This window comes from Anser anser (assembly GCF_964211835.1).
Source record: "Anser anser genome assembly, chromosome: 13".
Taxonomy (NCBI): Eukaryota; Metazoa; Chordata; class Aves; order Anseriformes; family Anatidae; genus Anser; species Anser anser.
Window position 1 is genome coordinate 21,524,872 of NC_139734.1, and position 109,891 is coordinate 21,634,762.

The 109,891-nt window shown below is 48.8% G+C and overlaps 5 protein-coding genes and 3 long non-coding RNA genes across 14 annotated transcripts in view; 4 read left to right on the forward strand and 4 right to left on the reverse strand.

The window, feature by feature from the left end:
- Positions 1-7,078, reverse strand: part of LOC310880616 (transmembrane protein 182-like) — a 15,286-nt gene extending 8,208 nt beyond the window's left edge. The window contains exons 1-4 of one of the 2 annotated variants that reach the window (XM_083796741.1): positions 6,514-7,078; positions 4,024-4,141; positions 2,489-2,587; positions 183-320 (exon numbers count right to left, since the gene is read on the reverse strand). In XM_083796741.1, the coding sequence (XP_083652867.1) occupies positions 183-320; positions 2,489-2,587; positions 4,024-4,141; positions 6,514-6,666 (508 nt within the window). In that variant the 5' untranslated portion in view covers positions 6,667-7,078. Of the gene's footprint in view, positions 1-182; positions 321-2,488; positions 2,588-4,023; positions 4,945-6,513 lie in introns of those variants that run through there. The other variant, XM_083796740.1, reaches the window with a different exon arrangement.
- Positions 7,079-12,738: 5,660 nt separating this feature from the next.
- LOC310880936 (sodium/hydrogen exchanger 2-like) lies at positions 12,739-49,367 on the reverse strand. 3 transcript variants are annotated; one of them, XM_083797489.1, is made up of 18 exons: positions 47,801-49,367; positions 45,504-47,542; positions 42,887-43,009; positions 42,764-42,814; positions 41,243-42,211; positions 40,670-40,705; positions 37,847-38,431; positions 36,028-36,491; positions 35,548-35,798; positions 31,830-32,047; positions 28,468-28,664; positions 24,728-24,817; positions 22,912-22,982; positions 21,696-21,860; positions 21,216-21,330; positions 20,154-20,288; positions 16,368-16,434; positions 12,739-14,390 (listed from the first exon to the last, which is right to left on the reverse strand). In XM_083797489.1, the coding sequence occupies exons 7-18, from the start codon at positions 38,349-38,351 to the stop codon at positions 14,254-14,256; spliced, it is 2,415 nt and encodes an 804-aa protein (XP_083653615.1). In that variant the 5' UTR covers positions 38,352-38,431; positions 40,670-40,705; positions 41,243-42,211; positions 42,764-42,814; positions 42,887-43,009; positions 45,504-47,542; positions 47,801-49,367; the 3' UTR covers positions 12,739-14,253. The 3 variants fall into 3 exon arrangements, with proteins under 3 accessions (XP_083653615.1, XP_083653613.1, XP_083653614.1); XM_083797487.1 differs by lacking the exons at positions 12,739-14,390; positions 42,887-43,009; positions 45,504-47,542; positions 47,801-49,367 and having other exon boundaries at positions 15,571-16,434; positions 41,243-42,840; XM_083797488.1 differs by lacking the exons at positions 12,739-14,390; positions 40,670-40,705; positions 41,243-42,211; ... (2 more) ...; positions 45,504-47,542; positions 47,801-49,367 and having other exon boundaries at positions 15,571-16,434; positions 37,847-38,815.
- Positions 49,368-49,514: 147 nt separating this feature from the next.
- Positions 49,515-54,931, reverse strand: LOC310880938 (TLR adapter interacting with SLC15A4 on the lysosome-like). 2 transcript variants are annotated; one of them, XM_083797491.1, is made up of 3 exons: positions 53,934-54,931; positions 53,115-53,296; positions 49,515-51,553 (listed from the first exon to the last, which is right to left on the reverse strand). In XM_083797491.1, the coding sequence occupies exon 3, from the start codon at positions 51,504-51,506 to the stop codon at positions 50,586-50,588; it is 921 nt and encodes a 306-aa protein (XP_083653617.1). In that variant the 5' UTR covers positions 51,507-51,553; positions 53,115-53,296; positions 53,934-54,931; the 3' UTR covers positions 49,515-50,585. The 2 variants fall into 2 exon arrangements, with proteins under 2 accessions (XP_083653617.1, XP_083653616.1); XM_083797490.1 differs by having other exon boundaries at positions 53,115-54,931.
- A 16-nt stretch (positions 54,932-54,947) lies between these two features.
- LOC310880941 lies at positions 54,948-55,422 on the forward strand. The gene is made up of 2 exons (XR_014571999.1): positions 54,948-55,174; positions 55,266-55,422. It is a non-coding gene; the product is annotated as an uncharacterized lncRNA (long non-coding RNA).
- A 1,259-nt stretch (positions 55,423-56,681) lies between these two features.
- SH3BGRL (SH3 domain binding glutamate rich protein like) lies at positions 56,682-83,731 on the reverse strand. 2 transcript variants are annotated; one of them, XM_083797492.1, is made up of 4 exons: positions 83,485-83,731; positions 66,249-66,434; positions 63,204-63,284; positions 56,682-59,523 (listed from the first exon to the last, which is right to left on the reverse strand). In XM_083797492.1, the coding sequence occupies exons 1-4, from the start codon at positions 83,527-83,529 to the stop codon at positions 59,491-59,493; spliced, it is 345 nt and encodes a 114-aa protein (XP_083653618.1). In that variant the 5' UTR covers positions 83,530-83,731; the 3' UTR covers positions 56,682-59,490. The 2 variants fall into 2 exon arrangements, with proteins under 2 accessions (XP_083653618.1, XP_083653619.1); XM_083797493.1 differs by lacking the exon at positions 83,485-83,731 and adding an exon at positions 77,125-77,172.
- Positions 83,732-83,860: 129 nt separating this feature from the next.
- LOC310880943 lies at positions 83,861-90,940 on the forward strand. 2 transcript variants are annotated; one of them, XR_014572001.1, is made up of 2 exons: positions 83,861-87,453; positions 88,227-90,940. It is a non-coding gene; the product is annotated as an uncharacterized lncRNA (long non-coding RNA). The 2 variants fall into 2 exon arrangements; XR_014572002.1 differs by lacking the exon at positions 83,861-87,453 and adding an exon at positions 87,852-88,114.
- A 5,337-nt stretch (positions 90,941-96,277) lies between these two features.
- Positions 96,278-104,654, forward strand: HMGN5 (high mobility group nucleosome binding domain 5). Its single transcript, XM_083797494.1, has 6 exons — positions 96,278-96,656; positions 97,646-97,675; positions 98,350-98,379; positions 99,332-99,382; positions 102,559-102,702; positions 103,963-104,654. Exons 1-6 carry the CDS (start codon positions 96,642-96,644, stop codon positions 104,008-104,010), a joined length of 318 nt encoding a protein of 105 aa, XP_083653620.1. The 5' UTR covers positions 96,278-96,641; the 3' UTR covers positions 104,011-104,654.
- LOC310880946 lies at positions 99,389-102,136 on the forward strand. The gene is made up of 2 exons (XR_014572006.1): positions 99,389-101,931; positions 102,034-102,136. It is a non-coding gene; the product is annotated as an uncharacterized lncRNA (long non-coding RNA).
- Positions 104,655-109,891: the final 5,237 nt, after the last annotated feature.

Consider the following 109,891-nt stretch of genomic DNA (forward strand, 5'->3'; position numbering starts at 1 on the left):
TGAGCACAGACATTTATTTCTACATGAGGAAGGGGGAGATCATTTATTCCAAGTCAGTGCTGCTCCCATCCCTCCCCAGCACCACCCCACCCCTGGGTGCCGCCCCATCCCCTTGCACACCGCGGGCCACGGCCACTGCATTCCTGCCCCGTGTATCCGATTACTGCTGCTTGGGAGCTTACCCGAGGCCAGCAGGAACCCACCGCCGACTTTGTAGGACTTGGCGCTGACGAAGGGCACGCCACACACCAGCAGCAGGCCTCCCACCAGGCCGCCAGCCACAGCCAGCATGATGAACGCTGTCCAGAAGCCTCTGTACACTGTGCAGCCAAAAAGAGAGAGTCAGAGGAAAAGGGGGGAAAAGGTTTGCAAGGAAACCATGTCACAGAGCTTGTGAGAGCACAGGACACGGTCCTTAGATGTACCTGTGGGGATGGAAGCGCTGGGCAAGAAAGGAAAGGAAATAGCAAAATTTGGAGAGATGGAATCCGATTATATCTATACTCCATTTTAAATTACACTTACAGAAGGTGCCGGGACCCTGGTTTAAAGTAAAGTCAATTGTTGTTGACTGCAGAGCAGGACTGCAGTGAAAACAGGAGCTTGTCATTTTCCCACTTTGCGGCCTTGCTTGACTCCCAGCCAGCAAACAGGGCATGAGAGCGACTGCCTTTTGCCTTTTTGTCCCCAGGATTTGGGGATTTTTGCTGTGACTTCACACAACCATGCCAGCCAGAGCCAGGCAAGCTTGCATCCGTCATGTCCCTGTCACTTCGGATGGAACAAGTGAGTGGCCAAGTCTTGGCCAAAGGTGCGGGTCCTCAGGCAGAAACTCTCCAATACCCTCTCCCAGTTCCCCAATTTATCTGGTCCTCTCAGACCACTGCCTCTCTCTGCCTTTTGTTTCTGAGAAGTATGAGTTAGAGAGATTTGAGCTGAGCGTGAGCAAATGGGCAATGCTGAAATGACTCACACTTGAAAGAAAAATGATACAGAGAAGATGCGTTTTGCTCATTTTAAACCATTTTGTCAGGAGAGCCACTTAGGGAGAGATAAGTATCTTGAACTCTCCAAAACCACAGAATTCATTTTAATGTTTAACCTCCCGTCACCCGTTTCTCTCAGGGAGCCTAAGAGGATGCAGATAAGGCAAAATTATCTCTGGAGCAGGTAATAGCTGGAGGACCCTCTTCTTGGACGGCCTCCTGTTTTGTCATAATTTGCATCTGAGTGCAGACTGGATGGAAATAAAATAAATGTGTACGGCAGAAATGCCTGCTCCCCTCAGATTTCCAGATGCTTTGCAGTGGGGTTGGTGCAGCTCCAGCTGTCCTAAACATGGGTACTGAGACATCCCCATCTCTGTGTCACGATATCCCCATCTCGTGCCGAGGCATCCCCATCTCCGTGCTGACATGTCCTCATCTCTATGTCACGATATCCCCATCTCAGCGCCGACACATCCCTGCCTCCCCAGGGGTGACAGCACTGAGGCCAATTCGGCAGCGGGGCCACAGCAGCCTCGGCACTGAGCCCATCCCAGGGCCGTCCCCAAAAGGCATTTCGGGAGGCAGCTGCAGAGGGCTGCCGAGTGCAGGCTGACAGGCAGCGACAGATGGCTCAATGGCCCTTTATTTAGTATGGAAAAATCAGTGTGTTTATCATTGAGATCATTCAGAAGCTGGACGTCATACTACTCTCTCCTAAGCAGAAAAAATAAGCCAGCGATAACCTGCGTGCTTGCCATACACAACCTGCAACGGGCTACTCCTTTCACCACCGCTCGCATCCGTTCTACATCACGGCTTGTTCCCCGAGGCAGGGATCCGACACGGCACAGCAAAAGAAACTAGCTGCTCTCCTTCACATGCTCCTACTGACAAATATATTTTTTTTAATTAATTCCTCATAAAAAAATAAAAAAAAAATAAAAAGGTACTGCTAAAGGCTAAGGAAAAGGTCAAGATGTTTGTTTGTGCAGCATGCCTGCCCCGGATCCCCAGAGGCAACGCAGAGTGATGCACACTATTTAAAGAAATCAATTCATTTCAAAAAAGATCATGGAATTAATTCTAGCTGCTGCCACCAATTTAGCAAATTAAAATTCCTAACAGCAGCTGATTCATTAAAGAACTCTGAAAATACAGAGAAACATAAATAAAAAGGGAACCAGTTGAAAGGAGAGCTCTCCAACTGTGTCGTATTCGGTGTATTAAAAATAAGCCAGCCACTTGCGTGGATCTTTTGACAATTCGGTCTTTAACTGATTTTTCCAGCATTTGTTTATTTTGTCTTGCAATGAATCAACACGGGAGCTCCCCCGGGAAGCCAGGCCCTGGGAACGCTTCGGGGCCACATGAGGCCACTTTGTAGGGAGATGCCCAAAAGTCCTGGCTGTGCTCGGCCGCACAGCTCTGCAGAAGGGGACAGCAGCACAGCACACCCCATCCTTCCCGGCCCCGCTGCTGGGACGAGGGGGGGAACCCACCTGCGGTCGTGTCGTAGGAGGGATGGGGGAAAGGTCCCAGAGTGACGGGCATGGGGAACAGGTAGCCGTGCATGCAGTGCTTGGGGTGCGCTTGGCTGGCTGCAAGAGAACAAGAAAAGGTTTGCTTTGATTTCATGCAAAATCATAGTTATACAGTATGCCATAATTCGGATGGCAATGCCCTGTCCTGGAAAACACACATAACCTGCCCTGAAGGCTGGGGAGTACAGAAGGATGCAAAATTGTGGCTAGACAGAAGAAAACAGAAGAGTGATGAGAGAGGGGAGATGTAACAGGATCTGAGACTGCCACCCCCATGACATCGTACCTTCATAACATCAGTCTGAGGTGGACATAAATCACAAAAGATGGAGCAACTCAAATTAATGTCACTATTCCTCTTGCTATTTCCCTCCTGGAAGGGGCGAAGGGGTTTGGGTGCTAGAGCAAGCCCCCCTACGAGACCTCCAGTTGGTGAGAGGAAAGCACAATTAGAATGGACGTGCCCCATCAATATTAATACCACTGAGGCTTATCGTGATTAACGGTAATAGAATGAATGTTAAATGAATTAATTAATGGTTGGCCACTTATTTAAATATGTTCCCCAGCTCAAAGGAACACTTTATAATAGGTGGACATTAGTTCATGCTAAATTGACTATGGAATACCTATTGAATTAATTATTACATCCATGAGAGCAGCAAATTAATTTGCCATGATCAATCCTATTATAATAAATACCTAAAGAAGTAATACAAATTTGCCAGTTATCAGGAAGAGTCGTTTTACTTCAGGTAACATTATATTATATAATGTATTTCTGTATAATGTAATTAGATAGCAAACTCCCTCTCGCCAGCTTTTTTTTTTTTCACATCAAAAAATTTCTGTGAGAAAAATCCCACGTTGTTCTGGGGAACAGTGGCAGTAACTCTTCCTACAAGATTTTACACGAATCGGAGGTCAGGGACTGAGGGACAGCGAAGTCGTCTGACACTTTAATCACCGGGGAATAACCTGATTGAGGGAACCGACCTTGAAAAGCAAAACAGGGCCTTAAAAAGCGAAACAGGTGAGATCTAACAGAGGTCTTGTGTGCCCAAGAGCACCAGCCCGCAGGTCAGGGCTCACCCTGGGCCCTGCTGCTGGAGGCCCGGAGCACCCAGGAGGCCACGTGTGTGTGTGGAGGGGGGAATGCTCAGCACCACGAGGCCAAAGCCCGGATTGCAAAGCACCACTACGGGCCCGACAGGCACCGTCAGCAGGCCTGAGCTGGACACAGACACCAAGGGGCACGGGGAGAGCCGTCCTTGCTGGTGGAGGTCACCACCGCGTAAGACTTCATAGGTGATATTTTAATTGGCACCAAGGGGTTCCTAAGTGACTGCGAACAGCCCTCCGACAGCAAAACCCAAGTCGAAAAAAGAGCCCAGAAAGAGTGACCCAAGTTAGCTCCTGACAGAGAGGTGATGAGAACGAAAAACGAAAGCAAACTCGGAGCGGTGGCGTCGGGGCAGGCTGCGGGTACTCACTGTACCAGAAGGTCCAGATGGTCTCCGGCTGGCCCTCGCCGAAGAACCAGCACCGCCAGAAGAAGCCCTCGTGGTGGAAAGTGAGGATCTCCTTCCTGGCCTCGGTCAGCGTTTCAGCCTGTGGGGAACGAAAGCCTGAGCCGATGTGGGGATGATCCCAGCAAAGGTGGAAAGTGTGTGTTTTAGCTTGGATGGTTTGCTTCCGTTGTTTGGTGGGGCTTTGGTTTGCTGTTGTTTGAGTTGGTTTTGGAGGGGTCAGGGAACAGCTGCTGCCCTCGACTTTCTGCCATATCATAGCTACAGAATGAAGGACCTTCTTAGTCCCTCAAAGTGAGTGCCATCACTGTGGCCATTCTGATAGCAAAGCTCCCTCAGATCTTCATAAATCGTCTTCTGCTTTCTCTAATATCTTTAAAGCACTGACTGCCAGAGCTGGAAGGTATGTCAGGGGCAGAGTGTTCTGGGGGTATCCTACTTCTTAGCTAATTCCCCTAGGTAAGTGCTATTGCTGTTGTGGATTACCAGGTAAGCAGTTCTAGGGGTGACCCAATGCAACAGGTCAGATGTCCGTGCACTCTGCAGGATCCATGTGAGGTCTCGCCCAAACCCAGAAGGCAGCCCAGCGCTAACACCCCCACTGAGCCTCTACTCACCATGCCAAGGTTTTCTTCTTCCTGTCCCGCTGCTGAGCCTGGCAGAAGTTATGCTAACCTTACGTGAGACAGGAATTACTCTTTGCCCACACCAGTCTTCTTATAGACCCAGGTAGGGATGCTGACAAGTACTGCTTTTTTTTTGGTGAGTCTACCACAATTCACAGCCCAGATTTGCGAGTGCAAGGTTTAGGTCTTTCCAGAAGGGAGGATATTGCAGTGTTGAGTCAAAGACTAGTTACCAAAAAACATTCTCCTTTTATTTTCAGGATAAAATACCCGCTATACAGACCTCATAGTTCATCATCTGGCACGCTGCTGACTTGGTGCAGGTTTAACTGCGGCTTAGCAGGTACTCACAGCCATCCTTATCCTTAAGGGACAGCATTTGCCAGTTTGGGAAAGGGCAGGTAAGGTAAAAACACAGCCCATTTACACAATTGGTACCTGAACTAGAAATCATGAAAACAGCGTCTGAAATAGAAATAAAATAGCTCAGAGGAAAGAACAAGAGCAGCGCCTATCTCTTCCTGGCGCTTCTGCAGTCTCCCAGCCTCAGTGACAGGCAAACTAACACACAGCCAGGAGCGTAACTCACAGGTCTGAGATGGTTGGGCAGTGCACCGTGCCATCCCTGGCCTCTCCGCTCTGACAGACAGCAGCACAAACAAAAATCTGAAACAATTAACTTTGCCATTTCCTAAGCATGCAAAACCAGAGCTGCACTCCTTCGGCCCCTTCAGCCGTGGCCCTGCCTTCTTTGCGGCTTTATCAAGCTGCTTTAAAAAGAAAAGACAGCGTCTTCTGCCGGCAGTTTCTTCTATCAAATTTTTTTTTTTTCACTAGAGAAAGTCATTTGGAAACATGACTCAAGCGAACAGTGTCCTACATTTGATTATGGGATTCCGAAATGAAAGGAAGTATTTCTTGCTGGCATCATGATGTTTACCCAGCGTGACTCACCACACCAGAAAAAAAATCAAACCTAATTGGATTGAACTTTGAAGTAACAAAAAGGCTGCAAAAAACAAGGACCTTCCTGTCATTTTTTAATTGAAGCCACGCATTGATCAGCACAAAAATATTTTTGAAGAGTGGATGGCTGAGGGAACTGGGCGGGCTGTTACTTCCTCGAGCAGTCAGACAATAGCAAGTGCGGCTAAAATCACACGTTAAAAAGGATCCGTGAACATGTGATAAGAGCACTTAGCACTAAAACACCTGTCATAAAAATAGGAAACATTCAAAATTGTCATCTAAAAATTGTGTTTCCTGCTAACAGAAGTCCTATAGAAATCTAAATTTTGCAATAAACAGGCCTCTTCGTGTTAGATGGGCAGGAATCCGTGTCTGCTCTGCGCTGCCCCTGATGCTCGCTGTTGTTTCCTGTCTGTACTGCAGTCCTATCGCTTCAGATGTAAATGATTGCCAAGTTCTACACTTTAAAATATGTACTGGTTTTAAATGAGCAAACTAGGGGTAGAAATCTTTCAATGGCAAATATCAGGAGAAATCTTTTGTCTTTTGAGGCAAATGCTGTCAACAAGTAAAGCTCTTACATTTTCGCCTTTCATTCCCTAACATTCGTATCTGTCAGAATACAGAAGCACCGTTCTAATGTTTCCTAGACAATTTTACTTCAGTCACAATTTTCAAGTTAGCTCAGGCTGACTTTTTACATGAACAGGTCACTTTAAATAAGCATAAATATTATCACATCTAAAACTGCCAGCGCCTGAATTGAAAGTAGCTCTGTCGCCTTTCAACATTTTCAGAGCATATTATTTAAATGAGTCGGTTTTTCTCCTCCCCAGTAAGACACGGTGTCAGGCTTTACCTCGCCGGGCTGGAGCGTGCTGTTTCCATCGGGGACCATCCCGCAGGTCTCTGAAGCCAGCAGCCAGTAATCCGTCCCGAAGGCAACGAGGAAGAGCAGCACGCCAGTGCCGCCCAGGATGCCCGCGGCCAGCCCCGCGATGCCAGCCTTCATGGCAGAGCGGAATTTGGTGGGAAAAAAGGGAAATGCTGGATTTTCCCGTTCCCTGAAAGAAGAGGACGGAGAGACGTGCTATTCTGGGACACAGATACGGATCTTCTGGTGGCCGGTGTGAGTTTCAGGGGCTGGTGGGAAAGGGACTAATAAAAGCAGATGACCTGGCGTAGCCAAACAGCTGTGGCATTAAAGAAACATGACAAATAGCTATTGAGGCAGAGCAGGAAGATTTCCAAATAAACACATGGCTGTTCATTTCAGCACGGTAGGCAGCATCCAGAGGTCACAAGCACTTGTTATGCAGAAGTACCCAGGAAACTGGAGAGCTTAAGCCCGGCTTGCGCATGAACTTAGCAGGGAGGCCACGCGCTGCAGCAGCAGATCTGAGCCCGCAGATTTTTACCATTCCTCTGCTCCCACAGCCCTCACCACGAGGTGTCTTCAGGGGTGTCCCCAGAGCACAGTACTGAAGTGCACTTCTGGAACAGGCTCCTGCCTCTGAACCAAACGCTGATGCTGCTTTTGCACAAAGTAACCCCAGGGGTCCAAGGGAGGGCATTAAAATATCGGTGACCCTCTTGGTGCTCCGGGGAGTGGTGCTATCCTCCCCTGCACACACGGTTATTTCAGACAGGTCCACATCCTGCTAGACACGGAGCATTTAGCTCAGGTGTACCTATCAGTGTAGCTGAAGAGCCTTACTACATGCCTGTAGCACAGGGATCTCTCTCCTGCCATGGGAAATGGACATAGTGTGGTGTTTGTTCCCCTCCCTCCGCCCAGCCCCGCTCTGGAAGCAGTGTCTCACGGGGAGCGAGGACAATCCTGCACGGAATTTCGTTGCCATTTGGTCCCTAACGTTTTTGTCTTCTGCTGGAGCATCTGCTGTAGATCACTGCCAGGAACAGGATGCCAGACCAGGAAAATTGTAATTTCTGTCGGGCAATAACTATATTCGTGTGGCATGCCAGGAGTCTGGCGGAGGAAATCTAAATTGTGCTGAAAATTTGGGTTCTGATTTTCTAACCTTAGCCTAAGTTGTGACCTGGTCTAAAATGAGAACAAAGGAAAGTGTTGACTTCCTCGACCTAACAGATTTTGCGTTGCCGAATAAATTTCCAAATCGATGTAATAGTTAAAGTTAGCTGCGCACATATGGGTATAGCAGAGAAACTGCCCACTGCTTGGGGAAACTGGAGAGAGCTGGATAAAATGTTGACTACACTTCTAGCCAACTGCTGGCGCATACGGACTGATGAATATGCTCGCTCTTCAATGAGCACAATAGACTTTAAACTGTAATAATTGATTGTATCCTTTGCATTGTTCTTTCTTAAATATTGCAGGTTGGGGCAGTTTTAAACAATACCGCAGGTCTCTCTTCCTCGCTGTCCCAGTGGAAGAGCTGGTCTTTGTTTAACCTCACCATGCGAGCACACAAGGCAGCCAATACCTTCCAGAAAAGAGGTCCCTGCCCAGAAGACAACCGGAGAAGGAAAGGGTGGGCCAGGTATGGGCTTACCAGGGCAGATGTGCAAGACGGGCAGAAAGTGCTGCTGCTGGGCATGGTGGGGCAGACGGTGGGTGAGCAGGTCTGAGACAACCTGCAGACCCCCTCGCGGACTGGATTTATGTCTTGGTTGGTCGCTAAAATGGAAAAGTGCTTTCTGACATTTAATGTAGTGGAACAAAAATCCCCGCAGCAGGGCTGAATGCTGTTCTCAGCAGGGAAAGGGATCATTGCGTGGCCTTCAAATGGATGGGAGAGCTGCAGCTCAAGGGCCATCTTCAGGGAAGTGCAAGTGTATGGCATGTCTCAGGCTTTCTTAAGCATCCTTTTTTTTTTTTTTTTTTTTCCAAGCAAACTATTGAGTTTTTTGGTTGAATTGGTTGCCTGGTTGCCGCCTACCCTTGAGGTCTGTAGCTCAAGGCTGGATGTGACCGGTGGGGAAGCTCTGGCAACACCTGGAGAGCTCGGTGCAGGCAAGGTTTGCACACCAGAAGCGAGGACTTTTTTGCATTTTGCAGTGCAATCTCATAAAATTAAAATGCAAAGTGGGCACTTGTGCATTTAAAAAAAGGGATTAATGCACACTTCTACATTTATGTGTGTGCTTTTTAGTCAGCTGTATTTGGCAGTGCTGCATTTATGCTAATGCCTATTTGCAAGTTAGCGCTGTTTGCCATTTGGAAGGTGTCCTTAGCAATTCTCAGTCCCATTGGCAGCAAAACCCTGCGTGGCTGAGGCAGAGCGTTGCTGCTGCCCAGCCTTGGCTCCCTATGGGCCGTTTTGTGCCCAGCCAAACATTTTCCAAATTCTTAGGCTGTGGAATAGGAATTGAGTTTGCAAGGTCAGAACTCCCCTCCAGCGAGCTCCCCTTTCTGCTCGGCTCCCCCCCACGCACGTGCTCCTCACCTCTGGGATCTGAAAAACTCCAAAACCCTCCCTGGGGCATGGGCAGGTACAGCTGGGGTACGAGCACAGGATGGTGCAGCTGCTCCAGAGAACGCGGTGGGGATGCCCAGGCTGGTCGCAGCCCCCCAATGCAGCCCCCTGCCCCCATTCCTGTGTGTTGTGCGGTGCCAACGGGGCTTTGTTCTCACAGCATTGCTTTCTACTCAGCTTGATTTTTATTTTTTTCTTAGACATCAACCCCATTGTGTCCAACCAGCCCAGGAGCTGCCGGCTCCTCACCCCTGCAGGGGCTACCGAAGAGCCAGACACTGTGGCCAGGACTCACCGAACCTCTGTGGTGCTTCCCATGCCTCTCTGCTCGCCCAGTGCTGGCTTTCTCTGCACGCCAAGGTCCGGTTCCTTTCCAGAAGCTCTGAAGACAGCTCTGGTCTGGGGCGGTGCTGGCCGATGATGCTGAGCACCATGGTCCTGTCCTGGGGCTGCGCAGGTGCTTGCCTCCTCCTCCTGCCCTTGGAGGCAAATCCCCTCGACTTTGTACCAATGACCACCCATTTGCATGTCAGCAGCGGTTTCTATTTATATTAAAGACATTTCGTATAGCTAGTGAGCAGGAAAAAAGAAGATAAAATTGAAATTCTTATAATAGGAATGCTTTTTTCACAAGACTTTTTAGTCTTACAAACTAGACTAATAGAAAAAATAGCGCCTTCACTCTTCAGAAAAAAAAAACATCTTTATTAATTATAAGATTCAGGCCTATTCTGGTTTTGAAGGTTAAATTAGCTTTTTTGGTTTCCTTTTGTAGAAGCATTTTGTTCATATAGATTTTATACAATGCAAAAGACAGCCTCTTTAATAGACTGGACACACGTACACGAGGAGAAAAGAAAGGGAGAAAAGAAAGAAGAAATGGCAAGAAAACCACACATAAATCATTCCAGCCCCCCTCCTTTCCTCTGCAGTTAGAAAGGGCCAGGGATTCTCTGATGAACTAATCAGAAAAAATGTGAGTTTTAAAACCAAACCAGTTTGAAGTCAGTTTTAAAACCAAATCAGGGGAAAATAAATGAACGTCTGGCCAGGCTTTGCACGGCTGGGAAAACCGCTGCGATGCTGGCCGGCCTTCCTAGCTTGCCCTGGGGTGTCTGGAGGAGAAGTGCTGCACCACAGCCATGGAGCTGGGCGAACTGAGCGTCACCACGGGTGTGAGCCAGCCACCGTTACCCGCTCCTGGGAAGAGGATGCGCCTCCCCAAGCATCGGGAGGAGCAGGAGCATCGCCGTCCAGCTGCTGCCCGAGGCGCGTGTGCCACCCGTCAAACGCCAGCAGGCACCTGGAGAATTAACGGGACTGGTATGAGCTGTGAGGGAAGGGGGAGGAATAGAGGCTTACGTTGGCATTGGCCCCTTTAATCCTGCACTGAGATTATAAGCAGTGGTTTGCCTCCACCTCACGCTTCTTTTTCAGCTCTCCCGTCTACATTTCTCTTGGAAGAAGCACGTAAGCCTGGACGCTGAAAGATCCCTAGTGTTGCTGGAGAGGCTGGATACCCCTGGCGCTTGAAAAAGCTCAGCTTGCCCCACCTGCTTCCCGAGAACCACCAGTACTCTCCACGATTAAGCCATTATAATCACCTTAAGCAGTCGTGAAATAAAATAAACACAGGTGTGATTTTCTGAGCCAAGTCAAAAAAAAAAAAGAAAAAAGAAAAATAATTTTTTTTAAAAAAAAAAGAGCCCACATACTGAGCACAAATTCCTTCTGGAGTTGTGAGTGCAAAGCAGATCTACAGCCTGATTTCTGGATGTGGCTCCTTGATCTATGTGCCCAGGCCTTCCCGATGCCGGTTTGGGCTCTCACTTTGCCATTGAGCCACTCTGCATCTTCAGCAACTTTTGTCTGTTTTAACCTCAGCTTTCAAAAGGCTCCTGCAAACTTCCAAAGCAAGCACAGAGCCATAACTCTCTGCACCACTAAAGGAATCAAACTGATGCAATTTATTTCCACGGAAGCATGCAATATTCAATGATACAGCGAATCCATGTTTTAAACACTTTTTAAAGGAATAAAACCCTGCAAAGAATTAATTAGGCATGCTCCGGAGCCCGAGCATTTAACAGTTTTCCACTCAGTTGTAGAATTTTAAGACCACCAACACTGGATACTGGCACAGATTATCAAATGTATTCTAGGCTGAAATACATACTAGTCAGAGGGCTTGGCCACTAAGCAGCTGGAAAAGCTTCATGAAAGCTTTAGCTGTGCTATTATATTTTGTAAAGAAACTTTAAAAAAAAAAATCATAGCATCTAGGAGGTTAAATGTGGGGCATAGTGACTCATTGGGAAAGTATGTACTGCACAGAATATTGTCTTCTCTGCAGATCAAGCAAATTGTTAATAGAGCAGAGAGGTATTTACAGTCCCAGAACCACAAAGCAGGGTTGAAAGGGATTAAAGGGCTGGGATCTGAGCAGGATCAGGCCAGTGCACATGCGAAGGCATGCGGCAGAGCTGGAGCCAGGACCACGGCAGGAGCAGGCCCTGAATTCTGCTCTGCCCCCAGCCACAGAGCTCAGGAGCTGGAAAGGTTTTAGGGCCGGGGGGCATCTGGCCAGGGTGCTGTGGGGATGGTTGGTCCTCAGCCCCCCTCCACGGGTGCAGCGTGCTTCAGCTGCTCGGGGAATGCTCGGCCAACACGCCAGCAGAAACAGGCATCTTCGGTTCATCTGAGCGAGACAAGATATTCACATCTTTGGGGGAAACAAAGTGGTGAAAACAAAATGTTGTTGTGTTGGTTTTTTTGGGGGGGTTTGTTTGTTTGTTTTTCTCCACATCAGAGAATTTCAGTGCTGCGAAGACCCCGTTTTCTGGAAGAGTCTTGCTTTTTCCAACCTTTTCTGTTGCCTACTACAGTGTTACAAAGAAATCCACACCTGCCAAAGCAGCTACCATTGGATAAGAGCCTTGGAAACCCGTAACAGTGTTGCAGTGAACTCATTTTATATGATGGGAAGCTCAAATGAGAAGAGATCATTAAGTACCCAATGCCTGGAAGTACGATGGATGCTGTACAAGGCAAAGACGGTGAAGACATTCGTCCAGGCATTTTGAAAAAAAGACAGTTTATAAGCCAAAAAAATAAAAATTGGACAAGAGATTCACAAAGTTTCTAACCTTGATTAAAAAACTTGATTAAAAACTCTTTGGCTTGAAACTTGGCTTCTTTTAATTTTTGCTCTATAGCTACAGGTGAAAAAGGACCTACCTTAGTAAATCTTTCTGTAACTATTTACTGTGCAGAATTAAGCAGAAATTTCATAGGCAGTGGGTAAGCGAGGGACATTTCAACACACAGCCAAGGACCTTCAAGTTCAGTATTTTGTTTCTCTCCCTTGCCTGCAATTTCTTACACCAATAACCACATCATTTTTTCCTTACAGTTGCTGGTGGTCCTGTGATCACTTAACACAGGTGGCATGTGGCAGGGCTGAGCAGGTCGCTGTTCAAAGGGGGCCTGCCAGGCTTGCTGCATCGCCGTCCCCTGCACCAACGACAGACGGAGCATCTGCCTCGGAGGCCCCGCCGGTGGCACCAGCGACTGCTGACACTAGGGTGTTGGATGCAGAGAGGTAACGACTCTGAGATGATCTCGTAACACAAGGTATTTAATTGAGATAGAAATGCAGTACATGTTGTATTTGCGGCATACTGAAGGATGGACAGTTTTCTAACTAAAGAGTAGAGAAACGCATGACTCCTGTGCAAATATGGATTGAACTAAAAACCAAACCAAAACTACAGTTGAAGTTGACAATGGAATTATACTAAAATCGGTAAATATGCACACATACGCACTTGCATGCACAAAATAATGTAAGGCTAAAAGGTCTGATTTTCACAGTGTTGGGGCAGCGAGGAGTGGCCTTCACGTAAAACTGAAGTGTATCAGCTTATGCCAGGACATTGTAAAGGAGCTTGTTCAAATGATAACTGAGACCCTCACGTCTTTGTAAAGCAAACACATACAATTTTGTGTCTTTAATTTAAAATGAAAGCTGCAGCGTACTGGGCAGAGATCTCCTAATGGAGTATTTCTGCACACAGGAGATTGGCTCCCAAAGTCCAAGAATATCATGGAGGAAAGTACACGAATTCCTATAACTTCTTTTATTTTTAATTCAGAAAGAGTCTCTTTGGCCACTTGTTCCAATTAGATGCTCTTGAATTCTTCAATGCAGAGGAAGGGGAAGAGAAAGAAAAATGCCAGCGCTTGCAGTACTGGAACTGAGCCCTTGGGGTTCAGCTAAGGACAAGAATCCAGAGGCTTGAACACTTACCTGGAGTTTCAGACAAAATTACCCAGACATGGAGCGTCTCATCCTCAGGTGCTGTCCTTGCAGTTCACCTCTTGCAAAAGGGACTGTGCCTTTCCTGACAGCAAAGGGGCTGGGGGCCCCCTGTCTATTTAATAGTTAGGAGACTGCCTCAAACCTCCTCCAACGCTGCAGTCTCAGTAGTGGCAGCAAAAATCCTGACACAGGATCACACACACCGCCTGATTCAACAACACGATTTGACCCTGGAATTCAGGGTTAATGTTCATATTCAGGACCCACCAGTTCCTTAGAAGCAGGAGAGGTCTTCTGCTGTTTCTGCTGTCTTTCCTGGTAGTATGCTATGCTCCATTGCCTAATAAAACTCTCCTTGAAATTATAAAGTTCCTCCTAACATATAATCTAAATGCTCCCTGCTGTTTATTCTATCCCTGCTGACTAATGAGAAGACCCAATATCTCATCTTATTAAAAGATCTTTTCTTGTACTTGCAGACAGTTTCAGCAATTTTCCCAGACTGAGCAAACTAATTTTTCTTAGCTCCCCTCATAGGCATTACCTTGCATTGCTGCTGCTTGTCTGTGCATCTTTTCCCCTTCTCTTGGTTCCCTTTAAAAGTACAGTGCTGTGCAATGAGAGCACATTTTGATGTAGATCACTCAGGTTTTTTTGCCCAGTCCATGCTGTCCTTTTCAATATGCATCTTATTTACATTACCGTCATGTTGCTGGCCTCCATTACAGAAAGAAATAAAAAAAAAAAGGCAGATTGTATTGTAGACATCCACGAAACAGCCTTCCATGCTGGGAAGCCAGCAGCACCACTTGCGCTTTTACATATCCAAAGTTAGCTCTTTCTCTGCTTCCTCCTTCTCGCCCCAGGCGGTGCCACCAGGCTGCGGCGGTGGGATGACACACACGGACTGCGATCGGTTCTGCTTCACGGCCTGAACCTTTTCTGCATTCCCAACTGCGAGAAGAGAAAAACACAGGCTGGTATGAGAGATGTTCTCCTTTGTGGGTCAGCAGTAATGAAGCAATAGCAAGAGCTATTGAGATGACCACTGGCTCATTGGGGATGAGCTATTCCACTGCAAGGATCACTTTTCAGTTTTAAAACAGAAGAGAAAGATCAGTGCCTGGATGGAGAAAAAAAAAAAACAAAGGCGATTTCAGCCCCACTTTGTACTTTGAAGTATGTAACTTGTCTGGTTCAATATTACCATTCTTTTGTCAGTGCCCACCAGCCACTTTGCAGAACAACAAGTCACGTCAGTGACCACCTTAAAGCAGCTTCTCAGAAAGCAGCGGCACCACCCAGGTGTCCTGGCGGAGCACCTGCAACTCCAGGAGGCCACAGGAGAGACTGCCTGGGTGCACGCAGTCACGACGGATGGGCTGCAGCCCCTTCACCCCATGCCCACGTATGTCGGGGCCGCTGTGCTCACGTTTTCCCTGCAGCACAGCCTTGACAAGAAGGAATGTAAAAAGAAAAAAGAAAAAAAACACCCAGAAATGCTGCTTTCTGTCACTTTGCTGTGGCTACACTCATGTTCTTCTTCAGGAACAACGCAGTTTAAACATTTATAATAAACTGTGGATTAAAATAGCTGCATCCACAGCAGACGTCCAAGCTACGAACATACGAACACCACAGAATCCCTTTTACCTGCTCTTGTAAGATGCCTTTCTACAGATAAAGTGCCAGCTATTCTACAGCTCTCTTCTTAGTAAGTTTTTAGTTAGTTTTTAAAAGAAAACTGCAAAGAAAGAAAACATCAGATTTGGAAGGACACAAAAAAAGTGAAAGGAAACAAAAATACTTTCTCACTTAAATATTTTTCCAGAATACACATAATAAAGAAATACTCTGGATGCTAATGCTAGATCTAGGCCCTTAATCCAACTCAGCCTGTATTTGGAGGCAATATTACTTGCAGGATCAACATTGAACCTTTTCAATCATCACTTTTACAGATGCAATTGTGCTAAAAGGCATTTGCCAAGTACTGTAAAAACTCAGTGCTCGGTTTCCTACGTGCTGCATCTCCAGTATGGCTGGAGACCGAACAACTCTTCGTGGTTCCGAGCTAAAACGAAACCATCCTCTGCATTTTGAAAGATGCATTTTACAGTTTTGACCAGCTAAACTTTGCACGATGCTTCATTGGTATTAAACAATTTTTTTAAGTGTGAAAACTAAACTTTTAATCGTCTAAAAACTGAGCTTGTGCTTATGAAAACACCTAAGGTTTTAAGCCACGGTAACAGATATTCTAAACAAACAGTGCTGGTAATGGTGCACTTCAATAATAGCCAAAAAACAACCAAACAAAAAAATCTTAATTTTTGGAAGGCATTTCTGCACGAACTTCATGTTTCGGAATATCGTTCATTTTTATAAGGTTTTAGTTTATGAGTTAGCTTCACCACAGGTAGAACGATCTGCAATTACTGTCAAACACCTCAGTGCTTGGTAGGATACACAGAATGGTACCAGTGTCAAATGCATTCCTCGCTGGACGTGGGAGACAACGCATCTCCGTGCATATTCACGCGGCCCCTTGCAGCACACAAGTAGCAAGGAGGCCAAACATCTGGCCAGGGATTCACATCTCACTGCTGTCATCGCCAGCATCGCTGCCAGGAGCCCCTTTGCTGCCAGCAGCGCATCCCAGTACGCGATGCGTCTCCTCTGCTCCACACACCAGCAGTGGGGCGAGATGGGCTGCCCCCAGCGAGTATCCGCTCCTCTCCCGGGCTGGACAGCACGCCACGTGCCTGCCTGGAGGGCTGGGTGTTGTGCCTGGGCTGCTTTTGCAAATCCCAGCCGCGCAAGCAATGTGGCACCGACCTCCCGTGCATCCTCCCCACCACCTGCTCGAATGTCCGTCCCCCCCGTGGTGGGGAAGGGGGGCTTCGTGCCCTCCAGGCCCCCCCAGCTTACCGGTGAGGGAGCGGCACAGCCTGGGCTGCACGTCGGGGCTGCCCTGCGCCGGGGAGGAGTCCTCCTTCTGTGATTAAGGAAGAAAAGTACTTTAATGCATTTATGAAGATTGCTAGCAAGTCTGTTAATGACACTCATGCTTCATAAACAAGCCATTTGCAATCCCCAAGGACTCCGTTTCCATTTGTTTTCCTTTTGCTAAGAAAAACAAAAAGAACTATTTCTAAAAATAGACTGAATGCATGGCAGGCATGGCTGAGGGGAAATATTTACAGACACCGATGTGGTTCAGGTTGGTGGGAGAGGCCTGAGCTCTCCGGGAGCATGATGCAGCGGCTGCCATCAGAAAAAAGCCGACCTGGGGCGAGGGGGCTGCAGGCAATGACTGGGAATTGGAGCCCGTGGCCAGGGCAGGGACATTTCCCACCCTGGCTGCAGAGCCAGGAGGCAGGTAGCGAGCTTGCCGATCCCCACCCTTCCGAAAAAATCAGGTAGCACGACGCTGCCCAAATTCAGCCCTCCTCTAAACTGGGAGTAAGTCTCTTACGCAGCTGTGATTTGGCACCCAGGTCCAGAAACCCAGACTGCCAAATAACTCTGGACACCTCCCAACCTGATTTTCTGTTTTGTTTCCTTTTGCTTTCCTCCCTCCCTTAACGAGGGACCCGATGCCCTCCATCCATTGTGTGCAGTTTTATTGACCATTTTAATAACAATGCCTCCCAGGCTCCGCAGCAGCAGCCCGGCTCCCTGGAAAGCCATTCCCAGGGGCATTTAATGCTTCTCAGAGCATGCTCCATGAAAGGGCTCCAACATAATTACCAAAGGCAGTATGTCATTTACGCACACGGCTTACGGGCAGCTCCAAATAAGCTCTTTCTGGGGGAGTGCACTTGCGTTTTGGCAGAAGAAAAGAGAGCGAAGTTGCCTGGCTACAGGTGCAAGGATTTTCTGGGTCCTCCATGGTAAATAAAAGCTATCCTGGGTCTCAGAAACCACAGTGCCAGGGTACTTTGCGTTGGATCCTTGCCTAAAACAAGGCAAGCCCAAAATACACACAGTGTTTAGAGCCAACATGATGCACAGCCACAGGAAGCAGTAGCCTTCAGGAGGAATTTTGTCCTTAGGCGGAGGAAGGTGAACTTTCTGCTGGAAATAGATAGTCTTGGAGTTAATCCTCTGGGCTGCGATTCAGATCTTAAGTCACCTCTTAGCCTTGCCAAGATTTTTGTGCCTGGTGTAAACCATCTGATCTGCGCCCGTGGCTCAGGAGGGATAGGGGCTGTCTGTCTCTGCCTTCTTTTCCCTGCCTTACCTATTATTCCCTCAGCAAACCCTCCTGGGCAGGGGTTCCTAACACAGCCCGGGGCCGCCCCGCACGGCTGTGTAACCACAAGGCAGATGCCTACAGCACAGCAGCCACCCAGGCTACAGACAGAGAGGATTTGTGCTGGCTGCAGCCAGCACTGATGCTGGGGAGCCCTCCAAAACTGGGCACGAGGCAGGATGGATGTCTCCTCTCCTCTGGTTCCTCCACGGTCTGGCAGAGCCACGGGCCTATGGAAGGATTCACTTCCATACGCACCTTATTTTTGTGATGACTGATACAGGAGGAAGACAAACCAGGATCTAATAAACTATGAGATTAATCTAATTGAGCTACAACAGCTTCATAATTTAATAGCAAAAGACCAATCAACTCCACTAAAAGAGGAAAAGCCCTACATGCTGACAGCCACCGAGCAGGAAAAGCAGCGTTTCCATTGAGCCAAAGGCATTTTTTAATTATTCACTCTGCTCGTGACATGTAACTGACTGAACGCATCGCAAAAGCTTTTTATTTCGTGTAAGCTGGAAAGGAAAGACGGCTCACACGTTTCACCAGCACTGGAGGCTTCCAGTGGCCCTTTGCTTGAAGTTTGGTTCCTGATTTGCAGGTCGGTTTGCAAACACAGTTGTAATGCTCCCATCTTGTGGTCAAATGCAGAACAGGAAAATGCATGGTGTGAGGGTGGGTATTTTTTCTTGCTGACTCAAAGCCTGTAAGGCCAAATCCTTCCCTCTGGGATTACAAAAGATGGAGCGTGAGACAATTAGAGCCTCTCAAACACTAAGCACCTAGATTTTGCACTCACAGCTGTTTTAAACAGGGAAGTGCCACTTGCTCATCAGCTTGGCATGGAACGCTAAATCTGAGTGGCTTAATTTTTTTCCCAATATAAAATGTAAAGTACTTAGCTGCTTTTAATGGGCTAAAATCTGCTTGTTATCATAGTGTTCCCTCCTCCTGCTGGCGAAATCCAGTGTGGCAATCTCTTCTCCTGCAGTGGGAAGCATGGGCATTCGCACACCTCTACACTTTGTGTTGATATTCTGAGGCTCAGAATATATTTTCCCTTAACTTTGGGGGACAGTCTTAATTCTACCACTTGCAAATTGCCACGGGGAGCAGCCAGTGAAAGGCCAGCGCTAAGCATCCAGAGAAACAGGACAAAGCTTTCCCAGAGGTGCTGGATGTCCCACCAAATGCACTGCGTTACTGCTGGGAGCAGCAGGCAGCAGGATTGCAGGAGCACAAGGGTTAACAATCAAATGTCCTTAAAGAATGAAACGTGCTCAAAATCAGCACGAGTTTGATGTTGTTCTTTTGAAGTTTAATTATACCAAATGTTCTACAGGAACATGCCATGTTCTTCCCTATCTATTTTGAATTGTAAGTACCAATCAGCATGTAAATGATCAAATTAAATCTTTTAAGTTGTTTGCAAGAGCCGGAACACCTTTCTGTGAATGAAGGGCTGAGAAGCAGCAGCACTTGGTGCAGTACAGCAGCTCTCGGTGGGCTCCTCAGTGACTGGCATTTGAACAAAGAAATCAGAATGGAATAAAGCCTGCGGCAGCCCCGAGTTCCTGTGCTGTCGTGGAAAATTACTATCTAAATAAAGAAAGATAAAGTACCTCTTTTTAAAAGGTCATTCTGCTCTCCTTAGTGATGGAGTCCCAGAGAAGTCAGTGAAATCTAGGGATGGCCCAGCAGCTACTGCTGCTGATTTGGGGGGCTGGGGGCAAGTTACAGGGGGCTTAAGTGTGCTTCCTCCAGAGTAAGAGTTGCAGAGGGATGGAGTGACCCAGAATGACTGAGCCCGCCCCTTGTGTGCCGTTCCTGGACCATTCTGTCTTTCCACAGGGAAATCCTTGCCCAGTTTCTTTCGCCGATTTCCAGAGAAACCAGCAGAGAAACCATGGGCAGCCCTCACCACTCACAGACATTGCATTTACCTCGTTTCTCCTCGCATTCAGAACATGAACTGACAGGGAGCTGTGCCAGTGAATTTGGACCGCAAATGGTTCTCCCAGGAATCCGGCATGCCACACTTCCTTCTATTTTACTTTCTTCAAATCTACCCAGAACCATAGCTGCTTTTAAAAACAAAAACCTCACCTCCAAAATAAATAAAAAAGCTCACAATAACGCTTCTGTCCTTTCAAAAGGGTTGTGGGAGGAATAAAATCACCAAAGAGTTTCAAATGTTTGTAGAACATCTGGACCTCTGACAACGGGTGCTCCGAACTGGAATTGGGTATGTTCTTTTTTCGCTACTCACAGGAATGCAATTTAGGATTGAGATAAACTTTTTGGTATTTTTTAAAGACGGGATTTTTCTTTGAAAGGAAATACTTCCAGCAAGAAAGAGCACTCTTCCTAGCGCTTGTGATACCTGCTATCACTGGGGAGAACAGCCCGTGCATCGCCCCACAGCCACGGGTGTCCCTGCTCTCTCTTACCTCCCTCCTGGAGCTGGCCCCGTCGCTTCCAGCCGTGTCCGCCCGCAGGCTCCTGCGCTGCAGGATCAGGATCTCCTTGGCCTGCTCCGTGGGCTCCGTCTCTCCAGGCAGCCTGTGCCTGCTGTACGCCGGGCCCTGCAGCGCACCAGAGACCGCCCGTGAGCACGGGATGCCTCGAAGCAGCACCCAGTGCTATGGCCAGAGGCTGGCTGTGCGAGGGGACACCCTGCCACCCTGCCCCAAAGCCCAAGGGATCATTGAACGACAAGGCTGAGATGCCTTTTTGTTAGTCCTTGTGAACACCAGCCTAGAGCAACAGCTCTGGTCAAGGCGACTTCAGCCAGAGTTGCCTCAGTGCCTCTGCCCATGCTTCACATCAGCCCCACCTTCATATATAAATCATGCAATAGCATCAACGGGAACAAGAAATCCTACTCCAACACCCATAAGCCTACTACAGTGTGTAAAGTCTCCCATCAGCATCAGAGGGAGGTGGGATAATTCTGTTCCTGTGAGGGGTTAGCTGGATTTGGGCAGGAAAAAGTGCAAACAGCGGGTGGGTCTTCATCTTTCATAGAATCATAGAATCATTAAGGTTGGAAAGACCTTTAAGATCATCTATTTCAACTTACCCCCAGTATTGCCCACTAAACCATGTCCCTAAGTACCACATCTACCCTTTCCTTAAACACCCCTCCTCCGGGGGACTCCCGGCCTGTAGGGAGCCAGGAGCTGTTGAAGCAGCTGGATCTGCTAACCTGCTGCCTGAAGATCCCTGTGCTCCTCCTTTCGTGCTTCTGGTGCTGGGTACTGATGCCTAAAATACTTCATGAAATTATAGGCTGACTGGGTGAACCTTTCAAGAGCTGTCATGCTGCAAACAGAAATGTGCCACTGACTTGGAAACTGGATCTGGCTTCATACAGCCAACTATTCTCTGCTCACAAAGACACATCATTAGTAATTATGTAAATATTCATAACATCTGCTCAGGCTGTTAGGATAACTGAGATAACTTTTGTTATTGGACATCTAAAATACAGATGGAAGGAAGAGTTATACCGTTCTCCTTATTCGGTACAGGTTCCTTGCCAATATCTCCTGTATATTTTCCAGGACATCCGGATTCAGGGTATCCTCCGACTTTTTGTCTGTTATGACAGTCCTGTCGCTGTTGCTGCAAAGAAACCCAGAGCACCTTATTTCAGAAGATGCACAGCGGTGCAGCCCCAAAGCCCAGCTCTCACAGCAGCTCTGTCAGAGCCCGCCACCAGCGGCGCAGGCAGACGCGGGCCCATTGCATTCATCAAGGCCAGGACATTGCTCATCCTCTGGACCATTTGGAATATCGACCCCTCCCGAGAAAAAAAAAAAATAAGATTTCTTCTTTGGAGAAACCTCGATAATTCTCAGTCATGATTCTTTCCCTGAGAGCCAGCATACGGCAGGAGGAGGATAAATCCTGCCTGCTGGCTTTCCCAAGCAGGGGCACAGCCTTACTATAAACTTTGTGACTCGTGCAGCTGGCCAGGGAGCACTTACAGCAAGGACGGGTGAGACGGTGCGTGACCCAGCTGCCCGGCTTCTGCCAGCTCGATGGCATGCTTCCGCTCCAGCTTTTCGTAGAGAAGCACGATACTTGATTTTGGCTGGTCATATTCTCGAAGCAGGATCTTCTGCAGGTATTTGCTGTTGAGATACTCTAACCTGTTTGAGGACAGTGCAAGACACTCTTAGCCTCGTCCCCCCTACTCCCCAGAACTGCTATGCTTTTGAGCATGCCAGCACGCTCATAGTCCCTGATTGCCCCATATTCTATTATAATTCATTACCTGCTTTCCAGAAACCAATGGCCCAAGAGGCCAGGCCCTATTTATTTCTGTACACGAGCTAAGATATTAAAACATCTTCAAATACAGGAAGAACTCCCCAAAGTGCCAAATTTATTATGAAGGCTAGTAAGTGCTGTAAGTACACGCGGTGGCCCCAAGGGATACAGCAGGACTTAGTGATTTAAACACTTCCAGATTCCCTCTTGAGCTGTTTCCTCTCACTTTCTGCTCAAATGCAGCATGAGGTTTGGAAAAGACCTAGCTGTTATCAAACATGGTCTGGCTGCTGTCAGCTGCGCACAAACCTATGTGCAAGGAGCCAGTACGCTCAGCAGCAGCAGCGCTTCCCATACCCTCTAGTGGCACTTCCAAGCACTGGCACTTCCAAGAAAATACCTGTCAGCTGCCTTGATCTGAACCCGTATCATGAAGTTAGCTGCATCTGTGTCTGCACAGCCAAGGAATTTAAGCAGGTAGATTGTTATTAGCATGTTTTAAGCTATTCATATTTTTAAAAATAATAATTTCTCCTATGTGGACAATCTACCAGAACTCAATGAAAACTGCTACAGAAAGCAGTAGAGATGGTCTGTAATTTGTCAGCCCACAACAAGCAGCTGCCCCTCCGAGTGCTGCAAGCTCCTACCCGTGCTGCTAAGTGCACAGGCACTGGGCAGACAGGAGTCTTTTCAGGGCAAAGAACAACATGTAACCTGCAAGCAAGGGGAGAGGCATTGCTCTGCTCAGCACTGGTGCCCTGACAGCCCGCTCTCACCTTGCTGCAGATGGAAAAGCTGCCCCCTTCCATCTGCGTTGTGCCATGAGGATGAACGAGGCTCAGCTGCCCACAGCGCAAACTTACAGAATAGGAACCAGACTCATTTTTTTCTACACATGTACACAGTTGTATTTTGGCAAATCCTTACTTGTCTTTCCAGTAATACTGTCCCCAGTGTCCAGATATATCTTCTATGCCAGCCAGCAAATGATCCAGGAACTAAACAGAAGAGAGGATTTTGCTATACACTGGTTGCATGTATTGCATACGTGATGAACTCAGTCAGCAAACATCAAAAGCCAGCAGACAAAACGGGGGACGGTTTCAGCTAGGTACACAGCTCTGGTAAACAAGAAGAGGGGCTGTTGGCTCAATTCCCCTTTCAGCCCTACACGTGTATCCCTTGGTTCTGGAGTACAATGAGTAATTTGGCTGCTTTCTTTCAGGCCTGTGCAAGCAAAGACTAATCGCTGAGGGACATGGATCTGTTCTTTATGATACATACAGGTTGGCTAATGGCTGGCATGTCCCGCCTATTGGGCCTTGATAAGCAGGAGATGTTCATGCCGCATGCTTTGAGGACAATTTGTCTCAGGAGAACAGTGTCTTCAGGATATCGACGTAGATAATACACAAATGAATGCTCCACTTGAATAACAAACACTGCCTTCTCCAAGCACTTCCCACTGAATAAAATCATTGACCACATTGTGCCTTACACAAAAACATTATTATTATTTTTTTAATTATATTAAAAACCCCAGGCACGTTGATTTTTCACCTTGAAGTGAAATCTCCATAACTTCTCGAATTGTCCTCCCTCCTACTGGCATCTGTAACCTGGGAGAGTTCGCCACTACTCAACACCCCTTCACTTGGGTACCAAGGCTCCCAGAGCTTCCTTTGCCTCTAATTCTAAGAAATCAATTTTTTTGTGGGGTCAGAGGCAGAACAGTTCTCTTGTCTGCTGTGGCAGAGTGCTGCATAGGTTTACAGCCCTCGCTATCAGTGTCTGTACGGTCAGAGGAGTGATGGACAAATCCCCCACCCACCAGGGCTCCTGCCAGCGCGGGATGATACCTCCCGGGCAGGCTGGTGGGAAGGGCCCCTGAGTGTCTGGGCTGAGAAATTCGAGGACAAAAGCTGCTTCTGGCTCCCTGCATGCCTGCTTTCCAACTATCGGCATTGTTACCTTGTCTACTTAGCTTAATTGGTACATAGCCATTTTCTGCTCACATTTCCTAATAAACACATTTTCAGAGATGATTTACTATTCAGTCACTAACAAAAGAAGAAAGTATTCTCTGTTCATTATAGGAAAAGCCTCTTCAGCCTATTGAACTGTTCTGTTCACCTCAGACAAAGCCCTGTAATACAACCTAATTGTGATGATGCCAAACATTTTGTAAATGTCCTCAGACCTAATATCTTTACTTCTAGATACCCAAAAAGGAATACAAAAATATTCCTAAAGGAGACATGCTTATGGAAGTGTGACTGGGCACAAACAACTGGATTCAGAAGACCTCTGTAACTAGAAAGGCCAACGCTTGGGTGGCAAGAGCAAGGTGAACCGAACTGCACCTTTAGGCTCCGGTGACTTCAGATCTCAGCCCTGAAAGCACCCAAGTCTCATTTTACTTCTTTCCCCTTTTCTGAACAAGGTTAGAGCACAAAGTTTTGGGCAAGTGATCATCTTTTTCTGTCAAGTTTGTGCATCACCTAGTGCAATGCCTGACCGAGTCAGTCAGTGCTTGCTATTCCAATGCAAATAATAACCCATGGCTAGAAAGCTGCATAGGACTTCAAACCTGGAAAGGGACTGACCTGCAGAGGATTCAGGTAAAATCAACAGGAGCGCGCAGAGCTGTAGACTCCCAGGAGCTGCATTTCAGAAGGACCACGTGCTGTCAGCAAAGCATGCAGGAAAGCCCTAGCCGTGTGCTGACGGACGCCCCACTTACCCGGATATGGATCTGCTCTCCCACCGTGGGAGCACTCTCTCTTTTCCTCTTGACGTGCAACAGGTCAACGAGAGGGCGGATGGTCATCCCCTGCAGCACAACCACAAAACCAAAAATCAGGCCGTCTTCACACCAAGTGTTCTGGCAGTGCTTGCTCTGCCTCTTTTGGAGCCAATTCATAAGCATGGACGTGAGCCACAGCTACCCCAGCCACTGCAGCAGCAGTAACTTGGTAGTCAGACCAAGGCCTGCTGTTCAAGCTAGCACCTCTCCTCTGCTCCGCTTTATGGGCAGGATAGTATCTGTGATGCTTTGACAACACTGAAAACTCTTACCTAACTTCAAGCCACACATCTGGCTTGCTTGCAGAGAGCTCTGGCAGTAGCTCATCAACGGGAACTCGTGTGCAGGCTTTGGGCTGGGGTAGGCAGAGAGGGGAAGCGCTCCCCGCTCCTCATCTGGCATCTCAGACACAAAAACTCGACCAATAATTTCAAGGTCAAGCCAGCAGCTCGCTATTGCTGCAGCCTTCCAGATGGAAAGCGGCTTGAAATGCTCACGGTTCAACCGCCAAAAACTGTGATAGCCATGGGTACCTCACAGCGCACGGCCTCCGCCAGCGTTTGCCCAGCCCGGAGGGGTGATGTCTGCTAACTTTCTGAGCATTACGTGTCACAGATCGTTACTCCAATGATCTTTGATTGTCAGCCAGTGGCTAAGTCTACTAATCAAAGTATCCACCTGGTGGGAAGGGTCAAGGGAAGAGTTTTAATGTCCTTTCAGCCTCGTGAGAGAACTTCTAAAATGCTGCTGTGATGCATTTCTTCGTCTGGCTTCCATACGAAATTACTTTTCTAGGACATGTTTACAGCAAAAATGATGGAGTGGTTGATGTTTATGACTTCTGAATGTCACAAATGTTGGCACGGAGGAGAGTTGAACACATTTTTAATTGCAAAAACAATTAATGTGTCATTTTAATAGCTAATAGCAATAAAAAATGCATAATTATTCAGAGTAAATAACATAAAACTCACAAATTCAGAAACAAAAGATATTAAAAAAATTAAGTAGAGACTATGCAGTTTGGTCTCTTGTCTTCCGTGGATAATTAGCTGCATTTGCATTCGTCTTAAAGTAGCATTTCAGAGATTTATGCCCAGGACTCCCAGATTCAGAAACACCTACACACCTGCATTCCTTTGGCCCTTCCTCGCCTTGGCAGAATTACAGGAATCCCGCATGTCGCTGCAGGCCACCAGACCATGACATGCCTGCAGGTCCCCTGTGACCTCCTCCACCCACCAGGGGTAATTCGCCCGGAGTGCATCCCACGATGCTGACAGCTCTATCACAGCTCACACAAAGTTTTTCTACCAACAGTGAGGCAGCAGCTAATGGGTAAGCACAGTCAGCAAACAAAACAACAAAAAAAAAAAAGAAAAAAGACTTCCCAATTATCATATTTGCTAACAATTTCACCAAAGGGGTCAGAGGCCAATAGGCTGAGAGAATGAACTTTAAATGGAGAACACGGTATTTAATCTTTAAACTGCACTGAAAGGCAGAACAACGAGGGCCTCCTGTGACATTCCAGACGAGGCCACAGCTCCTAGGAGGACTTTCGGGTCCATGTGGCGCACATCCAGGCCTGCCTGGAAGCACTGAGGACCTGACACCTGCTCGGTCAGCCTTCCCAAAATCATTAACCAGGCCTGTGGTGGGAAGAACCTTATGCAACTGAGTTAAGCCAAAATAGCCATGTTTCCTGGGCCATATAAAGCACCGACAGATCCATGTATGGACAAGCCCAACCGCTGGTTGTTGGTCTGCACAGCACGAGGCTTTTCAGCCAGCCTGGTCAGCATTTCCAAGAAAACGAAGTGGCTTCCGAAGCTGCAGGACTCATTTATAAATCCGACTTTCTGGAGGTTCCCCTTAATACCTGCATCTGTTGTTTTAGCTTCTGTTTTCTATGCTGGGCTACAACAGTATCTTTCTGGCTCAGCTTTTGAGCAAGTTCACTCCCTCCCCCGTTATTCTTGTGGTGGCCTCTCAGAGGCCCAACACGGCAGGTACCTGGAGCCCACGCCGAGCCTGCCTTTGCAGGGGCTGTGCCCCCGCTGAATGGCTGTGGGTCAAGGGGTCGTCCCGCTGCCACGTACCCGCGGGGGACCCTGTTTAACTCTCACCCTTTAGCACGGAGATGACATCACCAGTCGAGCTTTGAGGTTACACAAAGGCCCTTTCCCGGTCCTGGGAAGGATTTTCCGAGGCCTCGGCAGAATGGAGCTGCTGCCTTAGAACAACCTTTGTCTGAGGCTCAAGAGCGTCTCTGCATGAGCGGACGTGCCTAGTGACCGTATCTTTTCAATTTCTGACCCACATTTGCATCTTAAAACTTGTCACCCTCCACCTAACCGCGCTCCCCCCACCCCCTGGCCCCTGCTCTTTCCTTTCAGCCCGCGACAGAGCCCTGCGAGCCGGGCCCAGTGCAGCTGCCCTGCGGCACCCTGCTCCCAGCCCATCGGCACGTCACACTTGTCGAGGATTTTTGGCTCGTGATGTGGATTCGGAGGACATGGGGAAGCCCTGAGTCGACCCCAGCACAAACACGGCCCCCTCTGCATTGCCCAGGAGCCCGACGCCCACGCCAGGGAGGCCGAGCAGAAGGGGCTCGGTGTGGCAGGCGATGCTCGGCAGCTGTCGCCCTGACCCGCCACCTCCCGCAGGCCCAGCAGCTGCTCCGCGCCCCAACCCAGGGCAGGCGAAGGGGTTGGGGGCCATGAGGGGGGCAGCAGGAGGGCAGCTCCGCTCAGCACCCTGCTCGGCTTCACGTGCCTGACCCCGCTCGCTTCGGGACCAGACGACCACAATTTTTTCCGCCGCATCCTCGTTTGGACGTGGCGGCATTTGTGAGGCGAAGAAAGGAGTTATTTCAGGGAAACCCTTGAAGTAGCCTGGGAGTTAGAGGCTTGCTCCTGGGCCCAGGCCAGCGGGAGGCCCCACGGAGCTGTGCCACCGCCAGGTGTCAGGGCGATGCCGAGCGTGGCCCCAAGGAGAGCACAACACCCACCGCCCTGCGCCGGGATCCAACGGGATCTGCCAAACAAAGCCGCCACAGCACTGCTGGCAAAGCCACAGAAATACATTCACAGGGTAATCCCAGCGCAGAGGAATTTTGATAGGAACTTCTACACGCTTGCGTTGGGACCCCGTTAGCAAGACGGGCTTCCCTCGTTAGCAAAACTTGTTCCCTCTTCGAGATCCAGCACTCTGGCATAAATGAGCAGACCCAAAGCAGCAACTTCTGTGCAAGAATGTTGGTGCAAGAGGAAGGTTTCTGTGCAAGAATCACTCTGTGATTCTGCGATACAACTGAAGAATTGCTAGGGCCAAAAGAGAAAGCAGAAAGCAACAAGGCTTAATGTTCAGTTTAAAAAAAAAAAAAAAGAAGAAGAAAAAAAGGAAAAAACAGAGGCAAATAAATTATATGTGCTATGACTTCATTTGCTTTTGATTCTCCTTGCTTTTATAACAAGAAACACACCCGAATTTTTTTCCAGTGGAAAAGATAGCACAATCCCCTTCCTGCTGAATCATCATAAAATAACTACAGCTTATCCATTAGATTGTGCATCAGATCTAATGGCTTAGTACTGGTTATTCATATGAAAAAAAAATATCATGCTCATTCTCTGCATCTGCTGGTGACATTCCTTTGGACTGAGCGTTTTTACCTGTACAAACACAGTGAAGAGGATGACAACAGTTGTTGCTGCAATGAAGAGCTTCTTTCTGTGAAAGTCAGGAAGCAAGAAAACCAAAGAGAAACAAATGGCTCCGCGGAGACCCCCATACGCTATAATGAATTGGTCTTTGCTGGTGACGGTGTTCACATGAAATCTGTTCACGAAGAAGGTCAGTACAAGGACCCCTGAAAAGCAGGAAAGGAGAAGGCAACACACCAAATGAAAAAAGCAAACAGATATATATCTCATAAATATATCTAATATACTGATTATCTCAAACTCACAATTGTATGATATATTCTGCGGTAAAACAACACTGAACTGGTAAACACTGATGACTAGGAGGTGGCCAGGGCCGAGGGGGTGTATTCCCAAGAATTCCACAAGGCCCCTGGGGAAGGGCTTTTCTTCCAGCCCCAGACATTTTTGATTTGGGGGAATACAACAGATAGCAGTGACTGGCAACAGGTCGGGGGACTTTGTAGGACTATAAAATTTTAGTCAGCTCATCTGGTAGTAAATTCTCTTTTTTCCCCTCAGCCTCATGCTTATCACAGTCCACCTGGAAAACTGGAGTTTCCTTCAGGAGGACTCTGAACTCTGCAAAGGATTTTTAGTATTATCCCACTCCCATGACTGCGGATGCCCAGAGCATACCATTTACCTACAAAAATAAAAATAAATAAATAAATAAAACATTAAGCCTGCATTAATGTTCTTTCTTCACAAATTTTTCACGCAAAGATTTATGCTGTTCAACTTTAGACTGTGTAAGGTGACACAGCGATTGATGTAATTTACAGTTGCTTGCAAATACACAAACAGATTCATAAAGGTACAAAAAGTCTGGCCTTAAATCTATAAGCCGTGATCTTAATACCAACTGATATGACAAACATTTTATTTCCTGAAGATTAATAGCCATTTTGAGAACTGGTGACACAGACTGTCATTGCCTGTTGCTAGGAATTAGCAGGACCCACATCACTATTGCTCCTCTAGAGGGTGTTTGTAAAGCATCATCGAAGAAATGAACTTCAAAAGTAGCGTACGTGAAATGTACTAATCAAACATCTTCCCACACACGTTCAACTAAAAATAACCAACGTGATTGCAGAAGAAAACAAAAACCTGTGGATGTTCAGAAATAGCGAGCTCAATGAAGTGAGCCTCACAGCACCTTCCCTGCACCCAGAGCACCGGGCACGGGCACCCGAAGAGCTGCTGGGGAGGGATTTGGTTACAAGGGGCTTTGTAGCTTCTAGCTCAAGCAAATGCTCTGCACCAAAAGGCTCTGAACTAAATCCAGAAGGACTACAGCACAACTTACACCCTCAGCCCAGTACTGTCAACCCCGAAGTACCCGATTCCTGCAGGAAGACTCTGTAGGGTCTGGGCCTGCGCCATGAGCACGTCCAGAGCTGCTGCTGCCTGGGTGGGCTGAGCAGGTCCCACCTCGGCCACCACCTCCAAGGCAGGCGCTTCAAGCCCAGCCCCAACCACTTCTGCCCAGCTCTCACCCACCCCATGCACTGATGCCCGGCACGCAGAGCACAACGGTGCTGCGGGGACCCACACTCAGGGTCAGATATGCAGAATGACTACGAAACAAGAAAAAAAAAAAATCAAAATAACTCAGAACTTCTTTTCATCTAAGCCATCTAATTTTTTTTAAAAAAAAAAAAAAAAACACCACTCAAAAGATTTGAATGTATGCACGTTTCCAAGTGCATTTACAGTGCACAGTTATTAAAACAAACCTTGGCATGTATTAACAGCTAGTAAAACACATTCTGCTGTGTCTTGCTAATCATGGTTTATCCTATTTAAGCAATTTCTTGAAGTGTCTATCAAATTTGAGTTCAAGTAAATTGCCATTCTGCTTGACTCAGTGGTTTGTAAACAAAAATCCCATGGAATGTTTTGTAGCTACTGAATTCTTTGCCAAAATTCTTTTGCTCTGTTGTATCTGCAGATATTGTTAATATATAAAAACATTCATAAATGAGAAGGATAGAAAAGAAAGAAGATGGCAACATATTGGTGTCATGGAGTTCATCTCTATCATCTTTTCCTTTCAAAAAAACATTTGTACAATATTAAACAGTATTATATTTGATTACATTACATTATAAAATGAGATCCCAGAGTACTCTGGCAGCAGGACTCATGTTTTCACTGTAACTGATCTCAAGGAGATATCTTTAGCCACACTTACCAGTGAAGTATAACACTCTTCCTTCAATTACCATTAGGTTTTGTTCACTTTTTTACTGTGAACACTTCAATAGGTTTCCCAGTGAGGTTGTAGAGTCTCTCTCCATGGAGATCCTCAAAACCCGATGAGACAAAGCAGGTTGAGCAGGGCGAGGGACCAAAGAGGGACAATGGTAATTGTTGAGTCCATAGCACACCTTGGAAATCTCAAATTTAAGTGCTTTGGAGCCCAGCTCCAAAACTGTTTCAGGGTATCATTTTCCTGCTAACATTTCACAGTTGTTCCCACAGAGGAACAAGCAGACACTGAGGTGTTGGATCGTGGCATTTTCTTCCCATGTCACAACACGCAGATTTGTTCTTATAAGCAATCACCACCACCATCACCCCCCAAAAAAAAAGAAAAAAGAAAAGAAATCTGTATGTGTGTTACTACAACTCACTATAGTTACTTATATTCCTAAACATGGCATCTAAAATCTTAGTTACACAAGTATCCTCATGTTTTCTCCTGTTACCTCCATTTTAGGTCCCAGCTCTTATCTGCGCAGAAATAAGCTATGTGAAGCAGAACAGCATCTCCAGGGACAGCTGTCTGATGGCTCCAACAGTTTTCCATTTAAGGACACTGCTGTACACAGAAGTTGTTATGAATTAAATCCCTTAAATCCCTGCAATTCAGAATATGCAGTCAGAGGCCCCAGGGTTTTACACAGCTCTTTGATCCCAGGCTCTGCACTTACACCCTTTCTCCTGTTGTGAAGATACCAAGGGACTAAGCCACACTGAAATGGAAGAGGAGATCGTGGTAATCAAAGAAGGGCCTGGGACAGTGGTAACAATAAACTAGATATCATGAGAATTTCTATTTAGCACCAGCGCTGTCTGTGGTGGTTGCACAGAGCAGGAAATTGCAGTAAGGTGCACGGCTTGCTTTTGAGCCAGACAGCAGTTCTGGAGGAGGAGGAACATCAGCTGGGGCAGCCCTTTCCAGTCCTTGGATTCACATCTGTAACAACCACACACACAGGGAAACAGCAGAGGATGATGGTGGGAGCAGAAGCACTCTCCCATTTCACAGAATTATATGTTTCACTCAAACAACCACCAAAAAAAGCATAATTTCACCATACCTAGCGCTCTCCAAATGAGACAGAAAATGACAGTGAAGCAAATATATGGCCAGTTCCACTCATGATTTTCTCCAATGGTGGAAACTCCAAGAAAGATGAAGATGAGGGTATCGCTAACGCTGCTCCACATCTTCATGAAGTACTTGACTGTGGTGTGAGACTTCAGAGAGATGTTGGCCTCCACGTAACGTTTCATGCCCATGGCACAAGCAATGATGCTGAGAAAACGAAACAATAAATTTTTCTTCATAAGTGCACAAAACTGACACGTTAACATTTAAGAAAAAAAACGGCTTCATCCAGTGTCAGATGTTTGCGTCAATACAGATCCACTTCCCACATCAGTCCACTCATGTTGGCAGGACCACCAGGACAGTAAGATACCACATGGGTTGACCAGACTGCCTGAATCTGGTTTTTAACAGATAAACAACTCGATCTGCATTTATCATAGCCACGCTGCAATACTTGCAGTTAAGTACACCCAACACTTCCCATCACCACACAGTTTTAGCGCTCTGACTATGCCAGCCTCTCACCATCTGGGCCGAAGAATTTCATTCATAGGAGCCACTTCTCCTGGATGGGAAAAAGACATTTGAGAGGAAGGGAGACTGTTTTTTCTCAGTATGAGAAATGCATAAATAGGACTCCTTTGAGTTTGTTTGCTGCCTGGTCACTACAGCAGGCTCTTGTAGGGTTCAGAATCATAGAGCAGCTCGAATGCTGCACTCCTGCACCCAGGGGAACAAAGCTAGCCTAAAGCTGGAGAAATTCGAGCACAAGACGTACCTCACGCTGCCTAATTCCAAGCCCATCCGGAGTTGCAATGCACATTCTACAGGCACAGCGAGGAAGCCATCCCCTCCACCAAAACAAAAACCAACAAAATGCTCAAGCAGTAAAAAAATAAAAATCTTAATGAACACTCATCAGGCTGCACAATGAGCCAAGAAACAGCTTCCAAGAGCACTGCTGTGTTTCTGAGCAAATTAGAGAAGCGTCGCTATAGTCGGAACATTCAACTTCCTCGTGTATCGCATAGCCAAGGTCACTTCAGAAGTGTGCACCACCAATTAAAACTTCTGCCTTGCAATTTTTCATGGTTAATTGGTTCTTCAAGTTACAGGGTACATGTGGTTAGCCTAATTCATCAGCTTTTCAAATCAATATGTATTCAGGCCAGCAGTCTTGGAAGGTCAGAACAATTGAGTGCTCAGAGAGTCAAAGCTCCATTTTTTATATTTTAGCCCCGACAGAAACATTTTGTTTCAAATGTTGTACCGACAATGGCAAAATGGATTTACTTCTCTGAGATCTGATTTCCGCCGGTGTTTGGAAGGCCATCCACACAGAGTTTTACTGACTGAAACCTCCTTTCACAGGGGATTTCATGGTAACTCTGCTGTCCTGCTTCAGCCCAAGTATCGAAACGAACTAATCAAAGTCTCCACGTCTTTGCTGATGAGGAGAGTTTTCATCTGGTTGTGGTTTTGTAACCTGCATGAAATCACAGACCCTGATTCCCTTCTCCACAGCTCTTTATTTCAGGAAGACAGAGCCGGCCACCGCGTTGCTGCTCCCAATTTGCACGGCTGCTAACAAGAGCAGAATAAGGGCCACTTTCTTCTGGCTCATCGGTGAATCACTAATGCAGCACCGCTGCCATAACTGCATATATTATATTATTGGACCAAGACAAAAGGAATGAACAACAGCTACATTCATTTCTGCTCTACTTAAACCACTAAGAAAATCAGTGATACTATTATGGAAAAACACTTATCTGATATTTGGTTGGAAGAACAAACAAGACATTACAATAAAATTTTAAAAAAAAAAGACTTTTTTGAAATGAAGATGGACTTCCACCCACTGTGAGTTACTGATTCCTTGCCTTGGCATTCAAACAAATGAAAATAACAAACACACAAACATTTCTATTTTTTTCATCTTAAAATAATTATTTGTTTTTCCTCATTGCCATGAAAAAAAAAAAAGATACATTTTTCAAAGGAGAAAGAAAAGGATATAAAAGGTTAGATTCAGAAAAGCCATGATGTTCTTACTGGGGAAAAAGATCCCATTTTACTCAGCAGCCTGACACAGCATTCAAATCCCTTTTTCAACTTGTGTTTAAGTTCACTTCCTTCATCTATTAAGAAAAAGTACTAGTACTTAACACTATTCTGAAATTGGTCTTTTTGATTTTAGACTGACCCACTTTGCCTAAAGCACAAGTCATGACCTAAATAAAAGAATTCTTCTGTTTCTATATCTGCCTAAATAAATAGCAGATAAAATAGTTCCAACTAGGAACTAAGAAGTCCAATAAGTATTTATGGCCACTGACTTCCAGAGCCATGTTTTGGAAGTGTTTTCTTGGGAAAAAAAAGGATATGGGTCCAGATCAGATTCACAAAGAAAGAAGATATTTGACCTATTCTCTCACAGCTTCAAAGATGGACCCTGCCACTAGACAAGGAGAATATATATATATATTTCAAACTAAAAAATATTTGCAGAACTGCTTAGCAGATTGTGTTGCATTCACTTATTTTTTTTAGACTATGTAGAATTGATTATTTTTGGCAATCAAACTATTTTCAAAGAAACATTTGGTTTCTTTGAAAGGTCTGCTTCTTATAATACAGTATTCCCTGGTCAGAAATGAATGAATTGTTTAAAAATCAGGATATATAAAAGAGGCATCTATAATTTGGCAATTATAAGAGCAGTAGTGTAGGTATCGGCTGCCTTTGCAATTGCTTTGCTTTAGAAACAATACATTATTCAAAAGAATAGAAAATGTGTTCCATAATGGGTACAGTATATTGTGATTGATAGAAGGAGACACCATTAGGACTGAATGTTTTCTGCTCCATGATGATTATGCAGCATTATATTTATTTCACTGTTCTGTCTTTTGCTCCTATAAATAGGCTTTCTCTTACCTATTCCCAGAGCTAGACTTGTTGTCAGTAATGCCAGAATATTTTTCACATCAACTATTCAAGGAAACAAAATCTGCAAGATATAGGAATAGTTTAAATCCAAAGGAGCATCATTGGTTTTAAAACAGATTTCCTAGATATCTTTTTTTTTTTAGCCTTTTTTTTTTTTTTAATCTTATCAGATTTACATTTGTTTACGATGTAGCTATCAATGGAGTCTAAGTGCACTTTATACTCTTCAGGGAAATATTAAATGGTTGGTTGTGATCCTCAGCAGCAGCTAACTTAGTTTAGGTAGTAGAACCAAATGCAACAAATATCAGCCCATAGATGTCAGAAGGACTGAATCACTTGTGCTGTGTTTTTCATCTGTCTCTGCTTTCCAATGTAAGATTTCTTCAACCATTAGGACTACTAGATCCATGTTTTCTCAGCACCAGCTCTGCGGGTGAAATTCACAACGAGGAGCTAAGCACAATGTTAAATTATCAGTGTGTGGAACTGACTGTGCTATAATAAATTGCAAGCAGTTTTGGTTTAGTACCTTTGAAACCTTGATCTCTGCTAAATTTGGCTGAAATTAGTCAGAGGATTTCAAACGTTACTAGAGACAGAGAGGTGATGGACAGGCCCACCCGAACTTTCTGTTCGCTGTCACAGACAGATTTCCAGCTAAGCAAACATACTTTAAAAATTTCTGATGCTTTTCAGCAAGTATAACCAAAAAGCTTTCCTGGAAAAACGAGATGTTAGGACATACTTACGCTACGATTCCAGAGAGGTGAAACATTTCCGCAGTGAGATAGGAGAGATAACTGTACAGGAAGACAAAGAGCGGCTCGATGACGCGGATATCCTTGGTAAATCGCGTGGTAAAGGCGGCCGTCATCCCAAAGGTAAGACCTACTAAAACTCCTCCAATCCCAACCACAAAGAATTTTCCAACTCCAGCAAAAACATCCACAGTTTTGATGGCTGGCATTTCACAGAACGAGCGAAATAACTTGTAGAGCACCTGGGTGAGAAAGGAAAGAGAGAAACAGCCATCAACAAAGTGTTCAGCAGCCCGACAGGATGGTGCTGTGGCACTCGCACGCATTTCTGCCTGCAGACACGAGCCAGGTGCTCAGCTCCGCTGCACCAAAGGGTTGTCCACCCGACAGCCTGGGGCCAGAGAATAGGACCAGGCGTCCTCTGCTAGAAGAGGCTGTTGAAGCCTTTTTCCCCCGTGGAGGAAGGCTTACCACGGTCACCGCGTCATTCAGGAGCGACTCGCCGAAGACCAAAATGTGCAGCTTTTCGTTGACGTGTATCTCCTCAAACACAGCCAGCACTGCCACGGGGTCCACCGCAGCGATCAGGCTGCCGAACAAGAGGTTATGGAGCAACGAGACGTCCTGCAGGTGAAAGGCCCTCACTTGGCAGATGCCATAGAGCGAGAAGCCAATCCCAAACACGTTCCATACCGTCCCCACCACCGCGTACAGGAGGATGGTGCCGATGTTCTCAAAAAAGGGACGGCTGGGCATGAAGTACCCTGCGTCGAGGACGATGGGTGGCAGCAGGTAGAGGAAAAAGATGTCACTGTCCATAACGGGTGGTGACTTGTCATTTAAGCCGTAGATGATGCCTCCCATGATGAGTCCTACAAATATCAGCAAACAGCTCTCTGGCACGACAGAAGGCAGCTTGCTGTATAGATGAAAGCCTGCGAGGGGATGAAGAGAAAAATTCCGTATTATCTCAGCAGCCCAAACTGGCCAAAGAGCACCAGCTCCTCACTGGGGTGAGGAAGCTTCCTAACCTCCCTCCTTCCGCAGGCTGCACTTGGGAATCATCATAGTAAATGTGCATAATTACGGTAAAGTTGCCCAATCAGAAATTGGCTGGAAAATCTGAAAGATCACTGAAAATACCAAACTTTCTGAAATTATTATTGGTTCAGACTGCAGTTCAACATAGCATAACATTGAAGATGTATTTTTGGTAACACGGAAACATAAAAAAAACCTGCATAAATAAAAATGTCTTTGAGATAATTTATGACATAATCTAGTTAGCATGCCAACTTCAGCACAAAGAACATAAATAGTAACTGCTAATTTTAAACACAATACAGATCCCATACATCCAAAAAGATCAAAAAAGGAATCTCATTAATTATAAATAGTACCAGTTTTCATATTATTTAATAATTGACACAAATCTAATGGTAGCATTGATTTTTTCTATTATTTATTTTTCCCAATCAGGTCAGCCTTGTGCAACACCCAGTGTTAGAGAGAAATCCTGACAAACACCAGAAATACTCAAGGTGGGTTATTAAAAGAAAGAAACTGAACAAACCAAACTGGAATAGAAATAAATAAATAAATAAATATCTGTGATTATTACTATTTCTTCACATGTATTGACAGAATTGAGACCTCATCATATAATATGCAGAACAGCAAAAGGAAAAGACCATCTCCATCTGAAAGTAATTCTGATCTAAACAAATCTCAGAGATGTTTTCTTTCTGAGGAAAAAATAAAAGGAAAAGGTGGTAAAATAACCTATATAGTGGTAACTTCACAAAAGCAATCACAATTTCTGTGGGAGGGGGGGAATAAAGGTTATATAAATTCCATTTTCCTGTAGCAAGTTCTGCAGATGAATGCAGGTCTGCTTGCCTTTTGCGTTTCGTTTGACTTTATCTGGCTCATGGAAATATTACAGCAGCTAAAAGTGTTCCCTGAAGGGCACAGTGGCTGCTTCCAAGTCAGATTATCGCCACGCACACAGACACATTTGCAGAACTTAGGTCTCAGCAAAGAGTCTGACGTACAAGGCGTGCATCCTTAGGACTTGGTGTGTTACCTCTGGCTCCAAGATCACCTATTTCTGTCCCATCCCAAAGAGCTCTGAGCTCCGGAGATGAAGCACAGCCGGTCCCTTTTCCTCCTGGTCCTACTCACAAAGGGGATTTGAGGAAGGACCGACGCCTCCCCGCCCCACCGCTGTCCCCAGGCCGCCCCGCAGAGCAGGCGAGGCACCGCTCCTCACCCTCTCGAGATGCCTTACCTATTTTGGCCAGGGATGCAAGCATGATCCAGAGCGTGATTTCAAAGGGGACTTGGACATGTTGGTAATCCAGAGAGAAGAAGGCGTGCTCCGAGGATTCGTTGCCCTGGGCTTCCTCGGCAGCCCAGCTCCCGTTCTCCGCTGCTGGCGAGCCCTGCAGGGCTCTGACCCGGGCGGCCTGCAGGAAGGAGGAGAGCAAGGGCCCGGCCAGGACAGCAGCTGCGGCTCTGCACCCTGGCCTCTGCCTCTCCATTTGCCCTTGAAGCCGCCCGCTGCGTGGGTTTGGCCACAGACTGCCGCTCCCGGCCGCTGGCTCTTGCTCTCGATGCTGCATGCGTCCTGACAGAGCCAGCCAGCACGGGTGGATGTGGAAAGGAGCGACAGCCCGGCCTCTCACCACCCCTCTGCCCCGCTGGGAGCCCCCCCCGAGGATCGCACCCCCTGGGGACCACGTGCCCACACGGGCAAAGGCTCCCCCTCCGGATGCCTCGCGTACCAGATGCATTCCTGCGCATGTTTGAGGGGCGTCGCGTCGTAGTGCCAACCCCTGACGTGGCTTGGCTCCCCGTGCCTCAGATAGCCACCCTGGAGGGGGGAAAAAAAAATAAAGTAAAACCGAAACTGCCACTAGAGCAGCCAAGCCTTAGTGGAAAAGGTCCCACATAAACCAACCCCATCCAGAAAGGGGTCAACCAGACAGTGAATTTCACCGGACTTCTCATCCCTCGCCCGCTGCCCACAGTGCCCAAAGGCAGCGATGCTACTGATAATCAGTTTCCATTTGGAAAACCAAGCAAAGCAACTTGCTTTCTTGTGCTGAACACAGAGCTGCAAGCTGGGCTGGATGAAGGCCCCCTGAACAGAGGAATAAATTTCAACATTTGCTTAAAGCTTCATCTTATAGTAAAAGAAAACAGGAAAAATTATCTTATTTCGCTGCTTGGAAACGGCACTGAAAACTGAGTGAGGTTGCTTACAGAAGCTGGACAGACAGACGGACAGAGCCAACAGCAAAATCTGCCAGACTCTGAGCTGGAGTGGCTTGATACCATGCCACAGGGCATACGATGGCCTGGTCTGAGCAGTTCTTTGCAACCCCAACCTCCAACTTTTACATAAACCCGAATGCCTGTTTTGGGAAAGACGTATTTTCAACAGAACAAGATGTACAAATATCACAGAGGGGGAAAAAAGAAAAAAAAAACATATTGGGTCAAATTCCTCCATTGTGGAGTTTCATATAAGTTAATGATGTTTCAACAGGGATGAATTTAGTCCAAAGAACAGATGTAATTAAAACACAGAGGCCCCAGGCTGTTGCTAGACTAATCGATGGCCTCTCTGTTTCTCTGCAGCTGCCTGAGTGACACCAAAATCGAGCTGCCAATAACATGCTGGTGACCCACTTCTCTGCGATAGAGCCAGAACCCAACAACCAAGTGGTGCTAGAAACAAACTTTCTTCTACTGACAAACTGAGGCAGGGATGATGATAAGCGCCCAGGGCACTGGCGTCAGAGCTGAGTGATGGAGGCAGCTCTGAGCCTGGGCTCGCACGTCCCACCATCGTATTTCCTCTTTCTGCCGAAATGCTTGGTGCTGAACTTAGGAGTTTGAAGATTTGTTCAAGAGTTTTGCCAGCCTCCTATTCTCCCGCACCCCAGACAATCCAGTTTGATTTTTATATGTATATATTCTGAGGTAAAAAGCAAGGAAGTTAACATTCAGTTGCATTTTTCCTAAGCCAGAAATGAAGTGTTTGCACCTTAGAAGGAAAAAAGACCTGCAGCATGGAGCTGTGCTACTGGACAATGTTTTTGTTTGTGGAATCATTATCTACTTGATAATGGAACCAGAAAAATTTACAAACTTAAGACCACATCTAAGAGACATAAGCAAGGATAAAATTAAAATATGCTCCATTGTTCTAATAAAGAAAGCTTCAAAAATTAGGACCTTAAGAAGGAAGCCAAAATGACAGGTGAAGTGACAAACCACACGTGCATACACGTGTTTACCTTAACCGCTCACCAGAGCTCTGTCTGAACAGAGCAGAGCACACCCTGGTTCTAAGGAAAAGATATAAAACGCAACAGATAGGAAAGGAGCCTGTGCCCGTGCTCTCTGCAGAGTTTCACTGAGCCTGCTTCATGTGTATTCCTCTCTGCTCCCTTCTGTGCTGCCGGTCACGTCCCTGCAACCAGCTCCATGCAGACGGAGCAATGCATTTGCGTCCCTGCAGCCACGGAGCCTCCCTCTGCAACCGGCTTTCCTCCCCCGCAGACTCACGCACCTGCCTCAAAGAGCCGTTGTCCTCCTCAGTCTAATTACTGCTTTCCATACCCAGATCCATGCAGGAATAACTAAATGCTCTTAGCAAATGTTTTGGACATTATATTTCATCACAGTGAGAACTTTCAAGTTCACTCCTAGCACTTTAAAACTCCTCATTTTTATTTTTTGAATTGTTTCACCCTCAAGTTCCGTATAAATAAGCTCATTACTTCCCTTGCATTTTTACATATATATCACTTTTCATTAGGTATGTTACGAATAAACCAAAAGCAAACAGCAAAATGTTTTTCCAAAGCGCTGATAACACAGTCCTTGTTGTTCCTCTTGTAATGGCTATTGATATTATTGAACCACTTTTTAATGTGAATACAATTTAATCATACACTTATTGACATGCTTTCATTTTTTCCTAATGTACTGTGCTCTCCCCCATTTTTAGGTTTCGGGGCTAGATTCGGATCCCCATAAATTTATTGACGGGCACCTTTCTCCTGTTGAAATGACTGGGATTATGGGAAGAACAACTTACTGTGTAGCACGGTAACAGCAATCAGAACTCAGGATCCTGTAATGAAAATACTACGTTAGATGAATTCTTTTAACTGTTGCTATTATACTCCTTAATCAGTGACAACAAATTTATTTTTCTTTATTTACTTTTTTTTTAGCTTCCTGACTTGTAATTACTTCTAAGTATGCTCTAATTTATGGCTTTTTTTTATATATATGAGAGAATCATTTAATGAAAGAAATGCAGTAAATTAAATCTCAATTTCCATCACTTCCTGAAATTCTTATTATCTACCACTGAAATTTATAAAAGAGAACTTTGAGTATGCTCATACCCTACAGGGATGGGGGGAAGAAAAGTAATTTGTAATGTACCTTTCAGCTACAGTACTGCAAAGACTTTAAATATTATTCGGGTCTCAAATGAGGAAATCATTTAAGCATTTACTTAACCGTGAGTACTTAAAGTTCCCTAGCTTACAGTTAATAACACGGGAAAATCCTGTGTTGGGCTGGGGCCTCCCAGAAACACCCAGCACGGCAGATCACATAATGTAATCTTCTTAAGCAATTTGCCGGGCTCAGAACTCACCGGACGGCTCCCCCTCACCGCTGCGTGCGAAGGGTATTGCAGAATTTCCCACCGTCGGGAGTTCCACTAATTTCCAGTCTTCGGTGCAATTCAGGTAATCCTGGTAGAATTATTTCTGCTTTCAAAAGCTCTTGGTTATTACTATTTTGTAGTCTCTGTAGCGAGCACCATTCTCGCTTTTCCACAGTGAAGTCCCATTTCCCAAAAACCAAAGACTGACTTTTTTTTTCCTTCCATGAAATAATTATTTCGATAGCGTATAGCACGCTACCCGACGCACAGCCGGGCTTTTTCTCCCTCCAAAGCAATTTTCTTAATTGTGTGAGCGAGGTCTGGTTGCAAAGAGAGCTTACACGCGCTCTTTGCCTTTGCGTGCTTCCCTCTCCATGGGGGCTGCTGGCACGGAGCTCCTGCAGCATCCCACGGGAGCACAAAAAGCAGCACAAGGCTACCCACGGCCACAGCAGTTCGACCTGCGATCTGTGGCAAGAAGGAAGATTTTACTAATAAGTACTCGTGGTGTTTGCTGACCCCACGTAGCCCCGCTCCTGCAGGAACGGTGCCTGGCCAACAGAGGAGCTCTCCCACTAAAGCTGTGGTAAATCCACAGTAAAGCTCGTAAGAAGTTACCTGTACACTCCATCTGATCAGCTCATGTAAAGATAATATATTCGATACGTTACAGAAGTCTTATTGATACTGACCCTGATACACAAACCCTGCTTTTCCCACAGATGTCAGAAGAACGGCCGTTTGCTTACATGCACTGTCCAAAGTTTGAAGAAAGTCGTTCCAGTTTATCAATGTGCAAAATCTTTTCCACCATCAGAATGGAAATTGCTCATATTTTCACAAGGTCATCTTTTTTAAAAAAAAAAAAAAAATAAGCTTCTCCTCCTCATTGCCTGCATTTTCCATTGCATTTTAATATGTGCAGTGAAGACTATGCATAAAATACTGATCTTCTTCCTGAAGAAGCAGGGATGGAAGGGTACATATTTTCATACATATGCAAGCAAACACAGAAAATAGATACAGCAGACAAGCAGTTTAACAGGATTTAATCAAAACTGAAATTAAGACCAAACCCCTCATCACACTTCCCTAGCTGGGAAGGATCACGCAGCTTTTCTGAGAAGCAGAAGCATAAAACCCCTTAAAATGTAAAGTCACAACATGTGGTTTGGATTTTTGTTTTGTGTTTTTTTTTTCCCCTCAGTGTATCACAGGCCACGAAGATACTGGGAAGCTAACCGTGTTGCAGGGATCGAGATGAGTTGTGCTGCTGTATCGCACGGCACTCAAGGAAGAGCACACACTTAACGAGCGACTTCATTCAAAGAACTGGTTTTAAAGAGAATTTGAACAAAACTACTCATTTCTAATAAAGACTTTGTTTGCTCAACGTAAAGAAGAATAAATTGAAAGAATGAAGATCTTTATCTGATCTCCCCCTCGCGATCAGGAAGCTGCAGTGTGTGTACACAATGCCAGAGGTAAAACTTGTTGCTTATTCCTTACCATTTAACCGGCTTGATGAACGCAGATTCATCACTGAGGGTTTTACCTTGCCTAAAAGGAGAAAGTCCAACAAATAATCGCTCCCACATGAACATTAGGAAGATCCAAAGGAGAAGGACTTACCTGCTTGGATGTAATGTCCTTGCCCAGCCCCTGCTGCTTTTCCCCACAGCAGCGGCGCTCAGGCTGGCGGCGAGGTGGCCTCACATTTAGCTGCTGACTAATTAACGTGGCCTGAAACGATTCCTGCAGGGCAATTACATGCCAAGTACACGTTAATCGTTTTGGTACTGACTTCTGTTTGGATTCCACTTCTGTCAATAACAGCTCAAGCATTTTGAGAAATTGCTTAAATGAGTTGTAAACCAAATAGCCTTTAATACCTTTCTTCATCATTATAACTGGAGAAGTTTGTAACTTTATTGAGCCGGTGGCCTCAATAAAATAAATAATACTTATCCTTTCCAGTTACCTAAAAACAATTTTTTTCATTTGAGTTACAAAGTTTTAATTCCCTGAGACACATCCAGAATTCACACAAGTGCAGATGAGACTCATTTCCAAGAGACAGTATGATGTTTCTCCCATTAAATAATTCTTTTATTGCTCATTACTTTTTACGTGACCAAACTGGAGTGAAATTCTTAAACTTGTGCAAACAAATCTCCAGTTGACATCTAGTGAGACTGGAGACTGTTTGGTAAATGTCTGCTTGAACCAGTCAAAAGCTAGCCTAGTAATTTATTTTCTTTGATATGTTTGCAAGACAACCTGAAGAGCAGAAAATAACTGCTGCTTTAATACCATTTTAATTTTTGTCATTGGGTAGGAAAATACACAAGACTGGACAAACCCAACACTGAAAACCACTGTTGTCGTGCTTCATGGCCATGACAGTTTGGTAATCACAAAATACAGACCCAAAGAGGAAAACGAACTCTGGAAGTCAGTGCAAGTGATTACAGCAGCAAGCCGCGGTGTGAGGTGCATTAAAACTAAGGACAGTAAATGTCACGTAATGACGCAGCCCATAGCTTCTTTGGGGGAATAAACATCAGCAGATGGATACTTCCTAGGGTGTATTTGTTATACAAAACCATTCGGTAAACCTGTTTGAAGGCTGTTTCAGTGCAGTGGTGTTGCCTGTGACCGATGACCTGTACTATGTTTAATAGCTGAGTTTGAGAGGAGAACGGTTAGAAAAGGGAAATGGTGTTGTGTCAGCTTCCTTTCTGAGCAAGCACAACCAGCGCAAATATTTGGGGATATTATTTTCCTGCCCAACTTGCACAGCTTTTGCGTATGTAACATTACAGCTTTCCCTTTCTGTTCCAAGAAGAGTTATTTTTCTTTAATTCAACTAACAGGGAAGAGGAATAAGAATGAACAAAATCTGTTTATTTAAAACTTGAGGCCAAGATTTTTTTGGAAGTTAGTTTGCAGTTCTGTTCATGGTTCCATTCAGTTCATGAATTTTATTCATTTGAAACAAAGCAGTAGTATGCAGCTCACACGCACAAAAAGGGTGCGAGTTGGGCAAGTCTAGGTTTTCTCTCACTCTTCTCTTCCCACACGAGACAGAATCCAGGGTCTTTGCATAAAGAAAAGTTACTTCAGGATAAATGAACAATTCCAACAAAGAATGACAGTGAGCAAAGCACACAATAAAACAGAGAGCATCTGCCCGAGAAGCCCACGAACACACTCCTCTTACCAAGACGCAGCAGATTGTCAGGCAACCATTTGCCAGTCCTGTGTCTCCCTTACTGCTCGCCAGACGAGCAGTAACTGGTTACTCTTCTATAACTTTATGCATGCAAGCCAAATAAAGAAACATTAAAAAAAAAAAAGTATATTATCTATGTAGTAGTATCTTAGTATCTTCATCAATAGTCAATTTGGGAACATGGCATCATGTGCTTACCCACAGGGACACTCTTGATCTGACAAAATTTAACAGTAATGAGTACATAATTACATAAAACCTTTCCTCTGATACTCTCAGCCTGCCTGCCCAGAGCTCTGTTAATTTTTGTAGTAAGTAACAACTGAAACATCAATTTTACAGGCTTGAGCAATAGGCACAGCCATTAAATAAACTGGTCAGCATCACAGCATGCATTAGAAATTTGGTGATGAAAAGCAGAAGTGCGTTGTCAGTACAGATGAGGAATGAGGAAAAAATAGTAGCACAGCATATTAAGAAATTACATTATTGCACAAAACAAGAAATTTTTTGAGGACCACCAGGGGCCCCTAAAAAGAAGTCAGAGCTTACACACCAGCAAGATTGCATGGGTGTATTTCCAAAGCATGGAGACACTTATCCTCTGACACCAAATATATTTGCATATATAACATCATCAATATAACCAATACAACCAGTTTTCTATTTAAAAAAATAAAAAACTTCAGCTTCAGCAAATAAAACCTCACATTCACAGCAAAGCTAGTGTTTCCAGGCCCATGCAAACACCAGAGGGAAATTAAAACCAGCAGCCCTCTCTGTGTGTAGTTCAACTGCACAAAAAAAAGAAGCACATCAGCCAGCTTTGGTACCTCGCCAGCACCGCTGACTGCTGGAGCACACAGAGCTCCGCAGAGCTCAGAGCGGCACATCAAAAAATCCACCCTTGCCTTGCCCCAACAGCATCAGGTATTCCCCCCAGGGAGGAAAACAGCTGGTGAAGGGCAGAGACCCTCGCTTTTTTATCACAGGGGTAATATCTGCCATCCTTACAGGACACTGTGATGCCGGAAGAGTATCAAGGAGAATGGTCTTCAACCCTTTAGGATTCATAGGTCAATACCAAACACTTTTTTTTTTTTTTGCCACTTCAAAGCCTGCTGGCAGCCAGGACCCCATACGTGGCAGAGGCAGAGTGCATCAGCAGCTGGGCACTCATTTATCAAGCAGCTGCTGAGCTACACAGTTGATTTATATACCCAGTAGATTGATGGGGTTATCACAGATAAATTAACTCAAAGGAGACAGGCAGGAATTAGGTGACGAGGTTCTTTTGGTAAAGAAAAAGCAAATGCGATCAATTATAATCAAATATCTAAATTTTGGAAACCTATATCTAAAACGAGAGCACTGTGCAAAATAGATCAGAATTGCAATTTAATGTATAAGCTCGTGGTGAGAAAGCTGGATTACCATCTTTCCAGATGTTAATCTGCAGAATATGAGAACATCAACTGATGCAAACCGTTACCTGCTCACCTGGGCATCCTCTCTTCTGGGAAACAATCTTCCTTCTGTAGGGGCTCATTTCCCACCACGGGCAGCAGAGAACAGGCTGGGGAATAACACGCTAGCTGTGTGTCTCAGGTAATCGGGTGCGATTAACTCAAGGAACACAGCTTTCTTTGGGGTCCTGGTCCCAGGACTTGATGACTGTTTCCCTGGGGGAATGCAGAATGAGAACTGGAAATAAGAGCAGAAAATTCCCTGCCAGTATTTCGCCTTCGATTTCAGGTTTTCTGGCGTGTGCAGAAACAGAGCTGCCAGCCAGAATTTGGCCCCATATGTGTGACCTCTAAAGCATGGCACTGCTTTCATTTGTAATAAAATACATCTGCTGTCCTGCACCAATCTGGGAAAGCACACCTTTTAAGTGATTTTCCTATGTAATTTGAGTTCACTGAGTCATTTTTCCTGCTAGAGAAAACAGGCACAGCTCCAGTGCAGCTGATGGAGTTTTCCTCAATTAAATCCAGAATGCGATTCGATATCTTTCAAACATTAAAAAAATAAAATATAAATCAAAGCATGTCATGAATTGAAACGTATCAATGAAAATAAAATGGAACTAAATATGGTACCTAAGTGAATAAATCTGTATTTGTCTCATTCTTCTAGAAATTACCAGACTTTGCTCCTAAATGTATTCTGCAGCAACACCACAGATATCTTTCTTCCTATAATGAGAAGTGAATTTTAAGAAGTTATTTAAATTTCTAAATCCAAGTGACAAAAACTACACAGAGAATAGTTTTTCATGGGCAAAATTGCATAACATCAATAACAAAATACAGTCCCTGGTACTATACATTAACAATGTGCATTTATCTACGACTTTACTTGTAATGCTAAAATGCGTTATTGTGCTAACAAAAATTAGCTGAAAATGCATTTTCCCTTTCCCTCCTCTAAACTGTGCATTTATTTGAGTCTTAAAAAACAAGCCATCTTATATTTTTCTATTAGAAAAACAAAACCCCAAAGCATATATGTTATAAAGTCATGTATGCTACACATGCCCTTGATTCCTCCGCATCCACAGTGGGGCCAGCTTCAGCATAGCTGCTGCCATGAATTATATAACAGGCTCCTCGCCCCCATCAGGTTATAATAAAGGCTATAACTGTAGTAAAGGCTACAGATAACAAGCTTTTCTCATAACATTGCTTGTTCTGTTGTGTTTTCTTTTCATTGTAACATTTACAATATAGCTAAAATATAAAAACAACTCAAGAAAGGGTTCTGAAAACAGTCCTGAAAAGGTCCGGGACTGGCACAGCTTCATGGTAACCTTGGATCCTGCCAAATACAGAATATTCACTTCCATGTTCTCTTCCATCTCCTTGTGGTGATGGGAGAAGCGGGTCCATCGCGGTGTCTCCCACCGTAGCATTCCCAACACTCGGCAGCTCCTGCTGCTTCCATTAACCTCAGCGATCGGTCTGCAGCCGACCTGACTTTAGGATCTGGGGTTATGATTCTGGGGCTGGCAGGAGAGAAGTACACGTTTCCTCTAACTTGTCTCTCTAAGGCTGGGAAGAAGGACAGACAAAAAAAAAAAAAAACTACCAGAATCTGGACCTTGGCTTTAAACTCTTGACTTCCAAATTTCCTGAGTAAAAACCTTGTGCAATTAACTTCTTTCAAGACGTTGGTTTGAACTATAAATGTGTCCCAGGGGAAGTAAAAGGCTAGGCCAAGGCAGCACAAATGCCACAGAGCACTTTTTTTCTACGGTTAATTGCAAACCCTTTGGTTACTGATGCCCTTGTGAATATTTTTCCTCTCACCTTCAGATAACTTATTCCCTGCACCTCTCCCGAGGAACAAGTTAGGGTGCTGCCCGTTCTGGACTCCTTCAGAATTTAATGAAGACATTTGGCCTCTTCCAAAGGACTTGACTCGATCCTGAGTGCTGAGAAGGTGATTAATGAGACACACAGAATTAGTGTGGTGCACAATAAAAGCAGAGCATCCTTTCCTATCATCATACAAGAAAACACGAACTAGTTTCAGCATTAGTTATACTTCTTGCATTGACTAAGGTCAATGAGAATTTTTGATCAGGCAAGGAATGGTCACTTACGTCTTCACAACAACGCTGTTGTGGAAAAGTCTACCTCACATCGAAGACTACCTGCAAAAATGACATAAAAGACTGAAAGTTAGGCATTCGAGATGAGAAACAAGGAGAAGAAATGGGATTTTCAAATGAAATGAATGTCCAGCTTTGCAGGCAATTCAAGAGAAGAAAAATGCCAATTTTCTGTAATTCCAAGCTCGAAACACCTTAAAACCAGGGGTACTCGTGCCACTCAGGTCCTGGGCGGGCTTGATGCCTAGTCTTATTCAGACAGACTGAGGAGCCGTGACTGCTGACGGTCACAGGTTTCATTTTAGAGCTTTGAGGTTTGGTCTTAAATTTGAATGCACAAGCCATATTAAATCCACGTGTTTCCATTTGAATGTGTATTAGATATTACATACATAAATTCACCAAGGCATACACGTCAGTTAAGTTCCACCAATCCCGAAAGAGACTGAAAGGCATCAGAAAGGGTTAAAATCTCGAGACACATGAAAGTTTTGCAGTTCCCTTTCCATAACACAGCCCGCTATATTTAGCAGACTGTTTGACATCATACACAATGACTGCACAGAGTGGCATTTGCATCTTCCTCCTACAAAAGAAGCCCCGTGCCATGAAAGTGCAGTCTTTATTTTGGTAGAGCTTATTAAGAGTCCAGTACACTATTATTATTTTTTCCCTGCAAATGTCCTTCTTTGTATAGGCCAAAACAGGTACAATTTTAACTCTAACCCCCGTCACACAGTTTCTATTACAGTAAATGCAACCAATCGAGCTAAATTACTTGAATTAAGAGCTTCAGGGTGAATCCCTTGTGAATTCAGATCTTCTCAATGTTCTGAGGCGTTCTTTCAAGCCTACTGATACTTCTGTTATAAATTCCAGCACTCGATAATGATTTTAAAGAAGCCCAACAACTGAAGATGCTGGATTAAAAAACAACTTTTATGTCTTCAAAGGGCTGATCGGATGTCAAGGGCCTTGATTTACAAGCATAAATACGTTTGCATTTGATGTGTTATTACCTAGAGATCATAGATCCTTCGCGTTCTCTCAGAGGGTTGACAAAGATTTAAAAAATGCATATTACGCACCAGAGTTTAAGAGGTGTGCCTCAAAGACAGAGAAGGTTTTGGTTTACATCCACGGTTTGATAGCAAGCTTCACTGAGAAGCTCTGCTTTATAACTCATCCCATAGCTGTCCACTGAGTGGCATCAGGATCTGGGTAAAGTGACTTAACTAGCACGTCAGCGTGCATTGTCGAAGCTTACAATTGTGTAAGTGTAGTTTGTTGGGGTATTTTGGAATTGGACTTCAGGATTGCAAACCCAGAACTGCAGACGTGTGAAATCATACTTAGTCATTGTGCACGTAAAGAGGTTCCCTTATTAAAAGAAAATTTCCGCAGACAAGTTAATAGCCTAATTCATTTATCATTTTATAACGGCGACACAGTGATTAATTTCCAGTTGATATACTTAGTGACAAGAAGTAATAAAAAAGGAAGAAAATAGGTTTGAAAGTTAAGTAGTGAAATTTCTGTATCAAAATCTGCATTTAAATTTCCAAATGAAGACGAAGAAAGCTTGCACTATCATTTCAGGAATGCTGCAATAGTCTTAGCTTGCTGAGGCTGCAGGAGCTTCATTTTCAAGGAAATAAAGCCGGAGTCTGCCTACTGAAAATGCAAATTGAACATATAATACAGTGGTGGTAAGCTAAGTGGATTTCATCATAGAGGTAAGGCTATATTTAAAAGGAAAACATTTTTATAGAAAATATTTTTACATTTGTGATCAACTATTTCACTTAGATTTTCATTGTAACATACTCTACCTACACAGTATAAACATATACATGCAATAAAAATGTGTCTTGATTGATGTTTCATGTTGATACACTTCCTGTGCTTGATACTATATACAAAATAATTCAGAGTCCTGAAATTCTCCATCAGCTAATGAGATTTTTTCAAACCAAATAAATATTTTCTTAGCCACTGTGATCAAGCTTTGCAGAAGCAAAATTTGAACTTGAATGTCCAAAATGTAGGCTTCAACTATATAGCCTAATCCGAAGTCCAACAAAGACCATTTGATTTACTGGGTGGGTGGATCCGTCTCTTAGATCAAAGTTTTACCAGAAATTCTGCCTTGATTGATTATTCTTGCAGGAGTAGATCCAATGAAACACGAGTACAATTGCTCATACAGCCAGAGCCTTAGAAGGAGAACGTATACATTTTAAAAACAGGGTCACGTAGCATTTTAGAGATTGATTCATTTCAAATTCTGCATTGGAAAAAAGAAAACAGTGACATTTACTTCCTGTGCTAATGAGCGCCATAGACAAAGTATGATTTAATCATTAAAACGTTTATTTGAAAAAGTCTGTGGTGTCTAAATGTTTTCCTTTCCCAATTTAATCCTCAGAGTGAAATATTCATATCTGAACTGTATTCACCTCTTCAGCTGAGCACTTCAGTCATGATGTAAACTGCGTCCTGCAGCTCTTTTTCACACACGCTGGGTTTGAGATTTGTAAGTTTGGAGTACTGAACTCAGAGCTACTTCTGTTGGTAGTATTGCGCAAACTAAACAAAGCTAAAGACTGTAAGAGCACTTCTCTGGCTTTCGATGCTTCTATATTCTGCTCCTGGGATATCTGAACGCTGATCTGATTCAGGTTGTTCCTTATCAAACTGCAGGTGAGGAGGTTTCTTACAGAGCCACACCTGGTCAAGTTTTCTTCAAAAAACAGTTTATAGAACTCCGCCGCTTTTGTTTCCATGTAGTCGTTGAGCATGGAGTTTGACAGAGGCTCCTCGCAGAGCACCATGCTCCTTTCTCCAGCTTCGTCTCCAGGCAGGGACTTACTGCCTGGCTTGTCAGGGTGCTCACACGGAGGAGACTCACCGAGAGGAATGTCTATGGACAGTATAACAGGGCCATCAGGAGGTTCATCACACACGTGGTCCAAAACACATCCTGAATCACATGTATGGTCCCCCACATGGTTTCCCCCAATATGTAAGTCAGGATAGTTTTGATATATGCTGTTGCACGACCAGGATCTATACAAATCCATCTGTTCATTATATTGTTCTCTTCTGGGGATATGTAAAGCTGGTGATACGGTTCCTTCAACAAGTGTTTTCTGATCTCTTGCAGGAAACCCTAGTATGGGTCTCTGCTGAGGAACTCTCTTGCGCTCCATGTCGCTTTTAGCAGAGATCCTATCCTGCTTCTCACATCCATCAGCAAGTCCTGTAATTTTGGGGTCGTCTACAAGTTTCTCTCTCCAGTTTCCCTCTTCATCCTTTTTTGCTGCATGAGACTTGTGAGGCTTATCTTGATGACAGCTTTCTTTATATACGAGACTAGTTAAGATGCCTTCTGCCAGCATGATGACAAGTGCGAGTTGCAGTCTAATCACCACAGTTCCATGGAGTCCTGTGAGGGAAAAAAAGATGAGCAAAAGACCTCAAGCTTGCTTGGAAAAAGAGGTATAACAATAAAAAATGAACAGTGCATATTTCATAGAGACAGTCTGTGATTTTGCTTTGTCTCCAGAACATTTGTTTTTAGTAAAAAGCAAACTGTGTGCTTTTCTATGAGTTTAATCTCTATACTCAGGTCAACAAAATCATTCTGAAGATACGAAGGGGGCACTGACAGGATTCTTCATCTCTAATATCACATTTCCGTACCTAGGTATCTCTTCTGCATTGTGGCTAGTTGAGGTGGTGCATACTCGTGAGCTGCTACTGGGTAAGGATTAAAAAAAAAAAAAAGCAAAGTGATTTCACTTGATTTCCATTTAGAGCCGAGACTGACCTAAATTCACTGAGGGAAAGATCATAACCATTCCTGTTGTGGAAAAATGGGAAAGACGAACACAAGAAAATCCCTCTGTGCTTCAAATATCTTTTTAATTTCTGCATATTTCAAGCACCTTCACACGTCTCTGGCACTCTCATGTTTTGAAATAGTGAAGGCAGGCAAGGGATGAGGCAGTTTTACTGGAGAGCACACACTAAAACTCCTGAAGAACAAGACTTTCTGGCATGCCCTTTCCTACGCTTTCAAGAAATACACCAAAACCTCGGCTGATATCATGGGCAATTAAGGCTCACTACTTCTCACAGTGCTGCCACTTTACACCAGTAGTGATGCCACACAAGTCACCAGATAGCTCTCCACCCAAATGAAACCTCTGCAAATTTAACATGATATTTGATATATAACCGGAAAGATCCTCCGCAACTCCGCTCATTTGCTGCTAACTATCAGCAGCCAAACCATACTCTAACTCACTTGTTCTGCAGTGGAACTTGATAGGTTAGGTCTTTTTTTGTTTGTTTTTAATCCCAGTACTCCTTCCAGAGAGCTATTCTAAAACTCCAGTTACTTGATAGATGGAAGTTTTCTACTCCCTCTGTAAATTTATGCATTGTGACAGTACAAGCACTTGTTTTTTCCTTTCTCAGGGCTGTTTTTTAGCTTAAATTGCACTGCTCCTTCCCAGAAGTTGAATGTAACACTGGAATTTGGAAATGCTTGCAAGTCAGACCAAAGCAGGCAAGAAAGGCAGTACACCCTGCCTTCTCCTGGTTACATTAGCATAACTGTTTACTTTATCTACCGAATCATTTACATATGCAAAAAGCAGGGCAACATTTTCTTCAGCACTTCTGGGACTTAGGAAACGAAGTGCTGTTTTCAAAAGAAATAAGGGTACTTTGCAGTCTAAATCTTGCTGAATGTCAACGGAATTTGGAATACTGCATGCCTCATTCACTTCTGAAAAACAGGCTGCAGGTACCCAGATCCTTACATGCTCGAAAATTTTGCTATATTGCTTTGAAAATGCTCACAGTGCTAATATAAAAGCTAAAATATGGTAATTGCAGCAGAATTGCATTCTCTTTTAAATAAAGTAAATGGTGCCACCGTTCTGGCACAAAAAGGGGGTGGGGTATAACAAAATAAAAGGACAAAAAGCCGGACTTACCAATTCTTAAGTAGGGTAAGAAAGGTAGATAATCACATAGCCCCAAAGTCTCCTACTTCGGCTGCTGTAAGAGACCAGACTCTCACATACTCTTTCTTCACTGCCGACTGTGTGGGCAATAACTGAAGCACACATGATTCAGTTCCCCATTTTGTTGTCCTTTTAAAACAGAAGTGATCCCACTGGAAAAAGTGTGCAGTTTTTGAGTACAGAGTGACAGCAAATCTAAAGGAGTATGTTAAAAAATGAATTGAGATGTTTCTGACTGGGGTGCAATGCCGATGAGCTGGTAGCTGCCAAAACACATCGTTTAAAAACAACAAAGATTATTAAACAATCAGGGTGTCTGTGCTTCATCAGGCTGTTCAAAAACTGAAACTGGATTCCAAGAAACAATTCCATCTATGCAAGTTTAGTTATTTAGACAAAAGCTCTTAAGTACTGCTAGTGTAGTGATAGGAGTGAGACCCAAATGTAAAATAAAACTAGAGTGCAGAGATAACATTATAGCAACATATTGATTGCAACCCATCATTCAACAAGTTTTGGCAGAAAAATAAGGATGTGCCTTAGAAATGAATTAATGTGCAGTTTGTAGTAACTATAACCCTCTATGTCCAGCGGAGTCTCTTTAAAATTATTCCTCTTCCCTCATTTTCACCTCCATTTCAGAAGTCTTTTGTTTTTATGGGAGGAGAATGCAAACCATTTTTATTCCCAGTGAATTTATATAAAACTGGATTCATATTTAAAGGCTGTTTAAAATGACTTTTTTTTTTTTTTAAATCATCCTACGTGACTAATTTTTGCATGGTAGACCTGGCTGTGACTTCAACAGAGCGTTCCTGCCCCCCGCCTTGGAGGGGATCAGGCCTCACAGGAAACTGGCTGCCTCAAATTCCGCGCAGTTTAAACCTCGCCTCCTTCACCGAGCTCGTAATTAGTGCCAGCTGCACTCACGTTTTTCGCTGAAGCAGCTTCAACAAAACAGCAAAGTAACGGAGAGATGGAGAGAAAGAAATCAAGTTAGGCAAGCTAGTTGTGAGTTACTAAAAACAAGTCACCTTTCATCTCAGTTCCACTCGGGTGTCAGATGCACCGATATCTGAGAAAATGAATATCTTTATTGCTAAGATCTTCTTAGAAAAAAAAAATCCTTGTATTTACAGACATGAAACCAGCAGGAGACGGAATTAAATTTATTTCAGAAGTTGAATACAGGTTGCAGTTAGAAGAAGCAGTGTCAATAAGGTAACAGTGTCTGAACCCTGAAGTTAAATTAAAATGTATAAAGGACAAAGAAATTTAACTACATCATTCATGTATAGAAAAATAAATACTACAGCATTATGCATTATCATACACAATCATATTACATTATCATATTACACGAACAATAAGAATCACAACATGTAAACAAAGTCCTTTATTTCAGCTCCAACTATGCCTTTTATGTACACACAAATATGAAGCAGAAGCTAATTTTTCCTAAGTGCAGGTGGTTCAAGTCTTTTGTTTTCCATTGAAATGCATTTTGTTTTAACAACCGAGACTTCTTCAAGTTTTCAAGAGGGAAAAAGAGAAGGGAAGGGAACGGAACGGAAGGAAGGAGGTCGGCCGCCATTTTCCTCAGCCCCGGTCCCTCCACGCCGCTATGCGGAGGGGGCGGGCCTCAGAGCTGATCGCCAAGAGGCGCGTCCAATGGGAAGGGCGGGGCGGGCTCGCCTCGCCCGCTGATTGGCGGTTGGTTCGCCCCGGCGACGGCAGGGGGCGGCGGCGGCGGGGCCATGGGCTCCATCCGGGGCTGTTACAGCAGCGCCACCGCCTCCAGGCAGGTACGGGCGGGGCGCGGCCCCGTCATGGCCCGGCCCCGTCACGGCCCCGTCACGGCCCCGTCACGGCCCCGGTGCTGTCGCTATCGCCCCGCCGGTGAGGCAGCGGCAGGCGGCCGTGAGGCGGATCCTGGCCGTGAGCGAGGGCCCGCTGCGGGAGGTGCGGGAGAAGGCGGCGACCCGCGGGCGCTGCGGCCGCAGATGCTGACCGGCGAGCGGTGCCGCGGGGTGAGCGCCGGCCGGCGGCGCTCCGCCAGCAGGGATCGCCGCGCAGGTCGCAGCGCGAGCATAACGATGCCCCTTTTCTCTTCTTTTTAAGGATTTCGAGCACCAAGCGACTGAAAACGCAGTCTCCAAGCTCCTGAAGATGTCCTCGACAGACGAACCGGCGAGGGAAGGAATTACCGCATAAAGGGCTGGGCCCGGCACTTGATATTTCACGAACGCAGCTTACTAAATAAATGTGTTTTGTATACTTGGAATACCGAGGGTGCTCAGTACTCACCGGGACCCAGTGCTCACCCCCCCGTAGCTAATTCCTCCCCTTAAGGTGGCCTAAATGTTTAATGAGAAATGAAGAAAATCCCACGTTAGGTGGCAGAAAAGTTTATTTACAGTGCAATAATTTCTGTAACCAGAAGCAGCAAGTTAGGTAAACGTAATGCGCACACGCAGTTAGTTTTCTAAACAGAATTTTGAAACTGATTTTTATCGAGCTTTACATTGATGAATAATTGTGTTTGATTTTAAGACCTTTTATAAACAGACGAGAAAATTAGATTTATCTTGGTTATGCAAGTGAAGTGTATATACAGGGAAAGTAAATGGGAATCATAATAATGAGAAATGCCATCAGAAGCCCTTTTCTCTACCTTTCATTATGCACCATTTTTTAAAATAAGGGCAAGTGTGACAGACAAGCAGCATACACTGTTCAAAGCCGTCAATGTAACTGTTAGCTCTCGGTTGTATTTTAGTTGCTCAGACAGAAGAAAAATGATCCTATAAATGGCAAGCAAGCAGCTTGCTCACAAGCCACCCTAGAAAGAATTAAGCCACTGGTTTCCTTCAGAGCAGGTGAATTGAAACCTGGGATTTGAGCAAATCCTAATACAGTTTAGGGGTTGAGAGTGCATCTCCTATAGTTTGACGGAAGGTCTTTATCTTCCGGTACAACACTTCAGTACACAAAGCTTAAAAGAATGCAATTGCTAGATCTGTGGGCACCACAGAAAAGGTAAAAATGAGTAATTTTAGTTTAAAAAATACATCCTGTATGTTGCCTTTGTGGCAACACAAACGAAAAATAACAGTACCTCTGTTGTGACCAGCATAAAGCTAATCAATTACACATTTGGGGAAAAAAAAAACTGAAGCTGTTTGGCAAGCTTTACAGGCATGGGGTGCAGCTGATTTCCCCTGTCCGCTTTCAGTTTGTAACTGCCTTAGGGAAAGAAGAGGAAAGCAGCAGCTTAAGTGTATTCAGTGCTCTCCTAAAACCCCCCAAACCTCCAAAGCCTTTGTTTTGTGTAGGTGTGTCCCAAGTAATTAAAACCCATTAGCTGCAAGAGGTGAGAGATCCAACAGCTTTAACGTGCGGCAGTGGATGCTTAACTTCCATTTTGTTGTACAGATCCCGTACTTTAAAACCAAATATTTTCATTTGAGGACTGCACTTCTTGAAACTCACAGGACCGCTTCAAACCATAAACAAAACGAGCAAGAAAGTCAATAGTGTGAGAAAGCATTTAAAACAATTTTATTGGAATGATACAGGAATGGTTAATATTACAAGTTAAATCCTCATTGCCGGCCATCTACATAGGAAAAAAAATAGAAACGAACAAATTCAGTTCTTGCGCCCATCATTAACCTAAGACAGGTATATGAACTAGAAAAATAGCAGATAGGCAACACATTCCTAGCACTCCTAAATTCAAGCAAGGTATCCGCATCAAAGTTAATGCGCATTTTACACACAGCCCCACAACAAAGAAATATTTCAGGTATTTTTCAGTTTGTGTTGGTGCCTTGTTCCCCAGACAAAGAAATAATTCAGTCTTTCTCAACAGAGCTTTCTTAGGAATGCTGATACAGTTTGAACGCTACCATATGGCAAGGATGGGGGACACGACGAGGGAAGTGACTTTGCTTTCTTAACTTGGCAGTTTTCTTGACCATCAGAAACAGAGGCTGACCTTGTTTCAGCATGTTTGGGGTCGCTGAGCTGACACAATTTGGCAGCGACTTTCAGTTACAGCTTCTTGAAAATAATGCCTGTAGTTCACAAAACTCACTTTCCTTACACAGGAAACACAGCAAATCAGCATGGCTGTATAAGTGACTCGTGTCAAATTCCACTTTCTTCACAAGATTTCACGGAGTATTTATTCTTAAATACTTTCTCAAAAACTTGACCACTGATTTAGATAGAAAAAGATTACACCAGCGTTAAGAAAGAAAAATCACCTCAGTTTAAAAAGGCGAAATCACAGTGAACAACAAAAATCAGACACCGGGCTTAAAAAGCAACCCAACTTCCACAAGATCTTAGAAATAAGTTTCACAAAAATTCGGTAATCACCGATAAAGCCTGTTAATGAAAAAGCACAAATGTGTGTGTAAATCTTGAAGGTAAGGCAACATTAATCTATCCATATATATTTTGATGGCGTGCTTGCTTTTTTAAGCACAAGCTCCAAACCAACTCCCTGGCTCCCAAATCAGAACAGATAAAATGTGAAATAAATACGATTTTAACTAGCTTGGCTCTGCGCTTGATCCCGATCGCTCTGACATCTGTGGGAGTTTCCTCACGAACGCTCTAGAAGCCGAGCTGCGCTCCAACCAAAGCAAGAAGCTGCAGCTCTCTTTTAACAGATGTTGACAAAACGAGCGGTTTCCCTGCATGAACAAAAGCCCCAAAGAAATGCGAAGGAAGTATTTAATTACTGCACTTTAGACCGTCTTTGTAAACCCGAGTTTTTACTTTTACCCTGCTCCTAATTCCAGACTTTAAAGCTCTGAACTGTGAACCAGGTTATAACGTCTTCAAGAAGCACTGCGTACATCGTACAGCATAAGCGTAGATTAACCGCGTTGTCATGATACACTGCAGCCTTCTGCTGAACTGTGCCACCTGTTTCTCCTCCTTCATAAAGCCAAGAAAACCAAAATGTGTGTGTGCAGAGCAATTAGAAGGAGCCTCCAATTACAGCAAGGACTAATTACCTTTCTAACCGTTTTTTGATGCTTTTGGGGGATAAGTACATTATGTGGTGCATAATGCATTTTAAATTACCCACACATTTTTAAAACCTGTTTCTTATCCTTGAGGGCGCTTGTAATTATTTGTGTTTTCGCAGAACACGGCCAAGAAATCCAGGCTACCTCGCGAGCACTGGGAGGACAGACAGGTTGATATTGCACGTGGTAAATTCACCAATACAAGACACTTGAATAGGTTCGCGGCTCCTGTAATAGCCTCATGATATGGCAATAGCAATGGAAATAAGTTGTTAGACCTTAAAAAAAAATCTTGGATAATTACAATAGCTCTTGCTGTTCAACCATTTAACTTTACTAATTTGAAAAAATACTATTTTAATCTACTGACTACTTGAGCATGCATTACGATGCCTAGTACTATAAGCAGTGTGAATTGGTATTTTTGTAGAGAAATACATTAAAGGCGCTCACCCTTACACAGGTAAGGAAATGCCATTTCTGGCCATTTTGGCTTATTTGCAACATTGCCTGGGAATTAGGACATACTTCTTCGATGTGCACTGCCTCTTGCACGCAGACATGTACTGAAGGCATGCTCAGGCAGCTAGCTGTCCTGATCAGCTTGCCAGTGGAAAGGCCGTCCAGTGCCCAAATCCCTTTTTCTTTGTCAAAAGAGCCCACGTGGATCACTTAAATGAGAAATACATGGCATTTTTTTAGTTATCATCTGTACAGCGTGTTACAATACAAATCTTAAATACCCATCCTACAAAAGAACAAACGTAACTTCCAAAAGTGACTGCAATGGTTACACTACACAACACCACCTACAATTTCATCCGAAACCAGAATCTAAAGAGGCCGAAAATCACGGTGTATTTCCGTAACGTTTTTGAGGCAACTCAGGCACTAGGTTAGTATCTGACCAGGTGTGAGCTACTGGTGCTTTTTTTCCCATATTTTAAATAGCTGGATCCCTAGGTATAACCACATCTGCATTATTAGTACAACGATAGTTTTTTGGAGTTTACACAAAATAGACGAATTGCCAAGACAATTTAAACTACGTGAAAGTCATTCGTGTCCGATTGCTTCAGTTTCCTACGCGTACAACTCAGTAATAATACACCCTGTGCTTTCTACCTTTATGTTCACATTTTCGTATCGTGTTCAAATTTGCATTATATACGGTGAATGCTGCAAGCACCAATCAAATGTTAGAAATCACATCTATATTTCTTGAAGCAGAGACAATTTTACTATTTTATAAAAAGCTGTGGAAATTCCCTTTACAGAACATTTAAGGCAGTTGAAATTCATGCTTGCTGCTTCGCCAGCGCTTCAGCTTCCTGAAAGAGCAGAACAGAAATACATAAATTAGTACTTTGTGAACGATGGCAACTTACACACACCTGTGTTAGGCACCAACACATGACAAAAAAACTGCAGTAGTACACGATTAAGAAAAGAACAGCACGGAACCCAACTCAGAGTCCCCACTGGCTACAATTACATTATAAACCAAGTCCCATATGGTACTGGATTAACCTCCAATTCTGACCTAGCTCGAGTAGGACTTGCAGGAGTGTGCTGGTTATTCACCTTCCCCCTGCTTCCTGGCACGCACGCCCAGGGCCGGTTTTGACCACGAAAGTTTATAACAGAAGAACAGATAAAATGAGTTACGCCTCATTTCGTGTTACGACACGAGAACTATTTAGAGGTCAAAGACCTTCTGAAGAACTAGGGATAGATAAGAATATTACATATATAAGAAAAGAGTCTCCACATTGGGGAAAGAAAAAAAAAAAAGGTATTGGGAGAGATATTATTTATTTATTTTTAACTAAACACAACCAGACTACCAGCAGCAACCACTGAGCTTTTTGCCTTCCAGAGGGCTGATAAGCAGGGATGCCTTCCTTGGGAAGGGCTGCTGCTTGCCCCCTGCTCCTCGTGCCCAGGGCTCTCAGCCCGCAGCTCTTTGAGGGACCTGGTATGGAGCTGGTGCCCTTCAGCTATGTGAGAACGCTCCTGTGAAGCCGCCGAGAGCAAGGGGGGCAGCTGAAGCAGGTTAGCAGACACACCAGAAGCCCCTAACATCTCTCAGTACATTTCAGAAGGATCATTAAAAAACAACGGCCTGCATTTTTGAGTCTTTGGTTTCCGTAAGGCGGTCACACAAATGGGAAAATAACATTACAGACGAGATGTAAAAGGAATTTCTTTTCCTGAAAACGGTTTCTACAAGCATCCTTCTGACTGAAGATCAATTTAATTACCTGTTAGCAGCAACGTGGCCTACAGAAGGATGAACAGAGTCACTGCGCTCTCGCTGTGGCCCTTCAGGGCGGAGAGTGTGGTTTATTTTAAAGGAAATCTGCTAAACTTAGCTTTTACGTAATGAGGTTGTTTGCTTTGGTGACTGCACAGAAATACTAAAGATAACGGATTGACAACATCACTGTTAACGTGAGCCGGTATGGAAAACAAAAACATTTTAAGAAAAAGGGGGAGGACTAAGAAGGAGAGAGGACGCAGGCAGTGACCCCAGCCTGCGGGGCAGGAAGCCCCACGCATATCTCTGGTATCTGTTCCTGGCTGCCTGCCCACGCGCGTCCCATCGTGCTGCCTCTCAGCGCAGGGGCGTGGGAAGGGCCTCGCTCGCTCGCTGGCACCGCTGGCCCAGGTCTGCCGAGCTCCCCGACCCTGCTCCGCGCCGCCGGCCGCACCGCGCGGGCCAGGAGCGCGGCCAGGACGTCGCCGCGTGCCCCCGCTGCTCGTGCCGGGGCACCCTGTCAGCTCCCAGCAGAAAAGGCAGGCGAAAAGGGAGAGAAGACGAGAGAAGACAACAAAGCCTGGGGAAAAAATAAAATAAAGAAGTGCTTCTTGAAACGGTAACAAAGAGGAGATGGTTCTCCTGGCTTCGTAGCAACTCCGTTAGCATAAGCAGTACGGAAGTGACACCTAGCCTCTTTCTTTTGTTTTCTTTTTTGCTTAGAAAATGCAGGATCAAATAAATATCTTCAAAACAGGCGCCGCTAAGCTGAAGAGGATTCCTGGCATTTCTCTCATTCCCAGGAACAAACCACCCGGGCTCAAAAACAGTTATTTGCATTTCCATGCTCGCTTTCGAGCCCTTCTCTTAATTTTCTTTAGCATTAATGCTGGAACTCTGCATTCGCAATCACCTTTCCAAATCAATGGAAATTGATGGAAATGGACCTTTAATGGAAGTTTGCTGCCAAGGCAATCCTCTCGTGCAATCGCACACAGGTTGGGCCCCCGCTCCTCTCCCTTCCCCTAGCAACATGCACGATATTGTTAACTACACCATTAGAGCCAGGCGGCAGGCGGCTCTGCTCGAAATGCCAATTTCAGCATCTACAAATCAGTTTCTCCTCCTTGGCAGCAGGCAATCAGCTTGATTTGCCTTTTACATCATGTAATTGTGGGGTGGATCCCGCAAGCCAGAGCAACTGCAGAACGCGCTGGGCGCAAGGGCACTCATGCAAAGGTTATCTTCACCGGCTCCAACGCGCCTCCCCGAGCTGCAGCAGGCAGTGAAAACACAGCAGAGAACAACTGCGTTCATGTTCCTCCTCCTTAGAACTCCTCTTTTTCCCTTAGGACAAATCAGGGCAACTAATAACCAAGCAGACCGTTTCTGCCAGAGCACCCATGTAGGAGGTTAGGAAAGCGGTGATGTTTATAGATGTTACAGAGACAGATGACCCGATTCGGTACGGCACCAGCTGCTCTCCGGTACCACTGCACTTCCCAAACCTCGCACGTGAGGGTAAATGCGAGGGTTTTCCTGCCCCCCGTGGTCTCAGGGCCGCCTTCTCTCTCCTTGGCTCCATCCTGCTCTCTCTTTCGTGCAACACTGTGCAGATGTTCCGGGAGATTCAAACAGGATTGAAACAACTATCGCGCTGTGTGCAGCTGGGGCACACATCCCAGGGTTTGCTCTCTGCAACCCCGGACGAGGCAGAGTGTTTCCTCACTGCACCACTCACTAGTGGAGTTACCGCTAGAATTAGCTTGGCTCCCAAACTGTCTGTTTCAGTCTGACCTGCAGCTTCTAGTGCTTAATACTAGCTGATCATCACCCACCTTTAAAATTAGGTCTCTGAGTGATGTGCACACTGTGACCTTCAGCTCTTACATGACTAAAGTTGAAAGGAAACAGCGTGTTTATCCATTGGAACAAGAAAACCGAAGTGACCTGGAGGATCCTGCTGCCCTCAAGTGAAACGTATAGAGCAGGCTTGTCCTATCCGATCAAAATCAAAAGGAGAATTCCAGCCCATTGCATCCGCAGAGCAGCAGCCCAGTTTGTAATTGGCAAGGAAAACAAGGCTTCAGATAACAAGCTGGAGGAAAAAATTACTCTGAAGTAAGACCATATTATTTCAAAAACAGTGACTCTGGTTTCAAGGTATTTTCTAGTACAAAAATCTCAACAGAGCTTCACATTAATCAAGTTTTTTTTCACTGTATTGAAATAATTTGTTTTTTTCATGGCAATATCTTTTCATCCAAATTTCTTGTGCATTCGTCAGTACAAATATTAACTGTTCTTTCTCTTGTTCCAGGAGTGTGCAATTGAAAAAAAAAGAATAAAATCTAATGGTAAAACAGGTAATTAATACTAGTGAAGAACTCGAACCAGCTCTTTTTTTCCAAAGCGATGAAAGCTTTTCTGTTAACTTGGAAAACTGCAGGGTGGCTCCACAGTGAGGATACCAAAAGAACATCAGTACTGAACACGGAGTTTTTCTGGTAGAAGGAGGGGGAGGAAGATACCTCCAGGGAACGGCGCATCCTCCAAATAAACCAGCACATAACAACAGCGTGTTGCTGTGATGTGGAAGCCTAAAAGCTGGTCTCTGGAGACTGAGTATCAGGCCAGCAGGGAGATTCACTGGGACAACCACAGAAACATGTGAAATATCCTGCCAGGAGCAGAAAAGAACAAGGTATAAAATGCAGGTTGTGGTTTACTGTGATGAATATACACACCTACCTTTGAACCAGGCGGCGCAGTCAAGCCTAAAAACGCATACACCGCGTTATTCTCTCGAGCTTCGAAGAAGGCTTCGTAATCCTTCATGACGGGGTTGAGGGGCGGGGGGAGGAAACAAAAGACAGAAGTGTTAATTTTGAGAAATAATCGCAGCACAATTTGTTGTGTTACCCAACCCGCACCGAGCAAACTGCTTCCTGAGGCCTGATGCAAAATCGCTGATACCGCAGGGTTTTACTGTCCGAAAAGCGGCGAGCTGGGAATTTCAGGATCTGCAGCAACAAGGTGCTGCTGTGAGGTGCTTCAGCCTCTCCCGAGGCGACAGCCTCTAGAGCAATCCCTGGGCTGCCCTCCTCCAGGACCAGGCTGAGCCCACACCTTGCCATCAGAAACTGATGCCAGGCACCGATGTCCGCAGCTGCCGTCACTCATTGGTAACAGCGACTGTGCAACCGTGGACAGTGACTCTTGGAAGTTAAATTCAAACTCGCAAGCTAGGATTATACCTGTTCTCATCACGCTTTGCCCTTAATGATTAGCCTACACAAACGAATGAAATCAGGGCAGCCTGCTTGTTGTAAAACCGTCCTACTCACGTGCTGCAGACGTACAGCGGTTGCTGCAGCGTCAGCCCAGTCAGAGCATCAGCCTCGCGAAAAGGTGCACGGCTCTGCCTCTCGCTGTCTGGCACCGTGTTAACACGGGCATTGTGGCTGCTCTACATATGCACACGGCCACCTCCCAAGAAAATTAAGCTGAAAGCAATGAAAGAATAAGAAGTACCCTTCTCTGACTTTGTTGAATTTGAGAGAGAATGCAGTTGGGTATGGTTTACAAACAGCACAGCTTGGCTGTCTGCTAAGTGAGGAAACAGCAAGCAAAAAAAACCCCAGCGTGGCTCAGCAAGAGCAGTTGCCAAATACTGACCAAATGAGCCCAAAATGTTTGTGCAAGTCCACTTGCTGCCCGAGTTACCACATACTTCCCAAGCTCCAGTTTCCAAACTCAGCACATATTTGCCCTGTCTTCCCTTTTCTGCCCTTCTGACTGGAGCAGCAGCACGGGCTTTCCGCAGCTCTGCTGGGGAATGTTTTGCTGCAGGAGTCCTGGCAGAGAGATCCCCGGGGGAGGCAGCAGCTCGGAGCAGGCTCAGTCAGGGGCTGAAGTCGGGGAGGGAGCTGCCACTGAGGGCAGGGCGCTCTGCATGCCTGCTGCAAGCCTGAGCAACAGCAAGGGCTGCAGGAGCTGCGGCGTGTGCGGGGCTGGGGCGCCCCTCAGAAGGGGCCGGTGCGGCCGGAACAGAGGAAAGTAGAGAGAACCGAGCGCTGGAGCCCAGAGATCAGGGATGTCAAAGTCCTGCTCCGTTTGCACACCGAGCATTCGGGTGCCGGTTTGATACAAACGCGTACGACTGTGTTAAATCCTCCTGAAGCCCCTCTGGTGACAGCCCTTGCTATGCGCTGGGGCTGCTCGATAACAAAGGGGGTGTTTATCTCGCCGGCGCACAGTTCAGCAGGCCGCTTTGTAGCATCCAGCAGGAAAGGAATGCCTGTGACTACGGGGCAGGGTTTGTGCCAGCTCGCTGACACACGGCGCCTGCACTCACAGCCCTGCCGTGCGGCCACGCACAGCCCGGTGACGCTCAGCTCGCCCCCACCTCTGCCAGTTCCACCGCATCCGATGAGACAAACAAGGAAGTCCATGCTTGAGGAGAAGCAAGCGAAGATGTAAAGAGGTTCAGAACAACTTCTGCCTTTCGGAAAGCTGAACCGTAGGAACTTGGACCCAGCTACGTCAATTCACCAAACTTCAAAAGGTCAAAGTGGCACCTGCCAAAACTGGGGGGATGAAATAAACACAGGGCAGGAACCAGCCTGAAACATCTATACCCTTCTCCCTGAAATTATGGCATAAAGAACTCGCATGGGTTGCAGCCGGGGATCCGTTAGGAGCATCTCTGAAAAGCAAGCATCCAAACTTAGCAGCGTAAGGTTTTTCTCTCCCTGTCCCACACGGCTGCGCAGCAGCGCCCGGCTCTGCTGCACACCCGCAGCAATGCAGCAGAAATTTCGGCAACAGGAACAACTGCACAGCCATCTGCTTGCATACCTACAGCTCTGGCGTACCAAGGGAGGAAGGTGATACCGTTGACAACTGGACTTCCTACCTGTACAGAAATTTCTGCCTTTTTAATTTTTTTTTCTTTTTCGATAGAGATAATTGAACAGAGCTTTTCAGCTCCTCATGACTCGCCCCTTCTCTGTTTTCGGTTGCAGACAGCCATTAATCGCTACGTTTGTCACTCCACGCCAAGCTCTGTCCACGTCCAAGCCATCAGTACCAGTTTGCAAGCCAAGCGGTACATTAGCTCACTGTGGGCACTATTTCAAGTTCTGCTTTTCTTACAGACACACAGGAAACGGCAGTGCGTTACGAATCACCCCTGTCACTGGCCACGGAATCACCTCGCAAAGGTTCAGAGCTGGCAGACTCCGAATTTCAGGCTCTGAGCTCAGGACCAGCCTTAGAAACGACTTAGAAACAAAGCCACAGCACCAGAACAACGCACACTGTGAGCTCTCTCCAGAAGATATCAAGTTTTAAAAATAAAATTAACAGTTAATCTAATAACCATTCGAGCATGGCCTGCTGAGTACAAGTGCTGCAGGGCAGCATGCTTTCGATCAAGCATTAAAATAATTACAGGCAGGAACTGCATTCGCGACATGATTTTTAATCTTTTCAAAGCACTGCAGTAAGTGGACCGCAACGGGCTTCATTTTGCAAGCAGTACCCAAAGACTCATCCCAAGGATCACAAAACTCATCTATTGCCGTGGGAGGCATCGCTTCATAGGAGCACATCTTTTGGGAGAGGAACAAGGGACCGGAGCGATCCGAAATCCCCGCGCAAAGCCCCGTGCAGGCAGAGCGGCTCTCTGAGCTTGCTGCAGGTTGCTGCAACGCTGCCAGATCTCTATAAAGTGCTGCAAAACGGCAGCACGAGGACAGGGGGAGGTGACAATCAGCCCGAGCCGAGCCTTACCCCGAGGTACCGGCTGTCGTTGAAGAGCCGCGGCGGCAGCGGGTTGCCGCTGGCGGGCCGGCTGTCCTCCGGGACGTTCTCCCGCATCCATTTCCGATTCTCCTCGTTGGCGGCGATGTCCTTTTCCTCAAATTCAATTTTGTTGGCCTCCAAGAACCCTAAAACATCTTGTTGCTGCTTTTTAATCTGTCAGAAAGAAGGGAGGGAGAGAAACGAACAAAATCAGTCAAACCCTGCTGCCGGTTTTGCAATTCCGGGGTTCAGTGCAGAAAGAGGGGGGGTACAAAACCGGCTGAAAATGAAAACTGGAAGAAAATTCTCAGAAAAAAAATAAGTATCTTCTAAAGAGCCCCACGCGAGGGGCTGCGGGTGATGTACACACACAGCACGGGCCTGAAGGAGGTGGCGAAGGCACAGCCCTACCAGCCGGGTGGGCCGGGGGCTCGGGGGAGGCAGAAGCCCTTTTCTTTGTATATCTCAAGAAGCCTGCAACCCAACGTAGGTGCTGAATGCAGAGTGATTTAACAACCCCTTCCCTAAATGAAGGGCCGGTCTCCAGCAAGGCTCACAGGGTGGGTTTCTTCACAGGAAACCCCCTGACCTGTCTCCAAAAGGATCGAATGGGCTGGGGTAGGGGCGCTGCCCCTGTACAGACGGCAGTGCTGTGAGCTTTAAGGGTCTGCACGGCCAAACCCGGGGCTTCCCGACACAGACCGCACCGAGTCTCGCCAGCAGTCAGGTCCCAAAGCAATTTTGGGTCCTGCTTCTCTGGACAAGAACCCGCCGAGCTCTGCCCCCACGGCCTTGCCTGCCTGCAGGAGAGCTCTCGGGCGAGACCCCACACCGACACAGCTCGTCCCCCGCGTGCTCACGCGGCACTCGGGCGAGAAGCGGGACCTGTGAAACAAAGCCTGTGCTGGCCGTGGACAGGAAAGGTGGTTTTTATTACTGTCATACGTGAATTATTAACTTCCTGGTGCAGAGACGTTCTGCTTGTGCTCTGGTCTTCCTCTGCATGACTTTAGCGCCGTAAGGGAAATTATAACCGTGCGCATGCAGGGAAACAAGGCAAACATGTGACTCCGTGGGAGATTTGTTCCCTTCAGAGAGGTCTGTGAGGAACCAGGGCAGGCAGATCCCTGTCAATCTATCGCAGTGCAGCACCAAGCGACCTCCCTCCAGCTCCCTTCGTGCAGGGTGCGGGAGCCGCAGCAATGAATCCCTGCCGGTGTGCTTGTCTCGGGTGCCCACCCTTCAGCAGAAGGATCCAACGGAGTGACGTTGCTGTGCATTAGCAAATTTTTTTTTTTTTATCATGGCCGAAAATAAATAAATCGGCCAGGTTAATCTCGCCCCGAGGAGGCCATTCGTGTTACAGGCTGTGCGCAAGAGCGTTTCTCAGCACGCTCGCATCCACCGGTAAGAGACTTCCTCGTTTGCCTTTAATAACACGGGTCATAGCAGGAGGGGAAAGTTTTTCTCCGTTGTGTTATAAAGGTCAAAGAGAAAGGAGGCAGCACTTCCTTCAGCAGCTATTCCGTAGGACTGGAACACGGGAAAGGTCCCTGCAATTGTAAACCGCTCCGCCGGCAGCCAGCGTTCAAGGCTACGGGCCCACCTGGGAATAAACGGAGGCTTCTTCCTCCCCACCTAATTACCCTTTAATTAACCGTTTCCCACCAGCTGCAAATTACAGATGAAGCCAGATCCCATTAGTCTCAGTTCTTTAACTTGCAAAAAAAAAACCTCCCGGCTTGCCGGAGCTGTTTGTTCAGCGGCAGGTAGCGCGACGGGGTCCGCGCTTCGTGGCTGCGGCCGACAGCCCTCTTGGCTTGCCCGGCAGCAGCTGCTGGAGAGGGCCTTGTGCTTATCCTGCCAGAAAAGGCACCATGCGGGAGGCAAATGTGGCATTTTGGTTCCTGCCTATGGTCAAGGGAGGTAATCCTCCCTCCGTGGCGGTGGGAATGCCCTGGAAGGAAAAGGAATGGGTGCCGGTACACGGGGAGCGTTGCTCTGAAACCGCAGGCTTTTGGCCAAAGAAAGAAATGAGTCGGAGGTTTCAGAGGCGCCGCCTTCCTCCCGGTTCTTCGTACAGAGCATTAAAAGCTCCAGAAACATGGCCCCCGATGCTGGGTGGGACAGTCCACGGGGCTGCCAGACGGCCCTGCTCTACGCGATTTTGTTTAGAAAACCCGCGTTAATCTCAGGCGCTGGGAGGGAAGCGCCCGAAACAGAGCCGCAGACGCTGCTGCCGCCCCGGGGTGCTTTGTCTCGCCGGACAGGGCAGGCGCTGCCCCGAGGACAGGAGCCTGGGAGCTGGTTCCTGCCGCCCGAGGTTGGGAAGGAGCGAGGAGGGAGGACGGGCCCGACCTTCAGGGGGTGCTCACCGACAGGCAGCTCCCTCCGGCCTCCCAAAAAAGCCCTGGGAGCTCCTAACCGGGCACGGGCACCGCTCGGCGCGCTTCCAGACACTGCTCCTGGTGTTGCTCGAACAACTGCCGCGTCTGCAGCCGTTCTGGCCCAACGCTGAAAGGAAACGTTCAGCCAAATTAATCTGTGTTCGCTCGGGTTTGGCTTCAGCGTCTGCTCCACGAAGAGAAACGGCTTTACGGAAAGCGACAGGAGGTTAAGCAAACTCGTACCCCAGACCTGCAATCTTCTGCATACAAAACCTTCACAAGCAAGATCGGAAGCTCGTGGTTCCAGCAGGTTTGTTTTTAAGAGAAATTCTCACGTTTCAAGGTTCTCTTCCTTTCCAGTTAGAAGGCAGCCATGAAACATCAGCCTTTCAACAGAGAACGTGCAGAAAATAACACCACGAGAGCAAGCAGCTAGGATCGTGAACGAGTATTGTCCCTCCTTGGAATCCACACCAGAAGTTAATTTTCTGTTCCAGGATGTAGCTGCACCCCTGGACGACAGCAGTAACATAGGAGAAACCACGTCAAAGCTGTCAGGAGCAGGGGTGGGTGATGCTGGGCAACAAATCGTATCCATCAAAAATGGAGCTTCAGCCCCAAAATGGGCAGAGCACTTCCCACACAACGCTGTGCCACTTCTGACTCAAAATGGTTTTTCTCCTTCAAATCTTTTCTAATAATAATAATATAAAAAAAAAAAAAAGAGCGCCAATATCTAGTGTTCTCTCACCAAGGCTAACCTACACGCGTATCGATTTGCAATCCAAGGCTCTCCGTTTGTTTTAGCAAACACTTCCAACTATAGTAAAAACCCGTCCCCGTTATTTGAGCTCACTTCCAAGGAAGAGATTCCACTCGAAGCAACTTGCCCCGAGCAGCAGGCATCTGACAGCGCTGGGTAAGGCGCCGATGCGCTGCCGGGACGAGCCCTTCGACCAGAGCAATCCCAGCTCCTGCGGCAGTGCAAGAAAACGACGTCAAGCTGCCGGGATTGCCGAAACCTTCCCCGGAGCAGGTCCCGTAGGAGCAGGGCAGCTTGGTGGTTCAGGACCAGCCGGAGGGCAGGGGGTGCTGCTCGGGGTCCTGCGAGCTGCCCGTGCCCCAGCCCGCCTCCCTGCGCTGCCCCGCTGCAAGGAAACCCTTGTTTAAATGTGTTCCTGTAAAGGGCTTCAAAGACATTTCTTGTTTGGCGTACGTAGGCACAGGCGTAGAAAAGAATAGCCCAGTCTGCGCCGCTGGCCAAGAAGGGTTTTGTTTTTAGGCCTTGTTATTTTTTCAGTTTATAAATAAATTCCCCGTTGGACAAGAGACGTGTTTTGGAAGCCTATTTCTGGCCCCTGGAAGCCTCGGAGCCCGCAGCCTGAGCTCTGCGGCTGCCCTCACCCGGCGGGCGGCTCTGGCACACGGCGCGGGGCATTCCCGGGGGCCCCGCATCCTCACTTTCATGCAGGGAAAAAACACAGATTCTTTTTTGCAAAGGTACAACTCGTCCCTCACACCGAACGTGTGCCTGATGTGCCCTCCTCCCAGCCCACAGCCGAGAGCTTCCCCGTTGTTTCATTTCGCTTTTCAAAGCAGCACCGGGAGAAGGGAGAACGGGGACAGCAGAGCGAACCCCGAGTTTAGCTTAAAGACAAAAACTGCTTTAAAAGCCTTCTGAAGGTGGCTCAGCTCCGATCTGAGCCCCGAACGGGGCGAGCCCAGCGCCAGACGATGCCAGCAAGCAGCGGCCAGCAGCGCATCCTTTCGCTCCCCGCAGCCCGGGCGGCGACCCCCCGAAGCGCCGTGCTTTTGGGGCGCGGGGCGGCGCCGGGAAGGCCGTGCCGGTGCCAAGGCACAGCAGCGAGCCGCAGGGAGCCCCGCCGGGCTGCCAGGGGCCGAGCTGCCCTGCCCCGGCCTCGCATGCCCAGCCCGCGGCGCAGACGGCAGGCTAAATATGTCCAGCGGCAGCGGTGGCTTCTCCCTCCTCGCGTGCCTGCGGTAACACAACTGCTATTCGCGGCTGCTTCTTGGGATTTTAAAAAAAAACACGTGTTCTTTGTTTTTTGCATGCTGTTTTTTTCACGTTTCTGACGATAACGCCCTCCTCATCCAGGCCGCTGGCGCAGAAGCTGATGCTTGGAAATCAGCTGCAGGCAGAGCGGGGATTTCAGCTCCCGGTACCTTGCAGGCAGCTCCCCGCAGCATTTTGAGGCCAGGGGCTCCTGCCGGCCCCACGAAGCTCGCACCCCACAGCCAGGGCACCACAGCACGCCTCTGAGCGGGCTCCTTCCTGGGCTCCATCAGAGCTTTCCGTGGTTCTGCTGTAACATTCAAGGATCCAGGTGTTTGTATACAAGCTGCGTGGTTTCCGTTCACACAAACAAGCCGGATTTTTTTCCCCTTACCACCTTAAACTTCAGAGGCGCCAGCTCCGGCGGTGCTGGCGGTCACCATCGCTGTAAGCTGAGGCCAAAGGGTGGAAGGCAGCTGCAGCACTGAAGGGCCTGCTCAGAGCTCTGCAGGACGTCCGTGGGTGTCTCTCTCACTTCCCTCTGCCTGGTAGGACATCCACCTATTTTTAGGCCTGGGCAATTATCATCGCGAAGCTCCGACCACTTCTTTGTCTGACTATTTTAAGGCACGCGCGACACGCGGCAAGGCCATCGTTGGCTTTCGCAGCGCCGGGCTTCTGGTCTGCGAGGAACGACGAGGACAAACACACTAAAACCACCACGAACTTACGTGACCCAAACCGAACACAAGGGGCTGGAAAAGCTCATACTGTACTCGTGCTTCTTTTTGTTTTGTTTGTTTTTTTCCCCTCCAGAAATGAGGCGGTGTCCAGACGGGCTCTCTCTGTACTCACTCTCTCCCTCCGGGACCGCCCGTGGCACATCAGCACCCGTCCTGCACAGCTCCCCAGCGGCTTCGCCTTGCGCTGGGATGCCCCCAGCGGCTTTAAAAGCTGCTGGCGTGGGCACAGCTCTCACCCCCGGGTGTCCCCTGCCCCACAGGGCTCGGGCAGCAGCCAGGCTCCTGCTCCACGCCTGTGGACGCTCAGGAAAAAGCCCAGGGCTGAAAGGACGCAAAGCCGCCGCTCAGGGCGGTGTTAGGCGAAGGATCCAGGCTGGCGAAAGCTTTTTGCAGCCCAGCCTGAAGGCTGCATCGCTTCGGGAAGCACACGGTCTGCCCGCGGCGCGGCGTGCCCCGGAGCCGCCCACCTGAGCAGAGGGCAAGGCCTGCGCCGCCCAAAAGCGGACCGCAACGTGCTCCAGAAGCTGTGGGAAGTTACATAAAGGGAAAAGCTGACTCACGAGAACAAAAATAAGAGCTGCTTTTAGGGATTACAATGCCATTTTGAGCGCACTCGTTCAATAACCCGAGGCCTGAAACTCTGCTCCATCCCACATCAAGGAACTCCGAGTGAAGAGGCCGCGGCGCTCTGACGCACAACAGCCCGTTGCACCGAGCTCTGCTGCGGTCAGGCTGGAAAAGTTACCGAAACGCCCTAAAGGCGTCACAACCCACCGGCTGCCCCACATCAGAGATCTGCTCGGCCGCTTTCCTCCCGCGGCGGCCAAAAGCAGATCCCTCTGCCCATCAGTCAAGCGCGAGGCCGAGCAACATTTCCTTATTTATATCCCCGCGGCTCCTGGCGAGCAGCTGCAGCCGCGCTGCCTAATGAAGGCCTGATTACTTTTTAATGTGTTTTAAGCTTACTTTCTGTGAAGGCACCTGAAGGATTAATGCTGCGTTACGTCCCAAGCCGAATTCGGCTCTTAACAAATAACATCCAGGCACCTGGGAGGGCAGGGCGAGACTCCGCTCATCCCTTTACACCTGCTTCTCAAGGGGCTGTTGGGGTGCTCCTGCATTTCCAACACGCAGAACATCTCACCACCGCCAAGACCTGAAGATAATCTATAAAAGTCCCATTTAATCAACGTCAGATTCTGCTCCGGGGCATGGAAATGAGCTCCGTCAGGTGAAAACCCGACTCGGTTCCTGCTGAAGCCACCAAAATCAGAAGCAAATCTTTCTTCTCTTTCTTGGCCCCAGTGAAAAGCAGGGCGACGTCGTGCACGCTCCTTCAACTCTCCCCCATACCTGCTGCCCCCCAGGTGGTTTTGGCTGCTTTTCTCACGTTCCCCAGACCACCAAGGCCCACGTACCACAGCAGCAGCTCCCGGTTGGTCTTGCCCAAGGGTCCAGCTCGCCACGAGCCCACCGGCCCGAGGCACAACCCGCACAGAAGCGGTCTGGGTGGCCGAGCAGATGAGATGCAACCTCCTGGCTCCAACCCCCTCTCTTTAGTCAGGATCAGGATATCTGTTTCCTCACCAAAAAAAGGAAAAGCATCCCTCCGGCGTTTGCTTTAGAGGCCCCTGTTAATTCTGCAAAGTGCCAAATGGAAGCGGTGTGGAAGTCAGGATGCCAAACACCCCGCTCTGGGGCAGCCGCAGCCCGCTGGAGCACTCCGAGAAGAGAAGTAATGCAAAACGTTACTGCAAGGATTCACCACAAATACGAATTGGCTTACGGTGCTACAATTTGCACGCATTTCTCTCACGTGTTTCGCTTTTTTGAAGACATTTTCCCTAGTTCAAGGCCGTGGAGCCCCAGGTAGGCTGTGCGGGGATCACCCTGGGGACAGGAGCTGCAGGGTTTGGAGAGGAGGGAGGATCACCTTACCCGTACCCTGCAGGCCTGAGCTTTGCTTCGGATGAGAGCCTGAAGAAGCGGGGACGAGCTGCAGAGGCACGGCCCTGCGCTGGCACCGTCCTCACACCACGAGGTGCCGTCCTCACGCTCACTCCAAGCTGCTATTGCAGCACGACATCAACTGACCTCTGGCAATTTTCTCAGCCGGTTTTGTGGCATTTGACTCTCCCGAGCCTGAAAGCTGCTCGCCTGCTCCAAAACCAACAGAGAGCGAGCCTCCTACCGCGGCAATACAGGCCCCATTATGCCGGCTGGCCATTAACGAGGCGGGAGCCGCAGCACGACCTCAGCCCCGCGGTTACGTGGACCCGTGAGGGCTCGTGGCACGTCCTCAGCCAGGAGGAGGTTTGGCAGGGCGGAGGAGCTATAAAGCTCTTCAGGGTAGGCCACCCCTGCCACAGACTCCTCGGGTAACTGTGGGGGCACCTTTTGCACCTCGCAGCGTCCGCCCCTAAGCTGTTCGCAGTAATTTCACTTTTCCAAATCACTTGTTTGCTTCGGTATTTGCGTGAGGGATCATTTCTGGCTGTTCCTACCACCAGGACCAAACAAAGCCCAGCCCAGCCTCGCAGACAGGCATTAAACGTTGACCACAAGGCAGCTTAACACACACACGACCGATCAGCCAGCCAGTCAGGCTGAGCACCACGCGAACAGCTGAAAACTCCCCAGAACACAACAAATACCGAGGTGCTTGAAAGTTCTCCCCGTGGCCAAGACAGAAGGGGGAAAAGGCATTGCGGGTGCCTTCGCAAACCCGACTGTCTGCTCCAGGAACTGTACAAAGAGCTCGAGCCCTGCAAAGCCGGATCTCCCCACCGCTGTCCGCCTCTGAGCCTGCTTCTTTCAGCCCACCTCGCTCCAGGCCAAGACGATTCCTCCTTTGTCTTCCTTGCCGTACAGGGGCTCCGGGACAGGCCGTAGGCGAGCATGAAGGGCAGCAATTAGAGCTGAAGAAAACCAGCGGTGGTCACACGTCGTCCTGCCCCGAAGGCCGGGTCTCTTCTGCCTGCCAGCACCCGGCTGGTGGCTGCTGGGGAGGCAGCTGGGGGCAGCCCCAGGTCGCCCTGCACCACAGCGGCACGAGGCTGCAGGCTGGGGGTTGCTTTAGCACACAGAGAGACTAAATTAACTGACCAGGCTGAAGGTTTACAGCATTAATTGCCGTTTCGCTGCCTTTGTACTGCCAGGTATTCATTACCTTTAAATGAAACTTGCTTTGAGAAGAAATACGGTACGACCCGGGGATCCTGCTCGACACCCAGGTGCTCCTGCTCCGTATCACCTTCCGCCCTCGAAGAACTCACACACCAGAGGCGCCATTTAGCAGAAGTCTTTCAGATGACTGCGAGGCTAACACCAAACCAAATAAATTATCCGAACAGAAGGAAGCTTTTTTTTTCCTAATCAAGAATACCCACCTACCATAACAGAAAGCTCCCAAGAGCTGCCCTCTGCCCGCCAGGAGCAGCAGCACTGCCCAGCCCCTGCTGCCTCGGCCCCGAAGGCTGGCGTGGGGCTTTGCTCTGCGGGGCACCCCTCGGGTGACATCCTAGAGTCGGGAATTCCAGGAACAGCACGTTTTTCCATTGCAGTGAGGTCCTTCCCCACAGCTCTTCCCACCCACAGCCACCGGGAGCTGCCACCACCCACCCCACCCCACGGGCAGGGCATGGCGCTGCTCACACCACCACCGGGGCCACCCCACAGCCTCCCGCGACGTCCGGCGTCGTGTTGGGTTCACTCTCATCACCCTGCTGTCGTCTTCTCTTGCTTTTCAAAAACCACGGGCTTCCTCCTGCCTCCGTGCAAGCTAGCGTTCGCATACCACGACCGAGCCCTAAGACAAACACGAACTGCGTTTTATTTTCTGAAAGGCCGAGTCCCCCAGCTGCTGCATGCCGGAGGACGGAGCTCTCCACGCCCGGGCGAGCAGCCAAGCGAGCTGCATTCCCCTCGTGTTCAGCCTCATGCTGGGCTGCCGGCAGGACGACGGCTGTCCTAGCACCCTCCACGCTGCTAATCCTGGTCCCACAAAAGACCCAGCCGTGGATCCAGCTGCTCCTCGGTTCGTACAGGTGTCAATTCCTGCAGCGAGCATCCCCCAGCAGAGCTTTCAGGACCTCCTCTGAGCTTTTCACAGTGCGTGCAACTCAAACCTCGGTCCCCTGCAGGAGAAGCGGAGTCCTTTGGCCGCCTCCCGACACACTTTAACGCGGTGAAAGGAAACAGAAATTTAGAGGAAGGCTGCTTGAGTCCAAAGGTCTCACGGAGTTAGCCAGCAGAACCATGAGGTGCTTATCTGCGCTGCGGGGTGGGAAAGAATTGCAGTTCCTAATCGGGATTATCAGGTCGCTAACAAGCGAGTTTGCAAACCTGCCCCTTTTTATTTTGTGCCTCCTTTTTTACTTATAAATATTGTATTTCCTGCCTAGGGAAAAAAAACAAACCCTACACCTATTATCCATAAATCAGCTTCAGTGCAACTTCACTTCCATCCACGTCCCCCGAGAAAGCTTTGGGATGTATTTTGAGTTACCGAGAGTTACCTGTTCCTGGCCCTCTCCGCCAGCTGCTCTGGCCGAGCAGCCTCGCACCACGCACGCAGGAGCGATCTTAAACAAGCGGCATTAAGGATTTCCTCAGTAAAACCTTGCCCTGCTGCAGTCCGTGGCAAAGCTCCCAGCGACGTTCCCGCTGCCAAAGGTTCATCCCGCGAGGTGAACACAAGATGCGCTGTTTAAACCTGCCTGGAAACCACGAGTCTCATAAAACCGGGGCTTTATGTGAAAACCATTAGTGTTTTCCCCGGGGGCTGCCTACTTGCTGTTTACACTGGGCTTCGCCAATTCCTTTCGACCTACGGCAGCAGGGGTTCTGATAAATCTGCCTTACTGTCTAGGCCTAAACGTGATGCATATCAGCGTCTGCTGCTCGTGCTGCAAAGCCACGATGTTCAGGAGTCACCTGTCTGTGGCATCACTCCCTTCTGTTTCCTGCGTACCAAACACCCCAGCCCCGACCTGGAGCCCACGGAGGATTTCATTACGATGTTAAGTAGGAGACCTAACGACAAAGCTTCCCTGTGCAAAGTCTTTCAGTGCCCAAATGTTGACATTTCGGTGTCTGCCCGCTGCTACCGCGTAGCCAACAGCTTCCTCTGACACATCTGACAGCCCTGCGCTGAACTGCAGCTGCTCAGAAGGAAAGCAAGAGGAGAATTATTATTAAACCTCTGCTATTTTCTTCCTGGTTTCTAAGATACAGGGGACAAATACAGTTAAAAGTTCCTCCCATGTCTGCAGCCTCTCAAAGCATCTGAGTCTGCGAAGCAGAGGTAAGATCCTAATCGCATCAGTATGCCTGAATGCAAAACAGATCCGCAACCCGTTTACATTTCGAAGGAAACTTCTGGTTACAAAGCCTGCTAACGCTGCTAGAGCTGCAGGTATTTGTAGTAAACACCAAATTAAAAACAAACCAAAAAAATCCCCAACGCACACACACGCTTTTCTTCTCCATCAAACATTTTTTCCCCCGGACAACACGGTCTCACATATTTTCAGTGCAAACTGCTAACATAATTTTGGGAGCAGAGCCAGGCTCGTCCAAGCGCAGAACAGCTCTGCTGGGTCAGATCCAGCGCTCGTCCTCCCCAGCGTCCTGCCTCCACCAGCCACAGGCTCCAGGGGGGAGCACGCCGAAGGAGTGAGCACGCAGCACTACCCCACGTTGCCCTCTCCCAGGCTCACCAACACGCAGCTCTGAGTCAGAGGTGCAGTCATGATCTTTAACCGCCCTAACAGCCCTTCACAGATTTGTTTTCCCCCTCCATTTGTCTCGCTGCTTCCTGAACCTGTGCGCTTTTCGCCACACGCAACGCCCTCTGGCACGGCGTTTCTCTGCCGAGCTGCACGCTGCCAAAGGAGGCACCCAGCTTCTCCCCGCTCTCCCCCCGTTGTTGTGCTGCGAGGAGTCACCGGCAACCGCTTCCTCTTCGTTCTCTCCACGCCGGACGTGGTTTTTCTCTCTTTCTGTGCTTTTTCAGCCCCCTCTCTCTGCCACGGAACTCCACCTTATTTGGCTGTCCTCGTGCAGCGCTCACTTCACGCTCCCCAGCATCTCTTCTGGCGTTGGCACACTGCTCGTGGCGATCGTCCCGGCCTAACAAAGACACAGACCCGCCACAGATCCGTACAGCGCTACTGTTTTAACTTTGCTCTCCCCGGTCCCAAGAATTCCCGACATTTCGCCTGCTGTTTATACCAGGATTTTGTAACCAGCTTCGAGCCCTGCACAGGTTGTTCCTTCCCACCGGTGCCTCCTTCGGTGGGCTGCTCACACCTCCGTCACCTTTCTCGTGTCTCTCCGGGTCGCCTGGGACTATGCCGACCCGCACAGACCTCCGTGAGATCCTCCTCGTAACTCCTGTGTGCTGCACGAGCTGCCTGCAAGTCACAAACTCTCAATCATTATCCGCTTTATATCACTGAAGTGTAATCGATCGTGCAAGCCAAGAAAAGTCCTTCCCTCTTATCCCCCAGCAGCTGAGTTTCTCTCTGGAAATCCGGCTGCCTTTGGCTCCTCTCTTTGCCCTGGCTCCACCGCACCTCAAACAGCAAATCCCTTGACAGGTAATACTTGCAATTTCACGCTTGAGCGCCTTCAGAATTTAAGGCATGGCAGTACTCACGCGTGCGAAAGGAGCCCAAATAAAATTATCCTTCAGATATCTAATTAAAGAAATCACCACATCCACTCCTCACGGGGAAATCAGAGCCCAACAACAAGCTGTAAGCGGGAACCAAAGACGGCCTCAGCTGCACTCAGACAGCATCAGCTCTGCCTCGGGCTGCAGCTTGACGCTGACCCTTCCTTTACGTTCTCTTCTGGTAGCTTGAACGTCCCCTTCCCACCTTCTGAAGCTGAGGCGTGACAGCCTCCTGCCGTGCTGCCCTGACGAGGATGTGCTCCTGGACCGAGGCTTCCTCCGGAGCAAACAAGAGCAGCATTACAATTAAAACTCTCTCAGGCTTGAGGAAGCATCTGATGAGCAAAGGTGCTTGACATTGAATCGCAGACTGAATGTGGCCGGGGCTACAGAAACGTAGCTGTGCTTTGCTGTGTGGGTAGGAGCGGCATGGGGCACACGGAGCCCCTTCAGCTGCTCCAAACCGCAGAGCTCCCGTCCCTCTTGCCGAGATGGGAAGCCCTCATCCTCAGCCCTTCTCTTTATCACAAAGGCACTATTTTAGTTCTGCCTTGAGCCTGAACAGCTGATACCTATCGATGTGCGCCTGGTTCCGTTGGTCTCCTCTTTCCCCGCTCCCTCTTTCCCTGGGAGGAACGAGCGTTAATAATAGCCTTGCAGAGGCTCTTGGTTTTGGCATCCTCCCCTCGTTACACGCGTGCCAGTTCTACAGGAATCTTCTGCGCCTAACTTTAATGCCTCGAGACAGGAGGACTTCCTTGCTCGGCTCTGCAGACGCTGCAGAGGTGCTGAGCACGGACCTGGCGCTGCACGGACGCGCCTGGGGGGAGCCGGGCGCTGGGGCAAACGGTGCAAGGTGAGGGTGCTCAGCCTCCGTCCCGGACCGGCCCTTCCTGCTCCAGCAGCACGGGGGGGACAAATCCTGACCCCCTGCCTGGGGATAAGCACCGGGGTGGCTGCAGACACAGCCGGCAGGCAGTCCTAACAAAACCCCTGCCAGGCACAGCTGTGGGGCGTCATCCCAGGAACCGCCTGCATTTAAGCGCGGTAGAACGTTTTTTATTCCGATACATTCAAACTTTGGCAACGACTGCAACCGATTTAATCTTTGGCTCTGTTAAGGGTTTGAAAGCTGTATTTTAAGAAAAAAACATTCGACTTATCTAGAGTTGGGAACAATGATACAAAAAAAGGGACAGCCACGAGACAGATGGAAGGCACCCCGGCCGTCTCGCTGGATTCATGTTACGTATCGTGTCTTCCACCCCGAGAGCTCGAGCTCAGAACAAGTCTCGTTCTGGAGAGAGAGCGGGAGAGAGGAAGTTTGGTTATCACTGGATATCCCCGAGGCTGCTTGCACGGAGCCAGCTCCGTTTGTCACTTTTGGGGGATTGCCGCAGAAGCAGGGAGCAGCCTCGCCAGCCCTCGCAAAGCCCCGAGCTGCTGCAGACAAGGAGGGAGAGAGCAGGTGGGCACAGACAGCCCCGCTCATTCCGCCTCCGAGCCGCTCTGCCTCAGTCCCAGCCCAAAGCGCTCTCGAAGGCGCTCGCTGCCAGCTGCACATCCGTGGCACCACCAGAAGGTGCTTCTGGGGAGGGGAGAAGAAGAGTAGGCGTCACGGCTAGCAAGTGTCTGCACGGCAGAGCGCAGGCTGCCTTCCTCTGCGCTTCCTGGCGGGCGGGGAGGGGACCCAGACCCCTTCCCGAACAAGAAAACGACACAAAAGAAACACCAAGCCCCAAACCCTCCCATCCCTGACTCTGCAAACGAAAAAATAAACTCAGACTTCCTCTCCTCTGTAAGCCACCCCCAACCAGCGGGAGCCTGAGATGTGCCGGGGGCCGGATCCGGAGCCGCACACCATCCAAACTCGCGGGGGCTTCCCGCACGCCGCCGCGGCTCACACCGGGGCACCGGTGCTCTCAAATCCTCTGGTGGCAACTGGTGCAGTTGCTGGCAACAAATGAGGGCTCGCGGGCCCGAGAAGAATTTAAACAGCTGCCTCCTTCCCGCAGGGCATCGACAGAAGCGGCAGTCCGGCTGCCTTCGGCAAGGCGCGCGCAAGTTCTCCTGGTGCTGCAGGGAAGCCGGAGCAACGTCCTCCCCAAACAGAACGAAGTACCTAAATGCCAACGGAGTAAATCACAGACCAGAGCAATTCAGCCTCTTCAGTCCCCGCATCCTTCTTCCCGCAGCAGGAGTGGCAATTACTCCCTGGCCTCTCCTCCTTTCGCCTCTTAGAGGATTTGAACAGAAGCCCGTAGCCAAACTCAGCCTCCCAGCCTGCGCAGTCCCCGCTCGAGTCAACGCTTGGGCGCCCCTGAATGTGGCATTTGCGGCTGCCATTTCGCGTTCGTGGCCTCCAACACCGCCTCGCACTGAGGAGTGCTGCTCACTTGGGCTGTGCGTCCCTCGGCGAGGCTCCCGGATGGCCCTGGACCCCCGCGGCCGGTGCCTGCAGCTCCTCGCCGCAATTCCAGCCAGCCGTGCTGCTTTGCCCCGGCCTGGGGCTCACCGGCACAGAGTCCACCCCGAGGAAGAGCGAAGGAAAAGGGCATCTGCTGCTTCGGGACTTCCAAATTCAGCCTTCAACTGAGCTGTAACCACGACGCTCTGATTTCCTGGGCGAAATCCAAACAGCAGGCCGGAGCAGGACTGCAGTTATAACATCTTGCCTGAGCCCTCAATGATAAACTTTCGGTACAATCGGTTATCTTCACCTCTGAGAAGCACAGCGACAAACCACACCACACACCGTCACCTTTACCTTCACCACCCGGGCTATAAAGCAAAACCCACGAGCAAACACAAACCCCGGGCTTTGCAACCGGCGAAGCACAGCAGAGATAAGGCCGTGTACTTACTAACTCCTGGCGCTGGAAACCGGGCAGCTCAGTCACACTTCGCACAGCACCACCCGTGATGAGACACCACACGACACAGGCACAGAGGAATTAACGGCCAGGCATACTTCACCAGAAATCCCTTGAAATCTACTCTGAGGCGCCTTTGCTTAGACACGAACATCCTATAGCAAATTCCCCTCACAGATACATGCTATTGAATATAAACATTACGGAGAAGGGCGCCTCGGGGAAACATTTTATGCAATGTGATATGGAAAATTATCCTGCAGAACAAAGTATTCCTTTGCCAATAAAAGACCACAAAATTTGGGCACCCTCCAAGACTCACAGCCTGAGGCTGCAAGGTGCGAAGCAGCCGCAACGCCTTTCCCCTCCGGTGGGAGATAACGCTTCCCAGAGCCCCACGAAAGCTCCACCAACGTACAGAAACCACGCAGTCATTTTCTAGGAAGGAGGCGCTTTCATACTTATTGCCGGTTTGCTTTTACTCCAGCAAATTTACCTTTCCAAAAACCGAAGTAACCCCGCGTCGGGTGCTGCTGGCGGTGCAGAGCCATCGTAGCAGGAGTGAGAGCCGCCTGGCAGGGCTGATGTTACCCAGTTCAGTCGCTGCACTGGAAACGACTTTGACTCAGTTCCACCCCTCTGCAGCAAACTGGTGAGGATTTTCCATTCCCCAAGTGGATTATTTCACGTTCAGCAGCCGGTAAGGCTCCTCTGGCCTCCGGGCAAAGCCCCTCTCACCAGCGGCTTGTTTTAAGGGACAGGAAAACGACTGATTCCCATCGGGCGCCTTTCAGGCGAACGCTCAAACTTTCCCTTCATCAAGGTGCCTCTCTGTTCTGCTTTAAGTTGAAGCATCAATTAAAATTCTTATACCAGAAAGAAAACAGCCACCCGGTGAGGTACGCTCGAGCCCTGCCAACAGAAACACCCTTGGTGTGCTGAGTAAACCGAGAACGTGCAAGTCCTGCTCATTACCGCGACACCACTTCAGCTGTACTCGCCTTGGACCTGGGCTTGGGCATACGTATGTAATAAAACACAATTACGCGTATGTTTTGCTTACATTTCATACAAACAGACCACGCCAATGCTAATATCCAAATTCCACCGGCAAGGATGCACGAGGGACCCTAAAAGGCAGGGAGGGGGATGTTAGCACTGAGTCTCGTGACACGCACAATCCACGCAGACAAAACACCATGGCAGATACCACTTAGCAAATAATTAAAGGCCTCATTTAAAACCAGGTAAATGTAGTCAAGATCAGTGGCTGTATCCCTGGAGCTTAGTGTCGCTACGCAAACCCAAAATCAATAACTGCCATTAAGAGGTCACCGATAAGAATCTACAGCAACAGAGTCCGTCAACTGGAAACCTATTAACAGCTGTATTAGAAAGGACGAATTACATTTCCAGTTTGCTAATGACTGCTTCTTTCCTTCTCGCTGATAATTTTGCGAGAAGCCAGCAGAAATTCCTTTCGATCCCCCCCTCATAAATGAGCCACTCAGGATTTCAAGGCACTTTCAAGACCGGCGTCGGACAATCATCAGCTTTCCGTCACCGGCGTCAGCGTGTCGATGTCAGGAGCAGCACCGAGGCCCCCAAAAATGACGGGGGGAGAGGGGCAGCGCGGGGACGCCCGAGGGACGCGCGTCTGCTCCTCTCCCCCAGCAGCGGAGCCCAACGCGGGCTCGCCCCCGTCACAGCCTCCAGCCGCACAGCTCACCGCCGGCTGCTTTTGCTGCTGAGGACTGGAGATCTGCAGCTGTGCTGACGGGGGAAGGAGAATTCAGTGCAAGAGGCAGGGTTTTTTCTTCCTCCTGGCTGTCACCGGCCTCTGGCAGCTGGGGACCCCGCACCTCCAGCAGGCTGACACGGAAGGGCACCACGAAGCCGGCGGCTTAGCCCCTACCTACGTGCAGCAGAAGTCTCCGACCACTACCTGTATTCTTTGGCATCCTGCACGTCTCTTCGACACTCACGCTAAACGCGACAACCCCCCCCCCGGGATTTTAGGCTCGAAGCATCTTCCTCACAGAAATCTGGCAATCTTCAGGGCGCTGCCGCTGAGCCGGGTCCGGCCCCAGGCGCAGACTCGCACTTTTTTTGTTCGCCTTGCTCTGGGAGGGGACACACAGACACAGACACAGACACACAGACACACAGACACACACACAGCCTTCTGGCCGAGCCCTGCCGGCAGCACAACCCGGTGCCGGCCCACCGGTGCCCGGCCCGGCTCCCGGCCGCGGTTCATCACCCGACACACGGCGGAGCGGCCACCGGAACCGAGCCGGGCGCCACAACTCGGCCATCAACTTCGGCAACACGGCAGGAGCGGCGGCGTGCTGCCCTCCCGCACCCGCTGAGGGGGGCAGGAGCCCCGGCGGACACGCGGGGCCGGCGGCTGCAAGCACGGCTCCCCCCCCGCCCCGGGGCTGGGCGCTCCGGGTCCCGCACCGCGCCCCCCTCCCCAGCCCCGCAGGGCCCCGGCCGCCTCACAAGTTTCCCGGCTCGCCCCTTACCGCCGTGGAGCCGGAGGAGGAGGCGATGTAGACCTTGATAACCATGCTGAGGGGGGGGGGGCGAGGCGGCGCCGGGCGGGTGGGTGTGTGAGGTGAGGTGAGGAGCCGAGCCGAGCCGAGCCGAGCCGGAGGCAGGCAGGGAGGGAGGCAGGGAGGGGAAGGGAGGGAGGAGGCTGCGCCTCGCCCCGCCTCGCCCCGCCGCTCTCACTGGGCTGCCGCCGAGGCAGTCACCGCCAGCCGGCCCGGAAGAGGGGAAAACGGTTTAAAAAATTAAATAAATAAATAAATAAATAAAAAAGGAGGGGGTGGGAGAAAGAAAGGGGCGAGGCGAGTTCCCGACGAACCACGCGAGACGTGCGGGGACGGAGGGCGGGCAGGGGAAGGGGCTGCGCTGAGGCGGGAGGGCTCGGGCGGGGGGCGAGGGCTGCCCGCGGTGGCCCCGCGTATGTGGGCAGCGGCCGAGGGGCTAACAGCCTCGAAGAGCACCGAGCCCCCGCTGAAACGGGCGGTTTCCAAGGAAGAATTGCGTCAGGGATCCCTTCCCTCAGGGGAGGCGAAATCCAAGTGTGCGCGGTGCGGGGCACCTCGGTACGCCGGGTGCTGCGCGGCTCCTCAGCCCTTTTGCAAAAGGGCGAGCAAACCTTTACAAACCGTGACGGGGTCTCAGACAAAGCTCCTGCCTCTGCCCCGTGAGGCCCATTTTCGGTTGAGTCAGATGCAAAATTCAGCCAGTTCTACGAAGACAGGGCTCCAAAGCACCCTGCAGCACAAGGAGCAGGGAAGGCCTTCAGCAGCAGGTGACAGAGTTGTGCACCCGTACGCTCTAAAAGCAAAGGCAGACACTTAGATCTGATGCGGTCTAACACTGGAAGGAATCAAAGGAGCTAAAGATAAGGCTGTGGAAAAGAAGAGGAGGTAGGAAGCTGCTGGTGTCAGAGACTTTATCCTGGGGAGTGAGAGGGGAGAGAAGCGAGGGCAGGACAGGGGCAGCTCAGACATGGAGGAGTGGGTTAAGGTGCAGCTTTAGGTGATGGCCCCTAAGGAGCCTCCACCTAAATGTTAGAAACACTCCTTTGCCGTCGTTCTTGCAGGAGATGCTTTTCATTCTGCCTTTCTTTTCTGTCACTCGGTGTAAGTGCATTAGGCAGCTCCTCGGTGCCCAGGCAGGGCCGGAGCAGCCATTTCGCTTCCTGCCGATGGGCTCCATAAATGTCTCGGTTGGATCCTCACTTGGAGAGGTGAGAAGAGACGTGTGGGATGGGCAGGTGTTACTGCGCAGTAACAGTTAATTGACTTTTAAATGCGTTTCATTGTGAAAGTCACTCTCCGAGTGAAATGTTGGCCCATGCCAAAATACAGACCGCTTGGGCATTCGGCGCAATTCAAAGGCTCTGTCCTGTGGCCTCCCAGAACTCCTGCGGTGCATCTTCCACACAATAAGGCCTCAAAGAAACACATACCAGGACAGCTATCGCAGGTCCCGTTTGGATCTGCCCTCTTCTGTACTGGCCTCTCTGCTTCCCATCTCTCGCCCGCTCTTCGAGTTGTCTGTGCCGTGGATAAAGGAATTACTGCTTGGGTAATGCAGGGTACCGGGGCTGTGCAAAAGGCCCACTGGGAAGCCGGGAGCCATAACGTACTGCAATTTCACTGCATGCTATTTTATCATTTTTATTAATCGCGACTGCTTGATGAGACCTCAAAGAGTTGTTAATTATTACAGCCATAGTGGCACTTTATTTAGGGAAATTTATATTCAGCACCTGTCTCTGGCTTACCTCTGCAGAAACGTACTCCAACTACTCCCTTACACGTTTTATTATATGTTCTGATAACAACATCACAGAAAATGGAAAATACTTAAAATAGACACAGCAAGCTGAAATGTTACCAGCTAAGATGAAAGAAAAGTGTTTTTTCTGCTCTTGACAAAAAGGAGGAAGGTATTTCTGAAGTGATTTTTCCAAACAAAGTAACAAAACATGATTTTCTAAAAAAGACCGTTGAATTAAAAAGTCTATTAAATTAAATCGCCCGTATTTCTTTTATTAATTTCTCAATAGTAAGAGAGCTATTTTGAAGATGACATCCCTAATTCTGGTATTGCTTATGATGCTTATCTGAGTCTTTGACAGTCTCATGAGGTTTATGCATGTTCTGAAAATGTAATGAGCCGAAATATTTATTTAGGATGATGGTACACCATAAAAGTTCCCCGGTTCAGGAAATTTCAAAATTTAATAGAAATAACTGGCGTGCTTTTAAAAACAAATAGATCTAAGTCCAGGAGATTAAAATTCTTCCAGGAATGTTTCTTCAGATGTGTTTGTACAGCTCCCTTCACGGCCGTTTGAGAAGTACACTGGTAATTCCCATCTCCTCTGAAGCACGATTCTCTCTGTCAGGATGTAATCTGATAAATAGCAAGGAGCAGCAGAGGCAGAAACCGAAGCTTATCAGACAGAATGAAATAAGCACAGGTGGAGAACCGGATAGACGCGTTCATTGGAACACGGTGTTTACCTGTCACTGTGCAGGCTGACCGCCTGCTTGCTGGCCAGCTCTCCTCCTCGCAACACCCCTTCAGCTTCTCAGAGCTGAAATTCTTCAGGAGTGAGCTGCTCCCTGTCTGTTCTCCCTACGAAAAGCGTGCCATAACCATTGCTCTCAATAGTGCACTTTAAAAGGCATTTTATCTTCATGAAAGAAGATTTATTACATTAAGAGCAATACATGAATTGGGTATTATTGAAACGACTACGTTTTCTTGACTCATGATAGTAAATTTCCTACTCTATTGGCAGAAAAGTGCCGTGTTTTCTATTCCCAGGCTGCTCACGTAAAATCCATGGTATTATTTTTGTTTTCACTAACAGCTATGAAGTGTTTAATTATCCTTCTCAAGGTAGACTAAAACCTCAAACAAAATGGATAAATTTGATATTATGCCTCTAAGAGGAAAATCTACAGTTCTTGTGCAGCCAACAAAATAGTACGTATATAATAGCGGTAATTGTTGTCTCCCCCATTCTTTTGTTCATTTGCTGTAGCGTGTGTTTGTACAAGGCCATTTTGTCAGGTTACATCTTTTATTCCCGTCTCTTTTGCTTAAAGGGAAATTTAACAGCTGAGTTTTGTTATGGGTTACTTGACATATTATGAAGCAGCAGTACTGAGTGAGCGGCAGCCCTCCTGCTGTATGGGGGGAAGCAGGAGCGCAAGGAAGTGCTGCCCGATGCCTCGGCTGTGAGGCAGGATGCCCAGCGGATGGGCCATCCAGGAGACATTTGGGCATTTACGATAAAGATGTTGCAGGTAACGGCAAAGATCTCACTCTTTTCTTAAACTGCAGACAGGGATGGGAGCTTTTGAGTGTTGGCAAGTAAGCTACCTTTAAAAAGACAAATGTAGTAGAATCTGGCAATGAAAGACATTACAGTGATCAGCTGCAAAATCCCTTTTGTGCAAAAGGTCAGGAAGCACATGTGCTCCAAACGCTCCACAGCTTCTTTGCAACAACAGAGAGAAATAAATCCAGAATTCAGTTGCGAATACTTGGCAAGTAACATGAGAACGTGCCAGGTTTCCTTCTCTTATTTTGCTTTTAATATTGCTGGAGAAGATGCTCTCGATTTGTCTGAACTCCTGAAATGGAGGAACGTGTGGTCAGCCAGAAACGTCAGCTCAGCGCTCTCACTAGGAAATAAGGAATCTGTTCCTCGTTTCCCATCCCAGACTCCCCGGCCTGCCAATAACTCGAGCCAGAAGGCAAGCTGTGACTCAGAGTACGTCCTCTGACTTCGCCCCTGCTCCGCAGGAGGAATGTCCCGCTATGGCATCCGCCAGCGTGCAGCTGATTTATTGCGGGTGGAAACTCCCCGCTCCAGCACGCGGGTGGAAGGGGGTGGGGTAGCCCCGGAGGTCTGCTGCTGCTCCTGCTTCTCTTTTGGAAGGCGAGGGGGGCTGCGGGTCCGTGTTTTCGTGTGCCGTTGCACGGGACGGCTTGCGGTCAGGCGCACGGGCAGTAAAACACCGCGTAGAGCGCCTTGTGTGTAGTTCATCTGCTTGTTGCAAAAACGGCAGAGCTGATGGAGTTCTTTTAAAACCCCTCGTAAGGAGCAGGAACGCGTCTTCGTGACACGCACCAGAAGGAAGGCACACGAAGGCCCGCTCAGGGAGCAGCGCTTGCACTGCTGCTCGGCTGCGGCGGGCTGTCCGCCGTACGGAACCCATCACTGGAAACGGGTTCCCAGCTGCTGGGACCCCCCCCCCCCCCCGCCCCGGAGCAGCTGCGGACCGCTCGCAGCAGCCTCGGGCCCTCCCCGCAGCGGGCCGGGGCCGGGCCCACCGGGGCCAGGCCGCGGGGAGGCCCGGGGAGGCGGCTCGCTGCCGCAGCGCGCCCCCTGCTGTCCCGGCCGGGCCGAGCGGGGCCCGCGGGGCGGCTCCCGGGGGGAAGCGGCCCGGGAAGGGCCGGGGAAGGGCCGCGGGGGCCGCCCGGGGCCGTGCGGGCCCTGCCGGCCTTGGAGGCCCGTGGCAGGCCTCGGCCGGGCCGAGCGGGGCCCCGGGGAAGGGCGCAGGACTCGGGCTGGAGCCGGCCGCGGGGTTCTCGGCGTGCCGAGGGAGGGGAAGGGTCATTTTTTGAGCCGTGTTGCGTTGTTCAGGCGGTTCAGCATTTCTAGAGGCAAAGTCCTTTTTTTTTTTTTTTTTTTTTTTTTTTTAAGTAACGTTGTGTTGTTTGATAGCTCAGCACCTCCAGGGCCACTCTCCGAGAGCACCTCCATTTTGAGGAGCTGTGCAGCACCTGCACCGGGGCCAGTTTGGATCGGCAGCGCACTTTGGGAGCGGGATCTGCCAACGTTACGTGCCGTGCTTTGGCGTGCTGGCGGCATGGAGCAGCCTCGCTCGCGGTTGGTGATGTTTGGATGACACCAAGCTGGCCCCAGGCACGCACACGTCGCCCTCCGGAGCTGTGAAATGCCGTGGGGCCCTCTGCAGCAGCTCTTCCACCGTCCTACAGGTGTGTTCCCCTCGCACCACGCTGCCTGCCAAGGTAGGCATAACCAGAATCGCTGCGGGCAGGTGTGCCAAGCCTTAGCTATGACAAATGCTGAACAGCCCTGTCAAATATTTTTGGCAGACTACATCTCGTACATGAAAAAAAAAAAGAAAAGCAGCCTGTGCTGCGGCGTGCACAGGCTGTGACACGACTGTGTGCAGCAGCAGGGCCAGGGCTCGGCAGCAGCAGCCTGATGGGGATTCCCGCTGCTTCTGCCCCTGAAACCTCCTGTCCCTCAGCTGACCTCCGTCCAGGGAGGGGCTGGCCGGTCGCAACGCCCTGTTTAGCGTTTTGTCTCTCATTTTCCTCGTACTCAGGACTGGCTGTCCATCCCACCAGCTCCAAATGGCCACGCCAGCCCTAACTCCGGCCAGCTCTGTCTGTTTTATTCAAGTGCACTTAGTTATTCTGAAGTACTTCAGGGGAATACATGGAAGGACATACCACAGCTACCCAGACTTCAGCCAGAGTAACAGGAATATGCACTCTTTGAATGGTGTTTTAGGCCAGTTTATCCAAATGGACATTCACAGGACGTAGCTTGCCCTGAAAGGCAAAAGAAACAATCCCGAAGTCTGTCAACAGCCTCGCCTGGTGGCTGTCCCTGACTCAGGAATGGACTGCACAGAACATGTTTTTGTACTCTGAACACTAAATCCTCCCTTCACTGCGCCTGTCCAGTGAGAAACCTGCAGTTCCTGCTTGCTGTGAGTTCAGAGCAAGCTGAAAGAAGAGGAAGTGGAGCTTCAAATCACTGCACGATGCCTGCCATGCTAGTGGCTTACGTTGTTACAGACTTGGAGATAGCCCATACATTCACAGCTGCAGAGGGCTTGCGGTTTCCTAGGTTCAAGTCTCTTTTGGCCAAAGGGTCCATTCACACCCTCCCCCTTCCCTCCTGAACGCCCTCCGTGTGTTCAGGGCATGTAAAAACGGCTGCTGGAAAGGCTTGTTAAAAACAAGCGCTAAAGGTGGTGTGGCTCCGAAAACCTTCGCCATGCTCACCTGGTCACAGCCCGCTCAGTTGCTGGGTCTCCCCAGGAGCTGTTTATAAACACTTGTGCTGCATCGCTGTCTCCTCAGGCTGTGTGTGGAAGCAGTTTTAAAGGAGGGCTTGCACACTTCTGCGTGTGCAGCGGGGACCATCTGGCAACGGTTAGTTTGTTATTATTCACTTTGTCGATTTATTCTAACCCTTACCGATGCTTCAGCGCGAGACAGATCCTCAGACAAGCTTGTGAGTTCCTGTCTGGGAACTTCCCCAGCCTCCTCCACAGTAAACACAGATGCAAAAAGCTCGTTTGGGGTTTCTGCTCCAATTTTGTCTCTTCTACATATTCCTTGTGTACCTTGATAGCCGACTGGTTCTAGACAATGTTTCTCAGACTCTCTGCTCCTGATGAGACTGTAAAGCTTTTGAAGTCTTTTTGCAGGTTGTGTGTTAAACTCGGGTTTTTACATAGCTGTTTTTACATTTCCCTCACGATCTTTTCTATTTTCCTCCTTAGAACAGAAATCCGACTTTCTGAGGGATGCCTTTTTGCTCCCAGTGACCTCTCAGGTCCCGCCTTTTAGCCATGCTTCATTTTTTACCCATTTTTTCAGCCATGTTTGATCCTTCTGTGTGCTTTGTTGGCAAACGATATGCATTTGGTCAGAGCTTCCAATGCGAAGTCTTTCAGTGGTCCCCACGCTGCATTAAAATCTTTTACTCTTTTAGCTACCTCTTCTAGCTTTTTTTCCAGGAAGCCTTCTCACTTTTACCATGCCCTCCTTTCTGAAATGAAGAGCAGTGACTTCTTCGGCTTCTGTTACTCTGATCAGAGCGGTGACTGGAGTGTGCAATGGTCACTGTTTGAGAGAATAATTACTTAGGTCCTGTATGTATTCCGTCCTTGTCCAGATCCAGAGTTGCTTCTCCTTTTGTGGTTTTCCTGAGCAGATGCTCTAGAAGAAGTCACTAACAGTGTCTGACCATTCACACTTAGACATAACAGCAACGCGGTCTACATACAGCCACGGGAAATTTTCCATTGCAGTTGTGTTTCCCACCCTTGCTGCCTCCCTGGTCTTTATCACAGCTGCTAAGTTTGGTGATGGAGTTGGTCCCGTGCTGTAATGGTAGCAGACATTTCCACTTATTTATTCTGTTGAGAAGTCACCAAACTTGTTAATAATTTTTCTTGTATTAGCTGAGGAAATAGATTTTGAGGTTTATAATTCCACGTGACTCTTGCCGCTTTTCAAAGCTGCCTTCGTCTTCTCGCGTGCACCCTCGTATTTTTGGAGAGAATTGTTACTGTAACGGCAGTCAAGTGTCACATGCCTCAGGCCTGTCCAGCAGTGTACACCAGTGGGAATTGCAGAGAAAAAGGCAAATAAAAGACGGCGTTGGCAACCGATCAGCTGATGACGCTACTCATTTTTGCTTTGTGCTTTTTCTGGCTTCCTTGTAGTAGTAGTCTTAGTTTTGACTGCTTTTTTTTTTTTTTTTGCGAATTACATCTCCTTTTAAAGAACCAAAATTGGAAGAAAGAACTAAGAGACAAACTTGCTGCTGACAGTCAGCTTACCTGACTGCAGTGCGTTGCGATTCCTTCCTGTCTGTAGTTTATGTTTAATAAAAGTCTGTGTTTGCTTTGGTGCTTGTGGTGGAGAACTAGGTAGGAAGCTGTAGCTAAGCCAAAAGGTTTCCCTGAAGTAAAGGTGAACAAATAGACCCAACGGGAATTCCAACCAGCCAGCAGAGGTACACCCTCATGCTCCCAGTTTAACAAGCACTAAATGTTTCATTGAAATCAATATCAAATTTGACACACAAGTCAATTTTTACCCAGGACAAACCATAAAATTACCCAGGGCAAACAATAAAATTAACCAAGCACAAACATCTTCTGTAGATCAATAATCCACTCATCCCAAAAGTTACATACGGTAAGGCCGACAGACACTTTAAATGCCAGGTACACAACATGACAATGTGTTCTGTGACATTTTGCCACAAAAGAGCATGGATTAACATGGACTCCTTCCCGTATGTGCCGTAACTGTGAGCACAGAGGGAATCCTCACTTCCCCTGCCTCTGAATTCATGAAGATGGGGTTGTTCCACAGTTAAATGAAGGAGGCTGAGAGTTTTGTGTCCAGAGCCTGTGTCACGCTCGCTTCTGGTGTGACAGAATCCATCATGGCAGACTCCAGCCGGGCCGTGAGGGCAGCCTTGCCATGCCATCAGCACGCAGATGTATCTCATCCACCTTTCTGATTCCAGAGCTGGTGGTGCTGCAGAACGGCATAGTCACTGTACCTTCGGTAAAAGCAAGTCTTTGTGCAAAGGAATCGGAATAAAATGCCTCAGGTCTGAACAGCATGACCCAAGAGAGCTGCAAGACCACTGAGATCCCGTGGTGGGAACGAATCTCCTGACATTCAAAACTCACATGACTTTGAGCTCAAAGGAACGACAAAACAACATATATCTTACCGCCTATTGGGGGAAGGCTGGAAATCAATCAACCAGGAGCAATGCTGGGTCTATTTTGCCTTTGTTCAGAAATATCTTAATCTGCATCAGTGCAAGAACACGATCTAGGAAAACATTTGTCAAGTATTAGAGATCTCCTGGTATCAGGAACAGGCTCTCCTCCTCTCTGCAGGAAATTCCTGCCTTGGGCAACAGCTGGGAAATCTACATGAACCAGCAAACATTCTGAAAACTTTCACGACTTGGGCAACAGCACCTTGGAGGATGTTGGAGAGACGTAGGTCCCCGAGGTGACTGATTAATAAACACAACAAACAGCAGTCACACCACGGTGGCATCAAAGTTGGGCTGACCAAGTCTTGCCTGATTTTGCAAAGATCAAGGCACAAAAACTGGGCCGAGCTGTGATAGTTTCAGTCTGAAACTATTTTCTTGCACTTCGGTTGTCTGTAATTTCCCCAAATTACAAACTCTAAAAATTAGTCAGCATTCGAGTACTGCTCTATAAGTTTAGTGTGGGCAGCTGACTGCTTGTTCAGGGCGCTGGCAGTGTTGGTTAGTTTTGTTTTGACATAGGCACGGTATGTTTCTGTTTGCAGATGGAATGTTTTTACCTCTGTGAGTCAACAGCCTGGTTCAAATAGCTCTGCAGAACTCAAATTGTAGCATGAAGTTTTCTCATGGAAGCAGCAGCAGATTAATTTCTGGCTTGTTGCTTTGATTTACTCTTGACATAGACCAGTGATACAACATAAATTCAGGCTTAGGCCTTTTTGTACCGAACCAAAACTACCAGTTTTAGCAAAAATGCCAGAAAGGGGTCACATGGCACAAATCAATGATCCAGAGTAAATTACCCTCCTGGATCTAATTTGTCAAAAGGGTTTAACTGGCTGATTCTTTACTGGCGACCCGTATGCCAGGTTAGCTGTATCACTGCACGGCTTTCTGACGTGTCTTATCAAATCCTTTTCGTCTTCCCACAGCCAACGTAAAGCTACTATACAGTCTTAAAGCCAATGTAAGCTCCGTGCTGTGTGCTGGGATTAATGCCAGGGAGCCTGTTCCCTGGCTGGTTCAGAGCTGTGCTGCTGCATTAACGCCCGTGGAACCACGGCCTGCTGTAAGGACGGTGATCAGCAAAGACTAAAGGTCCTCTGTGCGTGCCCGTGCACGCGAACGCCTCTCTTGCCCGCTGCTCGGTGATGATCACAGCGAAACGTACAGCCACTGCTGCGACTTAGAAGAGAATTCAGCCAGCCATGGCCCATTTATTTGACAGGTGACTTCCTATTCTTCCCAGTTACATAAAGGCACATTTAATTACTCCTTCCACTTGGCCTGAAGGAAGGGTGTTTACAGTATCCGTAGGTATAGCCAGGTCTGTAATTTTCTATAGGTCTGCACAATAACAGCCATCTACACCCTCAGTGTCACAACATCTTGCCACAGTTAATCCTATCTGTTGAGAGGGAAGTGACCTTCTAACTGCTGATTTGTAGTTTACTGTTTGTAAAAATACAAAGGTGGAAAAGAAGGCAAAGCACTTGTAATGCAAAATTCCTAGCGAATTTTATATCCGTGCTTACTTCCCAGTGCCCATTTTGACCCGAGCTTTCAACCAAACTGCTGTCGCCCAAGTCGTTCTCCTCGGGAGGAAAGGCTGACAGACTCTTCAAAGAATTCCTGCTCCTCTTCCACAATTGTACAAAGACTTTTCACAGAATATGGAAAGAACGAAAGAATAACTACAGGGAGCCAGGTGAAACTTTTCAAGGCAACTGACAAAAAGCAACTGAAGCATAAATCTTGTTAGCGATGGAGAACTTCTATTATTGGACACGGATTCTAGCAAGAAGACAAGGGCTCGTGAGATGTGTCTTAGACAATTTTTAGCTCAGAGGATGGAGAAAACTAGTGGAAACTATTTAAAATCTTGATTAATAAAAGAGAATGGCTGAAAATATAAAGCTGACATGGTTGGAAAGGAGAAAGTGAGCTGTTACTGAAAGAAACACGTCAATAGAACAGCAAAGCATCCTCACATGGAAGGCAGATAAGAGGTGTATTAAAAACCAACATAAAGATGAACAAGAGTATAATGGAGCCCTAACGGCAGCTTTAGAGATAAACACGCAGTCTTTCTAAATTGTGCAAGAAGTAGAAAAAAGCACACAATTCAGAACTGCTGTCACGGAATAGCACAGGCATGGAGGAACAAAAAGAGAGGCAAAGGTCCAAAATTAGTTACAGTGACGAAGGAACAGAGAAGGATATAGGAACTTGCTCTATATATACACACTGAAAGTAGGAGCAAAACAAAAGAAAACCTCGTTTATTGCTGACAGAAGAGGAAGGCACCAAAAAAAAAAAAAGACCCAAAACCCCACAGAACCGAAAAACTGTCTTAGTCGCTTCAGCCTTCAAGCGAACTGTAACCTGGTACTGAAACCAACCTTTTTAGGAAGGTGACAGCAACACATAGCAGCAGGAAAGAGTGTGCTAAATTGGATTTGGTTTTGTGGTTACACTGAGGTTGGCAGTGTCTGGAAAATGCACTCCAGAGCGTTTAGGAGGCCAGTCTTTGAATAATTGGTGAATAAAAATAAGTTTTTGAATAATTGGTGTGTATCTACAAAAAAAAAAAGTAGTGGAGTTTGATGGCTCTCCGTTGACTGGAGGGAGAGGAAAGGTGAACTTGAATGGAAAACTGTTCGGCGTAACTCCAAGGTCCATGGAGAAAAACTATCGACAGGTATGCACCTTGAGAATGAGATAATTTAAAAAGTGACAAGTCAGAAAGTCACTATGAATTTGTAAAGAATAGGGGGATCAGCTTTTCAGACAGCAGCATCGCTGGGAGGGATCTGGGGATTACAGGGCATCAGAAAAAGAATCTGAACCAACATTGTGATGCTATCGCAAAGTTGGCAAACGCCATAGAGATAGCTTACCTAATTAACCTGATTATTGGATATAAACGTAAGGAAAAGCCAAGGTTGAAAAGAGTCTGGAGCAGACAAAGAATGATAAAAGGTTTAGAAAGTGCGAATTATGAGATCGTGAGACCTAGGAGAATCTGCTTAGTGTAGAAAAATTAAGTTTAAACAAAGGACATGATAATTTTACGTGAAATGATAAAGTATCTAAAATGTTAACGTAAATCGATGCAGATTGTCTGTTTTGTACATGTGCTAGGCAGTGGGCAAAGAAACTTTATCTAATTCACCACCAGTTTAGGTGCTGGGGAAAACTTTGTAGTGGTAAGGACAGCTAAGTGCGGAAACAGGCTATCTGGGAGGATTGCAGAATCTGTTTTTTCCAAAGAGGTTCAACAGGTTTTCAGAAAGAAGTTCAGCTGGCTATTGCCAGGAATAAGGCCATGCCTCAGAGAGCAGCTCCCGCTTTAAGTCTTTGATGCGAAGTGTTCAGTCCTAAAGGTGCTTTAAGTACACGCCTTGTGTTTTCACTGAAGAAACCGGTGATATAGCCGTCAGAAACCCTGATGGGAATTGTTAGGACGGAACCAAGGGCAAATGTTGCTCCAGCGGCACAGAAACGTGGGACTTCACCACAGGGCCTACCCAAACTCGGAGGCCCAGCTCCAAAAACCCCCTCACGCTTCAGGCCGAGCACACGGCAGCCGCCCGGCAGCGCCGCGACCCCCGGGGCCGGCCCGGGGAGAGCTGCCGCCGCCTTCCCCTTTCCCTGAGGCGCGCCCCGGCTCGGGCAGCGCCCCGCGGGCCGCAGGAGGCCGGGGCTGCGCGGACAAAGGCGGCGGCGGCGGCTTCCTGGGCTGGCCCCTCAGGCGGCGGCGGGCCCGAGGCGGGCGGGCGGGCGGGCGGGCGGGGTGTGTGTGTGAGGGGGGGGGGGGGGCGGCCGCCATGTTGTCCTCCTGCGGCCTGCGCCAACTTTCGGGGAAGTTTCTTCCCCAGCCCGCGGGGGGACGCGGGGCGGGCGGAGGGCAGCGGGGGAGGCCGAGGGCGCCGAGCAGCCGGGGCCGGAGCCGGGGCCGCCCCCGCACAAACGACGCCCTCAGCGCGCCCCGCTCCCCTCAGGCCCGGCCCGCCGGCGCCGCCGCCCGCCTTCCCCCGCGCGCCCGAGGGCGGCCGGGCCGCGCGCACTGCGTAGCGCCGCCGGCCCCCGGCTGCCAGCGCCTCTCGCGCTACGGCCGCGGCGCCGCCCCCCGCCCCCGGCCCGCCCCCCGGGCCGCATCCCGCGCGCCCATTGGCCGGCGCGGCCGTCACTCGGCGGCTGGGCCCATCTGGCGCTCCCCATTCATGCAGTTTGGTTGCGTGTTGGTGTATTTTACTGTTTGCAATAAAGAGGGGGGGATTTTTTTTTGTTCAGTTTCTGCTGCAATTAACTCTTGGGCCCTCGCGCGCCTTGCTTTTTTTTTTTTTTTTTTCCTTCCCCCCCCCCCCTTTTTTTTTTTTTCCTCCCCCGGAGGGGGGCCAATTCCGCAGCGGGCTCCCAACAGTTTTTTTTTTTTTTTAATTATTATTGTTATTATTTTTTTTTAATTTTTTTTTTATTTTTGTTATTTTCCGCCGGGCGCGTTGCTTGCCCAGAGCCGCCTCCGTCCGCCCGCTCCCCGCCAACTATTAAGGCGCAACTATGCCCAAAAGAAAGGTGAGTGCCGGGGGGAGCCGCGCCGGGGCACGGCCGGGGGGAGCGCTGCCGGGGAGCCCCGCCGCCGCCTCCCGGCGCCTCCCCGCCGCCGGCCTCGTCCCGGTTCGGGGCCGGGTTGCGGGGTGTGGGGGGGGAGCCCCGCAGCCGGCCGCGGGCCGCCGGGGGAGGGCAGCGCGGCGGCTCCATGCCGGATCGCGGCCGGCCGCGGCGCCGCCGCTGCCGTGTGGCGGAGGCGGGCGGGCGGCGGCGGGGCCGGGCGGGCGGCGGGGAGCGGAGCGGAGCGGGGCCGGGCCCCCGGCGGGCGGCCGCGGGGGTGCGAGCGGTGCCCGCGGGCGCTGCGTTTGCCTTTGTTCTCCTTCTTCTTCTTTTTTTTTTTTTTTCTCCTCTCTCTCTCCTCTCTCTCTCTCTCTCCTCCTCTCCCACTTCTTGTCATACCAGATGGTTGTGCAATGGTAATTTGGGGCCATTAGGCGGCGCAGAATTTGAAACTGGCCTTGAAGGGAAGCGCCGAGCGCGGCCGCCACCATACCCGGCCGACCCAACCGCCCGCCCCGCTCCCCCCGCCGCTCCCCCCCCCCGGCTCCCCTCACGGCCCCCCGGGGGGGGCTCCCGCTGCCCCCGGCCCGGCCCGGCCCGGCCCCGCGGGGCCCCGTGAGGCGTTGGCGAGGCGCGGCCGTGCCGGGGGCCGGGCGGGCGCGGGGAGGCGGGGGGGGGACGCTGAGGGGAGGGGGGAGGGGGGAGGGGGGGGGCATTGTCCTTGCGCGCCGCCGGCCCCGACCTTGCTGTGGCAGGTAATTTGGCGGGAACTTTTCAAACGCGGCACGCCGCGGCGCCGTGACGTCGCCTCGGCGGCCCCCCCGAGGCATGCCGGGAGTTGTAGGCAGGCGCTGCCCGCCGCCCCCTCCCCCTCGCCGTGGGGGGCCCCCGGCTCCCACCCGACCCTCACCCACCCCCCCCTTCTCTCTCTCTTTCTCTCGCTTCCCTTGCAGGCTCCAGCTGAAGGCGAGGCAAAGGAGGAGGTAGGACCTGCTGCTGCAGCCCCGCTGCCCTCAGGGCGTCCCACGGAAGTCGCGGAGCCCCCAGCCTCGCACGTGGCCGCGGCCGCTCGGGGCTGCGGGGTCGGGTCCCCGGGCTGAGCCCGGCGCTGCCCGGCCGGAGCCTGGCCCTGCCCGGCGGCCTCTCACCGGAGGAACCCGTTAGGAAGTTGCTTGGGCCTCGCGGCTGCTGAGCCCTCCACCCCCAGGGCCTCCACCCCCAGGGCCTCCATCCCCAGGGCCTCCATCCCCAGAGCCTCCACCCCCAGGGCCCGCCAGGCGCCTTCCCGCGGCGCCTCGCTGAGCGGGGCTGCTCCAGAAGCCAGATCCCGGCGGCAGCGGCCGTGCCGCAGCCCCTCGGTGTCGGAGGGAACGCGCCCTCCCTGGTCCCGCACCCCGGCCGTGGGTCACGGCACCGTGCGGGGAAGGAGGGAGGCTTCGCCACTTAGCGCCTCAGCGGGTAAAGGGGCGGCTGCACAGAGTGAGAGCTGTTGGACAAAGCCACGCTTTTAGGAAGTCCCTCACCACCCTGGCTGTAATTTCGTAAATCCTACAGCTCGCAGGGGGCTTCGTGGCGGGGTCTGTGCACCGGGTTGTTCTGGGATACCATTCTGGTGTTATATGCGCTGAACTTTACTGACACATCTTTCTTTACGCAGCCAAAGAGAAGGTCAGCTAGACTATCCGCTGTAAGTATCTTTATTTATTTACTCTTTTAACATTACACTTCACGGTATGTTAAGTTCTGGGGGACAGCTACGGAGGAACTACTTTTTTTTCCACTGGTCCTGTGAGAGGCCTGGTTAGAGTATTGCAATACTTAAGAGGGAAATTTCTACTTTATGTTTCCAAGCCTTGAGCGCCAACACGTTACAGGCTCGCTTTCAGACACCTCGTATGAGTTACGCAAGGCATCTCGTTCCTCCGTGTTAGTGAACGCACAGGCTGGACGCGTGAGTTAGGTACCTGGAGTCGAGGAGTATTGATTTCACGAAACATTTGTTCTCTGCAGGCCTTCTCCTTACAGCTGCCTGCTCGTAGCTGTATAAACTACCTGCGCTTTCCTTACACTTGTAATTTTCCCATTGATTTTGGTGGCCCAACTGTTGGGTAAACCGAGAGCTAGAGGGTGTAAATCTGTGTCACGTGGTAGGATTCAGCCCGGAGTCACTCGCAGACTTACAGAGGCTCTTGGCACCCCTTTCTACTGCCTGTTGGTGCACCCAGCCCCTTTTTAAGCTGTCTGGGAAATGCCAAGGAGGTAATGGTTGCTGTTTAAAAAAGGAAGTACTTAATTTAGTGAAATCTAAGATGTGTGTTCATTTATACAGTTACGGCCAAACGTTAATACATTTCATTTTTGGCAGATGCTTGCCCTCACAGCAGACAGTAACATCAGACCGAGCAGTGATCCAGTTACTCCTGCTAGCCAGCATCTGTGCATAGCCCCTGTAACACACATGAGGAAATGTGGGTTTGGACAACAAAACAGACTGATCTGTCCCTGGCGGTGCCCTTACTACTACTGACTGAGGCTGTCAGCTCAATATATTTTGAAGAGTTTTCCAAAGTTACCGATGTCGTGGTAAAACGTTTATGGGGTTCATCTGACTCTGTGTTTCTTGCATGTGTTTTGTACAGAAACCTGCTCCGCCTAAACCGGAGCCAAAGCCCAAAAAGGCAGCACCTAAGGTAAGTGTTCCAGATAACTTGAAGTTACACTTCTCTTTTTCAGGGTGTTTACAGGGGAGGAAAGTCCACAGCTAATCATCCGGGGTTTTCATAGTTTTCTTTAAAGATTCCAGGTTGGCTTATGTGAGTTAAAACAATGTGAAAGATGTAAAGATGATGGTATCCAACTCCCGCTGACACCGACCAGGTCCTAAATCAGTTGTGGGGAGGCTTCACTGCTGCCTTGCAAGGCCCTTCTGTACTTTCATACAATGTATTGTTGAGAGAATGATGCTTTGAATAGAGATCAGAGATTCAATTAGAGAAGGCATTGAAAATTGTGCTTTTAATTTCAGTTTCATAGCATGTTTTCTTTCAAAGGCACTTCTTTCAGGTATCAGTTTATCGAGTTTTAGTCGCTGAAGGTAAAGTTCTGCACGCTCGTTCCCTGAAGCTGGATATTTTGGGAAATGCCAAAGATATTGGCATGTCTGACAGGAGAGTTAAACAGAAAACTATTTAAAGTTCCCTCTGCGCTTAGGAGCAACAGCTTGAGACATGAAAGGGGGCAGTTCTGCACTCCGTGAGGTGTTGCCCTGTACCCCCTTCCCGACACAAACGTTCCCAGTGGTCACAGTTTGCGGTGGGTTTTGGTGGTTTTTTTTTTGATCTATCTCTAAATACTCAGTTTGCTACTGAGAAAGGAAACAAATCTTCCTCTCAACCTGTTCCCGTTGTACGTTTTCCCTCGTGGTTTTGGATGGTTGTGTGGGCAAAGCAGAGGTGCGGGAGTTGTTTTAGCTGCAGGAGGGGACGAGGGGCTGCGAACCCGGAGCCCGTTGGCGTGCGTGCACGTACACGGCCTCGTGGTGCCAGGGGCTTCCAGAGGATGGGAACTGCCTCCAAGCTGAGCTGCGTGCAGGGAGAGCCAAGGCGGCGCGAGACACGGACGAGAAAGAACCCCCACGTGTCGTTCTGGGACCCCGCATCTCAGCTACCTCGTCCCAGCGGCGGCGTCCACAGCAAGTCTGTCACATCTGGCCGCGCAGCCCCGTCTCCAGATCCCATTCCAGCGCGGCGGGGAAGCGAGGAGCCCCGCAGCTCGGCATTCCTGTGGCGGGAGCTGCTGGCGCACTGGGAGCGGGTCTCCCTCTAGCGGCTGGTCCCCTGGAGGAGAGCCTCTGCTGGGCCTCGCTCCTGCAGCCCCAGGGGCGCAGAGCCGGCCGCCGGCTCTCCGAGCCCTGCCTTCGGCCTCTGCCGGTGACCCGCGCGGGGCTCCGCGCACAGCTGCCTGTGGTGCAGGCTGTTGGTTTGCTTTTCAGGTTTGCCTTTTTGTGTTTTAATGGCAGCCTCTAAAGGTTTACGCGCGCGAAAGCTGCGTTAACGGAGTTTTAAAGTTGCAAAAATAAGCTTTCGAACTTTTAAGGACAGCGACTGTAAAAGCTCCTGGGCTGCCGGGGGCTGCCGGGAGTCGTCCTGCCCGCAGTGGGAAGGAGTTTGAAGCTGGGGTAGTCGAGGTGCATTTTTGGCTCTCTTAAGTTAGGTGACCTGGGATTGATACTATACAAAAGCGGGTGTAACAGGAGCTGCAGGATCCCAGGGTCCTTGGTCTCAGCTGCGTTCTGTGGGACGCCGTATGTCGGTGCGGAGCCCTGCCCTGGAAGCCGGTTTCTGAGGATTCTTCTCAAGCCTTTTCTTAAGAGAGAGGCTTTACCAACAAAGGGGTGAAAAAGCGGTGTTTGATTAATGGGGTGAGGGAAAAGATTTCCCTCTTCAAACAACCCCAAGCCCTTAAAGGTCCTTCATGGCTTATGTCAGGAGGGCAAGCGGCTTACACACCTGCGCTCGTGGGTCTGGAGATCGTGGTGCCGCTGGAGGAGCCCTTCACAGCGGGCTGCTTCTGCGCGCTTCGAAGGAAGCTCTGCCGAGAAAGAGCGGAGGCAGGCGGCTCCTTCCCCCCCTGTTTGGTGTCGCTCTCACGAAGAGGCACCGCGTCTCTCTCGGAAGTCAGTCCCCAGGAAGGAGGAGAGGCTGGGGGAGAGCGGGCACAGCGCGGGGACGGGGACTGCCGACACTGCCGCCGTGGTGTCCCAGGCTGGCCGAGTGCCTCGGGGAGGTCAGAGCGGGGAGTGGGAGGCTGGAGAGGAGAGAGAGCCAGCCCCACGCGGGGCTGCGAGCCTCCTGGCTGAGCCTTCTGCGTTACTGCACGACTCCGTGTTAATTTTGGTGAGTTTTTAATCAGCGTTATTGAATAACCAGGTGACTGCCCCGTGCCGTGTCCGTATTTGCCCTTAGCAAACTCATTTTTAATGCGAATTAATTTTGTGCACCGATAAGGTAGGGGCTGAAATAAGCACGCGTACGTTTAAGAACTTAGAGCCTCTAAGACAACCCCGTCTGCCAAGTAGATAAATAGATGCATTAAATAATTATCTGTTGCTCTTCACTTCAGGTAGTTGTTCTGCAGATAGTTACTGTTCCGTCGCTGTAGCCGCGTTAACCAAGGAGCTAAGCTGCTTTGCTGGGCGCGGTTCCTGGCAGCGAGAGGCAGGTCCTCGGAAGCCAAACTCGTAAGGGTTTTGCTTGTCACCGGTCTGGGGTCAGGCTCGGACCTTGCTGTGTAGGAAACGGTTACTGCAGGAGCCGCGGCACCAATTTTTGTTTTGATTTAGCCTGATCGTCCTGACAAGAAGCTGTGGGTACTCAATAACTGCGAAGTGCCCGTTGTTCCCGGGGTGATGCTGTTGGGCCCCCAACTTGAGCATCGCGCAAACGGTTTGTTACAGCAAAGGGTATTTCGGGCAGGCGAGGGGGAAAGTCCTTTGACTGCAGCTTTGTTACAGTTTTCTAAATAGGCCTCAGTGGCACATCTGAAGTATTCTGGCGTTCCCACTAGTTGCACATGTTCTTTTTGTTCTTTGGTATGCCTTTCAGCAGCGCAGCAGAAATACAGGCCGGTTCAACTCCAACATTTTTTAGCTAATTTAATTGAATGCCTATTTAAAATAGGAATTCTTTTAACCCCAGCCACGACTGCTTTTATATTACGCGTTTCCCAGTAGCACACTCGGGGCAGAGCAGAAGGGAAACGCTTCTCCCTAGAAACTGTCGTCTCCTCTCTGGAGCTGAGAATGTGCGAATGCAGATGTACGGGGTGGAATCAGCATTTACCGTATCGCGGTCTGTTTTCTTAACAGAAAGAAAAGGCAGCAAATGATAAAAAGGAGGACAAAAAGGCAGCAACAAAAGGGAAGAAAGGAGCCAAAGGCAAAGACGAAACTAAACAAGAGGATGCTAAAGAAGAAAACCACTCTGAAAATGGAGATACCAAAACTAACGAGGTACCTTAGCTACAGTAAACATGGGAATAAACACAGATGTATTGCTAATGCGTCTGCAGGATCTAATGATTGGGGCCTCCCTGTCGGAAGGTGGTGTGTGTCACTGCCGTCCTGTTAAGACAGACCAGCTGCCTCTCCCAGGGAGAGCCTGAAAGAATAGCGTTCTCCTTCCAACCCAGTCCTGCTCTGTGGCAGAGCCCTTCCACAGGTGGTCTGTGCTGCCCTAGTGGCCCGCTCTGTGTTGGCACAAGAGCAATGCAGAACGGTCGGGGAACAATAGAGCTCAGGAGGATTGCGATCCGACCCTGAGCTGCCTTTGCCTCTCCTCTCTGGACTGCTGGATTGCCTCTTCTGCTCAGCACGGGTTGGTACTGTGCCAGAAATCTGGTTTTAAGTTTTACACAATCCTTTAAAACAATTCTTCGCGTCAGAACAATTCAGCAAGAGTTCTGCAGAACAAACGTGGTCTTGTCTCTCGATCTGCAAGCCTCTTTCTTACAGGTTCTTACTGTCTCGGCTACTTACCTAAGCTGCCGTTTGCTAGGACTAGCTGCAAGCTTCAGTCGGCTCCCGATGGCTTTTTCCTAGAAATTTTCTTGCTGATAGTAGAAGTGCAACGTGTGCTACCTGTAGGCGTGGAATAGCCTGTTGTGTGCTCTGTCGCTTTCGATTTGCAGTGATCTCTTCGTGTGTCTGTGGAGTATCGCTGTGCAGTCAGTGGGTTGTTCGGTCTTTCTTCAAACTCATTCACAATCTTCTCTGCTCAAAATTAGTGTGGGGCTGTTGTACTTGACAAGAGCTTTGATAGGAGCTTTGCAATTTTAGCGTGTTGACTAAGTGCAGACATTTTGATAGAAATCAGGCGAGGACCACCTTCCCTGAAGTCTGGACAAGTACCGTGATTTTGTGTGTAATTCTTACTCTTCCTTGTGACTTACAGAGATGAGGACGTGAACTTTCCCTAGCATATGACTGATCCTTATCTTAAATATGCTCCAAATTCCTGCCTCTTTGGATTCTCTTAACGCTCCAGTATTAACTCCATCACCAAATAATGCCCTTCTGCGTTTTAATTTTTAGAATTATCAGCCAACGTGGTGTTGCGTTGATATTTTCGGTAGTAGCCGTGCATTCTTGTCTACCTACCCAAAGTGTTGTCCGTGTGTGTACTAACAAACTAGTCTCTCTTTGATGCTTGTTAGAACGGAATCCGATTAGCATTACAAATAATATTTTTATTCTTCCCAAACACTTTTATAGGCACCAGCTGCTGAAGCATCTGATGATAAGGAAGCCAAGTCCGAGTAATGTTAACCCTGCCCTATATCTCCATCATTTGGTATCCGTACCTCCATGCTGTATTGTTAACAGAGAGGAATATTTTTATCAACTATTTTATAAATGCAGGTTTTTTTAGCATGAATTTAATTATGGAACATCTTCATCTCGGTTACTTGGGAATTAAATCCCTAACAAACAAAGCAAAACGACAAAAAAAAAAATCATTGTTTTTAAATTTTGTGATTGTAATAGTTTGTATGGTACATGGAAAGAATAAGTGGTGGTAGCTTTTGACTTCTGTCAGTGTGTCCCTTTTTGTGTAAGTCATGCTTACAGACTTCAGATTTTAATTTTACCCTTGTATGTGTTGTATGGTTTCTTAAAGTGGGGAGGTCTCAAAACAAATAACTGTGTTAAACATTCCAGTGGTTCTGTGGGTTGCTTTTATAAAGAAGGTGAGCTATTTTCATGAAAAACCTAAGAGCTGGAAATCTGTTGTTTCCCAAATGTAATTTTATTTTGTCAGTTTTGAAAAAAAAAATAAATAAATAAAAGTGTAATCATGTTTTTAAATGAAATACAAACATTTCTTTTAAAAGGGCAGGTTGGTTGTATGTACCCACTGTTAGGAATTTTGCTGGATTTATCTTAATAAAAAAGACTCCTCAAAAGCTGACTGTGGTTTGTTGCTTGTGCTGCTGGGAAGCTACCAGAGTCCCGGGGAGGTGCAGGAGGACAGGAACTCAGGCCGAAGGAACCTCTGCAGCTAAAAGCGCTCGGTGCTCGCGCCCCTGTCTGCAGTGGTGTAAACAGAAACGACTTTGTGGGGCAGACCCTCAGCAGCCGAAACGGGAATAGGCGATCGCATTTGAAGCACGCTTACACCCTCGGGAACTTCTTTCAGGTGAAGGCTTACCTTGTAAACTGTTGCTTACTCAAGTGAAAACGAGATATCGCTGTTGTCCCATACACCTTAAGCTCTGCCAATGCTATGAATTCCGAAGGGTGTTGTCTCCTTTACGTTCCCGTGCCTGTTGGTTATGATTTAAAGGGGTTCCCACCTCCCAGAAGCAGTGCGGAAGAGCAGGCGCTGCTGTACGGACAGCAAACCTTCGCAGTACAAAATGGTTTTGTGTCACGATGTTGAAACGTTCGTAGCACTTGTTCAAGTGCATACTTACGTAACTTTTGTTTATAGTTCTCTTCTTTAAAAATGTATTACTTGCAAAATGTTTTCCTGGACTCAGCTTCCCCCAGCACGGTGATGTGTGTGTGCAGAAAGTGGTTTCTGTGAGGGCAGGCTCGTTCTGGGAGACGGCAGCTGGACTGGGCAGTACAGACGGGGCTTTAACACGGGTTTTACCTAATCTTATTTCGGTTGCTGCAGCTATTCTCTGCAAGTTTTTCTAGGACACTTCAAATTTGCCTCTCGAAGCTGCCTTTTATATGAGGTCTCTTCACCTTGATGACCAACCGCATCGTGTATTTAATAGGAAGAAAAATGTCTGCAATGCAGAAACCTCGTGCTTTGCATAAGGTTGTTTTGCAGCTCAGAAATGTGAAATTAGGGTCGGACCAAATGCTGCTTGCAGGTGGTGAGAAATCCCGAAGGACCTGCACTGCCTTAAGGGGAAAATGCCGATTGGAATAACGCGTTTTATAACTGCAATATTCCCCCCTCTCCAAATGGTTTCTCTAAAAGGGCGTAAAACAGCAAATCGGGGGCTGTGAGGAAGGTGAGCTCCTCCAAACCTCAGTAACACCGAGCCATTTCAGTTTTATCCCCCGGTCTCTCAGCGTCCCAGGCATTGTTATTTAAATAATAGCAGGCAGAACGAATACGGTCGGTGTTTTCTTCTGAGCGAAGGGCTGGTCCACGTGCCGAAGTGTAACAGCCCGTCTGCACGAAGCGAGGTCACCCTGCGTGTCCAGTCGTGCCTCTCCCTTTTAACGGGGGCTGTTCCCCAGAACCATACAATCGAGCGTTTGGTTTTGTTTAGTTCTCCCCCTGCCAGTGCCAGGGCGAGAGTTGTTCTTAATTGTACAACTATTGTTATAATCAGATTCCTCTTTCCAACAAGTACAGCAGATTGCTTAAGGACTTTTCGGACAGACCTCTTCGCTCAAACCCCTAACTCGTCCGAGCACCGGGGTATTTGGGCGAGTGGCACAGCGGGACGTCCTGCCTGCCTTCTGCCAAGTCCTCAGCTGCCGGGCCTGCCGGCTGGACACTGCACCGAAGGGTAGCTCCACGGCAGCTCACCAGATGCACAGGATTGCTGGGCGGGCCAAATCGTCTATGAGGGTTTGATTAGCGTTATTAATTATACAATTAGAGGCCTAAGGACGGACGTGGCGAGCGGATTCATGAGCATGCCTGGTGGTTCGGAGTGACGGTTCGGAAGTGGCACAGTGACGTTTTTGCGAGGGGAAGAGACTTCAGGCGAGGCTGGCAACGACGTGCAGTGGTAGGAGGCCAGTCCCGCTCGCCAGTTCAGCCGGGCGAGGGACTTGGCCAGCAAGGGGACGGGAACGAGGAGCCCAGCGCGGTCCAGCTCGGGAGGGATGACGTTAACGCTGCAACCCCATCTGATAGATGGGGAGGTTCAGCCTCACGACTTCGTTCAGCAGCAGGCGTTGGACAAGGCGAGGCTCTGCCCTGTGGTTTCTGATTTGTCCTCGCCAGGCTTGGGGCTCGCGGCGTCGCTTCGGGTGCGGGCTCGCTTCAGCAGCCCGAGCGGTTCGTCAGGAGGCGCCGCGACCCCGCTCCCCGCGGTAACGCTCGCTTTTATGGGATCTTCAGCAGGGCTTGGGGAAGGGTTGGCTTTGCTGCGTCGTTAGCACAACGGAAAGCTTAGGAAAACACCGCTGACCGCTGGCCAGTGAGGTCTGAAATGAGAGGGAGCCCCCGCGGGTTCTTCCCCGTGCCCATGTGGGCAGCGTGCTGGAGCCCCACAGAGGGGACGGGGGAGAAGAGGCACGGCTTCCACGAACAAGCGGAAAAAGAATCACAACGAGGTCCTGGTATTTGGAGAAAAAAGGGGGTAAATGACGTGTTTAAAATGGGAGGGAAGGAAAAATAACCAACTCCCCCCAAACCACGTACTAGGAGGGCTTCTGTAGGTACGTCCTACGCATCCTACGCCCACCTCTGCCCCTTTGATTGAAGGGACTGCGCGCAGAAGCCGGGAGACCTGGTGGCTCTGATTTTCAGCCGAAGAGCAACTCCCTGGTAGTTAATGGAGTTACACTGGTGTTAATCTGATGAAGCAGAAAGCAAATTGGATCCCCTGAATAGAAACGGATGGCTCCTCTTCCTAATTGTCCCAGTGGTGATGTTCCTCCTCCATGCAGCTGGCGCAGGAGCCCCGGCTCTGAAACCTGATTCCCGCGGCCGGGCTCCAGGGAGCCGAGAACACCCCTCGGGCTCCCGGACGCTGGCGGAGCCTCCCCGGAGCCTCCCCGGCTCCCAAAACCAGCCCCGGGCTGGGGAGAGGAGAGGGGCACGGGTTGGGGGCGGCTCGGGCAGCGACGTGGGGAGGGCAGCCTGCGGGCAGGGCCCCTGAGAAACAAAACGCTGCTTTTCGTTGAGGAAATGGCTCAAAACGCATCAAAGGGCGACACCTGAGCGGCGTCTGAGGGCGTCAGGGTGAGCTTCAGAGCGAGGCAACGCCCGAAGGCAGGGAGGTGAAGGAGGCGCTCGCGGGGTGTCAAAGGAGCGACGGCGCAAAGGAGAAAGCTCTGCTCCTGAAAGAGTGGAAATCAAATCGGCACCATAAAGCTCTCGAAGGCATTTTAATACAATTGGACGCGTCTTAAACAATTCCAGACGCTCTTAAAAAAAAAAAGGGGGGGGGGGGGGGAGCATAAATAACGCAGACAGCAACGCGGGATGGAAACCTAAGAACAGAACGGCCAGGGCAGACTCAAACCAGGTTCGGTCTCGCTGGAAGTCGCAGCACGGCCTCAGGACCGCATCGCTCCGGGGCCTGCTGGCGGGGCACGGAGACGGAGCCGGTGGGAGCAGGAGGCCGGGGGCGAGGGCTCTGCTCCGGGGGCACTGCTGCGGCACCTGGCCAGGAGCCCAGCAGAGGCTCCTCTGGTGGCAGCAGCTCCTCCGCTCGTGCCCGTGCCCGTGCCCGTGCCCCGTAGTCCTCCCAGCGCCCGCTGCCCAGCCCACGGCTGCCGCAGGCGAGGACGCGGGGGCTTTGCCATGCGGAGGCACCTCCCTGCCAGCCACGCGAGGTGCGTTGCTCGCAGTAGGGATCGGGGCGAGCGCAAACCTGGAATTCGCAGCGAAAGCTCCTTGTAAGTTATCCAGGCGCTGAAATCCAGGAAAATCACCGGGGTTTTGTTTGTTTAACGTTAACGATTCGGGGGGGGGGGTGGAAGTACATTTTTTGGAGCTGAAACCAGATGTGAGACGTCTTAGCCACAGAGCTTTCGGGTTCTCCTCCGTTTGTTTTTCCCCCCAGAAAGATAAAAGAAGCCGCGGAGAAGGTTTAGGTCGCAGCAGCTCTCTGATTTCACCCTCGCTCCGAGGATCCCGTCGCTGCCTCTCTCAGACCACAGGAGATGTGTTTGGGTTTGGGGGGCTGGGGGCCGCGGCTCCCCGAGGCACTGCTGCAGGTAGAGCTGGGGCAGCTGAGCCTGGGATGGAGCCACAGCTTCCCAGCCGGGGCCGAACGTTTGCTGGAGCAGATTTCTTCCAGCAGAGCCCCGTCTGCCTTTCCTGAGGTGCCAGCCGTAGCTCCGTGCCAGGTCACCGCTCCGTTTTGCACCAAAAGCAGCGTCTTTGCCACCGAGGGAAAGGCCGGAGTCCCCTCCCCACGCCTCGACTGCCAGCCAAAGGGGAAACCCTGCACGAGCTGCCGTCCCCTAAGGCCTCCTCCCAGAAACCTTCCCATGCTGCGAGCAGACAAGTGCAAATCTCTCCCATTTTTTTTTCCCTGCTCCCATTTTGCCCCCTGTGTTGTCACAGACGGGTTAATAAGAGTTACAGAAACGCAGCTCTTTGGGGTAAACCCGGACTTCTCTGCACTGCCCGTGCCTGTGTAGCCCAGTGGGGTCCTCTTCTGTACCTGGACCGTTACCCTGGGAGTAATTAAAATAATTAACAAGTGTAATTAACTGTTGAAGGGTAAAGGAGAGTTTTAGCACATTATATCAGCAACGATTAAATAAATTACCCTTTTTGTCTCGCAAAGAATTGACAGACGAGGGGGAAAAAGGAGGAGGGAGCTGTATGGGCTCACGCAGCGGCACGGGGGAAGTGAATAGGGGTCGGTGGCTCTTGTGCGGGAGACAAAGCAAACAAAGCCGTGCCACGCGAAATTACCAGGAGGCAGATGCAGCATGGCCACATTTCACACAATGTGCAATTACGCCGGGGAGCTCGTTGCCCAAATGGCTCCCCCAAATCGCCGTGGCTCGGCGAGCGATTGGGCGCCCAAAGACGGCTCAGGCAGGACGGCGAACGCGGAGACGCTCCCGAGGTGAGGCTGCAGCCCCCGGCCCCGCTCTCCCGCCTCCGTCACCTCGTTTTCTCGGCATAGCCGGCGGCGGGGCTGAGCGGGGTGCGGCTGAGCTGGAGCTCCGCTGGCTTGGAGAAAGGGGCCCGGGTCCCCGGCCCTCCTCCCGGCTCCGTGGGGCCAGCGCAATGCCTCCGCGCCCCGTTTTGGCCCACCCGGGCTGGAATCCTCATGGCTTCATTCAGGGCTGTAGCTGTCACCGTGCCACTGGGGGGGGGGGGGGGGCTGCTCCCCACGTCCCTGCACGCCCAGCCTGGCCTCCAGCCTCTTCGCCGTGAAAATTTGGGGTCTGCGCGTCCCAGCCCTCTGCTCCCCACCGGCGGTGAGCGGGCAGCCGGGTGGCCACAAGCCGGGGGTCTCCTGGCCAGCGGGAGGGA

What these genes read in the sequence shown, in the direction of transcription:
- HMGN5 (XM_083797494.1), top strand. An exon ending in AAGGCGAGGCAAAGGAGGAG is followed by an intron (nt 97,676 to 98,349) that starts GTAGGACCTGCT and finishes TTCTTTACGCAG; the next exon opens with CCAAAGAGAAGGTCAGCTAG. An exon ending in GGTCAGCTAGACTATCCGCT is followed by an intron (nt 98,380 to 99,331) that starts GTAAGTATCTTT and finishes TGTTTTGTACAG; the next exon opens with AAACCTGCTCCGCCTAAACC.
- LOC310880938 (XM_083797491.1), bottom strand. Translation starts at nt 51,506, where the DNA reads ATGCTGGCAGAAGGCATCTTAACTAGTCTCGTATATAAAGAAAGCTGT.
- LOC310880936 (XM_083797487.1), bottom strand. Translation starts at nt 38,351, where the DNA reads ATGCATCTGGTACGCGAGGCATCCGGAGGGGGAGCCTTTGCCCGTGTG. An exon ending in TCTCATTTGGAGAGCGCTAG is followed by an intron (nt 28,665 to 31,829) that starts GTATGGTGAAAT and finishes CCTGCTTTTCAG; the next exon opens with GGGTCCTTGTACTGACCTTC. An exon ending in GGGCCAGCTCCAGGAGGGAG is followed by an intron (nt 16,435 to 20,153) that starts GTAAGAGAGAGC and finishes CCTTAATCACAG; the next exon opens with AAGGAGGACTCCTCCCCGGC.
- SH3BGRL (XM_083797492.1), bottom strand. Translation starts at nt 83,529, where the DNA reads ATGGTTATCAAGGTCTACATCGCCTCCTCCTCCGGCTCCACGGCG. An exon ending in CCTCCTCCGGCTCCACGGCG is followed by an intron (nt 66,435 to 83,484) that starts GTAAGGGGCGAG and finishes TCTTTCTGACAG; the next exon opens with ATTAAAAAGCAGCAACAAGA. An exon ending in ACGACAGCCGGTACCTCGGG is followed by an intron (nt 63,285 to 66,248) that starts GTAAGGCTCGGC and finishes CCCGTCATGAAG; the next exon opens with GATTACGAAGCCTTCTTCGA.